General features: G+C 39.5%; 9 protein-coding genes, 1 long non-coding RNA gene and 1 other non-coding gene across 26 annotated transcripts; 4 read left to right on the forward strand and 7 right to left on the reverse strand.

The window, feature by feature from the left end:
• Nucleotides 1-3822: 3822 nt before the first annotated feature.
• LOC109624656 (ferritin, heavy subunit) lies at nucleotides 3823-9261 on the forward strand. 2 transcript variants are annotated; one of them, XM_020079498.2, is made up of 3 exons: nucleotides 3823-4389; nucleotides 5484-5630; nucleotides 8409-9261. In XM_020079498.2, the coding sequence occupies exons 1-3, from the start codon at nucleotides 4219-4221 to the stop codon at nucleotides 8694-8696; spliced, it is 606 nt and encodes a 201-aa protein (XP_019935057.2). In that variant the 5' UTR covers nucleotides 3823-4218; the 3' UTR covers nucleotides 8697-9261. The 2 variants fall into 2 exon arrangements, with proteins under 2 accessions (XP_019935057.2, XP_019935056.2); XM_020079497.2 differs by having other exon boundaries at nucleotides 3833-4389; nucleotides 8406-9261.
• Nucleotides 9262-11114: 1853 nt separating this feature from the next.
• On the forward strand, nucleotides 11115-15106 carry myod1 (myogenic differentiation 1). Its single transcript, XM_020079496.2, has 3 exons — nucleotides 11115-11870; nucleotides 12952-13033; nucleotides 13427-15106. The coding sequence occupies exons 1-3, from the start codon at nucleotides 11283-11285 to the stop codon at nucleotides 13645-13647; spliced, it is 891 nt and encodes a 296-aa protein (XP_019935055.1). The 5' UTR covers nucleotides 11115-11282; the 3' UTR covers nucleotides 13648-15106.
• A 2317-nt stretch (nucleotides 15107-17423) lies between these two features.
• Nucleotides 17424-29289, reverse strand: tnnt3a (troponin T type 3a (skeletal, fast)). 6 transcript variants are annotated; one of them, XM_069527951.1, is made up of 14 exons: nucleotides 29158-29289; nucleotides 27196-27236; nucleotides 26896-26909; nucleotides 25641-25799; nucleotides 23955-23972; nucleotides 23118-23136; nucleotides 22929-22974; nucleotides 22717-22833; nucleotides 21878-21955; nucleotides 21409-21522; nucleotides 21191-21303; nucleotides 20648-20738; nucleotides 19029-19069; nucleotides 17424-17737 (listed from the first exon to the last, which is right to left on the reverse strand). In XM_069527951.1, the coding sequence occupies exons 1-14, from the start codon at nucleotides 29278-29280 to the stop codon at nucleotides 17701-17703; spliced, it is 1011 nt and encodes a 336-aa protein (XP_069384052.1). In that variant the 5' UTR covers nucleotides 29281-29289; the 3' UTR covers nucleotides 17424-17700. The 6 variants fall into 6 exon arrangements, with proteins under 6 accessions (XP_069384052.1, XP_019934610.1, XP_069384053.1 ...); XM_020079051.2 differs by lacking the exon at nucleotides 19029-19069 and adding an exon at nucleotides 19844-19884; XM_069527952.1 differs by lacking the exon at nucleotides 23955-23972.
• Nucleotides 29290-32379: 3090 nt separating this feature from the next.
• prr33 (proline rich 33) lies at nucleotides 32380-41625 on the forward strand. Its single transcript, XM_069527946.1, has 3 exons — nucleotides 32380-32550; nucleotides 32948-32995; nucleotides 36602-41625. The coding sequence occupies exon 3, from the start codon at nucleotides 36617-36619 to the stop codon at nucleotides 39932-39934; it is 3318 nt and encodes a 1105-aa protein (XP_069384047.1). The 5' UTR covers nucleotides 32380-32550; nucleotides 32948-32995; nucleotides 36602-36616; the 3' UTR covers nucleotides 39935-41625.
• On the reverse strand, nucleotides 35235-75069 carry lsp1a (lymphocyte specific protein 1 a). 3 transcript variants are annotated; one of them, XM_069527948.1, is made up of 13 exons: nucleotides 74647-75069; nucleotides 62524-62670; nucleotides 58291-58687; nucleotides 57985-58124; nucleotides 57528-57765; nucleotides 56915-57052; nucleotides 54363-54406; nucleotides 51689-51770; nucleotides 46166-46303; nucleotides 44376-44471; nucleotides 43630-43719; nucleotides 42837-42945; nucleotides 35235-35877 (listed from the first exon to the last, which is right to left on the reverse strand). In XM_069527948.1, the coding sequence occupies exons 1-13, from the start codon at nucleotides 74703-74705 to the stop codon at nucleotides 35855-35857; spliced, it is 1701 nt and encodes a 566-aa protein (XP_069384049.1). In that variant the 5' UTR covers nucleotides 74706-75069; the 3' UTR covers nucleotides 35235-35854. The 3 variants fall into 3 exon arrangements, with proteins under 3 accessions (XP_069384049.1, XP_069384048.1, XP_069384050.1); XM_069527947.1 differs by having other exon boundaries at nucleotides 57528-57768; nucleotides 74647-75068; XM_069527949.1 differs by lacking the exons at nucleotides 51689-51770; nucleotides 54363-54406 and having other exon boundaries at nucleotides 57528-57768.
• Nucleotides 46310-50900, forward strand: LOC138410790 (uncharacterized). Its single transcript, XR_011243384.1, has 2 exons — nucleotides 46310-48832; nucleotides 49758-50900. It is a non-coding gene; the product is annotated as an uncharacterized lncRNA (long non-coding RNA).
• A 2346-nt stretch (nucleotides 75070-77415) lies between the features above and the next one.
• Nucleotides 77416-77533, reverse strand: trnal-caa (transfer RNA leucine (anticodon CAA)). The gene is made up of 2 exons: nucleotides 77496-77533; nucleotides 77416-77461 (listed from the first exon to the last, which is right to left on the reverse strand). It is a non-coding gene; the product is annotated as a tRNA-Leu (tRNA).
• A 20270-nt stretch (nucleotides 77534-97803) lies between these two features.
• Nucleotides 97804-102325, reverse strand: LOC109623989 (troponin I, fast skeletal muscle). The gene is made up of 7 exons (XM_020078471.2): nucleotides 101831-102325; nucleotides 100564-100596; nucleotides 100225-100261; nucleotides 99942-100070; nucleotides 98924-99013; nucleotides 98671-98844; nucleotides 97804-98209 (listed from the first exon to the last, which is right to left on the reverse strand). The coding sequence occupies exons 2-7, from the start codon at nucleotides 100569-100571 to the stop codon at nucleotides 98132-98134; spliced, it is 516 nt and encodes a 171-aa protein (XP_019934030.1). The 5' UTR covers nucleotides 100572-100596; nucleotides 101831-102325; the 3' UTR covers nucleotides 97804-98131.
• A 420-nt stretch (nucleotides 102326-102745) lies between these two features.
• Nucleotides 102746-110549, reverse strand: LOC109624456 (troponin I, fast skeletal muscle-like). Of its 3 annotated transcripts, none has more exons than XM_020079139.2 (7): nucleotides 110464-110549; nucleotides 109341-109373; nucleotides 107349-107388; nucleotides 107112-107240; nucleotides 106077-106166; nucleotides 103935-104108; nucleotides 102746-103071 (listed from the first exon to the last, which is right to left on the reverse strand). In XM_020079139.2, the coding sequence occupies exons 2-7, from the start codon at nucleotides 109346-109348 to the stop codon at nucleotides 102997-102999; spliced, it is 516 nt and encodes a 171-aa protein (XP_019934698.1). In that variant the 5' UTR covers nucleotides 109349-109373; nucleotides 110464-110549; the 3' UTR covers nucleotides 102746-102996. The 3 variants fall into 3 exon arrangements, with proteins under 3 accessions (XP_019934698.1, XP_019934700.1, XP_019934699.1); XM_020079141.2 differs by having other exon boundaries at nucleotides 110410-110510; XM_020079140.2 differs by lacking the exon at nucleotides 110464-110549 and adding an exon at nucleotides 110381-110435.
• LOC109624457 (troponin I, fast skeletal muscle-like) lies at nucleotides 109337-119936 on the reverse strand. 5 transcript variants are annotated; one of them, XM_069529014.1, is made up of 11 exons: nucleotides 118031-119936; nucleotides 117862-117923; nucleotides 115903-115995; nucleotides 115729-115798; nucleotides 114372-114414; nucleotides 113733-113772; nucleotides 113365-113493; nucleotides 113154-113243; nucleotides 112468-112641; nucleotides 110464-112388; nucleotides 109337-109373 (listed from the first exon to the last, which is right to left on the reverse strand). In XM_069529014.1, the coding sequence occupies exons 5-10, from the start codon at nucleotides 114377-114379 to the stop codon at nucleotides 112311-112313; spliced, it is 519 nt and encodes a 172-aa protein (XP_069385115.1). In that variant the 5' UTR covers nucleotides 114380-114414; nucleotides 115729-115798; nucleotides 115903-115995; nucleotides 117862-117923; nucleotides 118031-119936; the 3' UTR covers nucleotides 109337-109373; nucleotides 110464-112310. The 5 variants fall into 5 exon arrangements, with proteins under 5 accessions (XP_069385115.1, XP_069385116.1, XP_069385113.1 ...); XM_069529015.1 differs by having other exon boundaries at nucleotides 110410-112388; XM_069529012.1 differs by having other exon boundaries at nucleotides 110381-112388.
• A 147-nt stretch (nucleotides 119937-120083) lies between these two features.
• LOC109624455 (troponin I, fast skeletal muscle-like) lies at nucleotides 120084-125532 on the reverse strand. 2 transcript variants are annotated; one of them, XM_020079137.2, is made up of 7 exons: nucleotides 125384-125532; nucleotides 123904-123936; nucleotides 123403-123439; nucleotides 122533-122661; nucleotides 121545-121634; nucleotides 120346-120519; nucleotides 120084-120256 (listed from the first exon to the last, which is right to left on the reverse strand). In XM_020079137.2, exons 2-7 carry the CDS (start codon nucleotides 123909-123911, stop codon nucleotides 120179-120181), a joined length of 516 nt encoding a protein of 171 aa, XP_019934696.1. In that variant the 5' UTR covers nucleotides 123912-123936; nucleotides 125384-125532; the 3' UTR covers nucleotides 120084-120178. The 2 variants fall into 2 exon arrangements, with proteins under 2 accessions (XP_019934696.1, XP_019934697.1); XM_020079138.2 differs by having other exon boundaries at nucleotides 123904-123954; nucleotides 125384-125486.
• Between the last annotated feature and the right edge of the window lie 7719 nt (nucleotides 125533-133251).

Consider the following 133251-nt stretch of genomic DNA (forward strand, 5'->3'; position numbering starts at 1 on the left):
TCAACCAAGATCTAAAAATATTTAATTAACATGTGACTTAAAATGGGATCAAAAGTCAATTTCCACTTCTCTGTAAAACAAACACTGATACATGCACATGCAGGATACTGGCTGTAGCTTGATATTTACTGTGCAGACATGAGAATAGCGTCAGAGGAAATAAGTGCATTTCTCAAAATGTTGAACTATTCCTTTATCGTTATGGTGAAAGTCTGGTGGTTAAGAGCTTAAAGGGGCTGAGCAGATGCGTCTATTATTACACGTGTGACTGTTTTGTTTTGACGTTGTCCATGTGAGTAAGACATTTACATTTTAATGACGCCAATCATTTTAATGATGCCAATCATTTAAGAGTGTGAACTACAGGAAAAGTAGAAATTGCCCTGGTAACAACTGAGTGAAGAAACTGTGATTAAAGGTATAAAGCTGCAGCATCCAAACACAACGAAGAGCCCTAATGACCACTGTGGTTCAGTTTGTTAGTCTTGTCTTTACAGTACATACAACAGCTGTAAAGGTGAGTGCTTACACCATCCAGAAATTGTGCTGAATCCTATGCTCTTTTTTATTTTCTATTCATAATGACTTCTATTTTATTTGTCAACTGTTTCCACTTAACTCTGCCAGGTTGTGCAGATAGAGAATAACAACAACACAGTTTCTTTGTGTCTGTTGACAGCTGCACTGTCCAACACAGTGTGTGAGTGTGTGTGTGTGTGTGTGTGTGTGTGTGTGTGTGTGTGTGTGTGTGTGTGTGTGTGTGTGTGTGTGTGTGTGTGTGTGTGTGTGTGTAGAATTGGCGGGTTTCTGCAGCAGAAGACGTCCAGGGCCATGAATCAAAGTGTTCTGTCATCTGAAGCTCAGCTGAGGGAGAAGATAAAAACCAGTGTCAGGGTTTAAGAGCAGAGGAATACAAACTCTGCAACAGTTTAGATAGTGTAAGAAAGAAAAATCCTCAGTTTTTGTTTCTGAGGATTCAGTGTGTGAAGTACTCTGCAAAATACTTTTTCCATCACCTACAGACTGTGAGAATTCAGTAATCTTACAAGTCAATGCAGGTTACACACAGAGCCAATAAACCTGGGTCACATCAGGTTATACCTCTTTAACACCACAATCAGCAGGTATACACTGTTTTTTTGCAAGTAAATACTCCTCTTCCATTATCAATAGAGAAGTTAGTGTTTATGTTTTCTTCCCCAGTATGTCATAGTCTATGTCACAAATGCACTGAAACCTCTCTCACGCTCTATCACCTCCCTATTTCCCAGATAGGTGCGTTCACCGGGGTATCTCATTTTCATCAGTTTGGAACCGATAAACAATTGTGTCCATTGCAGATACATTTGACACAGGACTGAAGGGTGATTTGATCCATTCCAACTGCAGACAAAAGCCAGATGTTAGCAAGTGGGTTTTTTGACCAGTGGAAAAGGGGCTAGAGATACATGTATGCTCAATGATAACTTCTTTTGAAATGTAACAAAGCATATCACCATATTTCTTACATGTTGTACACCTTTCAGCTGGGACAGCCCAAAATCACACAGTGTATTCCCACCATAAGGGAGTAAAATGTATTGGATTGAGACACTGCTGACTTCTATAAACCCTGAACTCTCAGGGTAACAGTCAGTGTGCCCCTTATTTGCCCTTCTGTCTGTTTTTGTGTTGTGTCACAAGTTTGTCCGCTCTGATTGGCTGCAGTGTGGAATTTGTTCCAATTTGTAATTGTCATACATTCAGTATTAATAACATTTGAAGAAACAGCAGCACAGGGATCTGCAGCAGGCAGTGGGGCTCCAGTCTGTGAGCAAATTCTTCTTCTACTTCCTGATAAACTTCAGCAGAGGTAGTCGCCTGCGGCCATCTGTCCGACCAGGTCATTTTGATAATTATTTTACCATATCGGACTGACACAGACATTCACAGGAGTTGTAGGTGCAGATCTCCTTTCATGGAGCCATGCTTTGTAATGAGCTGAATTACAGAGCTTTCATTTTGAAAAGTGACCTTGGGTCTAAGGATTGTGTCAGTAGTTTAACAGAACTTTGAAATAAACACTCAATATATGAAAATATTACAGCAGCTACTGTTGGTAAATCATTCATTGCACATAAAGACTGTATATGGAAAAACTCCAAAGTTCCATTACGCAAAAGAAGAAAACGGGAACGACTTATTGTAGGTCTGATTCAGGGGGACTCACTAGAGAACTCCATAGACAGCAGAAGCCCATCAGGGTGGATGATGTGTGACAGCAGCAGTGCAGAGCAGGAGCACAGATGGACGTGTCGGAGTATCCGGTCCTCTGCCATGCTGGCCTCCAGCTTCACCTGGTGGAAGGTGACTGACCCCCTGCTGTGTGTCTGTAAACTGTTACAGCAAAGTCCAGCCCAGGTGATTACTGGAGCAAGGGGGGGTCGTGTCAAGGGTTACAGTCGCCCTTTCTTCCCTCCTGGACCAGTTGACCCCCCGGGGAGCCGCCAGCCCCTCCCGTCACTCATCCGGCCTCGAGGAGCTGAGCTGAAACGGGAGAGGCGGAAGAACCAGGGGTCAACAAACGACGATGATGGCCAGCTGATCAGCGACATAAAGAAGACAGGAGGGTTCATCAGTGGCAGTGGATGATCTTGTGTCAATATCATAACGACTTAAATCATAATAAACTACTTTTATTACTGTAAATCAGCATTTGTTGTCTGCTTGCTGGCAGTCTCTGATCATTTGGATAAAAGCTGTGTAGATTCAGTAGGGTTTTGGATTAAATTCATGTTATTATATAAACCTAACATAATTTAATCTCTTTAGTTCAACACAGTTCAATTACATATAGTTTTTGCACATATACTTTGAAACATGTCAATTGAAACTGAGCCTGATTGATTTAATGTAACAGACTGAAACTATCCCATTTTGATTTTGGTGTAGTCCGCTGTACATCTTGGCTGATCTGGAACGATCTATTGACTCCAACAGACTGCAACTCCAACAACCATCAAACGATCAGAGCGCACATTATAATGGAGATAACAACATATGTATCTGTACTTATTCTGCACATAATATAATATATATGATAATGTACAGATTGTAAATTCATCAAATCCAATTTTTACAAAAGTTACATACATTCCAACACAATATTTTGTTTTCCACAGTAGCAGCAACAGGTAGCCAATGTGTTTACGTAACACACGGAGGAAGTGATGTCAACAAGCGTGACGTTGCAGGGTGTTACAAATGGAGAAATGTGTGAAGGGAAGTTCCCCAAACTGACAATCCCTGATCAGGGAAGGGGGGTAGGGATATTCCCTAAACTCCCTGTCCACTGTGGGTCTGAACGCAGCTATGTCCAACTTGGTCCACAGACTGAAGGCTCACTCCCCCACCCCCACTGACGTCTACAGAGCACTGGTTGCTTCAATTTGTACTAATATTGACGTTGACGAGTTCAAAACGCACCAAACTCTGCACACAGATTGCGGAACACCGTTTTGTGTTGTTCTATTGTTGATCTTGTATCTCCGTTGTTTTAGTGCATTGCTGTGTATGATCTGACCTTTCCATCATTTTCTAGCTTTTTGCACTTATAGGCTACTTTATTTTATGTATCACCTTGTAACTTTTGGAGCATGCTAGAAATAATGTTTATCCTTATTATTCTTATTTTTATATTTTCAAAGGGACACCTACAATGAACCTGTCCCTCATGAGGCCCTCATTATAATCTCATTAGGACCTGCAGGACTGAGCAGGTTAACTCTTCACAAATCCTCCTGATGAGATGAAAAACATCTAGTGAATAGAAAGGACAAGCTCTTCTGTTCTCTTTCCTGTCTGAATAACTTAAAGGTAAATCTGAGCACTGTGACTTTCAACTAAAAACAGGGGAATCTGAGCAGGAGACTGATGGCTCCATTACTGCTGCTGTTGATGAGACTTTTGCACTGATTAACTTTAGCTGTTCTCATGGCTGCAGTTCAGGCGCCCCGGATGAACTTGAGCAGCTGACCGGGAAGCAGTTGACGCGTGCGGGCTAAATTTATCCTCTGCTGGGGCGCAGGTCTGCGGGAGAAAGACCCGCTTCTCCTGTTCTTTTCTTCCCGCAGGCGTGTGTGTTTATCACCTGGAGCTACGTGCGTATGAACCTCCGCAGCCTGTGGTTGTAGCCTATCACAGTCAAGTGTCAGCGCTCTGTGCTGTCCGGGTGGTGACATGGCAGAGCCCGCAGGGAAGAGGCTGAAGAGCAGCCTGCCTCTGTGCGGAGCGCACCGGAGCTCCGCGGGCAGCAGCCTGGTCAGGCACAACCTGCCCGCCGCTGTGGAGGAGGCTCTGTGCGGCGTGAGCGGCCTGGTGTGGGACGGAGCGTACAAACTGCAGGCTCTGGTAGGAGACACGTCCGTCCTCATGAAGTCTGCTCTGCTGCTGAGACTGTACTACTGTCAGAGGATATCTGTACTACAGTCAGAGGATATCTGTTCTGTCAGAGGACTGTGGTTGGGATTTTTTTTTTTTAATATATCACAATAAATACGTTTGAGTAAGATAAAATGCAAAACAGAAGCACTTTCCCTCCAGTATCTCGTAATATCGTAATTGAACAAAACAGTATTTAAGCCTATAGCAACAATAATGTCCTCAGCCACCAGTCATCAAAATGATAACAGGATTGCTCTTCTTACTAAAGTTTTTTATTTTTTCTGATAAAAAAAAAAAATTGCATTCATCTCACAATAATTAAATGAAATTCAACCCTTGGATAAGAAAAAGTGAACAGACCGTCCCAACCTTTGCTCACCTTCCCTCTGAACATTTTCATACACTTCCTTACTGTCCTTTTTTAGACTGAGCATGTTAATTGGTGGGTAATTGTGTTCAGACCCAAGTGACATCACTTTTATTCAGACTTTCCACAGTTTTGTACCTGTTAGATTTTGGGCCATTAACAGTTGTGTTACCATCAAATTAAAGCTCTGTCAGATTGTTGTCACAATGAAAGTAATAAGAGTGATATTTAATAAAATAATAATAATGATAATAATGTATATCTCCATGAACACTTAAGGTTTTATCTTCCCTGTGCTCTGTGGCAAACTTAGAAAAATGATGAGGATGGACACAAAACGGATGTGTCAGATGGACACACGAAAATCCAAGAGCAATAAGTCAGAGGATGTTGGATATTTGGATTCATCCTAAAAGACCTGAGCCAGGGAATGATGCATAGTTGGTATAGTGGGTGAGCAACAAAAGATATACTGGTTCTGTCCTTGAGATTCAGTCATGTGGAGGTTTTATTTCTGAGAGTCTTTGGACCAAGGCAGCTTTGCTTTTTGACATATTTAGTTTGAACAGGGCTTTACAAGTCACACGTGTGTGAGTGTGTCTTTAAATGTCAAAGGCAGAAAGAAGTCTGAGTACAAGGCTGTGTGATTGTCACTCTGAGGGTATGTGTGAGGCCTTTGTTTTATCTCTTACAGGCCAGTGCGTTTGAGAGGGATGACAATGCCCTGCCTCGCGTAGCTTCTTTCTTCCACCAGGAGGCGCTGAAGCAGCAGACTGAGGCCGAGGCTATGCTGGGCTACCTGGCTGAGAGGGGGGGCAAATACTGCGGCAAAGACATCCAGGTGAGAAGTGTCAGGATGAAAGAGTTTGTTCCATCAATGGTGTTAAATGATCAAATCAAAAAGGTTTGTAACAACTCAAGATATTTTACATGGGATGTTGTGAGGTGCTACAGAGCGTAGTTCTGGAAGAAGATATGTCACTCATGTCTGAATAGAGATTCTGATTTTCAGCCATAATATTGTAACCATCCAAGGTAGATTTACCACAAGCTAAGACAGTGTGAAATGATGTTAAATGCTCCTGTAGAAGCCACAAGTGCGTATCATCTGCATTTAAGGATAGTGTAGGAGAACTACACTACCCACAATTCTCAGGTGTAATAGCAACAGCTCTTAATATTGGAGCTCAAACAAGGTTAAATTCAAGAAGAGACACTGCGGAAAGGGACCATTCCCAGTGGTTTATGGGATGCATTGTTTCTACATAATAATAATAATTAATAATTATGTACACAGTCCTGTGCCTCTTTCTGTTAATTGACAGATATTTGTTGCTATCATCAAATATTTTATGGTCATCTTGTAGCTCGTCCTTCTTGACCTGGTTCCAGGCTCAGACTCTTTTAATAAGGATTTTCTGAAATTGAGGAAATTAATATCTGAAATTTGGTAAATAGTTCCAAAAAGTGCATTACATGTTTTCTGAAGTTTTATGTACAAGTCCTGTGTGATTAATATGTGCTATAGTGGCTAAATTAAGCAGGAGGCATTATTGTTACCACCCATCAATAGGATTATGTTTTAACCCCTGTCCGTTAGTTGGTTTTGTTCATTCGTTTGGTTGGTTGGTTGTTTGGTTGGTTGGTTTGTCATTTGGTCTTGCCTGCGCAAAATTTGGTGGAAGAATGAGGCATGGAACAACTCATAACATGATGACTCAGATCTGGCCAAAGGAGCAGATGCAGGAATTCTTTTATCACTGTCTTGGACATTGTAACAAAGGGCATTTGTTTGACATTTTTACCAGTTAACCAGGAAATTATTAATGGATCTTAATGGAAAAAAATCTGGCACATGAAATCTATGAGTGTGTGTAATTTGATGCAACTTTGGAGGACTGTTGGTTTGAGGTATGAGCTCTACAGAGTGCACCATGTTTTAGTTGGTTGATACGTTTATCTTGTTTCTGTGTTTATGCTGTTAATTTGATATCTAACAAGACATCATATATTTTCAAGATACATAAATGCTTTGTGGGTAAAATATTTAACTGTAAAGTAAACAGTCATTCCAGCTGTTGGGTAAATGTACTTGTATTTTCTGAATGGTACTTAAGTGCAGTGTTTGAGTAGGTGTACTGTGTAACACAGAGGTTAGTCAGAGGTCAGGGTCAAGAGCATCTGTTGTCCACAGACACTTCAGCTGTGTGGGGGTGGGCTCGTCCGAGGCGTGCAGATGATCTGCTGTGAAGAGCTGATTTGTGGATCCATTTTGAGACAAAATTTATGATTTGAACTTTATCTGGGAGACAGAAGAGCTTCAGTCTGTAACTGCCTTCTCATTTTACACCACCAGCAACCTCATGTTTCTCCTAAAACGTCCCATCATGAGGATTTATTTTTCCTCCTGTGCTATCTGTCATTTTGTCAGAGCAGGTGTCTCTGTCTCTTTTTTTTCCTCCAAATGGCAGAGATCTCATTTTGGAGCGAAGCACTTCATTTGGGCCGACGTGGAGCGGGTGAGGGGGCTGGGTTGAGATACCAAGAGGCCAGAGGAGAAGGGAGAGAGGGAGAGAGGTTAAACCCCTGAAGACCTTCCCCTGGCTCTGGCTGTAAACCGGTCAGGGTGTACCCCCCCCCCCCCCCCCCCCCAGTTCCTGAAATTGGTGAGATTAATGCTGCGGCAGAGAGACGGTGGCTGCTGATGGTGTTTCCAGATGGCCAACAGCTTCGGTGGTGGCACTGGCGCGTCACAGTGTGGCCTCCGACCACCGCCCCAGGTTTATGAGTCGTGTAAAATCGTTTCAGGACTGAGGCCCAGGCCCAGTCAGCGGCATTTTGGGACACCTTGTTATCCGTGTCTCTATGCAGTGTACCTAAGACAACACAATGTCTCAGAGTCCTTTACTGCTCATCTTGATTCAGCTTCACACTACGTTTCATGCAGTTACAGTTTGAAGCTTCCTGTTGATTTTATTTTGAAGTCGAACGGATAACACGCTTTGTGTTTACCACTTCAAATACAGTCAGCAAACAAATATTATCATGATGAGATGTATTAACATTGCACTAGAGTTAAAAGTGGGTCAAATAAGGCTGATTTTCAATTTTGTTATCATTTATAAAGAAAGTCTGTCAACTTTGTTTTCAGTGCTGCAGGAGAGAAGTAAAAGTTTAGACTGTTTAAACTTCTGCAGGTATGTCTTAGCTGCATATCCTTGTACCTGCACTTTTAGTTACTTCCTTCAGCCTCCGTCAGCACAGTGGTTGTATACATATCTTATTCATCTAAATCTTGTCTCGTAGTGTTATATATATCTACAGTTCAACATTTATTCCAATTCCAACATGATCGGCTCAGTTTCCGTCTCCATTGTTTGAAGCACACACACAGTGGCACAGAAACTCCAATGCCAACGTTTGTCTTTTAATCTTGAGGTTGCACATGTAATCTATATTAGGTTACTGCGAGCATGAAGACCCTGTTTTCCATCATTGGTTTAGGGAGCTCCAGTACTCAAACCTAATGAATCAGTCAATTGAGATTTTAAAATATGCACTCTTGACAGATGAAATCATGAAATCCCATCATGGCATTTGTGTCTTTGATTGTCAGAAGCCGGGCTGTGAGGCGGTCTGTGCCGTGTTACCAGCTCTGGAGCTGCTGCTGCTCCAGCTTAAAGAGGAGGCCGGCGTGCTGGTGGAGCTGAGCCAGCTGGCCCGCGAGCACGGGGACCCGCACACGGCCAGCGTTGTGAAGAGCCACTTCTTGGCACCACGGGTTGACCGTCTCAAACTGTTGGGCGACCTGCTCACCAGTGCCCGTCGGACGGGCTGCACCAATGACAAAACTAGGGGGTTTGGGGAGTATATCCTGAATGAGCTTCAGGAAGAACTCAACAGATGATCGATCTGCTTCACCTTAAAGGAAGACATGACCAGTGAACAGTATAATACTCCACCCCTCTGAAACTAAATCTGACATTTTGTTATTATATATTATATATTATTATATATCATATATTTATGTATTGTTGGCTCTATCTTGTGATAACTTGGGTTAACCATAAGTGGATATAATGTAAATTTCTCCACACTTTTTCTATTAAGAGTATATATTTTTCACACTATCCTTTGAGGAATTCCAACTACAAAACTGTACACAAGGTTTGTTTTGACTTATTATTTCCAAGAACTATGAATGTTTCCCAAATGTACTTAAAGCCAGTTGTAAAGGGAAAATACAGTGTTCTGCGACTCACATCTTTGTTTGTGAATGTGTGCATTCCAACAGATAATTGATATTGTTTATTATTCATTCACAGTGTATTCACTTTTATCATAGATTCTTGTTTTGTGACTTTTGATTATTTTGCTTCAGAAGCCCTGATGTATTGGAATAGTTTTTACACTATTGCTGATTTGATTCTCAATAGTGTCTGACAATTTATAATAAAGTTTGAGTGAAGAAACTGTGTTCATCAGTGTTTTCTCTCATGTAAATAAAGAAAAGTCATTTGACCTTTTATCTATTTATTATTTTATTATTATATTAAGTTATACATCCAAAGTGTGTTGAACTTATCATTGATATAACAAACACATTATTGTGATCAAAAGACATCCACAACTTTTGATTGTTAGTTGTTAGTTATTTGGTTGTTGTCAGGGGTTAAGCCTTGCGTTAAAAGACCTGTCAGTCATTATGAAGTGATAGTGATAATCCTATGAGTGGAGGGTTTGAATACTTTGTGCGACATCCACAGAGCACAGCTTCTAACCATCTGTCACTCCTGACTGGCACAGGTTTATAACAGGACAGAAGACCAACACCTCTGCTGGGCTTTGCAGCGAGAGTCAGTTCTCTGCTCTGCAGCGCCCTCCTGCTGCAGATCACCGCTGCTGCATGCTGCACGACACCGAGCTGCAAAGTTTGGTGCATATACAGTGAAAATCACTAATCTGCCTGTAACGTGTGTGGATGGTGGGTGCTGTGATGACAGCTGAGAGCTGCAGGCCGGAGAGGAGGAGCTCAGTGAATCTCTGCGTGCACACACATAAACACTCAGGTCTAAAATTAAACTCAATGACATTTCTACTTGATTACCAGGCTCACACTTTCATGCAGTATTAACACTTTAAAAATGGCGTTTGGCTGTGTAAAGACATTGAATATGTTCAGTGCCCACAGGCATTTCAGCTTAGTTTGGATGTGTGATGTTCCTCCACAGAAGTGAAGCAGCTCTGACATCACAGTCTGAACTGAGGGAATCAGAAACTCAAAAAGAAAGTACTTCCGTTCCAATTGCGACTAATAGAAATTCATCAACAATTAGATCCTAGAACTAAATAATATTAGCAAAGTTTAAACGTCCCATTTTGTAAGATTTAGGTGACATTGATCTATTGTGAAAAATGTAATATAAAATATTTCTAGTGGTGTTTTCACGTGTGTTTCATCTAAATTCCTCTCAATGAAGGCCATGTTTTTGTGAGAGGTATATCTAGTTTTCTAGTTTTGTGTATTTGACGTAAGCTTTAAGGTACATTAATAAGTATTAAATTATAAATACAATTTTTAATACATAAAACAAAGCTGAGGCTACAATGATGATAATTTAACAGCAGAGATAACATGTGTTTTCATATAAAATACAGTAAATTAACACTTTCAAAGCTACATTATTTTCAGTGTATTTTGAATATATAAAAAATAAAAACATATATCTTTAGACTGCCTATAAACACTTAGTGGGGGTCACACAGATTTAGGGTAAGGTTATATGCCTCCTATTACTTTATTTTTATTCGTTTAGTTACATGTACTTATTTAGCCCACTTTATTTTTACTTTTTCGATTGAGTAGGTTTATAGATTTAAGTTTCAATTTTTAAACGACATGCTATCTTATAAAAAAAAATCTAACACAAATGTATACATGTGAAAAAGATTGCAGCATTAATAATAAAAATAGGATGTATTAATCAACAAGTACATTTACCTTTACCCCAATTTCCCCTGGGATGAATAAACTATTTGTGATTCTGAAGAATGTTTTTCAGATGTATCACAGAAATCTACACGTTAAGATAGACACAGTGTTGTAATGTGCTGTGATTGTAACCAGCACGTAATGTGTCCTCAGTATGAAGCAGTCCACATGTGTGCCCCCCCCCCCGCAGCTCTGTTAGGGGTAATTGTACACTAATTAGCGTGAAGTTGTAAACCCCTCCCGCTGGCTGCTGATTGGTCAGACCCCAGTGGACACGGTCGCCCGGCCCCCGCCCCCCCCCGGGTGTCCCAGGTATAAGTTGGTCCAACTAGACAGCTGAGGGGACACACCAGTTTGTGACAGGACTTTACATTCCCCCTGAAAACACTCAGACTGCACCACTGTCTCCTTCCAATTCTTCCTGCGTTTGTTTTTAGCTCCAGACTCCTCTGTGTCTTCCACTGGATTTGTCTTCTCGCTCGCTGTGCCAAGGACTGAACTATGGAGTTGTCGGATATGTCTTTCCCCATCCCCGCGGCTGATGATTTCTACGATGACCCCTGCTTCAACACCAGCGACATGCACTTCTTCGAGGACCTGGACCCGCGGCTGGTCCATGTGGGCCTGCTGAAGCCGGACGACTCCTCCTCTTTATCCTCATCCTCCCCTTCCTCCTCCTCCTCCTCCCCATCCTCCCTCCTGCACCTCCACCACCACGCCGAGGTCGAGGACGACGAGCACGTCCGTGCCCCCAGCGGGCACCACCAGGCGGGCCGCTGCCTGCTCTGGGCCTGCAAGGCCTGCAAGCGGAAGACCACCAACGCGGACCGGCGGAAGGCGGCCACGATGCGGGAGCGCCGGCGGCTCAGCAAGGTCAACGACGCCTTTGAGACCTTGAAGCGCTGCACTTCGGCCAACCCCAACCAGCGGCTGCCCAAGGTGGAGATCCTGCGCAACGCCATCAGCTACATCGAGTCCCTGCAAGCGCTGCTGCGCGGCGGCCAGGACGACGGGTTCTACCCGGTGCTGGAGCACTACAGCGGGGACTCAGACGCCTCCAGCCCCCGCTCCAACTGCTCCGACGGCATGGTGAGTCCAGGGACTGACAGGTGTGACACAGGGGGAGAGAGTGGAGAAGTGTGCGCTTTGACTGGATTTCATATTTCCACGAGTTTCTCCAGCGAGTCTTTACGCATGGATGTTTTATTCTCTTGTTTAGCCCTACTCCTTATTTGTATTTTGAAATATGTCTTCATTGTTCCGTCAGTTCTGACCACACTCAGCCATTTTCCACGCGTTGACCTAAATTCACACGGAGGTTTTCAAATCCCCGTGTAAAATACATGAAACCACACAAGGCCTGTGGTTTTACGCTCTGTTATTTCCAACACCTTTTACTAACAGTGAAAGTTACAAGCACTTCTTCATTACTATGTAATTATCTGTCATAGGGGAATCAACAGTTTCGTTCACATCACACAGTCTAAAGTAGCTTTCCCTCACTATTAAAATACAATCACACATTTTATATGAACACCCACATGTTTGTATTTCGTTAAAGTATTACTAGGAGAAATGTTACAATGCATAAAAACTGCAGATCTTAAAAGTTAAAAGTGTTATTATTATTATTTTTTTCATATTGCCATCAAATATTAAGTAAATAATTTGAGCCCGGGCATAGATTGAATAAAATGTGAAACGTGTTGAGACGAGTTTAACCTTCTATATAAATTAATTTACATATTTAGTTGATTGCTATTTTGTTGCCCACATAAATATAATTTAATTTATTTATTCACATTATTTTAATTTCTGGCTCTGACACATGGGACTGTAGCTGGAGCTCGTTCTGTCATTTGTTAATAATTAATTAATACGATGGGTCATTTTTCGTTGGTCCGCGATAATTTAACCATTTCAGGAAAACTAAACTTAAAACTTGAAATATTTGTAATTCTCTAGTGTGTCTGTGCTCAATGGGAATTATTCCACCTTTTTATTTCTCACTAAATCTCGAGTATTTTCTTCATCTTTTCATCATTATCTTATGAAATGATAGTTTTTTTCAACAGCTCTAAAGGTGTAAGTTATCAGTGTGTGTGTGTGTGAATGGAGTTTTGATATCGTAGAGTCCTCTCTGAATCAGTGTCTCTGTTTCTTCCTTCAGACGGATTTTAACGGGCCGACCTGTCAGTCCACCAGGAGAGGAAGTTATGAAAGCAGCTCTTATTTCTCCCAGACTCCAAACGGTAAGAGAGCAAAGGGACATAACCAGCTCACAGGCCTCTTATAATCACTCATTCAAATAATGAACCACTTCATTCATCTCTGGTAGTAAAACAGCTCCTTTAGATTAGTCTGATCTGTTATATATATTATATTATTGTTATTATAACTATCATCCTAAATTTGACACGTTCAATTATGAGACAAATTAGTTTGAGATGAACTCAAAGCTTTTTTTGGTTTAAATTATTACGGCTAATTAGCGTATGGCTAATTTATAAGTAAGATCGTCAGTTCTGTTGAATATCTTACATATAACTGTCCACATTTTTGTCATGTTGCATTTAAAATAATTCAGCCCACATTTTAAATTTTTAATAATTGAAGTATTAACTCGTGTTTGGTTTTATCTGCAGGTGGTCAGAAGAGTGACCGCAGATCGGTGGTCTCCAGTCTCGACTGTCTCTCCAGCATTGTGGAGCGCATCTCCACCGACAACAGCAGCTTGATGCCAGCTGTGGACGGCCCCGTGTCCCCGCCAACCGACCAGACGGGTGAGACAGCAGCGCCTGGACCCCTCCAGGTCCCCTCTCCGACCGCCAGCCAGGACCCCAACCTGATCTACCAAGTCCTATAGACCCTCAAACCTGGGACAATTCACATCCTCTCACACAGTCCACTCATAAAAACACACACACACACACACACTGAAAGTGATAATGTTATAGCGACTGAACTGATTCTTAACACCCTGTTTGCATCACATGTTAAGTTTTTATAGTTTTCTCAACATCCCTCCACATCTGCTTTTATTTCTTGTAGATCAACATATGGAAGCTCATTCCTGTCAAAAAAAGAAAAGATGAGAATGAAGGTTTCTTAGTAGTTTATCATTTAAAAAGTGAAAAAATAAATCTTTGGCCCACTCCCTTACCCCTAAATAGTGTTTGGGCTTTCAGCCGCATCTTAGTCTCTATCAACAAACAGGCTCTGATATTTTATAAATCTCATTTATAGATTTGTTATACACTGAGCGTGCTCCATGCATTGATGAAGCTCATGAGACACAGATATAAGCTCTGAAAACAGGCCTCTTAAGAGCAAAAACATTTATTCTTAAATCTTATTCATAGTTGTAAAATAAGGAATGAAAAAACAGTTCCATATAAAAGAGTCAAATAATACCTGCAATTACTCTGTAAATAATAATAACAAGAGAGACTGTCTCAATTGTTTTATCATATCAAATTATTAGTGGATTATCTTCAAAATAAAAAAAAGTGACAGAAATGCAAAAATATGACTGGAGATACAAAGTCAGTTGTAATGTTGACTCCATATATCAAGTGATTAACCTCTTAAACGAGCATTGTTTTTTGTGGCAGCAATGACCTTCCATAGTTTCGCATATGTTTGGAATATATGTGGTCTAGACTGGAGCTCAAACCACTTGGATGCTGGAAAATGTAGTTTTTGCAAACATTTCTTAAAAAAGGTTTATTGATAAATAGCGATCAGTTCAGTTCTTGTATTTTTTTATTTTAAATTATGAAAACACTATTTTAAGGCTCAGCCGAGTCGTTCAGATAGATTTTCCTTCCTTTCTGTGTGTAGTCTATTTGATGGACGGAGGCCAAAAACCATCCATTTACATTCCTCCACATTCGTCCATCTGAAGTTCTAAAAGCCCCAGCTGTTGAATTCCCTCAGGAAAAAAAGAAGTACAATAATAATATGATTTATTTAAAAAGTACCAGATATCTGTAGTAAAACTTTAATACTTAATAAAAAATACTACTACAGACTCTTAAATCCCTCAGATTAGACGATTAAAGTATTAGAGGAGTAAACGTAGTGTTATATGGATTTCATTTATCAATTTCATTCACTGCAGCGGAGGACCATTTTTCTGTTTCTGTACATATTATGTAAATAAGAGCTGATTTGTTCCAACTGAAAGTATTAATTATGTATTTAATGTTTCTGTCAGTATGTGCTTCTGTTTGTTGTGAAAATGTTTAAACTTTATATTTATACATCTGAAAACTGAGTGACAGTCTAATGACAAATAAATGAACCTGCTTATTTATACAAAACATGTTTTAATGTACAATTATTTAATGATTGTTTGCTATTTAAGCCTATGGATTATTTATTATTTTTATTTCATACATACAGGCCAATTTTTGTACACTACAAGAAAACATTGAATATTTTGCTGCATTTAGGCTACATACAGATTTTACATTGATTTCATAAATGTAGCCTTTATAAACAGTAACTGTAGCTGGGATTTAATTTTAAAGGTAATAATAGTTACATAGTTAATACATAGTTATCCCCCATCCATTACCTTTAATTACAACATATCACATAACATTGTTTGATCATATTATTTTTTTACAAATGTTACATAATATATATATATATATATATATATAATATACAGTGGTTGTTATATTGATATAAAATACATCTTATTTATTCTATATCTTTATGTTGTGAATATTTGTTCATCACCACACATCATGATATAAAGACACTGTCAGATTTAAGATCATTCTCCACAAACACTGAAAAACTTTGTCTTCAACAAAAGGCTGTTAAAACGTCTGGTCACAGACCCAAAGATCAACAGCGCCACCATGTGATCACTCAGAAAACCTGCAGGTATTTCTGTTCCACATGATCCAACTTTCAAACCAAAAAACTTAAATCATCAGTTTTGCAGTGAAAGTTTCAAAATCAATTTGTACGAAGTCATTATTATTATATACATTAGACACTGTACATTCTGCATCCTATTGAAGTGTTTCGACTTTTCAGTCCTCGTAATGAATAAGGGAGACATAACATCACACACATAATTATGGAGTAAGATAGCTATATACATAATGCAGTCCAGTACTGATATCTATGCTAAAACATCATTTGATGGTGATTGTTAATGACAGATTGTGTTGGATTGTAAATGCCTACGTCTTCCAAAGTGGCCACTGGTGCCGCAGTCGATTCAGACGGCAAAACTTTTCTTTAAGAATCACTCACAGTCATTGGACCATGTCACACCTGTTCCCAACACTTGTCTATAAAGTCCAAACACACTTTGTTCCACACTGACCTACTCATTGGATCTGAACCTGTCAGAGGTCCTTGGCTCTTCTGGCTGATGTTCTGTCTTTATTGTGAGGGTGAAATCATACATTTATGAAGCAGCTTTGTGTTCCCAGCTGCTGGAATGTACAACCACACAGCATTAGATGTGCTCTACCAGCAACAGGCAGAGTATAAATGGTTTAGATCTCCTCAGTAATAAAAAATGTGCTAAATTTGGGAATCGCACATATTCACTGCCAGTTTCACATATTTCAAGAGAGACACAGACAGTTTTTCTTGCTTTTATTTCTTCACACCCATTTTATTTGTATTTCATCCAAAACTCTTTTGATGGACTCGAGACTCTTGAACTCAGCTGCCAGGCTTTTAACCAGAACCAAGAGGCGTGACCACATCAGCCCTGATGTTGTCTCTGTAGTAGATCCCGACTCAGATGAACTCATCTGGAGTTGAGCCCTCACCCACATTATCATCTGCCCCTAGCTTCAATCATCATGGCCACCAAACTGATGGTGCTCTGCTGGGTTTTATAGACCTAGCCACAGGCCTGCTTCCTGTTCTCCCCAACACATGCTGACATTATTCAGATTATTTCATCCAAACCTCAAAAAACCTTAATAAATAATAATGACATAAATCATTCCATGCAGACAGCCATTCTCTGGAGAACTGATGGATCTTTTTCACCTAATATGTTCTTCTTACAAAAACCCTTGACGTTAAGCTACTTAACTTTCAGATATGTATTTTTCAGATATGCTCAATACTTCTCAAAGGTGGCTGCATTTGGCTCGGGGGGTAGAGCTGGTTGTCTATGAACCAGAATGCCGGCAGTTTGATCCCAGTCTGCCTCGTTCAGCCTGCCTTTGGGCAAATTAGTGAATCTCAAATTGCCTCTGACGGCTGTGAATGTTTGATAGAGAAAGTGCTGCACAGAAATGAGGTCATCCAGACCTTAAAAGATTGATATAAACACAGACCATTCACTTTTGCAAAGGCCCTCATTTGTAAATTTAACAACTATGATGTAATTATGCAAATCAAATCCCCTATGTTCCTTTTTTCTTTAGCACAATTCTTTGTTATAATAAAATACCACTGTCTTGAGAGTCTGGTGGATACAATACAAGTTTTTGACTTTGTGGTGATGGTCTTTTTTTTTGTGACTACATCATGAAGCACCAAGTCCAATTTAACCCTGCACTAAGAAAACAGTGCCGAACAAATGACTAATTACATGACTAAAAATACTGAACTTTATTGATTTCTGAAGAACAACAGATCTATAGACATGGCTTGAAGAGTCACACTTTATTTACAAAAATAGTGAGAACCAAACAGTCGATTGTGAGGAAGCGAGAAGGCGAATCAGTTTTAGTACTTTTTATTCCTATTGAACAGCAGCTAAAGGCTCCTGGTTGCATAAATTAAGACGTGAGCTGGTAACTTCTGGGTGAACCACAGCATTTCTTGCTTCTTCTGAGGTGCGACCTTTGCCACAATGTGCGTTGCTTCATCAGGCGCTAGTCCGAGACGATCGCAGTTTGGTTTCTGAGCAGAGGCGAGGGCTCGTTTACTTTCTGCGGCGGGCGGCGGCTCCCTTCTTGCTGCTGTAATACAAAAGAAAATGGGACACGTGTCAGAACTATGGGGTTATTTTCAACATTTTACACGTGGGATAGCTGACGGCTGCGCACGTTCATGAAAACCCACACGTGTGATCTTGTGCACAGTTGAGTAATCAGGGATTGGTGCCTTGCTCAATGGCTCCTAAGCAATAGTGAAGTCATAGAAAAGTGTTTTTTTGTTCCCTCAAAAATATCTATACATAAATACTAAGGTTTGTACAACCATGCTGGATCAGGGTTTTTTTAAATTTCTGACATAGAAATCCACAATATCAAGTCCCCATGTTTTGTGTATTGATAAATGGAGGCTTGATACACATGAATTATCTGCCTCGATCACCAAATAATAAGCCTAACTCAAGTCTACTAAATAACTAAATGAATATGTAATTTCACAAAAGTACTTTTCTTGGAATCACACAGAAAACATAAAAACAACATTTCCAGGCTGGAACACCACTCGTCAGTGACACACTCATGCAGACCTTACCTGCACAGACCAAATCATTACTGAGTCCAACAGCTACCAGCCTAATATGGACATCTTTGGAGTGGCTGTTGTAATGGCTCTCCCACACACTGAAGTGAATGTGTCAGTATGAGGACAAGGGCAAAAGGATGCATTGTTTCGGGTAATAAAATCTGTTATTTTTGTTATGTAAGTGTTTTGTTTTAAAAACTGTAGTTTTCAGCATAATATAATCATTTGTCAGTCACTATAATATTTGCTAAAGGCATGACAGTTTTAAAGTCTAAAACTCTGACCTGCTGAGGGAATAGATTATTTATTAGAAGCTGGTGGCAGCACAGTCCTGCAGCTGCCGTGTTGTGTAACATGTGTATGGCCTGTGATGGGGTCCTCTGCTGCAGAGCTGACTGCCACACAGTTTGGATGAGGGTTTGGGTTGGTTGGTGGTGTTAGTGGGGATTTGGTGCTTTTATGGCTTGTTTGAATCTATATAAATTTGGATTATCATGGGGTAAAAGCCTCAGCTCAGCCTTAGAGTTCATCCTAAATGCAGATTCTGAAATGTCAGAATTCAGTTGCTTGTAAACAAACAAAAAATAAAAAAAAAAGAGCTGGAGCTTTTTTTGTTCTAATGGTTTCCTGCCATAAACAGCTGTGTTTATGTTATGACAGTTATGTCTCATGGAGAGAAGGGTTGTGATGCTCACCCAAACAGCAAGTTGGCGTTAAATGGAGTTATGAAGTTATGTTTTTAGAGTTCTGAGATTACTATCTGTCAGTGAACGCAGCAGCGACAGTACTTACTGCTTCTGCAACTCATCAATGCGTTTCCTATGCGTGAGCACCTGAAAAAACGATACAGCAGCAGCTTTAACACCCACCAGGACACGTTTACGTTGCAGGAGACCAACTCCCGTCCCTCTCTTCTTCTGAACAGGCTCCATGGGCTAAAAGCTGCAGACCGAGGCATCATGGGAAAGCAATATGGCAGGCGTGCATATGATCAGTGTTTACAATGTTTTTACTTTAGTTTGATTTGAACTAGATATTCAGTTTCTATGATGAAGTCTCATCCTGAATTTTGTAAATAACTGATTTTCTGATCACTTGTGCTTTAAAACGCCTGTCGTATATATTTCCCCAAGAAGACACATGGCTGGTTCAGAGACGTTTGACTTCATCGGCTCTTACTCACCTGTCTGAGCACTCATTTAAACACCTGAAGAGTTTGATTCCAAAATGTCTCTGTTAATAAAAAACGTCTAAAAAAAATGAACTAAACTGTTATTTAGAAATGATTAAAAATGCAGTCAAGATAACTGACTCATGTTTAGCTCAAACCTTATCGAGTCTGACAGATGCTAACAAACCTCCTTATTAAAGCTGTGGTACTGTTTTAAAAGACAGAGGACATTAAACTTCCTCACTTTGCTTTGTCATTTTTCCAGAGTGAATCTTCAGGAAACAGACGTCACTTTTGGAAACAAACCCTTCAGTTGTCTCTTCTTCAGTGGTGTCTCTCGACCAAAGGTGGCGCTCTGGTTCTCTGACCTTCCTTCATGCTAACATGCAGCGAGCCTGGAGGCGGCAGGCGTGACGCCCTGCCCAGCTCTACTTACAATTTACTGAGCTCCTCCACTCTCTTACGCAGGGTTGTAACCTGGAGGAAATCAAAGAGTATATCACGGGTTCAAATCCGGTGGTGACGGGACGCTCAGCTGAACGCTCACCTCAGGACAAGGCCGTCACCAAGCAACAATAAGAACAACTACATCGCTGGTTCTGATTCCTTGAAAGATTTCTGGAATTTAAACTATTCATATAGCTCAAACATATCAAGATAAATAAACTAGAAGGTAAACAATGGTTAAAACAAACAAACAAACAAAACAAGTAACATTTTCAAATGGATGTGAACAGAAGGAGGAGGTACGTACCCAGAGACCAAGCTGTGGATCTTAATTGTCATGCACCTTTTGATAAAGGCTCTCAGTGATGAATATCAATATACATATATTATAGGACCTTTTCAAAAAACAATTTAAAATTACATTTTTATAAATAAGTCTGACTTTGATTTAATTTCAAATCCAATGCTAAATTATGTTTTTCTTATCTTTCTTCAACCTGTTAGTAAATAAATTATATAAGTAAAGAATAAAAACCTTAGTTCTAATCAAGATTCGTTTGCTTTTCACCATCTCAACTTTTATCGACCCACAATTTTGCTTTTAGGTTCCAAAAGTGTTGCATGTTGTCATTTCATGGCACATTTCAAAGCTACTGAATCTTTACAGGAAATGTAAAGAAAAAACATCAGCCACAATCAATAGGGGATCCTAAACCTGAGTATAACAGACAGTCAACACAGTGAACATTACTGAGGGTCACGATAATGTGAGGCGACATGGTTGAAGTCTCACCTCATACTTCTGCCTCTTCAGTCTCTCCATGTGGTCAAACTTCTCAGACTCAAGCTGGGTCATCCATTCATGCAGCTCATTGATCTTGTCCCTGCAAACAGCACAAGAACAGGAAGAAAAGATTAGCTTCCAACACAACAGCTGATGCTCCATGTGCAGGGAGAACTTAAATATGTTAGTCCAGTCAGAGTCAGGTGTTTCAGTGTATTCATTTTAAAAGTACTGAATGTATAAAGGGTGATATGATCTTATAATATAGAAGATACATGTTTATATATTCATGTGTAAGCAGTATTATATTGTTGTCGTCAGTTGAAGTACTGATAACTTAATTCTTCTGCACAACAAATAATTACTTTTACTATGATTTGTGCTGCTTATTATGTTCTACATTAATCAGTTAATTTTAAGTTCATTTAAAGTGGCATGAAACACGCCATCAAAAAATAAGCTCAGATTTATAATTGAGAAAATCTGGCTATGAATATACACTGACATGGAGAAAAAGGTGAAGTGTGTGTGGGAGCATTGACTACTAAGTACTTCAGCTTGTCTTCGTTCAGATGGTCGATGTTGAGTTGCTTGCGCCTGGCGGCCAGGATCTTCTTCTTCTTCTCCCTCTCAGTCTCTTTCTTTCCACCTCTCTTCTGGTCAGCCTGTTCCATGCAGACACACACACAATAACACACAGTAGAGAAGCAGGTTAACAGCTATCCAGAAAACAAGACACGGCTGCGGACGATATAGGAGTGTGTACTGACTCTCTGCAGGTGACTGCTGTAGTTGGAGCCCATGCTGGACAGAGCTGACTTCTTCTTGGCCTCCTCATCCATCTTCTTCTTGGCATCGTTCTCCTCCTTGATCCGCCTCTCCTCCTGTTTTACAAAAACAGAGAACACGGCTGAGTGAGTGAGACTTCCAATCCACACGCACCTCTCAGGAAGGAAACAGGAAGAATAATGACGAACAGATGCAAAGTTATAATGTGACACTTGAAGTATTGTAATGCACAATCAGATTACAGCTAAAGCCAGAGACAAGAAATGGCAAATAAAGCATTTTCATATCAAATATTATCAGGAACGTGAATTGTGAATATGAAACATGGAAAAATACATAAGGTTCAAACTGAGAGTGAGGCTCTTCGCACCAGTTCTTGACTAGTAACAAATAAAATGAGAAACATGAGTCGTATTCTCTTGAAAAATGAAATGTGATAGAACCACGAACCTCACGTCTGGCCTGGCGCTCCTTTTCCTTCTCGGCACGGACCCTCTGCTGCTCGGCCCTCTCGGCACGACGCTTCTCCTGCCACAGACAAGCAATCACGGCGTCAAGCGCTTTATTCTACACAACTGACTGAAAAGCCAATACAATCTCTAGAGAGGAAAGACAATATTCAGTCTGTTGCTAAGCTTTTAAAAAACTCCAAGCTAATTTTCAAGTTTTATTTTTGGCATTTTTTTCTTGTTTTAGGATATTGACAATGTCATTGCACCATGCTGTCTGAAATCGTTTGTGTTTGCTTAAAGAAAAAAAGTCTTATATGAATAGTTTTTACGTAAGAAGACTTTTTTAGTAAGGAAAAGCAATGAGTTTTAAAATATAAATATCTTTAGTTTTTTTACATTTCAGTTGCCAATGTCCTGTATCTAATTTCTGGTTTATGATTGAATAAAGATTATGCACAAAGGTAAAATAAATAATCCACTTTTACTGAAAGTATTTTTTTTTTTAACTGTAAGTTAGATGAGAAGTTTGAAAGTTTTGACCTGACTAAGTCCAAAGGTACTTAGTCAGGTCAAACAGTAAAAGTAAAACTGTAGCTTTACAAAGTAGCTGGCTTAGTGTATCTTAATAGAGGTGAAGCAGTTGGTAGGTCTTTAGAAAATGAAATATGAATGTGAGTGAGATATTATCTGTTTGCCATAAAAGATGATTTAACAATAATGAATGTTGGGGTTTGTTTATATTCATAAATGTTATATGAAATGTTGGGCCATCTTCCTTTGACCGTCGTCCCTGAGTTGTTTCCTGTCACAGAGTGATGCCATCGACTGAAAACTCACAATCCTCTCCTTGAGGGCAATCAGCTCCTCCTCTTCCTTCTTCCTGTGCTCGAAGTGCGCATCGATCAGGCCCTGCAGCTCGACCAGGTCCTTGTTCTGACGTTTCTTCTGGATGTCCTGCGGGGCAGAAGAGCAGAGCAACACTCAGCCCTGCAGAGAAACAAATGCTAATTGACAGAAATCCTTCATGTTGTTACTTTAGATCAACTTACATCAAAGTCCACTTTCTCACCATCTGGGATTTTTGGAGCGCTGGGCCTACAAGAGTAGAGTGAGTGGGTCTTAAGTGCGCTGACACAACTCTGAGTGTAAGGTTGCTTTTTGTGTTTTCAGCCAAATGGCTCAGACCAAAATGTCTGCAGAAATCATTCGAGGTGAGACGACATGAGAAAGACACTTACTTGAACTTTGGCTTCTCCTCTGCAGGTTAGGAAATGAAGAGGGGACAAGTACATGTCATTGGGTTAGAAACAAAGCTGATTATTTCAATTCTCTAAGGCATTAGACTGTATAGTTTTGGCTCTATATGACAGATTAGATTAAGATAAAAAAAAGATAGAATTATGTAACATTGAAGGTTAGGGTTAGAAAAACTGGTGAACCAGAGCAAACAAATGAAAACTTCACATATAAAAAGAAAACTAAAGAATCCAAAAGTTGTAAGAGTATGATGAAGTTTTGTGAATATCAACATGTCATCTTGCTTTGAGTGCAGCTCAAGTGTGTTATTATAACATTTTTGTAAGATTTTTCTTAAAGCCTTAGTATGTTGCTTTTTTTTTTTCCCAAAAAGTGACTTTTATTTACCTTTTCTTTTGGCTTGACCCCAAAACTGTTTTACACAAGCAAATAATTTCCCCAGTTCCTTCTTTGGATTTAACCCAGATTCTGGCGGCTCCATGCCATGCAGATGACGAAGGGCATAGCAAGAGTGTAAAGGTGGGGGTCGCTGTGCAGTAAAGCTTGTTAGCATTTCATATTCTTACGCCCTTCTTCTCCACTTGCAGTCTTAACCTTTTTGAACGCTCATATATTTATAATATGGGTGTGTCCATGTGCATGTGAATGTGTTTTTGTGGGTGGGTGGGGAGGGGGTTAAATTAAATTTTCTTTTCACAAATTTGCATTTCAAATTGCTCTCTTGGATTTTCAGATAAAATTTCCGACCTGGACACTGCAGTCCTCCCAAAACCAGAATGACAGATTTCAGATTTGTTATAAGTTTGAATTCAACATACCTTCCTCTTCAACAGCATCTGCATGCAGCAAGCATTGAAAATAAAGCAGAATAGACAAGAGCATTAGCAGGCACATTAGAATTAAAACAGGTTCAGCATCACTAGTAACTGGCTCAGAGATGAGGAGGATTATTAATTAATGTAAATTCTCAAATATCTCCAATATTACCAGCTACCACAAACAAATAAAGGAAATAAGACTGAGAAAAAGGCATCTGAATTTACTTGTATCCATAAATAATGTGTTAGCAATTGGAAATACCTGGACAGATCTCAGAAGATTATTTGAGAACTTACTTAAGTCTTGATTTGTTGAAGCCACAGTTTTACTTTCAAACAGCAAGTGTGAGCCCTTCAACATTTGACCCTGTATTCATGTGCCATTGGATGTTTCAGAAATTACAATGTAGAAGATGGAAAGTCAGAGGATTCAGGTAGAAATGTTTATAATAATTGTAGTTTTCATCATCATCAGCAACACATGAATACAACAGTGACGTGGAGGACTTTCCCACCAGCATCTGAGCATTAAGAGGTGACGTCCATCAGGTAAAATATATTGGAAAAGATGAAACCATCTTTTTCTCTTCTCTTTTAAATTAGATTAACATATGTAACATGTCCATGCTTGGCAGTAAAAGTTATAGTATGTATTTAATCTGAAGCTCACCTTCATCAGATGTCACAGTAATGAAAAAGCAACCATGTACTCCATACTTGGAGTACATGTGGTACAGTAGTATAAGTAGAGTTAGACTGAAACAAGAGACTAACATTAGTCTTTAATTTGAATTTTATTTTTAAAAGAATCACTTTGTTTTAAGAAGACAACTCTGTCCTCTGTGAAGGCTAACTTGTTAGCATACAGTACAGTACATTGACTAGAAGTATATTCTGATTTTTGTTTGCAGCTGTTCAATGCTACCCAAGGAGAAATTGACAAAAAAAGTGAGAATTGTAATAATTTCATTTCATTTCAGTTCATTTGAATAAACACAAACCAGATTTGAAATCTTAATCTCCAGTCTCTGGATAAATCAGATCACAGATCACAGATCACTTTCTAAAAAGTTTAACCTTGGACAATTGTACTGTATGCTAACATGTTGGTTGCAAACAACAAATAGCAAGTACAGACAAATATTTCTGATGATCAAATGCTTAGTCTCCACTACAGTTTTAGAATAGATGGCAATTTACATCAAAATGACACAGGTCAGCTTTTCAAAAATTGTTTTTAATGCTTTTTTGTCCGAAAATGTTTTGAAAGCAGAAAGCTAACAGATCAGAAAGCTAACGGATCGGAGAGCAAACAGATCGAAAGGATCAGAAGATAACATTGATGTGAGGCAGGATTTAGGGTCTTTATGTCAGCACAAGGTTATTGGCCTTCAAATATTACTCACATCCTTTGTCAAGTGCTTCAGACAAGATCATATCAGCATATGTTTTCATGAATAGATATATTAATCTCATCCCAACTTGCAGCCTTTGAGTGCTGCAGGTACGGACTGTCTTTGCTTTGGGTAGAGGAGAAAGGAAGGTAGCAATAGCATTAGCAGACATGATGATCATGTGTGCAGATTAGGATTAGTGGGATCTGTCTGGCTGGCTTTAGACAGTGGAGCGCACCTGTCGCCTGGGAAAGGATGAGAGAATAGCCCCTTCCCCCTCCATGCCACATACCTTCAGGCTCAGGCTCAGGCTCAGGCTCTGGTTCTGGTTCTGGTTCTACCACTGGTTCTGGTTCTGGTTCTGGTTCTGGCTCTGGCTGTGGTTCTGCCTCTGGCTCAGGGGCCGCCTCAGGGGCCACCTCTACTTCCTCTACTACCTCCTCTTCTACAGCTACACAACATGCATCGAATCACCAGGGGAGAGGAAGGGCAGTGAGAGGGTTAATGGAAGCAGAAGTAAAGGGAAAGGAATGGAGGTGTTCGGAGTGAGTAGATAACAGGAGATGCGAGAAATGAGAAGATACATGGTGGTGGGGACTACCACCGGATGGCATTAAAGCAGCTGGAGAGCAAGCTAGCACAGGAAGGAAAAGGTCAGTCGTTGATGGTCAGTTGTGGTGGATGAAATGTGAATGATTCCTGGAAATACCTGCACTGGAACTGTCTGTTTGAACAAAAAAACTATCCCGTCGCGATCTTTGTTTTAACCAATGTCTTTTAATTAATTTGAACAGTGTTAGTGTTAACCAGCATGCCATAAAAAGTACATGTGGTGGTAAAAACACACGTCGTCAAAAGGTGATTGACAAATTAGTATCAGTGACGTAAGACTTATCGTCCGGAGTCTGCAGGCTGTGTCTTACCATCGTATTCTTCACGTCCGTCCAAGAGAAAAAAAGGAGCAGAAGAACATTATCAAAAGATCCCATTGTACCCATTTTTGACAGAATTAAATTCAAAATCTGGGTACACTGGAGATTCATGCTAAGCATATGCAGCACAGTTCTCCTGGGTTCAAACTTCCCTTAAGTCACTTTGATCTGAAAGTGTGTTCAGCTCAGGAGGACTGTAGGCTACAGTTGCAGATGGACATGCAGAGCTGCAGGAAACCTTGCCAACAGTTCAGTGCAGGCTTGTGCAAACCAGATAACATCAATTTAGATTTGGATTTCACACAGCATATTTGGCACTGTCCTGTTGCCACCGTTGGTGCCTGCAACCATGCTACAGCGGGAGGAAAATATGGGCTATGTGCAGATTTGCTCAAAAGTGAGAACATTATTGCACAACTTGAATCTGGAGGAGTCAAGCCAAACCTGTAAACGTACAAATTTGTCCTGTGCAATTAACTTTCTAAAGGGGATGGAAAGTCGGTTAGGCAAGATTCAGAAATAATACTGGGATTTAACATGGAACTCCAGACTGTACCTGGACCTAATTTTGCAGAATTTATTGGTTTTGTAATTGAGAAAAATGTGGCTACTTACCCTCGACCTGATCACTGCAAGACAGAAAGGAAAGAAATTCGGACTTAGAATTGAAGCTAATTGTCAAAATTCATAAATATTCATTCTTGTCTTTGGAAACATTGGTTTGGCAAAATAATCTTAAATCAAGGTCTACGTACTAGCTTTTCCCAAAGCCGTCGACTGCATTGAACATAAGAGGTCAACACAGAGAATCTCTTGACAGCCACTAAGCTAGTTGGTGGACCTTAAATTTGAGATGGTTTTTCCTACACTTTTAAGAAATGTTTAATTAGTGAATGACAATTTGAATTGACTTACACTTCCTCTGTGTCAGACATGGTGACAGTGGACTTTGCAACCTGGAGGCAAGAGAGAAGAGAAGAACTTAAAGTCAGTCTGCAAGGAGCGACTGAGCAGCTTGTGTATTAATAGTTCAGGATTAAGTTGCAGATGTCTTAAATATCTGCTGCCTGCCCCACCCTAACCAAACCCCACCTGCTTGCCTGTGCATATTTTTCTCCCACCCTAAAAATAAAAAAAATAAGCTTGGTTCACTAAAAAAGAAACAAATTTTTCACTTGTTTTACTTCCTTTTCATTTTAGATATTTCACAGTGATATTCAATATTTCCCCTGCATATCATCTTTGAGGCATTTTCAGAATGTGTCACATCCAAACCTCTTCAGTTTATAATTAGCGTGAGACCGTGGACTGAAATTCGAGCCTCAGTCCAGAATCTGCTTCTCAGATGATAAATGAGAAGGGAGCCAAACATAGAATTTTGGTCTGTTTGGTCCAATGGTCTTTTTTCAATTGCTGAGAGAAGATTTATGTTGCAGGAAAAAAATTAATGGAAAACTTAATGGGGCCAAGGTAGAGGTCAACCTTCTGCCCTCTCTGATCACTGCATCCTTTTGGCATTAAAGGTGTTAAAGACAATATCTGTCACTTCTAAAATCATTAGCACAAGATCCTGTTGGCATCCAGCTGTAAAATTCTGACCTGGATGCAGTATCTGATAATGCAATCATAAACATAGATGACCTGAATTTATTCACAATTTAATCTACCAGTGACTTAATTTTGTATTAGTTGCCCATCAGCTTCATTAGCGTGAGGCCACCATGAAGGCATCCCAACATCACAGCTATTTCCACCAGACAGCTGCACAGGTCCCAGATCTGGTTTCAGTGGACCCAATGTTGAAGATTGGGTTCCTTCCCCTGGACCCATAATTCCACCTTCATATCCTTATCTGGCCATCTCGCCCTCACATAGTTCCTTCAATCATCTTCCTGAGGCTCCCTGCTGACTGCGGCCACTTTACTCATGAATTAAAATAAACCTTGAGAGGAAGCCATGAAGGTTAAAGTTCTAATGCCTGGCTTCCTTCTATTTGTTCTTTCAGTCTAATGAATTCCAAAATTGTTTTCAAAGTGTTCACACCATTATGTAATATTGGCAGTCTAGAAAAACAAACAGCATGTAATGAGTTTACATCCAGTCTGGAGGTTTGTGGCTCCTGTTCAAGATGTCAAAGTGTTTATCCTCATGCTATGTGGAATTTGGTCCCACGACTGTCTGCAGCTTTACATCAATAAAAAAATTAAACCTACAAGCAAAGAAAAGCTGCTTCAAAAAAACTCACAGCAATGTCAATGTCGAAGTAAATTCAAATATCACAAAACAACATCAGGATTAATTGTGGCTATTCTCATAATGTTCCATAACTCATTAGTATAATCCTCCATCTCCTAAAGTGGAGAGCTGCTTCAAAGGATTTAAGCCATCTGTAAATCCCTCAGGTATGAACCTCCACTGGATCTCTGGACTTGGACCAAACTGGAACCACAACAACAACAAAGTCCTTTCAGGTAATGGCTGTTGTTCCTGCGAAAATCGCTGAACTTTTATCTCCATAAACAGAATCCACTTTACTACTGCATTTTAGAGACCCGGCAACACGGCTTTTCAGCATCTGACACTGCAATCAATCACCAACCCAAACAAGATGTCATTGCCACTGAGCTCAAACACAAACACATCACACTCTCTGGCATTCAAAGAGATTTCTCTGGGTATTCTTCTGTGTCACCCAATCTGTCCATCATTTCAGACTACCGTTTCCTTTTGAATAACAACAACCTCTACTACCTATGGCAGTGATTGTAAAACACTTGGACTCAGCTGTCCTCATTTTGAGTGATGTTTGGGGACATTGCACTTGAGCTTCCTATCCTCTCTACCACTCACACTCTCACACTCTCCCTTCTTCCTTACCTCAGAAAAAGCTGAAAGAAGTGAGCTCCCTGCTGGCCGAGACAGGCTGTAAGGTTCTGCAAACTTACCGCGCTGATTATGTCCTTCTGTTATAGTGACACTCGATCTGCCCGGCATTCCCATTGGTCAAGGAGCTTGGCCGTGGGCGAGGCTGGGCCTGCGTTGGGGCAGCGTCCATGAATTTGCCACCCCCCTCCCACTGCTGGCACTCAATAAGGAGATGGAAGGGTTGACTGGTAAGGAGGGAGGCTCAAGTTTGGAGAAGGGGGCAACCAAGACGCTCCCAGGTTGCTATTCTGGGGGCACTGCATTAGGCAAGCAAATTTCAAGTCAGAGTGAGAGAAGAGTTGGACGTCAGGGGGGAGAGGCAGGTGGTGTTTCGGAACCTCCAAACATAATGTACAGTATATTAAAAGGAGGAAAGAGCCTAAATAAGTCCAATAAGTTTGAACAATTTTCTGCTTGTGGTCTTTGAACTTAATTTTCTTGACTCTCTGGTCTGAAATAATTCATTAGAAGGAGTTTTACAGCCTGAAGGACCTACAACATGAAAAACATGCAATTTGATTGTAACTGAGTTATTAAAAATAAATGTATCCTCTTCCCATTAGGTCATTAGTCTGTAGTGCCTCGGCTTTTGAAGTAAAGGAAAAATATGCTTGAATGAGAAGAAATACAAACCTATTCTTCTGTTTTTCACAGTGTGACCTGAAATAGTAAAATGCAAACTTAGGTGTCTTTTAATTTTGTTATATGTGAACACTGATAATTGTTTTCTCCTCATGGAAACTACCTCATGGAAATCATATTCCATATCAGTGGGATATTTTGCAATGTTATTCAACTCAGCTATAAGTCAAACCAAACTGCAGTATGAATCATTCAGCATATCTCTCAACTTAATATGTCATTTAGACCTGAAATAACTCTATAGTTGTCAATTTCAGTCCTGAAAGACCTTCTATTTTCCTCCAGAGGGTGCTGCAATGACAAAATTAACAGCAGAGACTCTCTGACACTCTCTGATGTCACATGCTTTCATGTCCGTGAAACACAAATAGACAAAACTGGGGCCAAGGACCTCCTGTTTGAGTTTGTTGTTCTTGATTTACAGTTGAACTGGTAGTCTGTGCTCTAGCTGCTGTAATGAACACTAAAACAAACTATTTAAAACTGTTGTAGTATTTTTTTCTAATAGGGAAACAATATGTGTGGATAGTATTGCCAAATTAAACACATTCTTAATCTTCCAAACTCCACAAACCATTAATTGCAAAGTAACCAATAGAGTCATACTGATGGAAGCCCTTAAACCTTCTCCAGGACCCCTGGCACCTGAGGGACTAACAAACCAATACCAGGGATCAACTCCAGCCTTTAAAAATGACTGTGACACCATTTGAACCCCATGAATCCATCAAGCCATCCATGATCGAAAACACTTATCCTATAAGGGAGGTGTGGCTTGAACCAATCCCAGCCATTAGGTGAAAGGCAGAGTACACCCTAGACCAGTAGACAGAAAATAGTGCAGGGTCGAGCCAAATGAATGATACATAACTTACACTTAACTTACAACACCCAGCACAGGAGGTACTGTCAAGGGCATCATAAAGGACAATGAATAACCCTCTAAAAATCGTTGTGTTTTAATAAATGGCTCCTAAATTCTTCTCCAGGAACCATACCAATACCTCTATATCTCCCTAAGATTCCTCTTGCAAGGATACATGCCCTTTATCTGGCACTAAAACTTTCTCACAGAGTCCTGAAAAACAACCTAAACATTCAATAAAGACACACTTTGAATCCCCTCAAAGGTATCTAGAATGCAACTCCTGAAATATCCCACAATCCTGCAATCCCGCAATCCCCCATTGCCTTTCAACATCAGTCAAAGGTTCCTCCTCTTGAACCCATGAACCCTCCTCCCCAAAGAAACTGAGCAAAATATTTTAATGGCTTGCAATTGTTGACGTGTTCAAGATAGTAGTGTGGTTGGGGAATGATTAAAATACTGCTTTAATGAGCTGTAGATCCAGGCTCTGCTCTTATTGGATGCAGAAGTTAATGCATTACGTGATATGATTTCATTCCTACCATTTGATCATGAAGTATTTTTGATCTATAAAAGCTTAATGTTGTGTCTATAGGATGCAGTTATTTTCTAACTTTATCATTACTTCATGACATCACAAATCAATTGATGTCATGTGATGGCGAATCATTTTCAGATCAATATAAGCTTTGGATTGTATCTTTTTTTGCAGAGTGACCTTGACCCTTGACCAATCCAAAAATTAATCATCTCGAAATACTATCCGAATAATATTGCTACCAAATTCAGTAAAGCTCCAAAGATGCATTTTTGAGTGTTTTGTCCAAGTGTTTCGCCACAGTTTTTTTTATTATATGTGTGAAGTCAGATATATCAGCCTTAAGTTCCCAAGTTTTTCACGGGACTTCTTTGAGCAACCCTGAAAACCCTTCAAGTCCTGCAATCATGTACCAATTATTTTCACCCAGGTCTATGCAGTAGCCACCTGGGGCACTAGGAGACCCTTTAGAAACGTTTCCTTTAGTATCACATCAGTGATACCTAATGCCTCAAAAAACCTGTATGCTTCTTCAGAAACCCACTGACATTACATCTAGCTAATTTTGGATTACAAAGGACTATGTAAACTATTTTCTGTAACTTTCCAAAATCAAGTGCAACACTAGGCATGTCAGGAAGAAGAGTGTCTTATCTATGATGGTTGGTTAACTTTTTGGAACAACAATAGCATGGTAGAACCAATTTATTAAACATAATCTGACATTTAGAGTAGCCTTAAAATTCCTCAGAACCCGCTCAAAGGTTCTTAGAACTCCATACATTACCTCCACCATTAGCCCCTCTAAACATCACCAAAAATCCTTAAAACCTCCCAAAGATATCAATAACTGACCCAATATGTTTCAAATTTCTAATATGTGAATAGGCCCCACCTTAATCCCAATATTCCTGAAATATAATTCTTTCTATTGGATTTAAATCCAGAAAATAAAATCTTTCTGGATATATAGTGGAGCCCCACATCCTTAAAGGACCCCTGGGTGGCCCTAGGACCCCACTTTTAAAGTCCTGAGGTGGTGAAACCTAAGGTCCCATGGCATGTCTGTGCTGTGCAGTGTCTCGCCAAGCCTTGCTCTGCTGTCAGGACAACACTGCTGTCACTCTGAAGAGCTCACAGGGCTCTGGATTTATTTTTGGACTGTCATGGCGTCCGTTCCTTCCATTTGTAGGAAGGGGGGTCGAGTTGGGCTCAACATGAACCTGCCGCTCTAACACTCTAGGCTGGGACAAGCAGGCAGCAGCCGGCCGGCCGCCCCAAAGCAGCAGTCGCACAGGTAAACACGCCATAATTACACATTTTATTCTCTAGATAGAGTAAAGAAAAACTGTCAGTGTAAGGGAAACAGCTGCTGTCGAATTCAGAACCCCCCGCCTTTACAGTCAGAGGTCTAATGTGTGTATGGCGAGCTTAGGGTGTTTTTTTTCTTGTCCTCATTGCAACATTAAAGCAGCAGCGGGGGTGAGCTAAGTGTTAGTCTTACATTGTTTCTACTCCCGGTGGCTTCAAAACTTTCTGCCCTGTCAATTATCTGTCCTTGCTGCAATGAGGCATGAGTGACTGATGATCACTTTATGGTTTCCTGTTGTGTAGTTGTGGGGAATAAAGCTGCCCTTGTTAGGTTTGGTATTGTACATTGAACTTGAATCAGTGTTCTTTTTTGTTGTGTTAAGGGGAACCTGCCTGGAGCGCTCTGAACATCAGCATCAAGTTTTTACCTGGTAAGTTCATCCTTTTCCATCTAAACAGGGTTTGCTGTGTTTGTGTGTGAAGCCTCATATCTTCTATATGACTTTTTGGGGTGGATTCATTTGCTTAAGGAGGTCATTGTGGAGCTGCCGTGTTTATTACACGTCTATTATTACCCTTTCCTCTTTTGAACTTTCATCCTGAAGGCGCTCCAAATACCAAACCTTCCAGAGCCTTAAAAGGAGGAGTGAACTCTCATGTGTCAGGCAGGCAGCAGGTTCAGGGAGGGAGGGGAGGGTCTTAAAACACAACCAGATCTGCCCTACATTTTACTGAGGTTACATACATAGTATAGTGTGGATATTAAACAGCTGTTTTGTACAGACTACATGATCTCAGAAGTTGTTTATGTCCAACAAAAACCCTCTGAATAGTCTCATGATAAAGTTATCAGACTCATTTCAAGTTGAAAATGTTCTGGGATGTAAGTGCTGAAAAAAAAGCATTCTGGGTTTAGAAATATTTCCACTTAATTTCTCACAAATCATTTATCAATCAATTTATGTTAAAGTCTTGTCGTTGTGTCTGATTGGGTATATTCAGTGACAATATATTTTTTAGACCCTATCCAGTTTCAGGGGGCTGTTATGTCATGAGGTCAGATGCTCTGCATTCACTTTCACCCTTCAGCATGCATATATATATATATATATATATATATATATATATATATATATATATGTGTGTTTGTGTGTGTGTGTGTCTATATGCATATATGTTTGAGGGAAGTGACATGACAAGACCCCAGCGTGTCATAACTTCATTCGAGCCATGAAAATAAAGCTCAGCCTGTAAAGTGTACACTCACAGATAGGTCTACAAGATTCTCCCTGGGCATGGTGCCGTTTTCTGATATCTGCAAAACATTTGAGACCTAATTAAAAGCACAAGTATTTAAAAGTGACTTTTAAGTATTTAAAGTGAAGTAAGTTAGTTTGAGACTTAAATACTTCTACCTATTATGAGACATCTTACCAAATACAGACAGATTGTAACTTCAAATATTGAAATCTAGGGTTTAACTTCTCAATAACCCACTTACTATATGTTCATGAAATTTGTTGTGAAAGTTCATGGACCCAGAGGATGAATCCTGATGTTTTTTATGACCCATTCTAACTGAGCATCCCCATACTCTCTCCTGATTGATAGGTCTGGTCTCTGTTTATGGGTTCAAACCTTACGTGGTTCCAGTTAGAGCTCCCCCCAGAGGCCTGTAGAACGTATCTCGTTTTACATGGATATGCAGTGTTTTTGTGTTACACTTTGTTTTCAAGGTTTGTGTCATTTTGGTTTTGCATCATTTCTCTTTTTGCTGCATGTTTGCTCTTCATGTGTTAGTTTTTGATTCCTGACACACCACATTTCTTCATTTTCACAATATTTCTCCTAATGAAAATGTTTGGGACCTTTGCAGTACTTTTCCGACCTGCCTACAAGAGTGGGCTTTAGCCAGTTCAAGTTGATGGTAAAACATAAACTTAGTTTTTTACTTTTGCCTCATGTCATAATGATCTGAGATTGTTTCTGTTGCCCTGGCGGCAGCTGAAGCTGCAGATGCCTCATCTGATCTGCATCACGGCACTCTTTCGGGAAAGTGATGCAGCCTGTAAAAAGCTAGGAGTCTTAAAAAAGGGAAGCAGGTGATTGGCCAGCCTCCTTTCTGCCTTCAAACTAAAATTAGGCAGAGTAAAAGCTTCCAGGATCAGCTGTGAGGCTGTAACATCATCCAGGAAGAGTTGAGATAGATGCTCCTGTTGGTTTTTTAGCCTGTGGCACTGATCTGTGGCTCTCATCTTCAGTAAGTGTGTATGTGTTTGTGTGTGTGTATGTTGAGGTTAGCATTAACATCTCTTAAATCCAAAGTACATTTTTTTATGTTTGTATCAAGTATCAAAGGTTCCTTTGTAGGCTGAAAACATTTATTGACCGTAACTGAAAATTTGACATCAGACTCCAGTTGACTGAAACTAAAAACTATCCTAAAATATATTTTAGACTATTATTCCATGTTAATCAAGTTGTTTTAGATTACATGTGTTAACCAGCAGTAAGCATCCTCTGAGAACCATAAAGCTCCACTGATGATTTGATAGAAAAAACACAAGTTGTTAAGGGATTTTCCTCTGAAACTAAATATGATATTATGTGTTTTCAGTGCTCAGATTTACCATAAACCACAATAAGATGAAATAGCAGGTGATACTCAACTAGAAAATTATTTAAATTTATTTAAGAAAAGGGGTTACAAACAAACACAAGCAGGAATCTCAGTAAATAGACATTAAGGGTAAATGGATGAATCAGCGAACAGAACCAAAGGAACCAGTGAGTTGAATTAAAATATACGGAGATGGAGTTTGATTTTACAGATCAGGTGTCAATATAATAAAGGTTGATGTTCCTCAAATTATAGCCAACTTTCACAAGTATGAACTTTGAAATGTTAGCAACAACTGTTTGAGATTGTTCTTTAGCCAAAGTATAAGGGCACAATAGTGGACACAACATTGTGTGGTCTTTTAATCGTACACGATCAGAAATTGTGTCCCTACATGCTATCTTAAAAGGATCAACCATTGAGAATAATGAGAAAAAAAGAAACATTAAGGCTCTCACAGTTAGATGTACACAATGATAGAAATAGAATGTCAGACAATACAAAAGAGGAAATCAAATAAAATACAGACATTTGAAATCAGATATTTTGGACTTGAGCTGTTGACTTGGTCCAACTTAGTCGTAGAAGCTGTTTTATTGGATATAAATGGAATATTGTAACTGTAACTGTTGTAGAGCTGCTTCGGGTGGACCTCTTTCTTTACACCTGCTCAGCAATCACCATGACACAAATCTGCAAAAAATTACAAAAATAAAATGTTTAATAAGCAAATGCCGCAAAATAATCCACATTGCTATTATGTTACCTTTTGAAAAGCATTAGATTTTTGCACATTTAGCCTGACAACAATGTTCATAAAGGTCTCATCAATTTAGATTTGAGACATTTTAATGCCTTTTGAAGGTGACAATTTTCTAGCCTTTCCTGTGATCCAGTTAAATATACATAGACATAGCAGGGGTAGAGGAGATGATATAATTGGATTGTGTTTACAAAGAATTTCAATTTGAACATTACTGTAAAAAAAACTGAAGATGAAGAATAAAATCATTTGATTTGCTGATACTTAAAGGTACAGTGTGTAGAATTTAGTGACATCTAGTGGTGAAATTGCATGTCGCAACTGAATACCCCTCACCTCACCCTCTCCTTCCAAACATGAAAGAGAACCTGTGGTAGCCTTTAGTTGTCATAGAAACTCAAAAGGTGTTTAGTTTGTCAAGTCTGGATGACTATAAAAAACATGGCTGTCTCCGTAGAGAGGACCCCCTTGATGTAAATATAAAGTATTTAAATATAAATTTATGTATGCATGTATAAGTGCATAAATCTCTACAGTTAAATAATGTACAGGTCCAGAGTTTCAGTCACGATGTAGAACTTGACATTTGACAAATGCTTTGTCATGACTCCCTGTGCATCTGCCTTATTTAACAGTTTTTGCTTTTTTTAACAGGGTGCTGCAGCACTCATGGCTCTTGCTTATAGTGGCGTCACCCAGCTGGGCCTGTTTTCCCAGCAATACCCTCCACCCCTGCTGCCCAAGCCTGGAAAGGACAACGTTCGGCTTCGGAAGCTCCTCAAGAGAACTGCTAAGAAAAAGGCCTCTGCTCAGGCAGCGCAGTCTACAACGCCTTTTCGCTCCAGCCTTTCCCCTGTGAATGAAGCAAGTCCTGACCTCGAGCACAGTGACCACTCCACCCCTCCCCGGACTCCAGAGACACCATCCAACCTCTATGGTGTCCAGCAGCCTCCACGGTTCACTGTCAGACCGCTGTATCAACATGTGGCGTCTCCTTACCCCCAGCGTGCAGCTTATGGAAGAGCAGCAAGGTTTTCGCCACAGACAGCGGCATTCCCGTCATACTCCTACTCGCAGCATGTCACCTCAGTTTCTTCATATTCAGCAGCAGCCCACCTTTCTGGAGTCTCACCAGCTCTGGGGCCAGTTGTACAGCCGGCAGTACCAAACATACCTCTATCAGCTTATTTTGTGCCTGAGATAATGGTGTCACCTGCTGAAGTGAAACTGCCAGCTTCTAACACATTTGCTGAAACTCAAGCTGGTCTAAGACCTGCCGCTGCTGTAGTAACTCACCAGCCAAAACCCACAAGTCCAGGTCTGACTGCATATTCAACTGCCGAAAGTCAAGCTTTGATTCGACCTCTCACTGTGTTGACCCCGTTTGTCAAATCAAGAAGTCCTCGTCCAACTTTCAAAGCAACTCAACGCTCAAGGTCACCCAGACCGATGTTTGATGTCCCTCAAATTAGAATGTACACTGCAAGCACATCGTACTATGAGTCATCCAAGACTCCACCAGTGTACGACACAGCTGAATTAACTGCTATTGGCAGCACAATACCTCAAAATAAAATACAAACAGAAATGAAACATGATTTGACTCCAATATCTGAGGTCAGAAGAGGCACAACACAGACACTTCAGCCTTCTTTCTTGGGCACAGATCCCCAGCGAAAAACACCAACTTCAGAGATCAATACAGTTATAACACCTACCCTTGAAATCAGAAGAGTCACTCCAACATCTGAAATCAAAAGTGCAACTACAACATCTGAAATTAAAAGAGCCACTACAACATCTGAAATTAAAAGAGCCACTCCAACATCTGAAATTAAAAGAGCCACTCCAACATCTGAAATTAAAAAAACCACTCCAACATCTGAAATTAAAAGAGCCGCTCCAACATCTGAAATTAAAAAACCCACTCCAACATCTGAAATTAAAAAAGCTGCTCCAACATCTGAAATTAAAAGAGCCACTCCAACATCTGAAATTAAAAAACCCGCTCCAACATCTGAAATTAAAAGAGCTGCTCCAACATCTGAAATTAAAAGAGCCACTCCAACATCTGAAATTGGAGTTGCACCAACTTTTGAGTTCCAAACATCAAGAACTTTAACAGGGCGACCTAAAACCCCAGCATACCATGTGGGTCGGGCTACAACACCTGTATTTGAAATTTCAAAACCTAATCCTCTATTGTTTGCAGTGTCACCAGTACCAGTAGAGCCAGAGAGGTCAACAACACCCCAAATGGCTTCTGCTATGTCTAAAAGCATGATGACTATTGAGCCTAAGCCTATTGAAACAATACTGAATGGGGACATTCTTTCAGATTTGACACCTGCAGCTCAACCAATCCAACAAAGTATAACAAGGTCAAAATCAGAGCCTGTTCTGACCACAGAAAAGAACCAAACTGCTCTAGCTGGTTCTCAAAGACGTAAAACTCCGACATCTGAGCCAACAACATCAGCAGTGACTTCTTACAGCTATCAGAGGCCTAAGACTCCAACTTATGAGGCATCACGACTTATGACCACATCACCTGGCTTTAAAAGACCAAAAACACCAACTGGTATATCACCTGTTGCTTTTCAAAGACCTAAAACCCCAACCCAGGTGACTCATAAATCTGCCTATCGTGGATTGACACCGGCAGAATATGCTGCTTATGGTGGAATCAAAACTTACTCTCCAGCTTTTGGTATCACAGGTTCAAAGACATTAACTGAAGAGGAGGTTAAAGTTACAAAAGAGGAACCAGCAGATCATAAAACACTGAGTCAAGAACCATCTGTGAAAGCACCTTCAATAACTGAGGTGTCTAAAGTTAAAGATGTAGATGAACCCCATCTGACAGAGGAGAAGGTTTTCACCACTGCTTCGATTCCTTTAATTGTTGTTTCACAGGCATCTGACACTTTAGGAACAATGTTAACACCAGAGACAAGTATGGTATCTAGTCAGGCTACAAAAGAACAAGAAGAAACAGTGATTCAACAAACACCAGAGACTAAACCTCCAAAAGCAGATGTGAAAAGTCAGGAAAAGGTAATAACCCAAGTTAAAGAAGATATCAAACCAAAGACAAAAACCTCAGAAACCAAAGATTCTCCAGCAAAAGGTGGTGACCAAGGCCCTCTAAAGGCTGTGAGGAAACTTTTAGGCAGAGATAAAGTTCAGACTGCAGAGAAAAAAGCTGTAAGTGAGGCAAAAGGTGATGTTTCAGAACAAAAAGTGAAACCTGTGAGGGCCATCACAAGTAAAGCTCAGAGCCCAAAGCCAAGCTTGGCAGCGCCTGCTCTGCCTGCTAAAGCACCTGCTGCTACATCAATAGAAAGCGATGAAAAAGGCAAAGATAAGACAGCAAAAACAGCAGTTAAAAGTGCACTTGAGAAAAAGGAAGGCGATGAGTCCCTCCTTCCAGCTGAACCCCTTCTTAAAGTCATGCAAAAGCCGAAAGGAATGAAATCAAAACTGAGCGGTTGGTCCCGACTGAAGAAGCATATGGTAGTGGAGCAAGAGGAGCCTAAATTTCCAGAAACTGTCTCTCAGAAGGAGACCACTGGGCAGGACCAGAATAAGGTGAAAGAATGTGAAGAGAAGGCCAACGATGAGCCTGACACTCAAGACACAAACCAAACCACAGACGCTCCCAAGGCAACAAAGATGTGGGATGCTGTCCTCTTCCAAATGTTTGCCACTAAAGAGAACATCATGCATCAGATTGAGTTAAACAAAAACGAGGACGAGAAAACACAAGAGACAAAAGATGAGCTAAAAGAGATACCTTCATTTGCGTACCGGCTGCCTGTGCTCCTCTTTAGTCCAAAGTTTGACGCTAAAAGGCTAAAAGAGGCAGCATCAAGGCCGGTGACGAAAATTTCAACTGTGTTTGAAATGGGTCTGATTGGGCGTAAAGTTAAAGACGAGGAACCAAAAGACTTTAATAGAGTAGCAAGAGGATTCACTGCTCCTTAAGCTACATCTAATATTCAGTGCCTCGATGCAAATGTAAAGACAAAAAGTTTATGTTTAATGTACAGAGCAGAAATCTTAGCAACATAAATTGTGTACAGGTCTGGTCAGTGTTGGTCTCTGTGCTAAACGAATGAAGTTTGTGACTGTGTTGTAGAAAATTTGGCCTTTACTTTATACTTTACCAAATGCTTTGTGTTGAATTTGTGTGACTGGTTGCCTGGATGTTAAATGTATTTGTGTATTAGCTGGAAGGAGAGAGCGACATTTGTCTTAAGTCATTCAGACGTCACATCAGATTAAAGCTTTTATGTTTTAAGTAATTTCAGAGCTTCTCATTTGTTCCTTTCATTACATGTTCACAATGAATACTGATTGTTTTGTTTTTTATAGATTAGACAGTATTTTGGTTATTGTGGCGCTAACTGTCAGTGACACAGTGACTTATTAGTATGCAGAGGCTCAAGAAAGTTAATTTTACTGAAATCCTAGAAGCAGTTTTTTTACAAGACTTTTTACAAGTCAACTTTAAGCAAATAATTAATAATAAGGTGTTTCTTTATAAATAGATAGAATAGACTAAATGATATCATGACAAATAATTTCTGACAGAGAAAACCTAAATTTAGCTTTAATGAGAGCAAAAATACACTTTTATTCTAAATGGTGCTACTTGCCTCAGGGTAAGACCTATAACTAGTTAATGGATGTAAATGTAGAGTGATATGATTTTTGAATTTTTTTGCGTGTAAGTTGTAATGTTTTTTATGAATGAACTTTCTTAAAGTCACAATGAAATAACATTTTAGGAGTATCTAAATTCCTTTATGTAACCTTGGCAGGGATGCAACACAGGGGCAGTTTGTCTTCAGTGTCAGCAATAACAGCCTTGATGCTTCAATAATTAAGTGAACATGAAGATTGTGTTTTTAGTAAGAAACACTAACTGAAATTGTTTTTGAATTTATGTTTGAAGTTGTTAAAATGCATCCAGAACTAATCACATTTTTCATCTCTGTACATGTGGTCCGTCAGCAATTTCTAGCTGACTGACTATAATCCTTAGTTATTAACTTTTTTATCATGCTAAACAGTGAGAGCATAACACCAACATAAAAAGAGTAAACTACAAATGCTGAAGGGAATTTTAGATAAGGAATTGAAAACATGGAATAAATAAAGAGTATAAAAATCAAATTACAAGAGGATGAAAAATTATTTTGTGATAAAGTGAGATGCGAAGGACGTGATAGACAATTTAAACATTTAAGTCAGGTTCACTTCTTTCATGATCTATGTAGTCTATGTAGTGTGAGGTAGACAAGAGTTTTAAAGCTTTCAAAAGTGTTGACCAGATTGATTTCATTGTGACTTGAAGAAGGCAGCTGAGCTCAAAGTTGTAGAGAAGGTGAATGATGAAGAGCAGTCTCCGTCATGATGGAGGGCAGTGGGATACTGAACTGTGGGGTCAAGAGACATGGAAGGGTTTTACTGTGAAGCAGCGCGGGCAATGTATTTTTCTATTTTTATTTTCTTACTTGCTGGATTATGTCTGATCTGATTTCCATTGTGTGCAGGAGTTGTGGATTAATCTAGATGTCTTTGAAACCTTAGTGGGTAGATTTTCTGTGATTCCTTTAAATTAATGAATCAAATCCTGTTGACACTTTCAAAATAAATACCAGGCAGACTTTCCCATGTGTTTGTCTATTTCTTGTGAAGCTGCAGTGTCGAACACTGAGCTGGAAATGAAACATCATTTGGGGCCAGTATGGAAATGTTATATTCTTCTATTTGATTCACTGCACATAAGCAGCCAATCCAGGACTGGAGGAGTTTTCAACCATTGTTGTGGTTGGACTGTAAGATGGAGAATCAGAAAAGAGGACGTCAGATGGTTTAGACTGTATGAACCATCTGATTCATCATCTGAACACATAGAAAAAATACTTTATACAAAAAAAATGTTATTATTCACAGAGTGAGACCAGCTGTTGTGTAACAGCTCACCCATTCTGCTGCATTTCATTAACATTGACATCTGTATTTAAATTGAGGCACTCTGAAAAGTTTACAAAGAAAATTCAAGTTTTAGACTTGATTTGAATTAAATAACAACAGTTTAAGAAAACCTGCACTGTGGCCTCTGAAGAAATGTTTCTCCTTATTGTCTTCCCTTATTATTATTATTAATGTCCTGCTATCATTATAGACTCTACATAATCTCAAAATAAATTGAGCAGTGCACAACACATGTCAGACTTGCATGGGTCATGGAGAGAATCAGACAGCCTGAGGTTCAACAGCAGTTGATAATCCTCCTCTTAAATTTAACTTAACGCTTATATACTGTTCTGGTCAAATTTGACCCATTCAGACATTTGACAGCAGTCGAAATACCCTAAATTTCATTCTTTTAGCCTGAAAGTTGATGAACCCTCCTAAAGTGACGCAAAATACACAAGGTGCTACACATTTTTGTACATTGAGGCTGTTCCTGGTCCAAATTCTATAGCTATTGAAATTGATCTTAGATCCACAGATGAGGGTCAAATCAAGACACATTGTGTTTTTAGGGAATCTTGAGACTATGAAACTTTACATGCCATGTGTGTGTTTTTTCTATGGAACAGTGGTGACAGAGTTCAAGGGGGACCTTATCTGTCTGTGTTCCCACCACATTTGCCCAGGTTCCAGCAGAGACAGGCACCTGCTGGTCTTTGAATAAATGATACAAATGTTGTGAGTATTTAGTTTTTGCTACTGTACAGTTCACTTGTTTTTAAAAATTTAAGTCACAGCCATTATTTCTTATAGAAGTAGTCAAGAGAATGAGAACAATAACAAATAGATGATGTTAAAGAATGATGCTTAGCCTCACTAAAACAAAGAGAAACTCTCTTACCAGACTTTCCGTTCATAAATTCTCCTCCACTCTCGTCTTTCATGGGGATCTTGTCATATTTGCCGTGACCAGTGACGATGAATTTATACTTTTTATCAGCCACTGATCCCTGATGAGAAAAAACAAATTCACATAAGGGATAATGTTGCATTGAAAATAATCTTATTGTTCAATAAATTAAATATATTTAAATAAAAATAGGTTAATAACATGTAAATTATTCTGTGTCGCTTAAAGGTTCAGTGTGTAGGTGACAGGGATCTATTGGCAGAAATTCAGTATTAAATAATCCTAGTGATGTTTTGACTAGTTTGTTTCTTCTAAATTATACAAATTGTTATTTTTCTTTACCCTAGAATGAGCCTTTATATTTAAATACTTTATATTCACATCTGGAGTGGGCCCTCTCTGTGGAGGCGGCTATGTTTTTTACTTTAGCCCAGACTGGACAAATTGAACACCTTTTGAGTTTTTATGACAACTGAAGGTGACCACAGGTTCTCTGTCATGTTTGAAAGGGGAGGGTGAGGTGAGGGGTATTCAGCTGCAACTTCACCACTAGATGTCACTAAATTCTACACACTGAACCTTTAAGTCATATCAGATTTTTTCTGCTGTGATGAAGTAAACTCCTGGTTCACAATCTCAAAATTTGAGCATAATTTACCAGAAAAAGAGATAAAACACATAATAAACAAAGTTAATATTAGTTAAGGCAGTGCTGAGGGAAAATGACGAATACAAGTGAAGAAGAAGATGTTTGACTTATGTTCAGTATATTCACTGTGCTCACCTTATTGGCTCTTTGACCCGGCCTCTCTGACGAATCTCCGATGATCTCCCACATGTTCTTCTTCTGCATCACGTCTCCAGGCTTCACATCCTGACAAATCAATCAATAATCAAACAGGTTGGTATTCTGAGTCCTGCTGCCTGTTTATCAGGATGTAGTTTGTGGTACTGTTGAACTGTGTAGCTCTACACTGAGAGGTGTTTCTGTTATATAGCCTATCCTCATTGATATAGATCGGGTGAACAAAATAAAAGAAACCATGTAGCACAACCTTCCTTTAAACTTTCGTCGTAGATCCTCATGCCAAATACATATACAATGTAAATTCAAACTTGTTAGAGTTCATTTTCTGACCTAAATACATTCCCAATCATTCCTAGACATTCTTTAGACTAATTTGAAACACAGATATTTGCTGCTAATAGAAGGGAAGTCAAGATTAAGATATTTGTTTTTAAAAAAGACATTAAGAAAAAGGTTACGGCAAAAAAAAAAGAAGCTGTTTCAACAGCGGATGTGTCTTGTTTCTCCACAAGAGGGAAACCTCACAGCACAAACCCACAAAGCATCACACACATCACATCACAGTCAGCTCAGTTTCTAAACTCAGCTCCTCGGGTCAGCTCAGTGGAGCTAAAGGGCCGGCTGCACCCTGGACAGGTCACTATCACAGGGCCAATAAACTGGGAAGGAGGAAAGTGAGCGACATGTCATAGGATGAAACATGTCCGTGCTGTGGGACTTACTGACGCTCTGCTGGAAGACTGTCTGCTGCCATCAGAGGGGCCTTTGACCCACTGGGTGATCAGGTTGGCCACGCCCACCTTCAGACCATCAGTGTCCTGATGCAGAAAAAAGAAAGAATGAGATGCTTTGTTCATCCTGTAAATGCTTTGGTGAAAACACATTTTATCTTTTTATTTAACTGAACATATTTAGTTTCATAAATAACTTTCAAAAATTCAGTTGACTCTACCAGATACTTCAATAGGAACTGTATTGTTATTATCGCACATAGACTAAAGGATTTAGTACAAACTAGTTCATAGAAACAAAACAAAGTTGATGTCACTAGAAACGTTTAACTGTTAAATTAGCTCAAACTGTTTAACCTAAATTTTCACAGTGCTCTGTAAACCAACTTAAAACATTGAGCTCAGAGCTGATTAACCCCACTAACACCTCTGCTGTTTGTTTACCTCAACGAAGTCATATAGAAACAGATTTATATTTAACACATAAGAGTCTCACATCTGCTGCCAGGATTTCAAGTAGACATGTGACGCTGCAGCTCAGAGGTCGGCCGAACTGACAAACACGATCCCCACAGGCTGACTGGTTTGTCTGTGCAGAGACTGGTTGACTGCGTTCACGTCTATGTTGCAGCTGTTACAGCTGATTGAAGAAAGACTTTGTAACTTTTCCACTGTAAAATGTCTGAAAACTAGACCTGTGATGTGTTGTTCAGTCCTGTACCTACATGATTCTAAATGTTTCCAAGAATTGTAAAATGTTTCATTTTTAATCCATTTAAAAAAAAAAATTAACTTGGCACTTTTTAGATCGTTCTTGAAACTTAAGTTGTCAGAGAAACCAGCTCCGCAGAGATGTCCTGTGAACAGAAACTGATTTTTAACCTGAAACTGCATCATTCAATATTTTTATTGGAATTATTCAGCAGGTCAATATTTTGGAGAGGAGGAAACGTCTAAGGACAATTCAGCTTCAGGTGAAAAGAACCCTTGAGAGCACTGAACACTGATAGAACCTAACGCTCGACCTCCAGTGGCAGAGCACTACATACTATGCATTTGAAACACCTGACAGGGAATTCAAAGTTTACTAAATTAGATATTTCATAAAATGTGAAGAACTTTTATATCTGATGGCACAAGTTTTTTTTTCTGAAGGGAAATGAGCCCATCCTGGTGAAAATGTGTTCAGTGACAGTCACAACAGCATGTACCTCTGATCATTCTCCTTGTTTATATCTCTATGTGAGCGTCAGTTAGAGTTTGGTTTTAATTGTTATACGCAACTGGTGTCACTGTGACGTTGCCTGAAGTATTCTTTATGCTTGTGCCTGATTAAAGCCATTTTTGTGGTTTTCATTTTGTGGTAAATTGTGTCTCATAAATGTATCACAGCAACAGGCTCTTCATCAATTTTTAACATATATAACACTGAATGTTATTATTCAAGTCTGAAAAGGCCTTAAATTAATACATTTTCCCAGGAGGTATGGACATTTAGTCAGATGTCTGTGTGTGTTGTCAGATTTGAAATTATTTTGATGGTATAATCTGTTTTGGAAAATCCTATTGACATTTTGCCAGTTTATGATTTATTTTCCAGTAACCTTTCAACAGTTCATCATGTTGTCTGGGTGCGATGGCATGCATTTTTCACACCACTAGGAGTCACTGAAGCATGACAGATTTGGATCTTTCACTCACTGGGGCACCAGGTTTATCATTTAGGTCACAAGATTTTGTGTGAGAGCAGGAAGTAGCCATGTCCCTGTAGGTTTTCTGACCTTGCAAGTTGCTCCCTTGGTGGGACTCTGGCTCCAGGCCTCTCCGGCCTCAAACAGGTTCTTCTTGGAGGAGACGACCTCAGGTGAGCTGGGCAGGTCAGTCAGCGATGCCTTCACTGCTCGTGCCTCCTGTGAGTTCTAAAAACCATACACCTTGATTAGTGCTGTGTAAATGAATGAAATCCGAATATTTAAACAATTTTTGCATGTGTTTTTTTTCTGTTCAGGAAGCACAGTTCTAATGTGGTGTCCCAGAAACAACTGTTTGTATGAAACAACACAGAATAAATTCTATTTAATTAAGATCAGTTTCCTGGTTTTATTTCAAAAATTGTTTGTTTTCCACTTTGACTTTATTATAAAGCTCTTTCTTATGCATGTTCTAAATTTAAAGTTTGTGGCAATAAAACTCCTTGAAAATAAGGCTAATGAGCCAAAATAATAAAAAATGTAAAATTACAATTTTACTTTCAGGTTAGATTGTGCATCATCTGCAACATCTATCAGTTTGAATACATCATTGCAGTGTAATGCAATAAACATAAACTACAGATTTAATTTTGTCACTACCACTATGAAGTTGAAAAAAACCCAAAAAAGAATTAGTGTGAAATACACCGTAGAAAAAATGATACTTCTGTTTGATTAAATGATTTAACAATAATATTGACACTCGTGGACCTCCATACACACAGGGTTTGAACAGTGCTTAAATAAATAACACTGATTCATGCAGGATATGTCTGCTTTTACTGCACTTCATGTCATACCAGTTTTTTTTTTGTCTGAAATGAACCTGAGGTCATAACTGTGCTGTTGATCAGCCTGGGAACTGCCTGAGGTGAAGAGTAAAAACAGGCAACGGAAGCATGACAAAACAAAGTTCGGAACATTGTGTTATTCCCTTCATATATGTGTCCTGACACATGCCGAAACGAAACAGAGCTGTGAAGTCATCGCCCAGGTGCTGATTCCAGCACAAAAAAAGGGCTATTTCTGCCTCCGGCAGGTTTAAAACAATGAGGGGTCCCACGGTTCATCTCAAAGTGAGTAACTTCTGATTGTGCAGACAACACAGGTTGTGGACAGTTAAGTTCCATTTTTGAGATACACCAATCTTTGTATCGATCATTTTGTCTCACTGACTGTCCATACTTTAAATCTACTGCATCTATTCTATCCATTTTTCTAAACTGTTGCTCTAAAGGTAAAAAATGTGATTCCTTTTCTACTCCCCAAAGGATGAACCCTCTGTTATTGACCCTACGACCTCTCCTCTTATGCCATCTTCAGCACAAACAAATAATCTGTTAGACTCTAGAAATAAACTAGAGGATCAATGGCATACTGGTATATACAAGAAAACAGGTACTAAGCAGATATTGTTCAATTTTATTTATTTATAATTTGACAGTTTCCATCCTCCCGGGATTGTGCTGGACTGGTCTCATCGACCCCAAAGCTATCACCTGCTCCGTCAAACAGTTGTGGCAACGGGTGACAAAGCTGCAGCACTGTTCACATCCGCTCTTTCTATTACATATAAGAGAGGTTGTTCTACACCAAACAGAGTTTTAGCACGACTGGCCTCATGCAGTGCTGCTGCAGCTTTGTATATAGCAAGTAAAGCATTGTACCAAGTTGCAGCAAAGGTGCACAAAGCTGTATCACTGGTCCAATCGAATGCTGTGACTTTGAGCAAAGCATCTGCAGCACTGTACAAATCAACAGCCACATTGAGCACAGCTGAAGCACTGGAGTCATCCTCTAGAGCTGTAGCGTTGAGGGCAGCCACTGCAGTGTCAAGCATAGCATCAGCACCGGCCTGGTGCAGTTCTACTGCTGAGTTATACAGAGCATCTGCAGCTTCAGAAACTTTGCACACAGCTGTAGCACTGGTCTCTTCCATTGGCGCTGTATCACAGGAAAAAATAGAGGCGGGGCAGGTCCTTTTCAGTTCTGCTACAGCCTTATTCATAGCGCGTGCAGCGTTATTGAAAGCCGTAGCAACTTGGGACACAGCTGCAGGCTCTGACTCTGAAGTAGCCAATGGACTGGCCTCTGCCTCTTCAACATTAGTTTCCCATTCAGGCAGTTCAGTGGTTAGCATGGGTGCTGCTACATTTTTCTCTCCAGGTGGGAGGAAATGGTCAAACAGACTCTTCACAGTTTTAGTCACTGCGGTGCCTACAATGACACCAAGGGTCAGGAAGGGCATGTTGCTGGGTTTTGTTCCTTTCTGAATATGTGTGGATCAGAATGAAGAAACAATCTGCTTCTCTTGTTTTGTGCCTCTGCTAATGAGCCTAATGACCATACAATGTCAAAGGTAAAGTATCATGTATCAAAGGCATGAATGGTCAAGGGCATGAAAGGATCAATGGCATGGAGGATCAATGGCATGGTGATGTAATTTCCCCCCCTCCCCCCCAAAGTGCTTAAACATAATGTATGTTGTTATATGTTGCTATACAAATGCATTGAATTGATTGACTCCTGTGCTTTTCTGCAGTGAGTCAGGACTGTCACAGAGGATTCTTGTGCAGCGCGGTGCAATGTAACAAAGCACATGCATTCATATACAGTATGCCAGAGAGAAGAGGGAGGCAGAGGGAACCAGTTGGTGATCACAGCAGGCCAGGAAGAGTAGTGATGTTAATCTAACTGGTGTGAATAGTAACAATAATGATAATACATGTAATGCATATGGTCCTTTTCACAGCATGAAATGCAGCTCAAGGTTTTTAAGATAAAACAGAACAGAAGCTTAAAAACAGAACAAATTGAACCATGAAACCAAATCATTCCAGAAAAGAAAACGAGAATGACGCTAGAGCTTTTTCTTATATCACATAAATTTTAAATATAAATAAAAAATATAAAGTCTCTTAAAGACAAGCCCTCAAATGTGGCCCCCCTCTGAGGTTTCTACTTTAATATGTTTTTTGGTAGTTTTTATTCACTCTTGTTGAGGGTCAAGGACAGAGGATGAGACAATTTGTGATCTTTAGATATGGGCTCTACAAATACAATTTGATTATTTATTTATTTATTTTTGGCTCTTTCCTTCCACTCTGACCTACACATAGCTTACTCAATATTTTTAAGCATTGCTTCTCATGGCCAGGACATTTTTTTGAGTTGAACTAATCACTAGCATCAATTGCTACCATGCAGTTTTGCTCTGTATTTTCCTTCACCTCTGTCATTTTTATCAGCACTAAACATGCCAGGGTGAGAAGTGTTACGTACATACCTACTACTGAAAATGCATCCAGGATGATGCAGAGACTATCTCAGACCAAATTCAGAGATCATTAGAGGAATTTCTCCCCAGGCATTGGATTCCACAGTAAACTCATTGAAAAAATGTCTCAGTTTAAATAGGATTTGCAGAATTTCTCTTTTGGGGTGAAATATAATACTGTGCTTAAAAACTTGATTTTACCCAGAGATCAAGATTGGAACAAAAGTTAAGAGCATAATACTGTGTTCTTCTGCATAGATTTCATTTATTTTTAACAACCAATATGTTTGAGGTGTGAATTAAAAGTTTGTTTGCTCCCCTGATCACATCACCCCTGTTCTCCAGAATCTCCACTTGCTCCCCATCCCACAACGTAACCAATAAAAAGTCCTTCTCCTCACTCATAAAGCCCTCCATAACCAGGCCCCCTCCTACCTCACCGACCTGCTCCACCACCACACATCATCCTGTCAGCTCCACTCCACTGATACTAACCTCCTGTCTCATCCACTAAGGACCAAGCACCAGACCTGGTGGGACAGAGCCTTCTCCATAGCTGCCCCTCCCTCTTGAACTCTCTCCCCAAACACATCAGAGACTGCACCAATCTTACAATGTTCAAATCACAAATCACAACTCACCGTTTCATTACATTACATTAATTTTATCTAGCTGATGCTTGTATCCAAAGCAACTTACAATAAGTGCATCAACCATGAGGGTTTCAGAACTGCTTTTAATGTGTGCTGTATGTTGTGTGTTCTATTTTTATGTTTGTTAAGTGTCTCTTCGAAAAGCACTGTATAAATGAATTGTATTATTATTACTAGAAAATCTCTTCTGCTGAGACATTTTGAATGGGTGCCTTGTGAGCGATCGCTGCTGCCGCTCCACGCAGAGAGGCACATTTTCAGCATTTAGAAAAGCTGCATTTTGATAACATGATCCAGTTTGGTGACAGAGAGAGAGAGAAAACTGTAGCAGTTTAAGAGGAAGGAGATAGACCCTGAGAGAGAGAGAGAGAGAGAGAGACGGTGAGAGCGAAAGACATTTCCAAAAGCTGCTTGATTTTAATGTCATGCATGATCCTGGTCCGTGACAGAGAGACTTGACCAATTTCAGAGAGACAGAGAGAAACCATGTTGTATATTTTCAAAATATAGGCTCTTTACAAACTTCCTGGTAACATCCTGGTACTATGGGGGGGGGGCTTATTTTCAAAATATAGGCTCTCACACAATGCAGGTGCTTTAACCACTGGACTAAAGCAGAGCATGATGAAAAATTTACATCAGTAAATACAAAGAGGAGTTTCTTCCTCTGTGTGTGTATGGGGATGCTATGGATACTCACTGATTAGATTAGGAACACCCGTATCCCCCTCTTTTTAGAGAAATGAAGAAGCTCCAGACCACCCCTCAAACAAATGCTTCTAACTCAAAATCTGTAAGTCCTATCTGACAAATAAACACATTGTGAGAATCCCAAGACTTTGGCCGACGTACACATATGTGTGTTTTTTTATTGGTGAGAGTTAAGAAATGAGACCAGGGGAATTTTTTTTCTGTTTTTCATCTTTAAAAAAAAAATTAACATGGCAGTCAATGGAGATATGAAAATGGAAAACTAATAATATTCTAATAATATAGGTGCCAATGCATTGCATGGGGCGAAGCGTTCATGTTCACGTGCCTGCAATTTTAAGTGCAGCCTCTAGGGGACACTATCAGCATCATACACACCTCCTTCTGAGGTGCTGAGTGTGACTTCAGGTAAAAACAATGTCATGTGTAACAGGTGTGAATCAGGTGCAACAATAAGCCTGAACTCGTCCTGAGTTCCTGTCCGCTCCACTGGATGAGTCAGGCTGTTTTCTGATGAATGATGAGAAACCAACCTGCAGTGGGGAGGAGGGGGTGTGATGAAAATACTCATCAGCTCCATCAATGGCCCTTCTGTGTTAGTGAGCACTCCTGTGTGTCTTTCTTTGTGGAGGCTGGGGTGATGACATTTTTGGACATTTGGGACATTTGGTCAAGTCTAAGGAGAGCTATGGGTTTCAAAGTCCAACTGTTGTCTAGTTTTTACTGTCAAAAGATTGGTATCTGGTAAATGGAAGGTCTTGTGGGAAATGTTCCCTTTTGTTTCAGTCCTGAGCAGTGGAATGACAAAAAAAAGTAAACTGTGTCCATGGCCATGATCATCATCATCATCTTGTGTGTGTGTGTGTGTGTGTGTGTGTGTGTGTGTGTGTTTGTGTGTGTGTGTGATCTGACCTCCACAGCGTGGGCATACTGCTCTAGCTTGTCGTCAATCTTGGACATCAGCATGAGAGGCTGCGTCTTCTTAAAGCTGTTACTGATTCAAACAAAACAACAAATGCAACCGGTTAAACGCAGATCTGAAATCAGATAAGTCATGATTGTCATCATCTACTGTTGATTTTCTTACCCTCAGAAAACCTCACCCCCCCTCAAATTAAATGATTCTGAAGTGGCAAAACTCCTCTCCAAACTGAGAGAAGATATATTCCATCAAATAACAACATATTGGTAATATAACACTTCCCCTTAATACAGCCTGAGATATTTGATATCTTTGGAAACTTTCTAAACCCCTGGAGAATTAAAAAGAAAAATAATCTTTATAAGTAGAAATAGAAATGTTTTAAATGTATCAATATGAGTAAATTGTTGATTGAATGATTGCACAATGTAATGATAAAGAATCACATAGATTCCCTATAATCCTTGCTCTCACAGATGTCTGGTGAAATGTGATCAGACCCTTAAAATGCATGCAATATGCTCATGTGAAGAACAGGTGCATGGAGAGGGCTGGTTAAGAGACTGACAGGGATGATAAACTTTTCACGGATGTATTTACAGTCTGCTGGTGCACCCACACAGCGGATTTGTTGCAGTAGTTCCAATGGCTGAGCCAACTACATAGAGATCTGCAAGCTCAGTTAACTTCCTTTCTACTAAACAGGGTCTGTTATCACTTTCTGTGGCTCTCAGACTTAGGTCTTTGGCATTCCAGTTGTCCTTTATGTTTCAGGCATCTCCAAAACAACAATGTTGTGATGAAAGAAAAGGAAGCCAGTGCTTCCATTCGTTGCTCTCTGCCTCCTTGATACATTTAAGCTTCAATCACAACCACAAAAGTTTTAAGACCAGCACATGTGGAGTCCTGATGCTGACTCAAATCTGGGTTTGTTGGTGAATAATGAAGGTTTGTCTGAGATGGTTTTGTCTTATTCTCTGCAGATTCAGGAGGGTTTCATTCGTTTATATATTGTCCAAACTCAACCTCCACAGTCACCTTCCATAAACAACAAACCCTCCTCCCTCACGTTTCTTTTTTTATTTCACAGCTCCAGATAGCAGTTGTGTCGCTGGATGAGGTCATTTCTCCATATTGGGGGAGGAACCTCATTCATCAACTGACTCATTTGCTTCAACACGTCTGAGGCACTGTTGCTGATCCAACATGCTTGCATTGACACATTTCCAATAGTTTTTATGAGCTGCATCTTCACGACCGAAAGGTGTGACTCAGGTTTGAGTTTTACCAACAGCAATGAGAGGGGACGTTTCTGTACATCAATCAATCAATCTGTCCACTAGCAAGAATTTTGAAAAATAAATATAGAATACAGAATGTTTGGGTCAGTAGCCAGAAATTAACTTTTTGTGGGTCAGGCAATGACACCAAAGCTTCTGATCAATCTGGGAAAATGGGTTTTGGTGGACCAAAAACAGAGCTAAAAAAGAGAGAGAGACATGACAGAAGGGAGGTGGAATAGCTTCTGAACTCAAATATCACTCAAGGTTTTGCTGCAGGAGAGCAGAAGAATGGCAGCAGAGGAAAACGTGTGGATCAATGAGATGAGATTGTTCCTCAAATTAACAAATGTTCCCTGTCACCAAGCTTCTTATCACATTCTTACATTCATGGTTTTCCTATTTTAAATTCTTTCATTTTCCTGGTTTAAAACTATGAGGGGGTCCCATGTTTCAAGGGTTATTCTGCAGTGGTTTAAAAGCAGAGCCACCAACTGCTTCAATGAACCTAATAGTCACATATCAATAGTGGATGGCATTGGAAGTGGTTGTTTCTGCTGCCATCAATCTGCAATGTCTGCAGCTCTTACTGCCCCAAGAAACTTGTATCATTCAGCTCATTGCTCAGAAGCACTAACACTGCTGGAGTCAAAGGTTCATCATGCCCCTTCTGAAAATTCCCCCTGTTCCTGGTACAGACTTTTTAAGATAAAAGTATCCACACGGAGGTTTCACTCCTGCCGCGAGCTGCTCAGGGCTGATAACTAGCTGCTGCAGACTGCCTGGAGCCGCCATACTTCACCCACCAGCAGAGAAAATACAGCTTCCTGCATCTGGACGGAGTTTAGCCGACACATAAATCATGGCAGAGAAAGGTGATGCAATGAGAGAGGTGGAGAGGTCACCTCTGACCCTCTTCATCAGTGTTTATCTTCGTACAGAGGATGGTTAACCAGCACACCAGCTGCTCTGCACGAACACTTAAATTTCACTTTCTCTGCCGAAGGAAGTTTTGAACTCCTGGTCCAGGAGGACATTTTGGAACAGATCTATGCATCTGATATCTATATGGCTCATCCTTTAAGGGTTGTGGGGGAGCTGGAGCCATTCCCAGCTGAGATTGGGAGACAAGCTGGCTTCACCCTGGACAGGTCGCCAGCTCATCATGCCCACAGAGACAAAACAGCAGGAACCCTCTTGCTGTCAGGTGTGAACCACTTTTTATTTCAAATAGTTGACAAGTTTCCAAAGATACAAAATATAGTGACCTGATTTTTGAGGAAAATGTTTCTAAACTGAGGCACAAAACATCCAGAATATTTCAGTTTGATGGAACAGTTTGGAAATGATTACTGATACATGTAAACTCGATCAGGGTAGTCACCTTTTCTTCAGTGAGCGGTTCAGGGACTCTGTTCTCTCTGTGATCTGAAAAAGCAGAAGAAGTTGAGTTAAGAAGTTGGTTATTTTTCTGAGAATAGATTTCTCTTTGCCGCTGTCTTGGTTCTGAAGTGTGTCTACAGCAGCTCGGCTCTTCGTCGTCCACAGACCACCTCAGAGCCGTCCAATACAAACAGTGCCAGGACTGCTGGCCTTAATCAAACCATACTAATCATCAGAGCAGCTTCTCTGATGGCACGAGCAAAGGATGATGGGAATGTGCTTTCTAGCCCCTATGACCCATATGAAAAACAAGACAGTGATCTGTATTGTGTATTTTTATAATCATAATGAATTTCCTTGTGTGATGTCAGGCTTAATGTTGACTGAATGTTACACTTTCATGAAATTACTTCAGTAAAATTATCATTATTATTTCATAGAAACAATTTGATGAAAGTACATGCATGGCTGTCATGTTTTGCATTATAACATTGTCTATTCTTCTTTCCTCCTCCGTTTATCATCTGACGAGCCCTCACATTTATCTGCTGACCTCCACAGGGCGGTAGCTACTGGACTTAGACTTAAAAATAAGATTTTTTCAGAAAAATATTTAAAACTAGCTCCAGCAGTAAAATGCTGCTGAAGAATAGATGAATAAATACTTGAGGTAAAGTTATCTATTATTTTCTCTTTTTTAACTTAAGTGGAATTAAGTGTGATTACACTGAAGTAAAGGATGTGAATATTTCTCTTCATTACTGCCTGAACCCATGATATGTCCATGGTGACCTGACCCCTGCATCTTTCCGATCACAATCTGGCCTGAAGCTGTGTAGGACCCTCCAGTGCTAAGGATATTTAACTTCTTTAGGTTGAGCCGCTCTTTATAGCAGCCTGTGATTATCACATGGTCTAGACGCTGCATTTCACTGCTTTTCATTTTCTCTGTGGTCAGCAGAGGACGGATGTTAAGGATCAGTGTTTTCTATGACCTTAGGGGTCAAACATCAAAGCCAGGATCATCACACACACACACACACACACCAAACCCCTGTGCTATGAATAATCAAACATTGTAATGGTGCCTTTGACCCTGTTAATTGTACCATCATCACTGCGTCTCTATGTTGTTACTCTATGTTGGTACTTAACGTTTTGTGTTACGTTGCACTGGTTTGCATAGTTTGAATCTGAAGGAAGAGTTTTGGTTGTAAATTTCTGTTTCATATGGTACTAGAATTATCATGATGTGGTTGTATCCCACCCAGTGCAAAAAATGTAGTTAGGCTAGTTTAGGCTAGCTTTAATTTTAGTTAGTTTAGTTCAGGCTAGTTCATTTTTCTTCAAGACAGACTTGAGGTATCATGTCCAATCCAAAAACATGTTTTTTTGAGGCCACTGTGGCATAACACTTTAACTCCTGAATAGCACAGTCTGTAAATGTTCAGTTCAGATAGAAAAAAAGCAAAACTGCCAAGAGAAGGTGCAGAGGTGCAGAACACACATGCAGTGTCATGCACACACACATTTTCATCAACACCACTGATATCCACATACACAGCCCCTGAAGTACTGAAACATATTTCACTCCTAAATCGTTTGAGCACCACCAGATAAATAAAATGCTTCAAGGGCTTTGTAGAAGAAATCAGTTTGGAGAAAACAACAGGAACATGACATCGTTGTGTACAGTGGAGTCTTTTCACAAATACACATTTTAACCATCAGTGAATTATATGACAACAACCACAACACAACATGCTCTTTTTGGTGCATTTATGTCAAACTGTCTTATCAAACACAATCACAGACACACACACACTCATGGGACTTACAAGCTGAGGCTGAAGCCATCGGCTGTGAAGATAACACAAGTATTTGTCATTGGATGTTTGAACATATTATTTGGTTGAAGTAACTTAATGGATCACCAAGATTGAAGGACAATCCACCCCCACAAAAAATACAATAAAACCGTTCTTTCTCTCTTTCCTTCTTTTCGAAAGTGACTGCTGCTGCCTTCCCATCCACATGGTGAAGTTATCAGCTGCAGCTCGACCAGAGCAGCTGCAACTGAATTCATGTTTAAACTTCTTCCTTAGCGTCTCTTTCTAACCTCAATAGTTTTCATTCTGTCTCTTAGTGTTCACACTGCGAGCAACCACTTCTGTTATGCTATTCATCATCTTCGCTGCCACGTCGTGGCCACTAAATCTCCCTGAGGAGAAAATTAGAGCTCAAAGAGAACAACATGTGTGAACCACATCTGTGTTTGCATAACATACTCTCTTGTTCCCACAGTCTAGTTCCGCAATAAGTACCACCATATTTTGGTTGAAGAATGTGGGATTGTAGATAAGCATTACACTTTAAATAAATAAATGAATTGCATGTTCAACACTTTGTTTCCAACCACATAAATATAACAGGAACTTTTTTGCCTTGCTCAGACTCAGTCAGAACACAGTGGCTCATCGAAGGTGAATATGAACGCTGTCGTAAAATAAAAGTCTGGAAAATATTTATGTTGAAGCACTTGGTGTTGTTTACCTTGTGTGTGGGAGCTTTTGGACTGAAGGGACTGAACATCTCGTCCCCGTCCACGCTGGACGTGCTCAGGCTCTTCATCCTCTCTGCTGCCTCCATCCTCCTCCTCTCGATGTCTTCCTTCATCCGTCTACGCTCCTCCTGGAGGCAGGGCACAAACACTGTTCAGCTCCATATTTTCTACATAAGCCTGTTGAGCTGCTGGATGTTCCACTGCCTTCCCTAACTGGTCAGTAACTTTGTCTTTTCTGTCATAAAACCAGAAATATGAATGAAAGAGGCTAAATAGTAAACACACACACAAAAAGTAAGGGTTGGGTGCTCTTAATAGCAGCTTTAAACTATCCAGATTTTTTTTTGGTCAATCAAACTCTTCAGCCCTTCCTCCAAACTAAAGATTTGGGTATTTTTCTTTAACAGGCCACCGTGGCTCATAAACACTACTTTCTCCAGTTGAGCAGCCAGGATTTCTTATGAGTCTGTTTTATTTTTCAGCTAAAAAAAACTGTTGGATGTGGCTTTGCAAATCCTGCGAGTCTCTGTTGCAGTCGTACGAATATCAGAATTATCCTATGTCAACTTTTTCACATATCAAGCTTTCACTGTGGCAGCTCACCTCCTCTTTAGCCAGCCGTTGCCGCTCCTCCTCCAGCCTCCGGTGCTCCTCTTCTTCCCGGACTCGGCGTCTCTCCTCCCTCCTCCTCTTTAGCTCCTCCAGCTCCTGCTCGGCCTCGGTCTGTCTGTGTCTCAGCTGCTCCAGCTCCTGGCTCTCCTTTGCCTGGAGGCTCCGTCGGATCTTCTCCAGGCGCTGCTCCGTCTCCAGGATGGCCTCCGCCTCCTCCGGCTCTGTAGCTCTGCTGCGCACAACAGGAAGGTTTTACATGTGGAAAACTTTCATCTATGCCCCTAGACCTGGACCGTCCCCAACACTGTTCATTCAGACACTTTGGGTCTTTCTAAAAGCTAAAACTGAATGTGCAAACATAATCTTCTCCTATCCTGGATGATAAAAGTGATCATTTACCATTTAAAACAAAGTAAGATACTCAATAACAATAAATACATATTAATACCTGGTGGATCTTTTTGTCTTGCTGTTGATGTGTGACACTTCCTCATTGGTTGCGTCTCCATTGGCGGTGCTGTGTTTCGGCTCTTGTTGAAGGAAAACCTTCGATGTGTAGGAGACTTTAACTTCTTTTCTTTTCTCCACCTGCACATTAAAGGTTAAAACAGGTCTCTCTCAAATTACTTTACATTTGAATTGGACCTTGAACTCTGAAAAGCTTGAATATAACTTGGATTTGAAACATGAGTCTGATTTCCTAGACTGATTGAAAAACTTAAAACAGCTCAGTTGTTTGGGGAGGAAACCTTACTTCTGTTTTTGGCCTTTGCACATCCTCCCTTCTCCTGGTCATCACCTCCTCCTTTTTCCTCTTCTCCTCTTCCTCTCTGTCTTTCTCCCTCCTTGCCCTCTCAGCTCGAACAGCCTCCTCCTCCTCACGTTCCTTCCTCCTCTCCACCTCCATCCTGGCCCTTTCCATCTCTTCCTGCTCCTGCTGCTGGAGTCGGCTCGAGGAGGTGGCCGAGGCCTTGGCGGTCTTTACGGATGCCGCTTTGTTTATCGTGTTCTCCTCCTCGTCCTCCTGGCCTCCCTGGCTGAGCTCCTGCAGGCGCTGCTGCCTCCGCAGCTCTCTGCGCTGAGTCCAGTCGCTGAAGCCTTCGTCCTCCTCCAGAGAGGGAGAGCTGGTGGGCTTGAAGTCGCTATCATACCTGAGGAGAGACGAGACAGGAAAGGACACTTAGCACAACTTGTTGATCCTGTTATAGTGACGTGAAACAGCAGCAGGTGTTTCAAACCGAAATGCAACCCCATCTTAGTTTTTTATATACAGTGTATCATTTAGGAGAATTCAGTACAGTGTGTCAGAACTATGAATATGACAATGATGCAGAGCTAGCATCACAGGACCAAAGTCTTAATCAAATACCAAAATAACACAAATAAAACTTTAAACATAGAGAAATATCAGAGGTCATCAACAACAAATTATAGATCAGTGTGAAAAATAATCGACAAAAAAAAAAGGGTGGAAACTAAATTTGAGGGATTTTGGATATTTTGTCAACTAGTAAATCTACAACATTTACAATTTGAAATATATGGGAGAATGTTCTTATCATCCATGACACATTACAGTCGACATTGCACTTCCTTGGACTGAATACAATTACTTAACCAAAACAATAAAAAAATATATAAATTGTTATTGTCAGAAAAATAATAACTTTCATGTGAATAAATGGAACTTCTCATGGTCTCATTTGTGTCTAGACTTGAAGACTATCCTTCACCTCAGTATGTGGGAATGATACAGTGTTTGATTGTTTTTGCTTTTAGAGATTGAATCCATTGGACGATGATAGATTTTCCAGGATTGTCCTTTTCCGGTATTGTTAAATGCATCATAGAAAAGCTTTTGGGACAGGATCATTATTCCTGAGCTGAGTCAGAGGTGATGCTTGTGCTTCTGACAGGAGATCTGAATTTCACTGCAGGAGCACGTTTCAGTTTCTGTCCGTCAAAAGGCATGAAAGGAATTTTGTAAAAGGGTTCAGTGCTTTGGTAAACAGAGGCTTAGTGTTCATGGAGACCAGCGGCAGGGAAGTGTTCATGTCTGTTGATGGTAATGGTCCATCTACAATAGAGTCTACTCCGTTTACTAAAACAAAAATGTTAATTGGTTGATTAACGAAACAAAATATGCATATGTGTGTGTACATTTTAATAATAATTCAATTTCATATTACCTTGCATTCATTAATACTGATTACATATCTTGTTTCTGTTCTAGAGGCAGAAATTCATGTTTGGTGAAAATATTCATTATGTACAAATGTCAATATTTTTTAGCTCATCAGGGGCATTTTAAGGTTTATGTCTCATCTTTTCCATGTGATGTGAACACCCCAAAAATAATAGTCATGGCAAGGGTGGAGAATTGATAAAACCAAAATATGACAAATTGAAATAAAAACAGGCAATAACTGACATGAACTTTCACCGAAGCTCTTTTAATAACCTTTCCTCCAACAAATCAACTCTTATTCATATAAAAGCTGTGAATAAATAATCATTAATTCACTTCAACAGGTTAGTTATTTAACTTCATGTGCTACATTTGGAATGAAACCTGCTGACAGAGAAAAAGGCTTCATGCATTACAGCAGTTTGCCAAATAATAACCAGATCAGAACCCAATGCTCCACCAAAAAAAGATGGTCCAACATTGACCCTGAAATACTTGAAGCATTGTCGGGTCAGGCTCTGGTAATTGAATTTGAAATTGTGGGTGCATCGGTATTTACAGTGCTGTGGTGTAGACAGAAAACTATTTGATTGATTTGGAGGCTTTGGAGGCTTTTGCCTGCTTCTGTCTGCATGTCAACAAACAGCCACACAGCTGCTGACAGAATACACTGGTGTTAAATCTTTGAACAAAAATGTAAGTATTCAATACTAACTGAGGGATAACTAAGGGTTAATTAAGTGAACTCATCATCCACAATTTTCCAACAATCAGCACTGTGTCTCTGTCTGCTCCCCCTGCTGATTAACAGTAATCAAAGTGTGCTTTGTGTTTCCAGGAGCTGGCAGAAAGGAATTCCCTCAGCATTCCCCACATGATTAAGACGCTCGGCCGGCCAGCAAGCCGACAGGTTCCCCGCTGCATGATGGGAGTCTCTGCCTGATCTCTCAGAAGCTAATCAGCCATAATGAGAGGTCATGTTTCTGTGTCAGCTGTGTGACAATAGAGACAATTTTTGTCTGAATTTTTCATTTGAATTTTACAATTCAGGTACAATTCAAGGTGCACAATGTCAGAAAAAAAAAGAAATTGGCAGACCGCGACAAGCTAGTGTATTTTGTTGTTGTTGGTGGGTTACTGAACTACTGTGCCGTAAACAGAGCAGCTTGTTTGACTGTTAAAGCAAATGTTAGACATCAACAAATGCTTCTCCATGAAGCAATGATTTCAGCCAGAGTTCAAAAGTAGGATCTCTGACTCTGTGTGGCCTGTCATTATCATTTTTATAGCAGGAGGTTGGAAAATCTAGACTTCCAAGTTTTGTGGAACACATGTTGTAGGTTTAAACATATTGTTTGCAGCAACAGAGGGCAGTAATCAGCAATTTATATACTGCAGGGTTTATGTTATTTAAAGACATCATCATTTTTAAAGGATAAAAATAAATAAAATAAAATAAATCTGCTCATATTCTGTATTATTTATCTTGTCCACATAATAAGACCAAAACCAACATTAAATGTGCTACTGATAAACACAAGCCTAATATATATTTTCCCTTTTGCTACACATCTCCCTTGTTGCCCAAAAACGGTTAAAAAACCATTAGTGAGACAGAAGGTATCACAGTATTACAGACTAACATATTCCTGGTCAACCAGTGACCACATGTAGAATCAGATGGATTTAATCAAAACCTTTAAAAACCTCTTGGGCAGAGGAGCGATGTAGTGCCTAGCAATAAATATTCATACCTTGATGTATGACTTTTCAAGTTTAAGAAAATGTTTTTTTTTTTTTTAAACAGCATTATTGCGTCTCAAACAGAAAACTGCATTCAGCTGAGGCAGTGAGGTGACAGAGGAGAAGGTGTTAGAGGTGCAAGCTGTAATCAACAGGCTCAAATTATATGTCAGCTAAGACGCCACAAGCCTTGACACGGTGGTACTTCTCTCTCCTGGGATGCTTTTGCAGTAAACATTCTTTGGAGGTTGTGTAATAAAAAGGCAGCTGTGTGTTTGTCTTCACATCAACAAGTCAGGAGGGGGAGAATTTGTTTGCTGCATTACCCAATAGAAACATTTGTTTTATGTCACCAGGTGTCCCAAAGGTACAAGGCCGTAAACCATGTGATGTCACGGCAGCATGAGGAAAACTGAGGCTGCAGCATGTCCAGCTTTAAGTCTCACAGCTGGGAAACATGACGACACACTTTTAAACATGCACTTATCACCAGAAAAAATACAATCACACACTTAGCAGCATGTACAGGAAGTAATTGGATGTGAGGTGAGTGAATAATGTTCTCTTAATAACTTCCTCAGTTCCCACGATCACATATAGAAGGAATTCAGCCATGTTCGGTTGCATCTGTATCTTAGGGTGAGACCAGGGCCAGACCTTTGAGGCTGGAAAGAGGGGTGTGGTAATGTCCCATGAACTCACATCTTCTCAAACCTACTTATTAAAAGAAACAAAAAAAATCAATTGTAGCCAAACTTAGAAGAAGATCAATGACTTTCACCAAAAAATCGTCTAGTCTGTCAAAAACCCCTCTAAATCTAAAATTCTACCATTAGTGATGACAGAGCTACAGAGCTACAACATGGAGCCAACAGGAAGCTGCTGGGCTCAGTCTACCTAACCAGTACTTTAATGTGGGCACCGTACAACAAATGTGTTCCTCGCTCTCTGGTGTATTTGGGAATATTCCTGTTCTCACCTAGCAACCCAGTCAATAACCGTAGTTACCAAAAGATCTTGATCTTAGACTTCTGTTCTCTTTCTGTCTGTACTTACATCTTCTCCTCTGTCTGCATCTCGTTCTCTGGGGAGAACTCTCCGGGCGTTGAACTACTGCTGCTCCTTCGCAAAGACTCTCGGGTTCTACGACGGCGCTCCCTCTCCACCTCCTCCGCATCCTCGATGCTCCTCTGAGCCGTCAGCCTGTGAAGGAGGTAGAGAAGAGTGTGGTTAGTAAGGAGTGAGGGTGTTTGTTTCTTCCAGGTCAGTACAGACGTAAACCACTACTACTGCCATTACTACAAGGTCAACTTTGGCTGAGGGGTAGACTGGACGTCCTCCAACCAGAAGGCAAATCTGTAATATACTATATACAAATATATATATACACAGAACATTTACTGTGCTTTATCTTTACTGCAGATTTTACATTTAACCTGTGAAAAATATCACTATTCCTGGGTTGAAAAAATATTTATTGATAAGCACATAAAATCGCTCCACTGTCTCCCTGGAGACAATTAGATAGACCAACAATGATCTTCTATTTGTGATGTAGATGGTGGGATAGTGACTCAACATGGTAATACGAGGAGGGTCCAGCTGCAGCCTTGTGAAGCACACCCCCTTTTTCTGAGACCAAACCATTTCTATCTGAATTAGGAAGTTCAGCCTCCTTCAACTCTAAATATATTTGACTGCATCAACAAACACTGTAAGTGCACAAGTTTTTTTCTTCTACACCACACCTTCCACTTTGTATAATAATGGTTGTATCATGTGTGTCAGAAAACATGCAAATAAATGTACAAAGCACAACAAAATATTTTTCCTGGATGACTTGGCCTGCTGCTATTGATCTTCACTATCAATGAACATGAGAGTTTTCTCAGTCAATCATGTTCACAAGATGAACACACACAACTGTATTTGCACTATTGATTATTGATCGACTGGCAGCTGCCCTTAACTATTTGCTGGAACGTGAGCTGATAGGCAGGTGCCGTCACTGACACATGAATGAATGAGCTTTTCAAAGGAAGCAACCGAACCGCAATGCATGACGTCACCTCATTCAAAGTGCATGAAGCCTCCAATGTGTACATGTCAGTGCTGCATTACAGATCATTGTTTGTTTGTTACTTTGCTCAGAGACAAAGAGACAAAAACCAAATAGACAGAAAATCCCTGAAAGCTTGCAAAGGTCCTTTATGACTTTTCCACTGTGGTACCGCCCAACAGATGACTTCTTTCATCGCTGGTGGTCAGGAAACAGTGAAACCTTAAATGAAAAACATTTGTCGAAACAAAAATTTCTGAGTCATCGCCGTGTCTCGGAAAAAAGAGCCTGTAAAGTCGTGAAGAGGTGGAGATCCGGGCCAGAGGAACATCTGCTGGGCCTCAGGGGAGAAACGACACAGGCTGTTTATCTGCAGGATAAACACACGTGCGCTTCACCTCGTGTCAGCATGACATCACTGTATTTATTACAAACACTGCGAATCTTTCTTCATCCACAAGCGACGAGCCAGACGTGAACACGCCCTGATTCATAGCTTCACTGACTGTTTGTAATGCTGGTGCCTCACCTCAGATATGAGTGGTGACATGGCACAGAGCATTGTTTGTGCCATTGAACATCCTACAGCAATTTTTAGGTTGTTTTTTATTCAGATAAATGTCATTTCTGGTTATTACAACTAAGGACTACATCCCCCACCTGTTTCTTCATCTAGCAAAATAAGCTAGCTCTGTGATGTGTAAAAACATCCATTTTTTTAATTGAGACCATTCAAGTGAATCAGAAAGACTTTCATTTCTGTATTTATTTTTTTGTGGCTGTGGTTTGGAGTTTGTGAATCATGTACATATTTTCCACATGGAAACACAGTATCCTGTTGAATATCACTTGCTGCTGTCACTATAAATTAATGTACCTACAAGTATATCACTGTTTTATCTCATCATATTATTACTGTTGTCATTGTTTTGATCATATTCTCTCACAACTCTAACTTCTTACTCAAACTGGCTCTGTGCAGGCAGGTCAATAAGCTCCATGTGGCTGCTCAGGTATTGAGTAACTAGCACTTGGCTTCAGGGTCACTCATATTTCCCTAATGGCTCCTAGCCACCGTCTGTCTACCCACTTTCTCTAATCGAGGGGTGAATGTAGATAGAACTGGCTGTGACCTTTGACCCTCAGCATCATCATGGATCAAGCTTTTGTTTTTGTACCTTCTCAGGTCCAGTTCACACACATTTACAAGCTGCAGTGTCACCCTCTCTCTGACTCCTCGTCTCTCCTGTGTTTTCATCACAGATTTCCATCAGTCGTTAACAGCGAGGAAAATCTGAAGCTCATCTTTGTCTCAGCTCCACTTTGGTTTTTTCCACTTTTGAGAATGATTCAGGGACAAAAAACTATTGACAAATGATAAGATTTAACACACTGAGTAGTTTGGTCTAAATGCCATTACTGTTCATCTGCTGCAGCCTATCACTCTTCCTCATCACTGTTGTTTTTTGTTTTTTTATCTTTTATTGCTTCTAGTTTTAGTATAATCCATAGTGGGAGATCTAAAACCTAAGTCCACAGAGCACGTGAAACATTTTATCATATTGTAGACGTGAGTAAATATCTGTATGGCAAGTAAACAAAAAATTAGGGCTAAACCAAATACTATGAGGGTTCACGATTACTATGCTAATCCATGCCCAAATCAGAGATACAGTAGGCAAATCCAACATTAACCATCATGCATCAAGATTAACTGCTATTAGTTGTTTTTTTAGACACGTGACTTTAGTGCAATGGAGTCTGGTCTTTCTCTGGAGTTGGCTACCACAACAAAAACAATCTCCAGTGGGGCATGCAGGAGACAGAATGTACTATATACATTCTTGTGTTGGATAACAGCACATTGACACTGGTGTCTGCTCTTACCACCAAAACCTCTCAAATCTCCTTCTTCTCTCAAGTTGACATATTGATCTGTATCTTCCACGTGTATGGCTCCACTTTTTAATCCTGATATATTTGTGGTCCTTTTTTGTTTTCTTAAGTTTGCATCCGTCACATGTTAAAAACATCATGAACTCGCCCACTGAACCCTCTGGATAATCACCCTCTGTGTTCACACATGGGTTATTCGGACATTCTCCAGAGCTTTAACTTAGGGGCTGGCAGGAAAACTCTGGATGAATTCCTCAGCAACTGACTCTGACTTTTACGCTCCCACATTGAGACTCGCTGAATAATTGTCCGGAGTTTAGTGCATGTTTGACAGCACCTCATGTAACAGGCTTACAAGTTAAAACAACTACACAGCAAGACATAAAAAAGCCAAGCATCTGGAATAACTTCCAAATGATGACCAAAACGTTGAGATACAGATACAGATACCTCTATTATGTCTGTGAGTGTCACATGCATGCCAACGAAGTATAATATTAAAATCCATTTTCTTGTTTCCCTCCCTCTGATTACTACCTGCTAAGCAGCCGACAGACACAGACAACAGCTGGTGAACATAGTCTTGCAGCTAAAGGGTCACTATTGCCCTCAGAAGGTGGTAGGGACTAAAACCAGAGCTTAAAGAAGAGGGTTCTTAGAAGTGGAAACAAACTCTGCTCTAAATAAAGGAGAATGTTGCTTCTCAGCTGCTATCAAGTTCAACATATACATTTCCAGATGGAGCGGGGCCATTTTCCAGACCAACTGGAGTCGTTGAAAATATCTGACATGATTCAGAAGTCGAGAAACAAGAAACTGATAATCTCTACACTTGCCAGCATCTGATTCACCTCCCCTTCCACTTTGCTTCCTGTGCTTGTCCTTCCTGTAGGCAGGGCAAGGACGAGCAGAGAGGAAACTGGCAAAGGGACAGAGGTTGAGAGGCCTGAGCACAGCTGGATGTGGGTCAGCGTTTCACTGTGACCTGATGAGGCAAAATTCAGGTCAAAGGACGGATGTGTGTGAGGACGGATCAGTCAGTGTCTCCCAGGATGGCAGATACAGAAACAGTGAGACTTTTAAAATAAAAGCTTTACCGGCACACATTGATCTATCTCCATTGTTTGTTAATTCAATTTCACTTCTTTCTAGCAAAAATAATATTTTCCCAAAAAAATCATACAGCATAGACACATTTGATTTGACTTTGTTTTGTTGCAACATTAAGTGTGAAAAGTGATTTTCAATGTGTAATATGTTACATTTCCAAATTGGCCCAAACAGTTGTTCTATTTAGATCATATACGGATGTACGTTGAAGATTGGATGTTTTGCGTATTAGTACAAAAATGCAATTGTATTGGTTGTGAATGTATCTGCATATAATACCCATGTGATGTCTTCCAGCTTATAATCATTGTATATAATCATTGTATTATTTTATAATCAAACAACCTTCACTGCACCAGGACCTCATCTTCCTCATCCACTGACAGGACTGCTGCTGAGTAAACATCAGGGGCTTCTTCTTCCTCCTCTGAGATAACTACAGCTGCAGAGGTCATAACAGAGGTACCTCCTTCTACATCCTCCTCCAGTGTGAGTGAGTTTGTCTCTGTGTTCATTCAGTCATGAGCAGTATGACTGATTTGGTCGTTGTGCTGGTGTTTTCGGGCCACAAGCAAAATCTTGTTTTGATTCGTTATAAGCTGGGTGTTGAAAGCTGCTCAGACTCTTTGAGCTCAACTCTGTCTCCTCTGCCCTGTCATCAGTCTCCTTTCTGTAATCAGAGTTGTGGGATTCAGTCATACCTGGCGCTAGCTCAAACATCTGATATGGAGTGAATGATTAATCTCCCCTCGGAGTGATTTTAAAGTACCAGAATTAACAGCAGCTTTACTTCCTCCTTCTAATCCTGTGTTTTATCAAAACCAATTCAGATTTTTTTCTGGGCTCATGCCATCAAATCATAGTGGCAAGGCAGAAATCCCACACTGCTCTAAACGTAGAGTGGGTCTGGTTTTGTTGTCTCTCGAGACAATTCCAATAACATGCACAGAACACTTTCTCCTCCTCGACTGGGAGTCAAGCAGGTTTTCTGTTCTCCTCAGTTTGTTGATTCCCGTAAACTGACACCAGACACAAGTCTGAGCACGCTGCCTCCCTGAATGCTTCCTCTGATAGTGGCTGACAAAAGTGTCCTTCAGCTCAGGTCAGCGAGACATGCACCATGTCAGTAACACACACCTGAGCCCTGATCTGACAAATCAACAGGAGAACGGAAAAGTGCAAATAATAGCTGATAAATTAAGATCTTGTAGATCTTTAAAAAAAAGTCTTTAAACATACTTTTTTCCAGAAATTTATTGTTTGCTTAAATTGGATTCTCAGGTCTTATGTCTCTAACTGGTCAAGGTTTCTCAAACAAAAGGATTAGATACATTTCTGTTATAATATGCTAGTATCTTTGAGTTTTTTGAAGAGATCACCTTATGATTCTTTTAAATAATCTGTAAATGCAAGATATATCAGCAGATACAAATCAACCACTGTCCTGAACCACATCCAGGGTCCTACATGGTGCAAGGCAGGTACACTGATATGCATCTTCTCATCAGACGGAGGTGAACATGTATGAGAGAATGATAAATAATGTAACCCTGAAAGTTAACAAAACAGTTCAGTGTTTTGGAGACACAGCTGGTTGCTAACAGATTTTATGAGGCTTTATAAAATATAAAGAAGCCTTCAGTTCTGTGATGAACAAAATTAGATGCAACTGATAGCAACAACCCGAAACATGACACACAAACCCACAAAACAGATGAAAGCTCCACCGCCTGCCAACAAAACCACTCAACCAGGCAGCGTTGCTCTCTATCTGGCTGCACTTGTCCGGGCTTTAACTTTATTGTCCAGCAACATTTCACCGGAACAAGAGTGAATGAGGGAAACGGCTGAGGGTCCAGAGGCCTCATCTGCTCTTTTGTAAGTACACATGCTGTCATCAGCCGGATGACTCCGCTGAATGACGTGATAATAACATGATTTGCTTGCCGCCTCAAAGAGCCAAGCCAGTCTCCACTGGTTAGAAGACGAGGAACAGTGGGGAGACGTTTGTGAGATGAAGTCATTGTTGTGTTGAGACATGTTAGGGTGGCGGAGGGCACTTAATCACTCTGACGTGACGACAAAAAGACGCCACTTCTCAGAAATGAAAAAAAAACCTTGAGTTGAGACGGGGGAGCTGGGGGGCTTCAACCTGCAGACAGCTGAGTCAAACTGCTGCTTATCTTGTTTAGTGTCTCACAGAGACTGATTCATGCAGCTGATGTGACTTCGACCTAACCCAATGTGTAGGTGTGAAAGTAATGTGATAGTAATCAGACATCATATAATAGTTCAGGGGGTTGCAGGTTGAAAATGAAAATGCTTCTGAATAATTTCTACCGCTGTTTGAGCGTCAAGAAATTCTCCCCTGAACAGAGAAGTGGAAACACGTCTTCTCCTGGCTGGACTCCCCTCCCCCTCTTGTTTTCAGACATTTTAATCTGACATTGTAAAATTTCCTGATCAGTTACAGCAGAAGAAACTCAAAAGGAAAGAAGTAATCGCATGGGGATGACTGGAACAAGGTAAAGCACCAAATCACAAGGAAGTGTCAGAGAAGGCTTAGGACCTTTCAATTTTATGGAGAGAAACCCAACCATTCCGACACTTGATGACAGTGAAGAGAAAGAACCAAGGCTCAGAGTGGTCGGCCATTATTTCTTCTTAAATACACAGCAAGTTGGCCACCAGCTGCCTGTGTCCTACACTTCAGAGAGAAGCAGCCAGCCAGACAAGTCCAGAGGTCCGACAAGTCCCCCAACAGCAGACAGTAATCAACATGTTATGTCTGAGTGCCCGCGCCCCCCATGCAGAGCACAAATGGGCCGCTGATCCCTGAAGACTGAGCAGCCTGCAGGTTTGTTTGCCCTCAGGATTTTACTGGAGGACAGTGGAAGAAAGCAGCAGCCATTGTCAAAAAATACTTTCCTGTGTTTGTTCAGTGTGAACCTTAACAACCTGGGGGGAAAAAACAGAGCAAGGGCATCCGTCTCTAATACCAAAGACAAAGAGTATCTGATTCCATCTGAAGCTCCATCTTGTCTTTAAACAAAATGCCAAAAATGACAAAGCAGCAGAAAAGAGGAGAGCAAAGGTGAAGAGGTTAGTGTCCTCACAGTTTCCCTGACAGCAGAGAAGCTGGGAAATTCTCCAAGAATAGTTGAATATGTGAGGAAGGATATGGTCTATATAGTTATTGTCTATATGGATATACTCTCCTCTCTAAACTCAAACAACTCCATGTTGCTGACCAACCTTTAGTATACAGCTTAGACTTTAAATTAGTGGCCAAACATTTAACTTTACCAAATATCATCCGACAAAAGCAGCTTAATGTTTTTCAGAGTAGTTGTAAATGAGTGTCAGATGTGTGGCTGTTCAAGAATCTGACTCTGAGGATCCCATTCATCAACAACAAGCCGCCTCCCATCAACACAGTGACCTCCAGGATGTACAAAGATTCTACTGAGAGTTTCCATCAACAGCTTGTTTCACTAAACTACCACTGTCTTGGTGAGTGATCCTTCCTGTCTCCTGTCCTCTATAATAAGGTTGAATAACATGTACGTACGTTTTTCTCTATTGCAAACCTCAGATTACATTATACACTTCCCACTGATGTGTCCTCGTTGAACTGAACCATGAACTTGAGCTTGAGATGCAGTGAAAATCTCCCACTTCATGTTCACACAGTATTTCAAGGTGACATTTAATTTACCTTAGCGGTTAGAAACATTGCAGCCTTACTTTTGTGTGAAGCTCTTTCATAGCAATACAATTTAACCTGAGATTGTCCTGAAACATATTTGGCATCAGTTCCCTCATCAGAACAAAGCTCAGAACTCTTTCCTCCCGTTGTGACTGACGCACCAGCTGATCATTGCCAGATGTACGATAATTATTGTATTTCCACAATAATTTTGCCCTCCATACAATGTACAAGTAATAATGCCAAACTCTCCTTTCAATTGTATAATTTTGTGACACTTAGTATTATCAGTTGTTATCTAGACAGTAAATGAGGCTCATTCTACCCTCACAAAAACACTACAATTTTTATTTGTTGGTAGATAAACAGTTACTATAACATAGATATGAGAATTATATCCCATTTTTTGCATAGAGATCCTTAAAAATTTAATTGTACACATTGCTCCTTTATTACACAAAATGCTATCATGAGGTCTCACCCTTCAGACCATGCACTGCGCCTTGTGACGACCAGACCAAGTGTCCCATTTGTGACGACATGGGAGTCAAATAGATAAAACCCTGTCATCTGCTCACACAGATACGACCTCTGGAAACAGGAAACCCTGCTGTGTTTACTTTCCCTCTGTTCTTTTAATGCAGACAACCTGTGGAGGGAGGGGGAGTTCAGTGGCCCCATCACTCATCGGCTAACTCCCCCGCCCCCGAAAAACATTCCTCAGCATTTTATCTCCCTGTATCATAAACACTGAGGTAACCCACCCATGTGTGTGGGATTCAGGGGTCACAGGTCACAGTGGTCAGTTTGTTTTGAAAGCAGGTATGCCTCCTGGATGACATCAGTGCTGGCCAGGGGGTGTTTGTCTCACAGAAAGAGCTGATTTAAAACAGATTGACCCTGGAGCATACCTGCCTTGAACCTCTGCAATAAACAGCTCCTGGTCTGATAACACGTTTTGTGTGAGTTCTCTGTGTGTTCGGTTTGTGTCTGTTTGTGGTACAGTGACACTGTGATGATGATGATTCACAGGCAGGCTTTTAGATAAAGATAGTGCTGGTCACACAAAGCTTTTGTCGGAAGTTTGACATCAACCAAAAAGTATTTCAAAGATAAAGAAGATGGTGCGAGAAGTGGAATGAAAAAAATCGTATAACAGTTGTATCTACAGAGAAAACAACAGGCTGTTAATTTGAACAAGGATTTCCAAATCAAATGCTCCTCTTTCATTACTCAGCATGGTAGAAAAAGCTCATGCTTGAACATTGTTCCACTTCTGCAATTGCTTTTATTTTTTCTATTTTTATTACTTTTCACTTTTTTCTTTTTTCTTTCCCACATCTTGCGAGTAAAAAGGTTGTGTTGTAACATGAGCTGCGCTCAGGTTCTGGTCAAGGATGAACTTTAAAATGTAACTCAACATTGATGAGGTCCTTAAAGTGCTCAACAAAAAAGAGAATTGCTTAGCTATACAATATACCTACTCACATATACTAGTATTATTGGCAGTACCTCTCTGATTACAAGTGTCATTGCTGCTCCTTATTCTTTTGTAAATACATTTATCTATGTATGTTAGACATTGTCTTTTCTAATGAATGTTTTTTTGTTATTTTGTTGATCGGCTCTGTTGTTGCTCTGCTCTGTTACGCGTGGCATCTATGTCATTTCTGTCCGTCCTGGGAGAGGGATCCCTCACATGTTGCTCTCTCTGAGGTTTCTACATTTGTCCCCATTTGGTATCAAACCTTCAAAAGTAAAATGATTCCCTTATTGAATTAGTTGCTGATTAATTGCCGACTGTGTATTTAATGTTTACCAATGTGGAGTAAATTAACGGCATGTTTATGACCAGAATTAAGACCTAATGGAAAAAAACTAAATTACTGCAAAACAGCCGGGTTCCTAATAAGCTCAACCCTGAGAAATGCGGGATGAATCACATTGTGTGACAGAGTGGTGGGTGTCAAACAGCTCAGCGGAGATGCCCACGTACTGCGACTGTTTTCTGGCATCCGTTTGGTGAGTGATGTCAGCTCCACCAGACTGACTCCATCTGCTGAATGGACTGAGTCAGAGCGAGGCCAGCTGTTACTGCATGAACATACAGCCTGACAGCTGCTTTCACTGTGACTCAGAGGTTTACACCTCCACACTCACAGAGCAATAACATATTGCTACACTACAGAGACAAAGTCATGCATCAGCTTTCTGTACAAAGTCATCATGTGGAAAGTCACCACAAAGAGTTTTCTCTTTGACTCATTTCTGACAGCCCAATGTAATGGAATTGTTTTTTCTTTTTATTGAAAGGAACAAGATGTAATACTTCTATATTAAAAGTCTTTGAAAAGTTTGATTTAAAGATGGGGAGACCTCTGAGGATAATCAGCCCCTGACCCATGAACACTGAAGGAATCCCGACCTTGAGAAGCTGCTGACTGCAGCCAGACTGTGTTTAGTTCTATACAGTTAAATAGATAATACAGTTACAGGTGTTTATGTTTGCTGTTTTGGAAATAAGTTGACCAATTTCAGAGTTAATTAATTCTGTCATCTTACTCTCCACCAGAAGGAGAATGAATACATTTCATCAGATAACGAAACCTTTTCTGTAAAGTTGGTTCATTTTTGTCCTCAGAATTATGACCCAAGTCTATAACTCATGTCAGAGTCAAGTGACTATCTCCCGACACTAGCTTTCATTGACTGCGCTAGATTCTGATTCCACGTCTGATTCTATATGGCCCGACCCTACAGACATGGACAGTCAGTAATGAAAGTTAGCATTGTCTGGTTTCTTCAGTGTTCACAAATGGAAGACAACTGACATCTCATGACATAAAGAATATAGTATTAACACCCCAACTCATCACTGCATTCAAGATCATAAGAAAAATGGCCCTTGAATGACATATTCTTATATGTTTCATAATACAGTGTACAGGTGGCGCTGGTTCTAACTACTTTATATCAGGTTAGGTAGTTTAATCCAGTGGTTCCCCAGTCAGGGGTTGGGCCTCTCCAATGAGTCACAAGATAAATGTGAGGGGTCTAGAGAGGATTGTTGGGAAAGAAAAGGTTTTCCTTTTTTGTTCCCTCTTTGGGCTTTGAACAGTTCAACACGATCTGTGTAAGAGAAAATGTCTCTTTAATGAAACTGTAAACAACTCATAGACATGTGAAATGCAGAGGGCCCCAAAGCAGGAACAATTCAATTTGTCAAGAGATCTCAGGCCCCAGATGTTAAAAACTTTGCTTACCTTTGAAAATATGACTAGCCACTAAAAATAATTATTAAGATCAATTCTCTAGTTCGGTACTTGAGTACTTGTATTTTCCACCATTGGTTCTAGATCAATGTAAGCCTCTTCAACAGAAAAGATGTGATGCTAAGATTTGGAAGAGAGAAAAGATACAGTCACATCAGTGCGTGTCACATAAGTCAAGTCAGACAGCAGGTTTTGACTGGACGATGTCCAACATATAGTCTGCCATGTCTCTTCAAGTCACAGCTCGAATGTAGTCATCTAATCTGACACAGTCACCATCCCGAAGGCCAAAATCTCCCAGTATTACAGTCTGAGCCGCAGAATGAGCTGTTATCTCCTCTGTTACAGAACCACAGGGAAGGGGGGGTGTCACACTGGAAACCTGACACAGGATGAAAATGCAGATCTCCCCCCAAATGACAGGACGTGTCGCCACCCATAAGCACCCAAAAAACAAAAGACTGACTCAGGTGACCTTTAACCTCTGTCATAGGTCACCGGCACCACTTCCCTTCAGAGTGAAGCGGAGCAGCCTCGGGCGTCCAGCATGTCCTAAACCTCACACTCACTGTAGACTGAAAATGAAAAGGACTCCTGCCCTCATTTTCCTGATTATTGCTACTTATGATGTTTGCTTGTGATTTAAAAAGGAAAATAATTACTGAGCATAATGATTTGTAATTGTTTCTTTGTTATGCTCAATTAATTCATGTGAAAGGAGGTAAGTCGATTCCAAAATCCCCCAAATCCCCTGCACACCACCCTGCATGACCCAAAACATTCCCCCTAATCCCACTGTTCTCATTTAGACGGATGTGTTTACCACACAATGAAAATGTAACAGACACACAAAATATGAAAACAACACTCTTTACCTTCATCTGCAGTTACGGCTGTTACCTTTTCAAATTGCAGTAAAAATGTCACATTTCTAATTTCTCCTTTTGAGCCAGAAAAGCATTTAGACATCTTTACCTCATGTCTATTCTAACCAACCTGAAGTGTGTGTCTGTGTGTGTTCAAAGTGTGTGTTGTGTTTAAATATTAACCTCAGCTGCCTCTCTCTTTCTGTTTGTGTACATCAAAACCAAACAGAAACCAGCAGCTGAAATGAAGAGAGATCGACCACATACCTCATAAGGTTTTGTAAACCCTGTTTACTGGAGTTTCTCCTCAGCAGTGCGTTGGACATGTTGGCCTCTTCTCGATCTACTACTTCTAATTCTTCTTCTTCTAATTCGTCTTCCCTTCTTCCTCTTGTCTCTCCTCTGGCAGAAACAAAACAGATCACACCGGCCACTGGGAATTCTTTTCTCCTCTTCTTTCACTCGACACTTGAAGGCAGCTTTCTGTCCAGCAGCCGTCCTGAAGCCCGGTGCTCAGATTGTGCGAGACGCTTGATTGTGTTGAACTGTTACAGGCTCCTCCAGTGGTTACACACTCCCACCCACTCTCACACATGCACACTTTCTTTTTGCTGTATATCACACACAAGGCTTCTCCCCTGCCTGTTGGGAATGTCAGTGGTGCTCAGAGTGAGTCCCTCCTCAGTCTCTCAGAGGCTGGGTTTTTAGTCATTAACACCCCCCCCCCCCTTCTGTCTCTCTCTCTCTCTCTCTCTCCCTCTCTCTCTTACACACACACACACACACAATACTTTCCCCCTCCCAGTCCTACATGTGGTTTTCATTGAAGAGCTCAGAGCAGCGGGGCCCAACATCACTCTCCAGTCCTTTTTTTCTCTTTGCTCCTTTTCTCCGTAATGTGGGGTCATGTGTCCTTCCCTGAGGGGGAATATAACATGATAACCCCCCCCCCAAAAAAAGAAAAAATCCACTACTGTTCCCCCATCCCCTACAATTCAGTCTCCCTGCGATTACTTAAGCAGCCGATTAGATGGAAAAACACGTGTCCATCTCCAGTGGTGAAGTTAGGGAAACTGAAATAACTTGTAGAGTTTATGGAACATTTCACTGCATGTTTTTGGATAAATATGAATTAGTTTTGTGTTTTACCAGAGCCCACTGTCATATGATTATTTTGAGAATTGTGTTGCCTATGAAGCCATTTTCAGATATGACTTGGGTAAGAACTGTGTCCAGAGTTTACTCAGAGTTTTCCTTTCACACATGCTAAACACGGTGGGAGGTTCTCTGCACAGACATGTTCACAACAGCAACAAAACCTCCGCATGTAGGCGAGAGGCGAAAAGCTGCTTCAGACAAAATACGGAGGACCTGTGGAGTTCAAGATGGGTGGATTACGTGAGGATTCCGTACATCAAGTGTTCAAAATGTCCCAACAGCTAATCTGTGCCCACTCTCACGATAACATACAGTGGCCTAGAGGTCTCACCCAAGTGCATTAACAGAAAACAAACATGCAAAAGTGACATCACAACTACAAAAGCCACACTTCTTCTGTTACGAACAGAGTCTGTCAGTTCATGTGCAACTATCTTAGTGCTGTGGTTACTTCAGTTATTCCGACATTCAAACTGAATTTCACGTTGGCCTCTCTGTAATCTAAATTAAACATGCATAGAAAGGAACACAGTCTCCATGCAGAAACATGGGTGACAGGTGTGGGTTTTTTTAAGTTTGGAACCCACAACCAGAAGATCAGATGCTTCAGAAAAGTAAGGTCCTATAATATGATTCCTTATTTTAACTTTACTGAAGTCTCTGCTTTGAAAGTCCTGTTTGCTGGTGTAACACAGCACATTTCCCTGCTGTGGGATTAATAAAGGATTGTTTTATCTTGCTTTGCCAACTTAACTACTTCATGTTGCCCCTGCAACTCACACTACATGTTGGAGAGCCCCTGTCCCCCAGCTACCGCTTTAGACCTACTGGTGTGAATCCCCCAGCCAACATTTCAGACATATGCATGCGCCACAAGTTTATATATATTTATTATATATTTGTTTTACTTTATCCTGACTGTGTGTTGTGTAAAGGAAATATAAATGTAAAGAGCTTTCTTTGAACTTCATTTGGGGAGAGGAAACAATGTTATTTAAGACAGGCAGGAGGAAAGAAAGGTGTGTTTCTTGAACATCTCCAGACAACAACATAACAGTGGGGGAAAACATGTGTCAGGAGAGGGATTTGAACACATGCCTTCATTTGGAGACCAGACAACCTTTTGACCAGGAAGGGAGCACGCACTTAAGTCTGGTGCCTTAAACCACTTGGCCATCCTGACAGGTAAATGATTGTAGAGAAATTACAGCAAAACAATTCCTGACTAATGTGCGGCCCATTTTACCAGGAAGTAGTCAGTCCTTGAGTCTTGCACCTTACAGAGGCGGGATGTGTTGCAAATAACTATATCTGTGACATATCTGACAGATATAGACATTGAAACAGCTGTAAATTTCATATTCACTGTTTATTTTGCTGTGAACGAAAATAGGTGACACCCCAACTCTCTACAAAAGCACCGTGACTCACACACAGGGCTGTGTGGCTGCTCTAACCTGATCACTTGAACATTGAAATGAAAAGCAAGATTGTGTTTTCAGTGTGGCCTGGGCTCTACACCACTCAGCTTCTGGCCCCACAGGACTTGAGCCTGGCAAGACTCTACCTCTAGACTAGGAACCATGAGTGAGCCTGTATTGAGGAAGCTCAGCCCACATCTCTTATCGATTGGATTTCCTCTTTGTCCCATGAAATTAATTTGCATGGAGATGCTTAAGAAAAGTAAAGTTCAATTACATGTGTACTTTTTCAAATGTCCTTGTTGTGGGACTAATAAAGGATTGTCTTATTTTGTTTGCTTCATGTTGCCCCTAAAACTCACAAGATGTCACAGATTCTGTTCTTATTGACAAAGTGTGATTATCAATATAGTTCACCTGTGTAACTAGCTGGATGACTGCCTTTGTGTTAAATATATGTCAGGAGTGGGATTTGAACCCACGCCTCCATTTGGAGACCAGAAGACCCTTTGACCTTTGAGAAGGAAGGAATCATTCCTTGAGTCTGGCGCCTTAGACCACTCGGCCATCCTGACATACAAGACAGATATGCATAAGATGTGCATGTTCGTCTGCTAGAGGTGCTTGGCGCGAATAGAAAAGCATCACATTTCGACAAGTCATAAGAGGACAGAGAGGAACAATTTCATCACAGGACAAAATCATTTTATGCTTGTTTCCATCTCCTATTCAAATCGATATATAAACTTTAGACAATTTTTCTTCCACTTTAACCATTTTAATAACAAATTGAAAAGTTACGTAAAACTTAGGGGAAAGTAAAACTCCACCACTGAACCCAACACCTGTGATATATCCAGCTCTGCAGATTTTGTCGTCAGACTGTTTGTTGAGAGCTCTCTGGTTTTGAAACCTTCCCTCTGCCCTTCACACTTTGACAAACAAAGTGGGCATCTTTGTCTTCGCCCACCCCTCCCAAAAGCCTCACGCTCACATATTCAACACACCACCGTTGTTATGGTAACACACTCAAGTAAGTCTTACTTGGTGGCACGTCAGACAAAGGGGCACTCTGGGTAGTGAATTCATAGTTACTACTACCCGCCCCCCCTCGTGGCTGAGCTCATTAAACAGAGCTGCCATTTCCAACAAACACAGGGAGACCTGAACACAACCTGGATACTCAGGCGCTCGAAAACAAACACAATCAAAAAAGGAAAGACTGGACAACATGCAGTATCTGTTCCCCGTGAAAAACAGCGGAGATCTGAGAAAGGGAAACAAAGCTCATCCGCTCTGCTGCAAAATTGATTTTAGAAATGAGGAAAACAATATCTGTCTTTTGAGCTTTGTAAACCACGTGTAAGTGTACACAAGAAAACACATGAAGATGGAAAAATCACATATATGTAGGGATCCCTAAATGAAAATTATTGAAACCATCATTTGGGAAGCTCCACAGTCAAATTTCATTGAGTAGGTTGTGACGGTATTAGTATTGTTGTGGTCGAGTCTCGTGTCTCGGCTCAGTGTGGATTACAGCAGAGGTCACATAAGATGCAGTCTGGTGTTTACTGCTCTTTCCAAGTGTCCTCCAGAAGTCACAGTGGATTTCCAGTTAAGAATACTTAGGCATGATCTCTCTGCCCCTGAGACTGATAAGGTTTTGGGGGTGAACACTGGAGATTAACTGTCCCTGTGGTGGAGAAACATGTTGCTCTATTTCTAATCTTTCCAACTTCTTGGCTGAGAAAATAGGCTCAATACCTTTCATTCCACCAGACGTCTGGCTGAACACTTGAGGGTTCTGTAGATGTAAAAGCTGCTCGACTATATATGATTTACACCACTGTGGACGTCATGCCTCTGACATTTGATCTTCACTGCAAGTTTTTACATCAAAGTCAGTGGAGGCTGAACAGTGTGCCCTCAGTCTGTGGACCTTCTATATCCTCGTATAATCTACAGCAGGGGTCGGTCACTGGGTCAAAACATAGGTCAAAATTGCCCTCACTGCTAATTTTGACAATTTGATCATTTTTATCTCAACATATCGGACACAGACACACAATAAAGGTGCAGGTATCTTCAAAGTAAGAGCAAAATGGTCATTTCGTCACCCTAACTACTCATACAAAGCAGAATTTATTTTGAAAATTTGTGTGCATGGGTCTGGAGATTGTGTCGACAGAGATACAGATGAGAGTGGCAGGTATACGTCCATTTAGGCAACACTATGATTTGGATCAAGTGATTTGTCCATCTTCAAACAGAGCCACAAGGGAGAGGGCAAGAGGATGTTCCCCAAGGAATTGGGACACCACTCGTTACGTCATCAGCAGCCAATCGACATTATTGCTGTGACAAACAATATTAACTAACAACCTTATCGACCAACATTATAACAATGACATATCTGACAGGACAGATTCATCTATTGATCAATACACAGTCAGTAAGCGTGTTTACATTGGTTATTTCAATGTACCATTAGTCATGTACATAGAAACTGCCTGCCTAGCACTGAAAGCAATGTATCATGAGCAGGGACGTTTTTTTCAATCGTTATATATGGGACATGGGAGTAACGAACATTACTCGTTACTCGCACTCAGGCTGTTAACATGGTTGTTTTTATGGCGTAAATAGAAATTTTCCCAAAAAGCTTGTAACAGCGATCCGATTACATTTTCATTTGCTACTGGATTACAAATTATATTCCGCTGGATAAAAATTTTTTTATTTATTCAGTGGTTTTGCAAAATTGTTTACTTACATTCATGAGCATTTTGCCTGCAGCAGTCCCTTTGTCCATTGGTAAAGCATTGAGGAATTTCTGTTGACCATTTAATTTTAAGGGGGAATGCACTACGGTTGAAGGGGTGTTTAAGGAGCTAGATGGCCACTACCCCTACATCACATAAAGAAATGGGACAACGCTTCACTGCCATGCCCAAAATGAAGGGGTAGGGCCAAGTGTTATGGAGACAGGGCATAAGCTGATATATTTCTCACCTTTAAAACTTAAAATCTTTAAACCCAAGCATATACCTTGCTTGATAAAGCTAGAGCAAGGGAAGGCTGCACAGAGACAGTCATGGTTTATCTCCACCTTCCCTGCTGGAGAACAAACACTTGAATCCATCAACAGAGAAACAACAGTCTGTTGATTCACTTTCAGCTCAAAGCAAACAGCCTGAGCTGCTGTGTTTGGCTTCCTGCTGCTGAAGGTTATCTGCCCACACCAGGTAGCGATGAAACCAGTCCACTGCTGAGATTTAATGGCTGAAGTGTCTCTGTAATCCACTTTGGTATCAGCAGCACTCTTCACAGATGTATTTAGAAACTAAACACAAAACCTCTCTATAGTTTGCATCAAGACTGTGTATTTTCCTTATACTCAAAAGTCATTATCATTTCACAGAGAAATAGTGGACCTTTTACTCAACTATTTAAAGTGACATCAACCACAGTGAGTATGTTCTTTGTAAATAACATGCAGTGAAGTTATTTATATGGAATTTGTGTGATATTTGCAAACTGAAATATTTATACAGTAATATTTACAAATTGATCCCCTTGACAAATAATGTTTAATAATTTATTATAATGCTGACACATTCTGACCTGTTGCAAATCAGCTGTTCCAAGTGACAGTTCACAGAAGACGCTACGGGCCCATCGACGACTTATTTGACTGAAAATGTAGTACCATCACCCTAAAGTCTGTGGGCAAGTATTGATGCAGAATCTGCATCATAAATTAAATGACAATTTGCAAATACTACTGGCACATTTTTGGGTGAACGAAATACGCAAGAGTAGTCTAAGATGTCACTGTTAATACAAAATGTTTATCCCTTGCTGGATGGAGTACTTTTAAAAATAAATTAAGCATAAACCCACTCCTCTAGGCACCACTACATCACTGGTTGGATTATCCAACAAATATTTAATTTGACACCAAAATGTTTTCTCTTGTGTTACTATGTGTCAAAATATTCTGTTCACAATCAGAAAAGTATGTTGAAAACTTGGGTACTAAGACAAATGCTATTGTCACTGACAAGACTGAAAGTAAAATAAAAATCATCAAAAATGATTCTTAAATCCTGGAGGCTCCTCTTCACTGTATTAAAATGTTCCAGGTTGTTTTGCTCCTTTGGCTGAAGCAGGATTAAAGCTACAGGTCCTCTGAAACAAATCAGCAGCTCATTCCTGCAGATCACCCCCCTCCTCACTTACTCGAGGCAGTGGAGAGGTCAACGCCTGGAGTGCTGTTGATCCATTAGAGCAGTGATCCTCCCTGGCAACTCAGGGAGTGCTGACCTGCGACCCAGAATGTTTTCCTGCCTCTCCAAAATGATACCAGAGCTTCCCGCATCACCTCCCACTCAAAACACCTCCTCTCAAGGCTCGACTGCCAGAGACCTCTTTGCCTGACACCTAAAGCTAAACAGCACTGAGCTCTCAGTGACAGCTACGTTCCATTTTCTGACGTAATGATAAATGAGTATACTTAGTAGAGTTTGGAGATTTTACAAACGTACATGCTAGCTACATACTAGCCTCTGGAACTCCCTCGCACCAGACATTCGCAACATAGACTCTCTCTCTATTTTTAAATCACCTCAAAATGGGACAGGTTTATTCAGATTGATTGTGTACCATTTTTATAAAATGACATATTTTATTCACTGTTCATTTTATATATCTTCATTGATACATTGTTTTTGTTGTTGTGTTTCTAACTCGTGTAAGGTGACCTTGAGTGCTCTGAAAGGCACCTATAAATAAAATGTATTCTTATTCTCATTTTTATCCAGAGGCCCTTAACCATATGTACTGTTCACGCCTGCAGCGTCTTTATGATGACTTCTACAAAGGAAGACACAACTTCGTAATAACAGTGAGGGGAAAATTCTGTTTTTCAACTTGGGCCATATATTTTTAAATGTGCATGTGTAAATGAACGGTACTCACAAAATAATCTGTCCAGTAGATGCAGGAGTTTCTGCCATCAGCCACAGCAGCAGTGTCTACAATGTTATCTAATGGGGCAACTGCAACAGCCCTGGAAATGTCCACTAAAATTATTTTTTAAATTGCAATGGTAACATACACATGTCTCGCTCAACAAGAAGTCTCACTTTGAAGTAGTGTGAGATTTGGGTTGTTGCAGGAAGACAGAGGTGGACAAATGAGAGAGAGTTGGAGAGAGGAGTTTGTATTACTTTAGAGAAACTGTTATGGCTGAATCTTTTTTTAATGTGGACAATGTCAATGAAGAGAACATTTGAGTATGGAGAAAGAGGACCTTCAAACCTGCTGATGTTGATGTGGTTGTCTTGATGAGTCCACAGACAATAGACAATGCTTTGTGAGGAGTTTCCCACCTCTGATCATCAGGACTGTGCTGTAGACATGTTTAATGTTGCCAGACTCTCACTGAAGACTCAGAATAACAATTTGAGCACTTTATAGGTGAAAATCACTCTATTGGTGGACACTTCATGGACATGGTCTGTCACTGTTGCCCCATAAGATTACATTGTAGCCACTGTCGCTGTATAACAGCTGCCGGTGAGTAAAGATTTTTTGAAAATACCATTCATTTCCACATTTATAAATAAAGGCCTGGGTTGAAAAATACCTGAATTTCCCTTAAATTGTGCAGGTAATATTTGCATGTGGGACATAATATGTTGCACTCATGAGCACGTGTTTTTTTTTACTTGTGACTGTTGACGTATAACTTCTACCATACACTGCTTGTAGCCGCACTCTCTCAAAGTAAATTTTAGAAAGTGGAAGAAACTTTAAAAGAAGCTGATGAGAAGAAAGTCGACGTGAAAACAAAGAACTGAGGTTGAAGAAGACAGAGTTGATATCTGCTGCTGGATGAGGCATGTTGTGTACTGTAAACACTACATCAGTCTGAATACAACTGACATTAACTTGTACTTCATGCTGATATTGCCCCTGAGGGCTTTAATGTGAGAACATAATCATTTTGTTTTGTTCTACTTGTGGTGGTAATTGAAGACGTTTCCATGCCAGCACAGACCTGCTGACACCCAGCATATCATGACATCTTTCTCAGAAACTGTAGTTTTTATTTAGTATGGCAGGTTAGGGTCAATGCCTATCTCGAGGAAAACAAGAAAAGAGGAACTCTGATTAAAGGGATGGTTCATTGAAAAATGAAAATTCACTTATAATTTACTCACCACTATACAGATGGAGGGGTGGGTGAAGTGTTTGAGTCCACAAAACACTTATGGAGTCTCAGAAGTAAGCTTTCTAGCAGCCGAATCCGATACAATTACAGTAAATGGTGACCTAGACTTCAGACGTAATGGAGCAACAGAAAAAACCCAACATGCCTCCGAACTGCTCATGTGGTGTCATCCAAGTGTCTGCAAGCCCCAACCTTCATATTCGACTCAAAACGAGATTATTTACACCAAGTTTTAAGCCTAAATGTCCTCTGATGTCTTCCTACAAGTTACCTTCACAGATGTCGGACGTGCTAATGTCAATTTAGCCACTTCCAGTGGACTTTTCCAGCTTCAGGTTTCCAGTCATGTAATCTACATACATTTAGACAGGGTCTCAAACCACTGTTAAGATATTTTAAATTGCTTTTTCTCAATCTTTTACTTTAAGGTAATCTATTCTTCTTACAAGACTACAGATATGTAGCATGAAAACATATTTCACGTTTAAAAAAGCAGCAACTTCAATTTCATGATTTATCAGAAGAATAACAAGGAATCTAATATCCCATTTATACCTGGCATTGAAATGTTTTTTGGATAATCAGATTGCAGTCAATTAGACCTTGACTAGAATAGAAGATGGACTGAGACAGATTTTAAATTGATTGGCTAAACCACCTCTGCAGGTGGTCAGCGACGCATTGTAAACACATTGAACTCAAGTGTATGGGTGGCAAAATGTAGCTCACACGAATGCTCCAAACCAGTGATGCAGTAGTAGAGACTAGCAGCCAGTGCTACAACACAGGGAGGAATCCTCTCCACAAACACACATTATTCAAGACACAGAACTATGGAAAAGCATAAAATCACAATAACACAGTTTCACAGATGGCTGCCATCTCCTTCTGCCTTTTTTTGTTTTTGTTTTGCTTGTTTGGACCTGCACAAACAAGAGGGTTAGGGTTAGATGTAATCAGGTTACTATCACATCTAGATACAATCTGGATATGGGAGGCATTTTATTGTTGTATGAATTAATTCTTTATCAGGCAAACATGTTGTACAATATTCTGAGTTCAAGTTGAGGTGAGCAGCTAAAATTTGATGGATTCTTTGGGTTAGAGTTACTCACTCACAACTTGTTGGTGCAACAGTTCAAATAACTATATCAACTTGTAACGAGAAAAAAGTGGTTTTACTTAACAGGATGCTGTAGTGTGTAGCTCCACAGATAATTGAATGAGATTAAGAAAATTGATAAATAACATTTGGTATGGTGCCAGTCAAGGTCAGAATTCGCTGGAATGATGCTGGCAGAGTCGGTGCCATCTTAAGATGGTGCAGTTCCACCAGCTTGTATTTGAAACACACTTTTTCAGACAAAATAGTACTTTGTAATGTGTATTTGATAGATTTGATGACAATGGATTCATAGTTTTGTATCAAAATATCTCAATTACTTTTGTAGTTTAAAAATACTTTAAAATACTGTTTGTGATGTGAGACATCTAGGTGATGACATCACACTTATGAAAATTGATGCATGCAGCCTCTGATTGGTGTCTTCTCAATAATCGGTCCAGGCTTGTTGAGATCGGAGCATTGAGGTTCCGAAAATCGATGATCCAGCACGAAGCGAGACCCAAAGAAGAAGCACAAGGTGAGAAATGTGTTGGTTACCAGCTCTCCATCGATTTTAGCATAACTTGCTGCAATTCTTAACAATCCCTCTAAGGTTTCGGTGTTTGTTGTAGTATCTGAGGCTAAATTAAATTTACGGAGTGTTCCAGCTAACTATTTAATCTGAGAAACGTTAGCTGCCCTCACAGCTAATGTTAACTTGTTACTTTCAGCCTATGTTAAGTTTTCGTCAGTTGTGCACAGGAAAAAATCATTACAGTCTAGTCAGCACAGTAAAGTCGACACATTATAGTCAGTAAAATATAGTCAGCACTGTATATTTAGTACGATCTTAGTAGGATGTGATTTTATGATCTTGATAAAAACACATGTAACACAGCTTGGTTGCAAATATAATAGCTAAGTGTATCAGGAGGACAGTGAACATTTTACCATCAGAACAATGTAACGTCATTAAGAGACATGGCTGGGTTTGTTATGTGGTGCTGTGAGGAGCCTCTGTAATGATCTGTGGTTAAATACCTTCAAACATTTTACAGATACACTTTGATGTCTCTGAGGTTTTCCGTGTTCCTCATGTCAATCTCAAATGTAAAATAAATCGTGGTCAGCAGTTTAGATGTCCTGTTTTCCAGATGGTGGTTTGAAACTGTAAATGTTGATTTAGTTGGAGCTGTTCTTTGATTTCCCAGCCATGTTTGGTTCTGCTGCTCTGCAGTATTTATTTTTTGCTTATATTTCTGCAGGGCAGAACTGATTTTTTTTGCATAATAAGGTTGTGTTTTGGAGAACGTGGCTCAGTGGACTCAGTACTGTGCACTTATACCCAGAGAGGTGACTTCAGTAAAGTAAAACAGTGTGGCAGCTCCGAGCCTCCTCTGGGCTTTTATGAGCCTCAGTCAGGATGACTTTTATGGCAGCGTAGCTGCTTACACAGCCCACCAGGAGCTTTACTGCATGAGGGAGACATGCTGAGTGTACTGACGGAGTAACACAGCGGAGATTCCACGTTCAGATGGAGGAATGCAGCCTCATTAAAGCAGCACAGGGGCTGAAACAGTGCATTTCTGCTAAGTGAGGTAAACCAGGAAAACACACTGAGGAGATACTACCGAAGCAGGGGGGGGGGTTCAGCACATGTACAATATGGTTACATTTCTAACTACAGCCGGAAACATTACCACAGCGTTTCAACTCTCCTTAATGAAGGGTCTCAGCATGGATGTTATGCTGGATTTCATTAAGTGCAAACGTGCTGATATTAAATTAATATTATGTAAACATTTACAACAACAACTTTGAATGCAAGAAGGCATTTTAGTTTAGAAGTTCAAAAAGGCAAGAAGAATAGTCCTTTACATAACATGTAAAACATATAGTACATGTACACCTCACAAATCAATGTATTGTAAAATAATATAAAGTAAAAGCATCATCTCTAAGCATATTTACAGCCAAGGGACAAACAGTCATGGGACATAGACCATAATAAACGCAACTGACTATGGATATCACCTGGCTCCTCCTGTGGCACTGGCAGCAGGTCTGGAAATGTTGGATTGTCCAATTCTTGAGCTTCTGCTAAAAAGCAGAGATTGTCCTGGAAGAAACAACCCGAGGGTCATCTGTGCAGGCAGCTTAACAATCAAAGAAGTGAGGGGACATAATTAAACAGCAACAAAGGTTGCATTAATGAGGAGGCTGGGCTGGATGGTTCGATTAGATGTTTCAACCTGCTAGATTTTCTAATCGTGACCACAATCATTCCGCATCATTAACCATGTGTTTATTATGACAAGCTGTCCAAATCAACCATGACCTTTCCCTTGCCTTTGGCTCACAGTCGTTGGAACTCCTTGATGACGAGACTTGACATGATCAGCAATGAGACTGCGACAAAAAACTGCAAGTGACGAAAGAGGGAGGCAGTGGATTAACATTGGACATGAATCATCTTGTAATGAGCTAACCTAACATGATCTGTCAAAAACATAGTCAGGGACAAAATGAAATGTCTCTCAGAGGAGCACGGACAGATTAGTTACACTGAAACCACTCCTTTTATAATCCCTGCAATTACGTCTGCAAACAGGGACCTGAAAGGACCTGCATTCAATGACAAGTTCCAAACTGTCTTCTGCAGCATTCACCGCATTCTGGCACACACACACACAAACATTTGTTTTAGAACCTTGCTCAGCTCCTTTAATTAAATGTTGTGTTTTGTTGAGGGTTAATAACATAATTCACAAAGTGAATCCCCATATTTATTATAGTAGAAACAGCAAATCACATCCCAACAAAGAAGAGACAAATGTAACAAGGGATTCAAAATGTTTACACGTGGCTTTATGTTCCGTAAATATCAAAATTATACACACCTACACATTTTTTGCTTTGTAAGCTGTACAGAGCCAGTGTGGTGTTCAGAGGCGCCACAGGTATTTACTTGTATCGGGGAGCAGCTATTACACACGAAACTGAATCTGCCTTTAAGTACCAAAGTTTACTGGAATCTTGGCTGAATTTGTACTTTCATGCAAATCATTTTCTGTTGAAATAAATATAGATTATTGTGTACAAATGTATTTACGTGTTTTATTGCTAACGAAATGCATGCACTACTAAAAGGACAAGCTAGGAGGGTAATGGAATTTCAGTTGGGAGAATCAAGCTTTGAAATGTTGGCAGGCACCAATAGAGTGATTTTTGAAACTTTGTTAAATTTCTATTGTTGATGGCACCAGTGGTTTTATTACACATGATGCATGAGGACTCCTCTTAATAATACATTTGACCAGTAATGTATTCAGAGTTCAATCACACAATATCAACATTATTGGGTTGCTTTTGGGTAAACCTGTTTTCAGCAGGGAGAAGATTTTTTTCTCAACACTTGCTGTGATCTAGCAGTCATAGTCCGCTGTTGAGCGGAATCAAACCGGTCTCAACATGTCCATTTTAATCATAATAACAAATTAATAATTGTAGTTATTATAATTTGATTACTACATGACATTTGATTGGTTCTAAACAGGTGGGGATGGGGGTTTGCCAAGAGCCATTATTTCATTGACAAGACAAGATGTTATATTCACCCTCTGTGCAGAGCTACTTCTTCATAGCAGATTGGACGCTATAGGCTGGGCTGAGGCAAAGTGGTTTGCATGCGAAGAATATAAAAGTGATAGACACAAAAATGAGAGTTAACATTGGACTGAAGTCACATGTTACAGACACACATTCAAACACACTGATCATGTGCAGCACAGGTCCATTAAAACATCCATTTATTTTCCACTGTCTTCTGCAGGCTGGCAGGATTCAAGATGCATCCTTCTCCCTTTTCCTTGATCAGATGATGTGTGAGTTTTAACGTCAAGCATGTTGCAAATGTTCCTGCAGGGTACAACAGAGTTAGTGAAATTGAAGGAGTCCCGGGAGCCCACAAAGTCATTCTGCCTATTATAAGTTTGTGTAACATAAAATGAATTTGTGTCTCTCTGTGTTGCTTCAATGTAAGACAGAACGAGAGGCAAGTTCACCTTCTGTGATGAATGGATATTTTAACATGGGCAAAACAGACTCGGAGGATGGGGTTTCAAATCTGCTTTGCTCTAAAGTTATATCCATACAGTCTATGGTTATATCTCAACACACCTTTACTGCGTGTCAGTGTGTTGGTTCTATTTTAACTGAAAATTAGTTTGGCATAAAGCAGTGCAAAGCCTCGTTACAGGTTTATACAGATATCTCTCTTGTACTTTTCTCATTTTTCAGTTTTACAGATGTCTTTCTTAAATCTGAAGCTGCTCCCCTCGGGATGCAGTGCTGTTCAGATCAACCTGTTCCTGTGTACTGTCTGACTGATATGCAACACACCACATGGACGGCAGGTTGGGCTGCATTCAAGAGCCTGTCAGGTTCTCAGTAACAAAAACCTGCTCTCTGTACAGGACCGTGGACTGCAGAGCGCCTGGTGGAAGGCCGAATTCAAAAAGAATAAATCACTGTTCATCCAGAGATGACAACGAGTGTGCAAAGAAGCTGTGTGACGCCAAGTTTCAACAAACCTCGAGCCGGGGGAAGGAAACAGAGAATCACTGCCTCTCCATCTGTGAGCTTCGGTGTAACTCTGAGTGAAAACATATGGGACTCGGACTAAACGGGGGAAAGTTAATGAGATTTTGAACAGGCAGTAAATGTAACGGCACGCCTTGAACTTTTACGATGACCTCCAGCAGGCTGGACATAATAACCTTAAATGACTTTACAGCATGGGTCCGTTATTAGGATCTGCTTGGGTTACAGTCATGAGGTCTGCTGAGAGACGTCATGACAGAGGGAAAGACTGCGGAGCGATATGTCTGAATCAGCAGAGTGAAGAGATGGAAAATGATCCGTGCAATTTTTCACCATGCAGGGCAGACTGATGAAAAAATAAAGAGTGTCCTGAAAAAAAAGTAAACTTTGAAGTATATGTGCTAGAAAACACTTAATACATCCACAAATATGTCACAGTCTTTTGGATGCTTTATGTTTCTAATAAAAAGATTAAAGTGCAGGATGCTTAACAGCGTTCTCAAAAAAAATCCTTTAAAATCCACAGGATCTGCACTAAAAACAAATTACTGCTCTCAGTCAAACTTCACAGGAATCTGTTAAAACTATTTTAGGACATTGCAAGTATTGCTCCCCAAAAGGGAAGCTGTATATTCAGTATATAAACTTTAACCGTTTCTGCACAGTTAAGAACCCTGCTATAATAAACACACATTCACAACTGAGTCAAAATAGCTGAATTGTTGGAACCAATAAAAAGAACAGTGTGAGTGTGCAGTCCAGTACAAATGAATTTAAACATGATAGAGTGCAGCATTTACACGGATCGGGCAGTTTATTAGGCAGTGATGAACAGTGATTTTACAGATACGCAGAGACAAAGGATAAACTCACATCCTCCCGTGCACCTGAACCTCCATCTTTGCTTTACTACACCAATGAGAAATATGTGGATCATATATGAATTGAAGTAACATAATATGCTCTCTCCATCTTCTCATACTCACTACAGAGATGATAAATCACAGTGTAATTTGCTCCTTAATGCTCCAGGAGGAACAGTTTCCACATACATGTGTATTAGTGTGTGCAATACTATATCATAACTGATCTGGAACAGTTGAAATTCACAGGTTGTGAATAATGAAATTGAACTTCCAGATTGAGGTAGGCGTGGGTTGTACTTACTGCCAGTGAACGACTGCTGCAACTGCTAAGGAGCATGGTTTGAATAGACCAACTTTTGTAAAGAGGAAGCAGATTGTCACGTCTGAAGTGTCCTGCTAAGTTGCAAAAAATGCTATAGTAATAAAACCCAAACAGGAAGTGAATCTGGCATCAATTTTCAAGACTTCATTTGATTGATCGTCACCTCGGTGCTCTGCCAGGGCCGTGACCGACTCCAGAGGAAACAAAAGTGGACAACTATCCTTGTGTCTTCACAGCTGCTACTTCCCTTGTCTTGGTAGATCATTTCTGAACCATTTACAAGAATGTGCCATGTTTACCATTTTCCATTCTGTGCACTGACTTCCCAGTAGGTTTTGGATCCCGTCCTGCTCTCCTGAGTAAACCTATGACTCTCTCATCCCTTCAGATTGTGCCTTTGAAGTAGTGACTTTTCATTGGGAGTACGATCTGTAACCTTTGAACAATATTTTAAAAAGCAACTGAGGAACAGCCTCACTTTGGTCTTTTTCTCAATCTCAGAAGTTCATTGTTTGTTTTTTTTTAATCTTGTGACTTTTTCGCTTGTTTTATGGTCTTCACTATAACATTTGTCTCGTGTTGGGTGTTTTGATTGTTGTATGCATTTATTGCTTGATAATTGGTTAATGTCTGTACTTTTCAAGTCTTACCTACCACTCAAAGCGCTTTACACAAAAAGTCACAATGTTTCTACACACGGTTTTACTATCAGTCATCATTCACACACTTCTGGCACAGCAAGCAGCAGTTTAGTGTTTCAGGTGCAGTGTATTGCCCAGGGACATCTTGGCATACATCCAGAGTTTGAACCACGGACCCTGCTCTACGGCTCAGGGGGTGGGTCATCTTATAACTGCATGACCTTATATTATGTGTGAAACACTTTGTGGATTTCATGTCTGTGAAAGGAGCTGTATCAAATGTATTTAATGATGCAGAAGTAAGACCTGATGACACTTTCTGTCCAAGAAAAAGTCCACATTATCCATGTGAGAAATCACCAATTCTTACTGCGACAATATTTAAAATACAAATATATAAACCTGAGATTTTAAAACTTGTATCAATTCATCTTCTTTCATCTCTACATTTTGGGAAAGAAACATGTCATATCGTCTAATCATATATAAGTCCTTTGTAAGGCCAGACTCCCACATTTAAAAAAAAAAAAGGAAAGAAATAAACATGCTTTGCACACATTCTGATACTTTTCTGTTATTAAAGTTTTCAGTCTCATTAACTGATAGGTGGGTAATATGTCATGCTCTATTTACTGGATTTACAGTCAAGGGTCAAAACATGCAGAGTAATATACAAATAATGCTTCATACCAATCAACACCATACCCGACCAACCAGAAAATAATAATAACCACAAAATATTTTTCACTGAGAGATTCTGTTGGCAGTTTACTTGCAGGTTTCATCCAAACTCAACCTAAACTGAGTCCTCAGACCTCAGTGCTGCTGTTCAGACTAGAAAAACAGGACAAACATGCCCCCTACTGATCAGGCCTGAGCAAAGATCTGTTTCAGCTCTGAACAGGAACATCTAAAGCAAAAATATCCTCTCTATAAGAAACATTTATGCTTTTTTGTGTTCCTGGGAATTGCTGGGTTCCTTTGCATTCATTATATGTTAGACCTCTGACAATCAACCAGCATTATGCACATTTGCAGCTTATCTATATCTTGACTTGGTCATATTTATTGTTTGTGCAGAAAAATGTCACCTTTTTGCAGATTCAGTCCAAAAACAGCTGTATCAGTTTTCAGGCGGCCATATTGAACAGATATAACCCATCCCTGACCTCTGACCTCTGATGCTTCAAGGATGTAAATGTCCCTGTGATTATACTGTGCTCATAAATCAATCACATTAACCCTTCATCAGGAATCAGGACGTTGACTAAATAACAGAGATGGACAATTTTTTTTTCTTCTCTGTCAGCGGCTGTTTGAGGCTTTTTCTACTGTTGCATTCACAACCTACAATTATGCAACAAGACAACGCAGCACACTGCCACCATCCTGACAACCTTTGAGGGGCACAGTGTGCAACACACTCAACTAAGTACATCAGTCTGACAAGCAATTTATTTTCAGCAGTGCCAGCTGATTTCTCATTTCTTTCTATGCCCTGCAAAAAATAGATGCTTTAATTTATGAACACACGTTTATGTACACTTACGGAAAAAATAGTTTATTTTTAATTGTATTTGCCCCCTAGAAATATAGTAATCTGTGAAGAGAAAAACATTTTGGTTGAAAGTCATTGTTTTTCTCAATTTAAGATTTCAGTCAGATAGGTGACAGAGAGACGGATGAAAGGATTTTCTCACTATGCTAAGATGCTGGACTGGAATTCTTCCACAGGATCAGGGGAACAAACAGGGGAGGTCTTACAGAACAATAATAAGCAAGATTTAATAGCTGTGACCAAATGATTAGAAGTTATCCCTTTCACAATGTAATGTTAATGCTGAGAGGGGGAACCTCAGCTGTCATTTTCAAAACAGATGTGAATGAAGGCGCAGCAAATACTGGAAACGTAATGAGAACATGTCTTCTATTCTTGTATTCAGAATCCAGATGTTTTAAATGCTTTTCCTCAGGGCTGCTCAGTTTCTTGTTGCTAATTAAAATAAACTGTTTCCACTTCTCAGTTGTACATTAGAACCTAATTAGAGAGCTAGAATAAAAACCAGCAGGTCCTCAGGAGAAAGATGGATCCCCTCAAACAGCAACCCTCTCTCAAAGTCAAAGTTTTATCCATGGTTTTATAAAATGATGCAGCGTTCATCCTGAAAGTAAAATAAAGCATAATAAAATGAACTCTGTGCAGATGTTGGCATGCCTGTTAAGATCCATGTGTTACTGCCCTGGTTTTATGACTGTCGCTCGCTGAGCTTAATAAACACTCCTCTGTGAGCGCTGTCAGCCAGCTGCTGCCACATCTGCTGAAAACAAGCAGGACACCTCAGAAGACCATGACATCATCAATGAAATATCACTGTTATGCAAACAAGCTGCACCAAAAAACAGACATTTCCATAGCTGACAGTGACACTGACATCACATCTAACTCGACTTTGGGATTTAAAGCTGCACTTACCTTTTTTTTTTAGCTAACAATCAATCAGAAGATCTGATGTGATTCTGATGTGAAACAAGTCAGTTGTAACTCTGAACCAGCTCTGTGGCTCCTCAGCCACTTTTAGCTCTGTTTTGTTTTTATTGCACTTTCCAGCAGCAGCAGTTTTTAGAGACTGAACATAGTGGAGCACTGAGGAGCTAAAGAGCCACATATTTCCCCACGGGGGTGGAAGAGACTAGAAACAGAGCTTAAAGAGAATAAATATTAGACTTATATTCATCAGGTGGACATCGTGGACATGAATATGACTCCAGTAGGACAAACAAGATGTCTGTTAGAACATGTATATTTCAGCTACACTTAAATTCAAATCAATTTTATTGTATAGTGCCAAATCATAACATTGAAATGAAATAACATGGGAAAAAAGTTCCCACAATGAGAAAGCACTTTGGCGACTGTGGAGAGAAAAAACTCCCCCATGAACTCTCTAACAGAACCGCTAACAGAACCAGACTCAGTGTGGGCGGCCATCTGCCTTGACTGGTTTTGGGGAAAGAAGAGAGGGGAGGGAGACCAGGAAATATTGTGTAACCATCATGTTCCTGCACTATCCAGAAATTAAGCCAAAATATCTTGGAAACAAACACCGGCCATCTTGCGCTGATGACATCCAGAATCAGGAGATGAAATATCAACATTCACCAATATGTTTGACCAACCCCGAGTCAGTCTCAGCTGCCAATCATGACCTTGGCATCAAGTAACTACAGAGTAATTAGCTCTTTGATATAAATCGTTGTTTTCAACTACCTAAAGTGACTGACAGGGGTTAGGGTTAGGGTCAGAGGGGGTGGAGTTTGTGATCTATACAATGGTAAATAATGGTAATGGTAAACAATATATAAAATAAGTCTGTGGGGGAAAAAAGGAAATTGTGCCATTGGCTAATTGGTTAATTACTGTTGCAGGCAAGCTAAATGCTAATATGCAAGCATGGAGCAATTATTAAGAATATATCACACTACCAATTTAAAGACATAACACTGCCTCTACAAAAGTGCCTGGTGGTGAAATTGTTCTTCAGAGTTTTAATCACAAGAAGATTACATAAGCTCATGAACAGTGTGGTTTTCAGCCAGAGCTCTGTGAAGAGCTTGCGCCAAAAAACAAAAAGAAACCGCTCAATTTGGAAAGATGGAACACTGGCAGCTCACATCACTATCAGTCCCTTGACAATTCATTTTATTATCAAAACGCAAAACAAAGTCTTCCTCTGATTTAGTTCAACTTTATTTTCAGTATTTCCACTTTATTCTCAAAATACAAAAGGAAAAAATATCGTCCTCTCCTCATGTTTTTTTCTAATGCCTGATACTTTCTTATACTCTTCTGTATGATGATATGTAACCGCAAAAACAATAGATAACTCAACAACTTATTATCTGCTGTACCTTGTTTAAAGTCTGGTAAAGGCCCAAAAAAATAAAAACACAGGGGTCAACAGAGGCACAGCAGAATGACGTGTGACTGTATGAGCCTGGACACAAATTAAACCGTGCAACATCTAAATGTCAGGTACTTGTTAATACTAAGATCCACTTACTCCTTACTCAGCCCTGAAGTCACATGTTAGGATATAATGGTCATAAAATATGGTGTAACTCTGGGAACATGTTGGCAATAGCTGGAGTTCGAACTCTTTCATTACATTATTTTATTTAAGAAGGATCAACTGAAGGCTCTTGAATCTCATTTTTCTAAGTTGACATCTTCCTCAGCATCTACTTGTATGGCTCCTCTTTTTAATACTGAGATATTCATATTGTTTTGTCATGTGTAAGAAACATTACAATCCATCAATCATTCATGGTGAATCCTCTGTATAATCTTCTGCTGTGTCCTCACATAAACTTATTAATCTAGAGTTTGTAGAGGACTGGCAGAAGAAACTCCGGAGCCTAGTACATCTGCATTCTCTCACAAGCCCTTTTGGATAATTTCAGATAATCTGGAGTTCAGTGAGCCTTATGAGGCTCTTCACACAATAAGCCAAGTGTAATATAGATTATGTGCTTATAAACATAGGGGCAAATATGTACTTCCGTTGTATTGTCTGTATACTGTGAACACTCTGCTTTACATTAGAAAAACTTAGGGAAAAAAATAGTATTACTGTAATTCTAATGGCAGATAAAAGCTTGGTGAAGTCACCTGATCCAAATATAACTCAGAGGCATCTCCTAACATTCCCCAGGAGGCCGAGAAGACAAAGTTAGCCGCCAAGGAAACTCTAGAGGCCCTGGAGTCACAGGCCCCCAGCAGGTCGCAGACGAGAGCTCACAGCACCATACAAGGAGTGTGAGGGCATCTATCTGTGTGTGTGTGTGTGTGTGTGTGTGTGTGTGTGTGTGTGTGTGTGTGTGTGTGTGTGTGTGTGTGTGTGTGTGTGTGTGTGTGTGTGTGTGTGTGTGTGTGTGGAGGATGAGGCTCTGAAACCTGTAGTGAGTTTATCATGGAGTAAATGCAGAAACAGCAATAAAGGGATTTTAGATCAGTGATCGCCTTCAATCACCTGAACCTGAGAGGTCACTTAATAGAACTACAGAACCACATCTCTTCCGGACTCCTTAACTGAATACTTGTTGTTAATATAGAATCATGGCGAAATGTCTAATTATGGACTAAAAATTTCACAAAACCTAAGGTCATGAACACTGCTGTGAGTCATATGAGGCATAATATTTGACACCTGTGGCGCAGACAGGAGGGAGAATAATCTGGGAGTATAGAGAATATAGAAATGAGTCTTGTTATATTAGATTTCTGACTCAAGTGTACAATCTGCCTTTTGAAGTGGTTTCTCGTTATAGAGACATGATTGTCCGCAGTTTGTTTGGCACACCAAACTGAACCTAATGGAACCAGCAGTCCTACTATAAATCACATTCATTGGTTATAGTAGGTTCCCTTCAATTTAGTGTGGTCAAAAATCAGTGTAGGTGTTTTTGTTCTTGATTCTTATGGTTGGCTTCTTTTAACTTTAATCAGTTAGTCTCAATGGATTTATTACCGAATTTCCCTTTTTACTGAATTTCCCTTTGGGGATGAATAAAGTAATCTATCTATCTATCTATTACCAATAGGTTAACCTAGTGAAATCAGAGGGATCCTCAGGTCCTCCCAACCTTATATGCCATGCATTATACAACCCATATATACATTCACAAAACTATTAGTAGTTTATAACTGCAAACAACTGTTCATGTAGCCAAATGGCCAATCATTGTTATTATTATTGTTATTTAAATTCCTAAATTACTAATTCTACTACCAATAATAATCATAATAATAATAATGATTCCCAACCCTGATGCACAATGATTCAGCTTCTGTGGTACCTTGCATAGGAAATATCAGGGAAACATTGGATCCATTTTCTACACTGACACACTGTCTTTATTAATCCAATTAACTTTCACCACCAAAAATAGAGCTAAAGATAGTTTCTCCCAAAATATGGTTGTGTGGTGGTGATGGGACTTTTATACCAGAAACGATGTGCCCACACCATCTCCAGCACTATTTTTGGGAACAAAGTTTTTAATAAGGGGAATATTAGTATTTTGTGTGTTGTGTGGTGCCGGGCACAAATGAATACGCATTTTTTTTTTCCTGTTTCAGCTAAAAATAGAAACTACATGTGAAAAGGCTGTGATAAGGTTTGAGGGTAGGTGGTGGTGGTAACAACACTTAGAGACAACCAATGTGCTCCGTATCAAACTAAAAAAGTGTTGTTGTGTCAAGTCACGTTCTCAACATTTTATTACAAAATGTTCCAAAAGTTTTTGGGTATTTTTCATTATTTTCATGCCCCTTTTTCTTTAACAACTTAGCTCCCATAAGACTGCCAGGTGCTGCTATGCTGTGTTCAGCTTTTGAAGTCAAATATATGATTTATTTAAACAGGGAAAATGATCTGAATCCTTCTGCTGGTTCAGGGTTTTCACCAAAGAACCTAATGGATTCTCTTAGTGAAAAGAGAAAAAATAAAGTGTTGAAACATTCTTTTCCCATGTATTTTACTAGGAAATGTCCAAGTATTAATTCTTCACAATTTTTATATATACACGGCACACAAAAAGGAAATATGAAATGAAATGATGATTAAATAAATAGGACAGGGGTTCTTATCAAAGGCATATGATTTGATAAGATATAAATGATACACTTTTTAAAAATAGATAGAAGCATAAACTGCAAATTCTGGGGGATATTTATCAATTATTCACTGTCATCAGTTTCATCATTATAATTGATACTACTAAAATTATACAAGGATGTTGCTGCTATCGACACTGATGACTCTTGTTTCATTAGATTTTTTTTTAAATGTTTAAATATTCAATTTAACTAAAAGATTATAAAATATAAATATATAAAAGATTCAGTATTTCAGCATTTTAAACAGGCAGCATTTCAATCAACATTTGCAACTTTTTGCTTTATTTTAAAAGTAGTGGGGAGTGGGGGATGTTAGGATCTCAGTATTTGTTGGTCTTCATCCTGTAAATCTGAAAGAGGTGAGATGGAAAAATGACAAAACGTCTCGCTGATTTTCTTCCACATTTGACTTTATTGTGTTTATTCAACATGGTTCGGTTTGTGTGGATGTTTCCCTGAATGTGTGGAGTTTAAGACTTGTTGCTGTGTGTTGGTGTGTGAACCTGCAGAAACACTCACTCCTCCCCTTCCCTCCAGACAAAACAAAGTGCAAAAAAAAAAAAAACCTTCCGACACCTCAAGAGAGACTCCGCTCTGACATGCCAACCTGCCGTCCAACCTGCTGCGTGATTTGACAGAAAAAATTCAACACACGCCTGTTTCAACCAACTGATATAAGGAACGTGGAGTTCATATAAACGAAAACACAAGCAGCATTTAGGAGGTCTCGAACATCTTCTTCCTGTCAGCCTTATCCTCAATGTTCTTACGCCAGTCACCCACTGCTTCTGTAGGCTGCAGAGTGGAGGAAACACAATAATCAAAAGTGATGTCCTTATGTGCGAAGTCGTCCTAGCTGTCGACAAAATGATAAAAGTAAAATACCATTTTTATTCTATTGTTTTGACATTTTGGGACTTGAGGTAACCAGCGTGCATTTTTGAATGCACCTGACAGGTGTTGAGCCAACAGAATAAATAAGCAGAGTTATAAAGTTTTAAAAAATCTCCACCAGTTCTGAAACAGACAACATTAGATGACAACAGTATTCAACAGTCATCAACAGTATTTGCAGATAGAAAATCTAAAATCTGAATCGAAACATTTACCCTTTGTAACAGACCAGGAGCCTTTAGGCCTATACTTGTTTTAGTGTACAAAGAGGACAGCACAAGTACAGATCCAAAAATCTCACCTCCAAAAAGGACACATCGAGCCCCTTTTCAAAATATGTTGGTAAAAAACCCAGTACCCACCTCCTCTTTGACCTCCTTCTTGACCTGCTTCAGGTTGGCCCTCAGGTCCATGGTCACCTTGTGTTTGGAGCCCAGCAGAGCCTGCAGCATGGAGTCAGCAGACATGCGGACCTTCTTCAGGGCGGGTTTCTTCACACCTCTCAGGTCCACCACTTTGATCTTCAGGTCTTCAATCTGTGGGGGGGGGGGGGCTCTTTAGTTTGCGTTCGTTCAGAAAGCTGTTGGTGCTTTGATGCTGTCAGGGAACATTTACCTCCTTGTCGGCCTTCAGCACCTTGGCCTCGGCGTCATACCTCTCCTCATCGACCTTGTCAATGAGGGCTTGAAGTTTCTTGCATGTTTCCTGTCAACACACAAACTTCTCACGTTAACAGTGTTAATATTACGTTTTGGTGCTTTGATATTTAATTTCAATGAATTATGAGGAGGTGTATCATATCACATATGCCCATTTTGCCGACCCTATGTGGCTTTATACATCTCAAACCATCAGTGTTAAAATAATGACAGTGATGATGCAAGTAAATCTGAGTAAAATGTGCAAAATGTGAAGACATGACATTGACAGTTAGTCAGTTCTTCAATGCTTCCAGGTAGAGAAATATCCATCACAGTCAGTCTAACCTGTCTTTGTTAATTCTTTATAGTCCAGGTTTTTTTCAGTTTGCATTTATCGTAAACACAGTTTCTGGAGACCTTTAGTTTTATTTATTTATTTTTTTAGACAGTTGCAGTTAAATGCCAAGAAGAAAATAACTGTTCCATCTTCTTCATTAAAATTAAGAGGCACTAAATTTGCTAGGTTCACAGTTTCACAGCTTTTGTGCTAAGCTTGGTTTAACACATGTTTATACCTCTCTCTGTACAGATTATACCTCTGGACTATAGCAGTATATGGAAATCAACTCAACGGTAAAAAAAGTAGCCTAAATTTGAACAACCCACAAAAATCAACATTTACTGATCAATTGAATAAATATGATGAAAAATGTGGCATCAGTGTTATTTTAATGGTGACCTCCCAGATTGATTGATTTCCCAGAATGCTTTTGAGCCTGAACTCACTGCTTTTTGGTTATAAGCAGGAACAATTGCATTAACCACAGCAAACTTGTCCCGCTCATTAAAAACTTTAGATGGTTTTCTTACTGAAAAAACAAACAAGTCCTCAGTCTTTGAATCTAAGCATCTTTCAGAGGCTTTTCCTCAACTCTGAATCCTCTTTTTCTTTCTTTCTTTTTACTTCAGGGAAACACTGATACTCCTCTCACCATAAGAGCGTTCTGGTCTCCACTCATGTCTGGGGCGGTAGAGTGTTCAGCCATGTAGGCCTCCTTCTCAGACACTTTATCTTTTTTCTCCTGCTCGAGCCAGTTCAGAGCAATCTGGAGGATCAGGCTCTGCAGAACGAACAACAGAGAGATGTTCACTCACAACACTATTCTCTACAATTAGGTTTGAGGTGATTTAAAGTTCAACACAAATGTGTTTATCCAGGGCTGTAAAACATGCACCTGTCAGAGCTTTAATTTAAACAGAAATGAGTTGTTTTACCTTCAGGTGATGCCTGCGGCTGGATGTCATCTTTTTCCTGTTTTAGAGGAAGTTGTTTCACAGGTCAGTTAATCTCATATCCACAGTCAAATTCAACATCCATGTTGAAGAACATTTAAACAGTTTTGCTTGTTGAAGTCTGGACGTTGAAGTGAAGTAGATCTGTTCCAATTTCACAATAATATTATAAGCCTAGCAATTAACCTAATTAAAGACCTGTTACCACTATTGCTTCCATAACCATATTATTATGTGCTTGTAAACAAGGTTATTTTTGCACAGAAATGATTCAGGTGAAATTGAAACCAGATGGACGTTATTGCTGATGATGTTACTTACTCAGACATCGTGACAGTTTTTGCGGTTCACAAGCTGCATGAGGAAACACATAAAAACACATTGAGCGGAGGAAACATTTTAATTGTTTTAATCTCTGCTGAACGCTGTAGTCGTTCAGATCAGGACAGCGGTGAGGTTCTCTGAGATCAGCATGTTCTGCCGCTCTGATGGAGATGCATGGACGAGAATATTTGTGCCGTAATGTGATCTGAGGCCACAGCTGAAGAGCAGCGAAGTCGACTGAACTAAACTTGGAAGCTCCGGATCCGATGTCATATGCCGATGGTTTATGACCAGATTGAGTGAAGGATTCATTTGAAAAATTCTTCAGTGAAATATCATTAGCTAAAGTTGATGATGAAGTGTAAATTACCTAAAATAGTAAAAGTCAAGGGATATGACATCTTATTGACTTTTTAAAGAAAAAACAAAAGGAAAACAGTTTTTAAATTTGTCAGATTATTATTTTTTTGTAGAAGATTGCTTAGTTTTACAGTGACCAGGCAGATCCAAATTTACCACCTTAAACAGCACTAGAAAACAAATCAGACCATCCTGAGAAAGTTAAAGAAATATTAAAATTATTTGATATGAGAATACCAAAAAATGATCGGATCCTACGGACAGCCAAATAAATTGACTAATATTCATATTAATTAAAAGGTTAATTAAGCACTGAGGTGTCATCAAGTTTGTCCTTAATGACACAAAGTAAAATACTACAGCCAATAAGCTTTTAACATGATCATTTTCATGTTCTGTGAAACAGAAAGTGGCACACACTCTAAGAAACTCAGTTGGAATATGTTTTGTCAAATTGTTTTTGCCTTCAGACTCTTAAAGCATCTAATTTTAACAACTGGTCAGACAACTTGATAATAATTGTGTTTTAGCCGCCTGAGTGCTACAGTTTGTCGCTCTACAAACACCTGCTAACGCTGAGCTGCAAACAGCTTCAGGATCATAAAACACAACACAGTGAGGTGAACAGGTCTCATAAATTGAGGTCTGTCAGGAAAAAGGTCAGATGTCACGACAAAGCGAGTAGAAAGTAGAAAGAGAGTTCAGGATGTCAGAATGGGTCAAATTCAGAGAAGCAAATGTCGATGACCCTGTTTTAAATGTTGACTTTTAGAAACAAAGTCTGGTTGACTGGTTGTGGCTGCGCTGAATCTATTTTGTCTTCGTCAGGTAAAATTATTGATGCTGTCTCAGAGAGGTTGGAAAAAATAGACAAAATAAAGTAGATTTGAAATAAAGTTCTCACCTATCAAGAGGAGGAAGAAGTGGACAAGACACACTTCGTGGAAGAAAAGGAGACACTGCCAAAGCCACAGACAGTGAAAAATGAAATAGGGTATATATGGTGGATTGCGATGCCTCAGCAAATTGCCCAGATCCTCTTTATGGAAATGGATTCCTGGCCAGACCAATGGGCCGACGAGCTCCTGAAATACACCCGGCCCAGCCCCGCTGTGCTAACCGCCCTCTCTGTGAAAAGGCTTCAAGTAAGTCTGAAGGCGTCAAGATCTTCTGGATATAAAGAAACTGAGGACACTCTCCTTAAACTGATGTTTTTTTTGAAGCAATATCTCAAACTTTGACCCAAACACAATGTTTCTAAGCTGCTCCATCACATCAAATGGAAATATTCACTTCATTTTATCTATTCTATATATTTATAGACTTCTGAATAAATAGAAAGCTCTTTGTTTTTAATGTGAGTTTGACCTATATGTTGTTTTCCATTAAACAGGTTCACACTAGTTTCCTCTCATCGTGTCCTTAGAGATACCATTTTAAGATTTGTTTGAATTTTGAATAGTTTTGGGAAAAGGAAAGTGAGATGCTAAGATGGATATCAATGTCATTTCTGTGTGTTAACTCTGGATAGAGCCAGGCTAGCTGTTTCCCTCTGCCTCCAGTCTTTAAGCTCAGCTAAGGTAACCACATCCTTTAGTCAAAGTTCAGACTTGAGAGTGAGATGCATCTTGTTATCCTATACTCTCAGAGAGACAGTGCACAAACACATTTATCAGAATGTTCAACTTTCTTTAGGATGTTTTCACTAACTTATAACTCATTATAATGTGCTGTTTAAGTGTGATTTTTATGAAGTGTGATTTAGAAAAAAACATTGAAGAATGATTAAAATGCAGATAAAAGTAGCAAACAAACTAAGTCTTATTTCAAAACATTTATTTCTGATGACTCAGTGAAAACTTGTACATTTTGAACTGATGTGTTTCTGTCAGATCTTGTAACTGTTACTTTGGTTCAGTTCAGTCTCTCTCGGAGTGACTGTATCACAAAAAAAAAAAAAAAACTCTTGTCCCTGTGTGTCCTGCTAGGACTCTGGCGCACATACATTCAGTCTCAGACCTCGGACAGTAATGTCTCCCCTGCCGTCGTCCTCTCCAGTCCAGGAGGGATTTAGGAAGTCTCGAACATCTTCTTCCTGTCGGCTTTATCCTCAATGTTTTTACGCCAGTCGACTGCCTCTGTTGACTGGAGAGATAACACCAAAGACACATGAACACAACAACAGAACCTTTCTCCTGTTGGTTTCTATTGGAAACACGTTGGGGGTTTTGTTATTACACCAGCAGAGTTTAATAGAATAAGAGTTTTAGGCTTCAAATATCATGTGGTTGTCAGGTTTTAGTTACATTTGTTATATTATTAATGATGATTCGGATATCACTGGTATATTGTGGTGCTTGTGGGAAATTCTGATATCTAAAGGATTCCAATAAGCAGCTTGCTAATAGTAAATGCAGACTGTTCTTAGGAACAATGACAACAGATGGGATTATTGTGGTGCAAAGTGAAACAATGATATGGTCGTTTAAGTATTGTGACCTGAGAGTTTAGCACAGCATGACGAGGAGAACAAATGTATGGAAGCTGTATTCTACAAGAAAAAAAGTGTTACTTGCTTACTGTCTCATTGTTTTAACTTAGCGTGCTCCGATTTTTCTTAGGTTGTACAGTTTTTTGTTTTCGATACATTTTCTGAATTGTTTCTTTTTCAAACTCAATGAACTTATTTAAATATTTCATTCATTTCTACAGTTGATTCTCGTTTACATTTGATTTTATACTTGACTGATGTTATTTACTGTCTCTGTAACTTGGAGTTTTGGAAGGTTATTACCAAATGTGAATCTACCATCTTCAGTAGTTTTATTTTTGTCATTTCTATTATTTTTATCTTGTTTCTTAGAGGATCTTAGTCTTGTTAGTCTCAAATTTGAATATATGATGCCGATAAGAGCAAAGAAACCTTTGCTGACTGGAGCTTGAAGTGAATCAGATGATGTTAAAGCTGCATGATTTGGTCTGTACTGTCAAATTTAATCTCTCCTCACCTCCTCTTTGACCTCCTTCTTGACTTGCTTCAGGTTGGCCCTCAGGTCCATGGTCACCTTGTGTTTTCCTCCCAGCAGAGCCTGCAGCATGGCGTCAGCAGACATACGCACCTTCTTCAAGGCGGGTTTCTTCACTCCAGCCAGCTCCACCACCTTCAGCCTCAGCTCCTCGATCTGGAGGCAGATAAACATCATGATGTATGAGTTCCTATGTGAAACCAACAGGTTCAAGATCAAGTACTCCCTCCAAAGGATTAGAGGAAGTCTCAGAAGATGCTCAAAGACAATTTATTACATCTACCGCTACAACATTTGCTGACAAAGAGCAACAGAGCTAAGCCCCCTAAATTACACTGTGAAATGAATACATAATTACCTCAGAAAACTGAGGTAATTACGTGTGACCCAAAGTCGATTTAGGGACCATAGTCCAGTACTCACAACACACCCATGAACCAGGTCTTCTCGCATAAATACCTTGGTGTCCACATTGATAGCTCTCTTACGTGGCATGTTCAAACCTTTGCTCTCGTTTACAACAGAGATTGCATTTCTTGTGAAGGATCAGACTCTACAGTTCTATCAAACTATTCTAGAGAGTGTAATTCACTACGGTACACACTTATGGTATGATAATCTGTCAGCACAGTTAAGGTATAAGCTTGTACGCCTCATTCAAATGGTTAAATGTTGCCCTCAGGCCCGACGGTTCAGGATGCTACACTGCAGACTGAAAAGGTACAAGATTCCATCCTCCATCGAGATACTAAATAACAAGTAGGAGTACTTTGTGATGTATCTATCTCTATCTATTATCTATTTATCAATTTAGATTTTAAAACTGACTACTGTCCTCATCATATGGTCTTATCACTAACACCACTGCCTACCACTGGTTTACACCCAACGTGAAAGTAAGAACATTTCTAAACACGTCAGAATGTAGGATGCATGTGTAGGGTGCTACGGGTACGATGTATGTACTTGTGTGTTTGGGTATTTGTAGTGTGATTAGTGTAGGATCTATGTATTTTTGTGTATGTGTTTTGTGATACGATATGATGCAGTGGCCTGGAGCCCGGGACAAGTTTCCCTATGGGACAATAAAGTATACCTTACACTCTACACCTGCCTCAGGAGGTTGGAGGTTTGTGTTCAGATTGGTGTTTAGGTTCTCCTCAGCTTTACAATTATGATTTCAATAAAAACATTTAACCCTTGAGTTCTTCACTGAGCATCTGGAGTCACGTTACTAACTTTAAAGTTATTAGAGTCATAATTGTTGCCAAGAAATAATGCTCATCCAGAAGTGCATAAAATGTCCACATGTACACCTTGTTATAGTATAGTTATAGCACCAGATGAGTGGACAGTCAATTAAACACATTGAGACATTGTGATCTGATCGTTCTGTCCAGCTCATGTTCATCCTCCCATTGATTATAAAAAGGAACTGAGAAGAATACAAAGAAGAAGAGAAGAAGAGAACAATAAGGCAGTCATCAGTGAAAGTTTGTGATTGTGTTTTCTTGTTGTTCAATTGGTCTTGTCTTCTCTCCATCCACATGTGTCTTGTATAACATGAGGACTGAGGTGAGGTGGGCCCTGTGTTTACTGGTTAATGGCTGCTGCTGCCCTGATGTGGAACAGTCACATGTGATATTATCTTCACCCACTAAATTGTTAGAAGTGGATTATTGACAGGAGGTTGAATGGGGTCACAATGTTCCCACGGATGGTTTGACTGATCAGATCACAATCCATCCACAGTGCATCTTGAATGTATTTCAATCTGTATCAATCTGATTTTTATCTGATCACACAAAATGTATTTTACGCAGGTAAATGGGGCAATAGATTTTAACACAGTTGACAATGTCGAACAACTCAACGAGTCATTGTAACTTTGAGTATGTATCACTAAGAATCACCAGACATAGAGTTGTTCTCTGCCATTTGTTCATCTCATCTCACTCTAGAAATCTCATGATCTGTAAAATCAGAAAATTCTCTAAGCTAAGTAGGCTTAGCAGGACAAAAAATTAGGAAATGTCAAAGCATTTTTGGACAAATGCAATTTTAAGTCTCAACAACTGACCACACAATGATCAAAAGCCATTAACTTCATCTCATGTCTCTCACCTCCTTGTCGGCCTTCTGAACTTTGGCCTCGGCATCGTACCTCACGTCATCAATCTTGTCGATGGCCTGGTGGAGCTTTTTGCACAGTTCCTGTTGACAAATAAATACATGAAGCAAACTACAGCTGTTCTATGTCAGATACGTTATTCTTCCATCCCACATAATAATATTGTTGCTTTTACTCCACTATTTCAGCTGACAAATACAGTTTCTACTTTCTTTTTAGATTTTACACAGTAAGCATGTGTCATAGAATATGACACTTTGTTAAATGTGTGTAAAATGGTTAAAGGTTAGCTACACTTAGAAAGTGTTAAATACCTCTTACAAGTTATATCACTCACAACAATCAGTTATCAACTATAAAAGATTGTAATGGAGTCATTTTCATAAAAGATGCTTCAACTGCATTAAGCCGCTAATGTGAAGTATGAAAGATGACATTGTATATGGTAGTATTTCTACTTAACTTAAGTAAGATATCTCTGTACTTTTCCCCACCATATATCCACACTAAGTTCTACAGTGCAGTGCTTATATTAGTTTTTTTCTCTCATTACTTAAAGTTAAAAAAATTGTCAAAACACTTTTCACATTCAACATTTCTGTTGTTTGCTTAATTACTCTAGTTACACAAAAAAGATACATAACATGTTAAACAGAGAGACACATGCAAGTTAAAGTCTAACCTGTTCAAGTTTGATGTAATTAATCATATACTATACTTTATATATATATATAGGAAACACACAACTTTTTGATAACTCCACCACAAGAAGATTTCAGACCTTTTCTCTCTCAGTGCTGGAAAGAGCAACAGTTTGGGGAAATCTTCAGCTTTAAGCTTCAATCAGCTGTTAACCTACAGGAACTTCAGCAGTGTTGAGTTTTAATCATGAACTAAATTCAGTTTCAGAAGCTGCTTCACTATTTAAAGCAAAAAACTGAAGAACATTTTGTCTATTTAAAATAAAAAATCATTACAATTGAAACTGAGTATTTGCATCAGTGACGAGGATCTTAATGCTGTCTCACCATGAGGGTTGCCTGGTCTTGGTTGAGGTCAGGGCTGGGACAGTTCTCTGCCATGTAGGCCTCCTTCATCGCCTCGATGTCTTTCTTCTCCTGCTCGATCCAGGTGGCCGCGATCTGCAGCATCAGACTCTGCAGGGACATGAAAGTATGACGTGTAGAATTTGAATTTAAATGTTTCACCTACACTCAAACACTGCTGATAAACTCCTGGTGAAAAAGAGGAGGTTTTATGCTCACCTTCAGGTGATGCCTGCGGCTGGACGTCATTTTCTTTCCCCTTTGGGGCAAATAAAAGAAAGTTACGATCAGGTCCATTATTTACCAAAAGGAATAGTTAGTTTGACAATTCTGTAAAGACATGTATTTGCTCTTTGGCAGAGGGTTGCATAGGAACTCTGATATAACATATTTGCACATCTAATATAAGCAAACAACAGACACTTAGCTTAGCTTAGCATTAAGTCTGAAAATTAGTCAGCATGACAAAATTCTCCTGGAGTACCACCTCCTCTAAAGCTCAACATGTTACATATATATTAAAAACTGTTTTACACAGGGTCATGTGCCAAGAAACACACAATAAATCATTGTTTTTAGTGTTTGGATCCAAAGGTGCTTGGAGGGGGATTTGTTGCTTTTGAAAGAAACTTGTGTTCCTCTTTGTTTTTATACTTCATGCTGAGGTAAGCTAACCACCAAAATCAGATTATAACCCAGTTAATATACATCTATGTATGGAATCTATGTAATTATAACTAATACTTTGTCTATGGGGTTGTTCGTTTGTAAGCAACAAACATCTGGACAGATTGTCAAGACACTTGATGGAAGATGTGGTATGGGTCAGGGAGGAACCCGTTCAACTTTGTGTGCCTATCTAGATCTAACTAACTTGATTAACAAATGGGTCATAAATAAAATAACACCGGCAACAAAATAACTAAGTAATACAAATAATAAGTTACTCGTACTGTAATAAGTTATGACTTATTGTGGAACTGGAAAAATATGTGAATAGTCCTCAGAGGAATCACAGCTGAATACTATCCCCTACTGACAGAAACCAACATAACAGGATGCAAAGCTCCTGTAGTGCAGCAGACCCAAAATGAACCCTTCACCCTGCTGTGTGTTTGAGTTTGGTATTTATGGTCCAGCAACAGTTGGAAGCATCAAAGTGCAGCTGCGCAGTCCAACATGACACAGCATGACAGCACTGAAACATTAGTTCCCACTGATTAAATAATGACATAAATTACAGCAGGCGTTCTTCACTTGTTTGAAGAAAGAACAACTTCAGAAAAACTTGATACAATCGAGAATTCTTATAGTTCGCAGAAGACATGAAGGATAAATCATGTCACACCAACACATAAAAACAAATATCAGCACTTAAAGTGACGACAATGAAGCTGATGAATAAAACTGCTTTATAATGCAGTGATACATGGAGGGAAAACAAACCGCAACCATTTGAAAATACAGATTAATCAAATGTATTAATATGACATTAGACTGCAGTTACTGTGTGTCTCCTCACACATGCCAGCAACACTTACAGCTGCTGTCATCTGAAGCTAAAGGTCGACCTTTAAACTATACTGGAACATTTATATTCACTATGAGCTTTTCTTTCACAGATGCTTTCAGAGTTTAGGTTTCAATTCATTTCAATATTGTGTGTATAGCGCCAAATCATAGCATACAATATCTCATTTAGGTCAAAATAGAAAATGATAGAGAGACCCAATGGTTCCCACAATCTTTGCTGAGTTTATTTATTTATTCCTTATCCCAGTTTTTTTTTCATTGTGGGATGTACAAAGTAATGTTTCATAACGCTCCAAAACAAAGCTCCTAACATGACTAAGACATAAATGGATGCAGACTGATTACTTTTTCAATTTCAATTGAATTCAGTTATATTTGTCAAAAAATATTCAACTACTTTTTTGTTCAGACAGTTTTGTGAATTTGTTATTAATTCCGATGTTCAATCTTATTGAACGTCACTGTGAGATCTACACTGGTGTTTCAATCCAAAACATCTCTGAGATGTGTAACAGTGCCCCAAGATGGTGTAAAATACATGTCAAGACTTTTCAAAGCAGCAAAATCTTTTGGAGGTTAGAGTCAGACCAAATCTTTATAGTTTTAGTGTAGTTCTCATTGGCAGGTTAACAAGACCAGTACAGTGAAAAAGAAGAAGAAGAAGAAAACTGTACTCACTCAGACATGTTGGCTGCTTGTGATCTTCAAACCCTGTTCAGAGACAGAAAACACTCAGTTAAACAGCAGACAGGTTCTATATAACAGTCTTGTTGCCCCCATGTTATCCATCAGTGACCCTTTGACCTCCAGCAGGTAACATGATACACTTTACTATCATGGAAAACCGGCTGCTGGTGTCCACAAACTGGCTAAATTTGGATGGGCGGGGTCAGATGCCGTGGCCCTGGAGCTGAACAGTTGGCTCCTCTGAAGACATTCTGTTAGGAATTTAACTTCTTACAGCGTGCCAAAGAACTGAGCACGAAATGCCACCAACAGTGCTACCAAATGTAGCGCAAAGCACGTAGTGAGAGCTGTTAACACCAACTCCAACATCCTGCAGGCATGCTGGCACCAAGTGTAAGACACGAAAAAACGTTCTTAAAATTGAAATGCTGACGCTTTGAGGCTTGAAATTGATCAGTTTCCTAGACTTTCCCCACAAATATTGATAACGTGAACTCATAAAAGTTCATAAAAAGATTCAGAACAATAATTATCAGAACTGATTTTCTTCCACCACTATGGAAAGGCAGCCATGATTTCAAAATTGCTCACAAACATAAATCGTAATTGTAAAAGGAGAATCACAAAAATGAATAGAAAAAAAATAACAGAGAATTCATTTGAATAATTTTTAACATATTCGGGTATTATTCCAAAACATGCACTTCTTATTTAAAATACTAAATCCAACACCATGCAAGATACACTAACACATCCAAAGGCCGTGATTTTGCTCTAAGACCCAGTCATAATGAAACAACTTGAAACATTTCAACGCATTTCACACTTCAACAAACTTAAGCTAAATGTCCTTCAGTGTCTTTCACTGAAGGACATTTAGACTTTACAAGTATAGTAAATCTCAGCTACTGTTTCTACCTCCAAACCTCTGAATGCAGCCTCAGGGGTCAAAGGTCACACATGCAGCACCACCTTTAATAACCAGTCCAACACATTTCAAACCACCTCTGTAGAATAAACCAAACTCCCACCTGCTAACCAGAACCTCAGTGTGACTCACTGTATTGTTTCCTGCCGGGGTGAAAAGAAGCAAAGCGGCAGGAGAGACTCTCACCTATAACGTGACGAGGAAGGCGAAGAAGGAGAAGAAAGGGGGGGAGACGCTGCCAAGTCCCATACAGTAAAGAATAAACAGGGTATATAGGGTGCGAAGTGCCCACTCAGCAGAAAAGTCAGCCCTCTTTATGGTCGTGGAGAAACTTCAGACCAATGGGCCAACAGGCTCCAGAAATACCTCTGCAACTCTCAGAGGAACCTCGTAAATTTCTCCAGCAGGAAGTTGCATGGAGTGGATGCTGGACAGAAGCTATCAGGTTCCCTCCCACAGAGACAAGCGAGGGGGATGGAGCAATTGTTACACAACAGTCAGAGTGCAGAGGGTGAAATGATTAATGCTGCACAGATTCAGTTTCCTTTATAGCAGCAGGCCAGGCAGTGAGTTGTGAAGCTGTCAGTCACACAGCCACATAGAGCTTCAGTAAGTTTCAGTGAACACGAGGCTTCAGAAGCTTGACACAAACAAAGCAGGTGGGGATCTTCCAAAGCTACAGTCTGAAAAGACGTGTGGTCTGATTGACTGAAGGCTTCACGTTCACATGAAGTGTAGCCTTTGAACACAATTCTGATCAGAAGGAGAAGTGTGCGTTTTGTCCCCCCCCCCGTCACTTTACGTGGAAGCATGTTAGGAAAATAAGATAATAATACAATAAGACAGGAGGAAGAATCAGAGCAAACCTTTCCAGTGAATAAAAATCATAAACAACAGCGAGTTTGTTGATCCATTTCTTTCATTTTATTAATCTGAGTAGATGTTATCACTGTACATATTCAGCTAGAGATGAGGATGAGTGACTGTGAACAAACTAGCAGGATGTATAATGTGAATTTGTCTCCTAATCATAATGAAGCTATGGCCTCCACTATCCAATCAGCTTTGGATAGTGGAGGGCTGTCATTATGTGCCATTAATCAACAAATACAGTACAAGGACATCCATTCAAGATGTAAACCAATAGATTACCTCATCATTCTCTGGGGAAAAATGTACTTTTATAACATCAATGTGAAAAATGCAAGTCCACCATAACCTTTTCAAAACCAAATATATCAGGTGGGATTTTGGGGGAATGTAGCTAAAATGATTCGACTTTTAGACATTCTATTAATGTAGGTTCACTGAAAAGATGGAAGAAACTGATTTATAATGTTCTTTTATACAAAATGCTCAAAACACAGTACAGGTGTCTAATGTAAAAGTGAGTCAAGGCTTCAAGAGGATATACTCTTAAAAAAAGTGAGAAGAGGAGATAGTTACTCACCGTTTGTAGATCTTCATGTGATGAGGAGGTAGAGGAAAGAGTTGTGACTTAATGGAGATGTATGGCATTAAGCCACATTTCATGAGTGACACGAAGGAAGAGATGATGATGAGCGGGGCAGCAGAGAGGAGAGTGAGAGGAAGGCTCTCTGCTGACATCTGCTGGTTCAACATCAGCACAGCACTCAACTCCAGCGAGTAATATACTCTCCCGCACTGAATTCAGCCTACTAACCAAACAATATGGACTTCTGTCATAAGCTACAATTCGGTAGATGTTATCAAATGACCTACGTCTATCTAACCTGATGTCGTACCCAAGTCTACTGGATCAGTGTCAATGTGGCCTGTAAAAATATTTGAAATCTGTGTGAGGGTCATAAGGGCAGACATCACCAACATCTGTACTTAGATCAACATCTTTCAAACACTGTCTGTAAAAAACTGCAGAATCACAGCATCCAAAAAGACTGAAATTTAATTGCACAAGTTTTTCCAATTCCATGAAAAGGCTCAGTTGTAACAGTGGTAAGTGATGTTGCAGCCCAGAAGCAGTGAAAACAGAAAGTTGAATTTGAAAGTCTTTAAGAGGTCTCGAACATCTTCTTCCTGTCAGCTTTGTCCTCAACGTTTTTACGCCAATCGCCGACGGCCTCCACACCCTGACAGATGCAGAGATTTGATGAGTTGAGATGTTTGCCATCATACCAACGTGGAAAAAAATATGGAACGATGCCTCACCTCCTCTTTGACCTCCTTCTTGACTTGCTTCAGGTTGGCCCTCAGGTCCATGGTCACCTTGTGTTTTCCTCCCAGCAGAGCCTGCAGCATGGAGTCAGCAGACATACGCACCTTCTTCAGGGCGGGTTTCTTCACTCCAGCCAGCTCCACCACCTTCTGCCTCAGCTCCTCGATCTGGAAACACAAACAGAAACTTAAAGACCAAACGCAGCGGAGGGATACAGTCATACACCCCGATTATCACTGTGTTAACACAAAGGTGATGAGAGATCACCAATCGACATCAGGTGGACAGTTAAGTTCCATGTGTTGTTTCTGCTTTGAATCATATTTCTACACAGGACACGACAGTGACTCATCATCACAGAAAGAGATATTACAAGACAGGATGGACTGGGCACTGGTTAGGAGCCTTTACTGATTAGTTTGAGATTACTTAACCTAAGCACACCTTAATCATTTTGTCAAAAAAAATATGTTTGATTTTGGAAGACACTGATGGTCGTTAGTAGGTAGCCAATAGTTCTGCTCTATTTCAACTATCTGATCCACTCCCCCTCTGGGCAGTCATCATCAGTCATCATTACAAATAACTCACACTGTGAGTATGGGAAAGTAAAGTCTTCAACATGCAAAAGAGACTTCAAATTAGTATTGATGTAAAAGTGTCAGAGAGACGTCTCTACCTCCTTGTCTGACTTCACAACTTTGGCCTCGGCGTCGTATCTGTCCTCATCGATCTTGTCAATGGCCTGGAACAGCTTTTTGCAGAATTCCTGTTGATATGAAAAGAGAAGTGTTTCTCTCACAGAATCAGCACTCCATAACTTTAGGTCCTCCTCTATTTAGGTCGCAGAGTGAACTTTGACCCCTATGTATGTTATAGGGTTTTTTTACCACCAGAGATGCTTGGTCTCCACTGACGTCAGGGGTGGGGCAATTCTCTGCCATGTAAGCTTCTTTGGTGGCTGCGAGATCAGTAGCTTCCTGCTCCAGCCAGGTAGCAGCAATCTGCAGCATCAAACTCTGCAGGACAAGGACAAAGAGGCTCTGTAGTTTATCAGGGTTTTTTCAAATTAAAGCTGCTATAACTGATAGTTATGATCACTAGGGGGCAGAAGAACACTACAACAAGCAGACAGACAGCTCTCACACATTATCGCATATTAAAGCTCTTATAGATGTGGCATATTTTTACATCCAGCACAATTAGCCTTATTTATTTTCCTGTGGACAGTAAATACATTCTGTTCACTCTGTTTTACCTTAAGATGATGCCTGCGGCTTGATGTCATCTTCTTTCCCCTTTAAATAATGGAAACATCTTATATGATAACAACATTAAAGGATTCCACAGAAAATCTCTGCAAGGTGTTAAAGGCTGATTGTTTCCTCCATCATTAGTCAATATCATTCGTCAATAAAATGTCAGAATAATAAAAATAAAAACAGTCAAATGAAAAATAAAAGTAAAAACTGCTAAAAGGATTATAAAAGAGTCAAATGTAAATTAAAAGTAAAAAATGCTAAATAGATAGTAAATGTAAAAGAAATCAAATTAATAATACATTTAAAACAATTAGTAAAAGTAAAAATAGGACAATGTATTTTATTAATTGTAATAAATGGCAATACGAGCGCTTTGGGATCCAAGTTGAATAGAAATGTCCTGTTTTGTTTGACTAAAAGTCTAAAACCAAAGTTATTTGTTAACCGTTACATCTGTTATAGGTTAAAGGACTGAAACACAACAGTTACAGATAACCTTTCCGTCGACCCTTTCATCAATATTAACTCCTGTAATTATTTCAGCCTTAATTCAAATGGCAAGTTTGGGATAGCAGGAAATAATGTTGATGTTTGTGTAAGTAGGAAAAAGAAAAATAGAATAAAGTCACACTTACTCAGACATCTTGGCTTGTTTTTGGTGTTAGACTCTGCAAAAATCTGGAAAAACCATAAACATTATTAAACAAATATCAGAATATCAGATGTTTTACTTCAATTTACTCTAATGACTATGACACATTTTCTTATTGACTCTGAACACTTTACACACACATTTAGGTTTAAACACATTTGCTGGTCTAGACACTTCCATTCAGCTGCTTCAGTCAGATCTACACTGAACAACAAGGTTCTGTAGTTAGTGACACACGTCAGTTTACATCAGGATCAGATCGTTGACCTTTGACCCTGTAGTCGCAAAACTGACTCTTTGATTGACAGGAGGAAAACTACACCTGTTTGGTTCTCAGCTCCATTGCAGCAAAATATCACATTAGCACTTTCAGTTTTTATTGACTTGACTCACTGACAGCTTAATTTAACTGACTGATCTCTCTGGTCATCTGTCAAATAAAAAATATCTTGGATTAATGTAGTATATAGTTTATCATATTAGGAACTGTTGGATTTCTCTGTACATTTAACATCTTGATCCTATTATGTTATGATTTGGCCCCTAAAATGGAACTCAAATTAATACCTTTAATTATAATTAATTCTTTTTGACATGGATTTTTTTTGTGAAGCACTTTGTAACCTTGTTTAGATAAATGAATAAATTAATGTTTTCTTCTGAGGGACTCGTGTGTCGCTGATCATTTCTCTGTTGTAAAAGTAGAAACTTTCAGAATTCAGGATTCTCCTGAGTCATTAGTTTAGAGTTAATCCTGGCTCAGGGTCAAATGTCAACATTGACGTTTATGATGATTTGTTTATGAGCAGTAACATGGAAATATATTGACACATACAACAGGAGGGCAGCAATAACTACCAAGTGTCAATTATCAGGTTTGTAGGTAAAAGCAAAATTTAAAAAAAATGCATTTTAAAACCAAGCACCATTAATACCCTGACACATTTTACCTAAGACGAATTACCTCAGGTTACCAGCTAATATAAGCTGTTTGGATGTTTCTGTGGAATATTAAGTTGGTATTATTTCTTGCTACTCTTTTATAACTTGAATCTTAGATGTGGTTCAGATTAGTTACTACTCAATATGTTCACAAATTTAACTAATAATAAATATTCAAATTGGATTTAGGGAAATATCCAATGATATGATTCCTTGTAAATAAATTGTTAATTATCACTTGAATATAAACTGAGTTTTAAAAACAAACTCAGCGATTGAACATTGATTGCATTCTGCAAAAAAGTGAAAAAGTTCTGGTACAAATCTATTATCATGTTTGCTGCTCAGCATCACTCATTCCCTTTAGCCAATAAATCCACAAAGTAAAGGTTTCTCACCTATAAAGTGACGATGAGGAGAACAGCAGAGGCTGACTGAAGGACTGGGAGACAGTGAGGGAATCACGGACTAAAAGAAAAACATTTTTGGGGGGGGTATATATGGGCTTAAGTGGGTATTCAGAGGTTTCTCATTATGGCCATGAGGAACTCTGTGCCTAAGCAGAAATATACCTTCATCCTGTGACCTTGTAAATCTTCCTCCCTGATACGTGGGGTCAGTGGTTGTCTTCAGTGAGACAGGTCCGGCTGTCAGCAGGGCGAGGTCTGCAACAGAGTCAAGAAAGTCTCAGACTAGACCTCATGAAGACTCAAAGTCATGGAGAGTCAATATAAAAACACACATCACTGTTATATATTCCATATATACAGTTTCTATACTTCCACAATGTTAATTTTATATAACAACACTCTAATTACTGCCACAGTGTACCTCTTTAAACACATTAATGGATCAGAACACTGTTGGGGACACAACCCAGATAGAGGGGACATTATTGTCTCTATAGGGAGAAAAATGGATTTTGTCTCTGCACTGACTGTTTCACAGTTTTCTTTCATTAACAATAGAAATAGCCACTTTAACCATTTGGTTAGATACAATCTAAATTGTTTTTAGGAAACAACCAATTTGGTCTGACCCATGGTACATCAGAAGGGTGTAAGTAAAGTGACTGAAATGTATTATTTGTGCTTTTCTGGTGTAATCAACCAGTCAAAGCAGTTCATACAACAAGTCACATTCACAAGCACATTCGTACAGCACTGCACAACACAGTGCTCAGGAGCGATGCAACAGACTTTGTGGCTCCCAGGTTTCCAAATATGGTCTTGTGGCAGTCTGTTATACAGAGCTGATCATTTAAAGCTACGGTTGGTAATACATGCGTAGAAGAGGAGCTATCATTTGTGCAATTCCTGTTAACATTGGCCACCGCATGTCTTCCAGTTTACACTGGTATGCTCATGACCAGTGTTAGTAAGGACAGGGATTAAAACTGAGGACGTGAGGACGGCATTAATTACAATGGAAAATGCTCAATGTAATGGATATATGTATGTTGTGCTTTGGGGCAATGCAAATAAAATTGAAATGAAATTGAATCACGAACTGTCTGAGGCACTGCCTTTTTTAAAAAGAACAAGCATGTTCCTATATTGTAATACATCATCATTTCATCCTATAAGATTATGATTATTGAGCATAGTTAGCAGGTTAGATATCAAGACTTGAAATAAATTGTTAATTGTCTTTGAGGTCAAGCGATGAATCATGAGCCATCATGAGCCGTCTAGTTCAATGTCACAGATATGATTCTCTGACAGCTCTAAAAACATCTCCCATTGGGAAAGTGTCAACAAACTGGTGACTAAGTTACAGGCAGCAGTTCCATGAAAATCAAAAAAATGTTTTTATATATTTTAACTGCTAAAAATTCAGACATTTACAAAGTGTCCACACTTTCCTGACAAGGTGGGGATGCAAAGGGTTTTTCTCTGACCTGTCTCCAGTCTTTGTGCTTAGCTACGCTAAAGCTTATCTCTAAGTAATTGATTGATATCTTCCCAAAATGTCTGATTCTTTAAAAGTCACTCTTGTGAAAATGAAGATATAAAACTACAGCGAGAAGGTTGCAGCTGATATGATAAGCAAGAATTTAATTCTTGCTTTAATTTAATTCTTGCTTATCATATTAATTTAATTTGTGGTTTGGGGCGTTGTTCGTGTTGTGAAAACAGGAAGTAAGGAACAGCCTAAATATTTTTGAGGGTGTGTAAGGATCAAAATATTCTGTTTGTTTTCAATATCGTTATTTGCATTTAGCATCTGCAGCAACAGACTGACGGATGTGACTTTACCATGTTTAGGAGTCAGATAATGCAGATAATTTACAAATTCATATTATATTCTCAACTCCAAACTAAAAATTACATATTGATGTTTATGTGACCATTTAGGAATTTCAGAATAAAAAAAAAAAATAATACTAAACAAGTAATTGGTACTGCCAAGCATTCAGAAGGAGTCTGAACATAAAGTTTTGTAAATGTAACCAATCTCAATATTAAGCAAGTAGTCATAATAGATAAAGAGATTTAAAAACATTGAATTCTTCTAATGAGGTTAAGCACCTTATTTGTTGCTGATTTGAAATCAGAGCTGTTTCAGTTCACGCTGGATTCAGACGCTGTAACTGAAACACAACAAAGGCAGAAAAAAAAGAAAGAACTTTAGAAATATTTCTTGGTCTATATTTATGAACAACATTGTCTGAAAGAAAATTAAACTGATGCTTCTCACCTTCTGTGTGACTGAGCTGTGTCCATCTCTGATCAATATGCTCCATTTGAAAATAATTATGTTTTTATGAGGAGGAATAAAATACAGACATTCTTTAGCCAGTAAGGATTCATTAACATGTTTAAATCTCAGTCATCCTCCTTCGTCACTTTGATTAAAACTAAAATATTTATTGCTGAACAACAACTGAGACATATTCCTTGTATGAGAATGTGTTAATCATGTTAAAATATAAAACTTTAAAATATATATAAAACATATTAATAACACGAAAACTAAAGTTAAAAGAGCTAAACAAAAAAGGGAGAAAATGTTAAAACATAAACATTAAAGCAAATCAGCATTTTATGTAAGCTCTTAAATTGCCACACTAAAGTCATCTGTTTTAGTAGATTTTCTACTTTTTCAGGTATTTTGAGCTAAATTGTGATTAAAACATTATCAAGATGAAAATGTTTGGAGGGATTAGATTAACTCTGCATTAATTTTTTTTCTGGTCAACGTATCTAACATCTGTCCTGAGATGTTTTCAGAGGACTTCAGACTGAACACACTGAATGTACACGAAGACCTCTGCTGACACTGTGTGGTCAGTACGAGCAACACCACAACCCTGTAGTGATACTGCATTTCTGTTACTTGAGACACTCAACGCTACATTTCTGATGTACAGTACGTTCTAGAAGTCATGATACCAGGAAGGCACACACACTATCTGACTATTTCTACAAAAGAAGCATCTTTTTTGCACAAAACATCTGAGTGTGAATATTGAAAGGATCAAACCATTCAGTTTAAAATACAAATAGAAATATTAAAAGAAATAAATTTGCTTTTGTGTTTTGTTTTTAACTAACTTTATTTCTAACTACAGTTAACTGAGCATTGGGAAAGGGTAGCATGTGTTACTTTGAGTTAAGAGTATTTCATTGTATATATATTTTTGCTTTCTTTTACTAAATAAGAAAATGCATCATATGAGCAAAAGAGAAAAAGAGAATATATAAAAATATTATAGAAGAAGACGTCAACATTCACTTTTCACACCTCCCTGAACACATGAATTAACTGTATCCCTGCAAATTCATGTTTAAACAATACAACTTGTTTCTCTTATAATTTTTGGGGTAATTGCTGCCTGGATTATGTCCCCCCCCCCCCCCTAATTTTCATGATCTTAGTAAAGAGCAGGACTTTGACACTGGAGTCATCCAGAGTCCTGCTTGTGATGAAGTCAAGGTGGCAAAATGTGTTGGGGAGAGATTGTGGTTTCAGTTAAATTTTGGTAATCATTTTGTGTTTTATGATTAAAGTCTCTATCAAAAGTGGTTATTGTACCACAAGATCAGATATTGTGTTGGAAAATAGTAAAAACGTTTGACAATGGACAATTGTACTGATTGTTAAGTACCATTGAAAACATTTTCACATGCTAAATAGGATAAATAACATTTCTCATGAAGAAATACATAATCCAGTCAGCTTTATAATTTCTCCAAAGTGCATTCAGTGCAATTTCTGAGGTAGATGGGAACATGGATATGGTGTCTTGTCCCTCTGACATGCACATCACTACAAAGAGCACAACACAACCCTGTTAAATCTCAATCTCGCCCTCCAACACAATTCATCTTCCTCAGCCACATTTATCTCTGCACAAAAGACATTATGATGCTTTGCAAAGACTTTGAATGTTCAAAACCAAGAAACACTTTTGTATTAGGTGACAAAAACAGGCATGAAATCTGTTTTGCTTTAACATTTGACGAAACAAAACAAACATAAACGATTTTGAGACATATTTTGTTCGATAATCAAGATTTGATGATGGTGTGTTGAGTGCTTCCTCTGCAGTGTTGAGCATCACTGAGCTAAAGACAGAATACCTCATGAGATCATTTAGGAAACAAAGCATGTTTATAACAAAAACAGTAAGAGCAGGAGGTTGTCAAAAGTGAACATCAACACAGAACCAAACGAGAAGCCTGAGGTGAGAATAAAGAGTCATTTCCCTTTTTAACCAAGCTATACAAATGTACAATAAGAGACCAAGTTGAAACTTACAGTTTTAATGAAACAAAAGGTTTTTGAATTCGATGAAAAAGTGCTAACAACCCGGGGTAAAGTAAAACAGCAGAGTTAAGTTATTTAGGAAGTCTCGAACATCTTCTTCCTGTCAGCCTTGTCCTCAATGTTCTTACGCCAGTCGCCGACCGCCTCTGCAGGCTGCAGGACACAAATAGTGCAGTCAACACGTGTCCACAGTAGAAATCGTCTTTTATTACCTGTGTGATTGTCCTCCTGCAGACACTCACCTCCTCTTTCACCTCCTTCTTGACCTGCTTCAGGTTGGCCCTCAGGTCCATGTTGACTGTGTGCTTGGAGCCCAGCAGAGCTTTCAGCATGGCGTCGGCAGACATACGCACTTTCTTCAGAGCGGGCTTCTTCACGCCTGCCAAGTCTACCACTTTGATCTTCAGTTCATCGATCTAAGTGCAACCAGAGCAGTTTAAAAGTCAAATAAAGCCAAAGGAGTGTCAGAGATGTTTGCTTTGTAGGTTAAGTCATCTAATTCTAGATAATTCCAGTACTGTAGTTTTACTCATTGTAAGCAAAGCCCATGAAAATCTAATACAATCGATCTTATTCATCTGTGCAATAGAATATATTAAAAACACATCAGTTATACTGGATGACATGGGTATTTACAGGTGACTTTACTATATTAAAATGATAAAAAGATGAAAATAAATGTAAATAAGCTATGTTTCATTTACCCACAACATACTGTCCTGTTTCAAAATCAAAAATACTGCTGTGAAACTTCAGCAGCTGATTTATAACCTTATGTTTCTATGGTTTAAAGAAAAGTTATGGTTAAACATATCTATCTCTCTTTTGATTACTCTATAAATATAATACTGGTAACGGCACAAAAAAATTAAATATTCTATAAATGGAGCTGTGAATGATCCAACTCTTGGTAAAAATGTCTGCCATTTAAATGGAAATAAAACTGAAAACTTCCTCTAGAGATAAAACAAGTTTGGACATTTTCTTTCAATTTGTCTGAAAAGCGTTTTGCAAGCAAAATAGCTCAAAATCTCAAAATGGACCAGCCAAAGAAAAATATGTTTCTGCTTGTTTTGAGTCATCTGCATAACAATCAACACTTTCTCAATTCCCTATATGATTATATATAAAATACAGGACCCACAACATTAACTGTCATCAATGTTAAACTGGAACAAAAATGTTTGCATAACCTGTGAGACATTATTACTGTAGCACATGAACATGGGTAAAGGGAGAGATGGGGGGGTGAATATCAGAAGTGGCTGCTTGTGACTACTAACCTCTCCAAGTAGTCCAATGTGTAAAATTTGCTTTGCATTCAGTCCAAACAATTGCTCAGTTTTTTTAAATGTTTTTTTTCCTCTCGTTTGTGTGTGTTTGTGCTGATTGTTCTCATGTGGAGAACAGCTCAGTGCAGAAGCAGGAGGAGGAGGTGTACCTCTTTATCAGCCTTGCCCACTTTGGACAGCATGTCGTACCTCTCCTCATCCACTTTGTCAATGAGGCTGTGCAGCTTTTTGCAGATATCCTTAAATAGGAGAGACAGAAGTAATGATTACATACTGATCACAACCATTTGACTGATAGAAATTATAACATTTAAATATCTGAAAATAACAACAACAATATGCTCCTGGCCAGTGGCGGCTTGTTAATATGTGTACGATGTGGCTGGTAGACTGTTATTTGCCTGTTGGCATGCAAGAGACATTGTTTTCAAATTGTATTGTTAATGATTAAATGCATATACTTCCTGGTGTTGGCCTAATAAGACCGAATGTAAGTTTTCACTTTTGGTAACCCCGGGGACCTGAGACTGCTCTTTAATTGGTTGTTGCAGGTTTCCATGGGACACAGCTCTATGTGCCCTGGCCACTCCCACTGTTATTAGGTTTTGATTGTCATTTTTTATAATCTAATGTGATTGGTTGACATCCGCCGTTAGTGAGCTGACCTGCAAACATAGGGCGACCTCAAGAGGAACTGTGGCAAATCCGATAATTTCGGAGTCTCTGTAAGTCTTTGTGCCAACCCCCCCTGCTGTTTGCATTTTGTTTAGCTTTGTTGAGACTGGCTTCAGTTTATTTGTAGCCCCCAACACTGCGCCCCCCAATACATTTCATCACCAGCCACCACTGCTGCTGGCATTAACAAAGCACAGTCAAGTAAAACTGGGAATCTTCAGCATTTAATGAGATGAAGAAATGAGTCACAACTTGTAGGACTGTAAAGAATCACTTTAACTACATCACTGTAGGTGTTAGTCTGTGTACCATGTGCTAATGATTCCCACAACTCAAACGGGTTGGATGTTGAGCTTTAATTTCGGATAAGGGTCAATGAAATGTTGTCGGCCGCCAAGCCAAACTGGATTTTGGCAAGGAAATGGTTAGAAGTGTCAAACTCCAAACTGAAGTGTCTCTCACCATGAGGGCTGCTTGGTCTCCACTGATGGTTGGTGCGGGACAGTTTTCAGCCATGTAGGTCTTTTTGGCTTCTATTAAGTCCTTCTTTTCCTGTATAATCCAGTTCGCCGCAATCTGCAGCATCAAACTCTGAGGGACAAGAGGGAAGTCAAAGGCCAGTCGAAGAAGAAGGCAGTCTGCGATATAGCATTCACTGGGTTTTCAAGTCAACATGGAGCAGAAATTCTGAGCCAGAGGAGGGCACAAAAATGGAAACAAATTTAGGAATCATCTAAAGACCCGAATTTAAAAGCTTCAGTTACCAAAGCAGACTAAACACACACTTTTCATCTCATTGTCCACAGAAGACATACATCCCAGAAACTAAAAAAAATCTTACAGAATCACTAACCTTCTTATTAACACTGTATCTTCAAAATCAGCAGCTTTCCTCCCTTGGTCTGATTCATATATATATATGTGACCCTTTAAATTGAACCTATTCAATAAAGTTACATGGAAATTGCTTATGTTATTGAACAACATAAAGTTTTAGGCATAACTCTTTCTTTGAGTGAGGAAAACTAAAAGCAGCACATCTCAGTGTGAGGCCAAATACATAACAAACCCTCTAATGGCAGATTCATTATCAAAAACGCAACAGATGTTTTCCCAAAACCTCCAGTTAAAACAATGGTCATTTCTCCCATAATGTACACAAAAACATCCATACTTATGCTGCAGTTTTTCTGCAACTAAACTATTCAATATGATTGTTAATCATTTTCTTCATGATCACATATCAGCAGTTTCAATGGTGCAGCGCTCCTTCACCATCGGAATATCTGTTCATCAGTTTAACTCTGAAAGTAGCTGTAGAATCGCTCTCACCTTCAGATGATGCCTGCGGCTCGAAGTCATTTTCTTACTGTAACGAGCACAAACAACACTGTTGGTGTCTTGACAGGAAATTATTGAATTGTGCCTTTAATTCTACCTTTTTCATCTTTTCTTAGTCAGATATCAAGCAGAAAAATGACATCGTCCATATCACATAAGACATTTCTCTCTTTCTTGTTTTTTTTTGGTCCTCCTACTTTGACCTTTGACCCTTCACTATTGCTTGGTTTTCTTCTTCTCTTGCCTCTTTCCTTCTTTCTTTCCTAATTTTTGATGTTTTTTTTCTTTTTACTTGCCAACCTTTCTTAATCCTTTTTACATTCCTTCTCTCCCTATCTATCTATCTATCTATCTATCTATCTATCTATCTATCTATCTATCTATCTATCTATCCTCCTCTCTTTCTTGCCATCCTATGGTGAATAATACATGCTTTATACAGAACATACTTTTACTCCAAAAAAATACATACACACATAAACATAAACTTACTCAGACATGTTGGCGGTTTCTTTTCCTCACGGTCTGTTCAGGAAGGAAAAACAGAAAAGAAGAAAAAGTCACTGAGACACGGAGGGAGAATAAAGGATGTTATAATCTGCTCTCTGCTTAAATATCACAGCCTCCTCTCTTGGAAATGTGATCTATTCGAACAGTTGATGAGGGGCGATGGTGATAGAGCTAAGTTTGGAGTTCGGATCAAATGTCCCAACTGACGCCTGGGAGAAGCATGCAAAACTAAATATCCTCAGGGAGTTAACACTTCAATTCCTTTCGTGGAGAAGAATCCCTGCAGCAGAATGTGCTGCCACAGCAAGTTAGTTGAGCCAACTCCACTCTGTCAACACACACCGTAAAAACAAACCCGTCTCAACGAGACACTCTGTCCTGCAATCAGATTTCAAGAGTTATGTTTACTAAAAATAAATTCAGGGTTTCAATTTTCTCTCATGTCTAATGAGTCTGAAAACTGTCAGAATCTTGAAATGCTAAAAGAAATTCCCAAACAAGAGCTAAACTCACAGACAAATTCAATACTCAATAAATCAATAATCCATAATTAACATAGATTAAAACTCTACAAAAAGTCAAGCTCAAGCCAAACCTTTTTTTTTACTTAGCAAGTCAATCAAATTCAAATACCAAAAGTGCAATACATTTTGACATCTGTATTGTTTTGTTTTTTTGAGGTTGTTTGTTCCACATCTAGATTCTTAACAAAAAGTCCAAGCGAAGCTCAAATTTACCTCTAACCACATCAACCAATTGCCAATACAGAGTCATATTTTAACGTTCATCTGGCCAAAAACATTCATGTTACTTTGAAGATATTCTTCTGTCTGAACTATCAAGAAAATTAGAGGAGAAACTGCACTTCCTTGTTTTTTGTGAAAAAGTAACTTTCTGAAAAATCCCATCATCCTCTCAATTCCAAAACAACCAAAGACATGAGCTACAATAATCAAAGCAGCAAAATTGAACAAAACAATGAATACATTTTGTTAGAAATTCAAAATTCACCATTTATCCAAAATTAATTCTTAACACAAGGCAAAATTGTGTTTCTACAATAAAAGAAAAATTTCTTCACTTTCGAAACAACAACATTCTGCCCAACAGTAATAAATGATCAAGCAGAAATCTTCAGCAAAAGTCAAAGGCAAACAAATTAGCATCATCCAACCTTGGTTCATTAACATTTCGCTGTAGTACTGTTTAGACACAGTGCTCGGACCTCATCAGGAAGTAATCAGCCCTCTCCTTCACATGGGATCACATATCCTTTCACTTATTAACAAACTCCAGAGGTCAGGACTTTCATCGCCTTAGCACTTTACAAACAGGTCTCTTCAAAGAGACTCGAACAGACTCCACACGGCTGCTTCGTATCAATTTACCAGCTCCGTCCGGGCATGCAGAGAGGAGAAGGCAGAGGAGGAAGAAGAAGAAGAAGATGGGAAATTAGTCTCACCTACGACGAGACTGAACGTCAAGGAGAAGGGCAGCAGAGGCCAGAGGCAGTTGCAAGAAATCATCCTTGGGGTTTATATATATGTGAGGGCTCAGAAATGGATATGGAGCTCCTGAAATGCATGATCCTTAGACCAATCGCTCTACAAGCTCCTGAAATATCGTCAACCTTTGCCAACTTCACCCTGTAAATCAGGCATCTTCAAGGAGGAGCTTGATATCATTTTAGGTCTCTGCTCAGTGGGATGGATTCTATAAAAGGGAGGAAAAGTATGATGAGGCTTAACATTCACTGCAAAACCATCAGGGTCCAAACATTTAACCACATCAAGACAGGACTGGTGAAAGGAGCGGGACATAAAGTCCGGCTTGTTATCGTGCTGAGGGAGTTTAAGTTGTGATAATCACAGGATGTATACACTGCAAATAAAGGCTGGACTTGGCTTCTAATTCACAAGGGTAAATTAATGGACAACATGATTGGTTATTGTTCAAATACACTGTGACAACTAATCTTATTTGATTGATATTTATAAACTGTTTTCAAATTTTTTAATAAAGTCAAAAAGGATGATGTCACACTTTTACATAAACATAAACTTTTACATAAACACTAAATAAAAAGAGGTTTATGGCTAAAAGCTAGTTTGGTTAAACATGTAAAATCTGATTTAAATTCAAATAAATAGCCCAAAAGCTTTAAGGTAGTTTTTTTTTAAAGATCTATAAAACTTAGAAATTGGATACCTACTACAGCTTTGCATCATGCATCATGCTAGTTGCTAATTTGCTTTTGTGTGTCCTCAGGTCCCATAATGTGTAGAATCTCAGAGACATGAAACATGAACGTCTTATTGCTAACTAGAGCCAACTTCTCATGAAGGACACGTCCTTTAACCTGGCAGGCACTCAAATACCAGTTACTCCTTGATGCCACCTCTGCTTACAGATTTCAGCCATAGAGTTTGAGCTCAGGTGGTTTTCCCATGAGGAAATAAAAAGTGGAGCCTCTTTCTTTCCACAGCACGAGGCTAAAAGTTGGCTCTCTACCTAAAAAAAAGTTTAAATTCTTTGGAATATACTACACTGAATGAAGGGATACAGGGATACAGTCAGAGGCTTTCTCATAAAGTTTTAATGTGAATGGAATAAAAAGGTTCTTTAAAACAACAATTTCATCTTTATAGATAAAGTCTTACATTTTTTAAATGTCTGCTGTTAACACTAATTTATTGTCCTGTGCTTGGAATTTGACTCAAGAGTTAAATTGTCTTGATAAATTAACGGATGATTTAAGATTCTATTTAAGGGATGTTTACTCACTCCTAGAAAAAAGCTAAATCCAACAGACATCTCTCAAGAAGATTAAAAGAGAAGTAAAGAAATCCATTAATGCCAAAGTCAATACATAAAATGCAACTAACCTGGAACTCGTATCGATCTGAGTTTGAAAAATGGACCACAAGAACTTCTGAAGATGTTTTGTGATCGTCCAACCTTTCAAGCAACAGCTGACTACCTTTACCTTTCTGATTTTCTAAATTGTATTTGAAGTTGCTTACTGATCATTTTGCAGAACACAAAAGACATTTAACACAGTCATACAGCAGAAAAAAACCCAACAACTTTCAAAATATCCAAACCAAAGGCGCGATGAATCATGCCCAAAAGAGAGAAACCCTCCATGGAACTTTAACATTACTTTTAACTATTGCTCCAAATAAATCGCTTAGCAAGCTCGCACTTCTGCTGTCTATAAATATCATGTAATAGCCAGCTGGGTTAGCGTTTCATCTTGGGTTGCTGCTCCGAGTGGTGCATCTGCCCTCAGAAAGGCTTCCAGATCTTTCTGTGGCTACACAGGGCCCTCTCATATTAACGCGTGTGCTATAAAAATATGCAGGCATGATTTTAGGTAGGCAGGAGGGCATATTTTCCATGTGGATTATGTTACGCTATGACTTTCTCATGAAAACATTCTTCTCAACTGCTTTCGGCCAAATCCTATTTCACCCCTTCTCCTAACCCCTTTAGCCCTTCCCTTCCATTTGGCCCAATCCTTGTTGGGATGGAGGGGGAGGGCCAACTGTTGAAACTGAATTTTTCAGACCCACACTTCAAACTGAAGAATGCCTTGCGAATCACCTGCAAGCTGGGAGACAGACCCACAAATGTAGTTTTTTCTCGATTAATAAGGATTTAAAAATTACAATAATAATTGTAACATCTTAGTTTAATATTGTTTCTATGTATTGTGGCCATTTTTTCACAACAATCTTAAAGATTTAAAGAAGTTCTTAAATCTACAGTTGGACATCCTGGAAAACCTAGCAAGAGCAGGCTTCACGTTGAACATATGCAACTGATACGCAGACATGTATGCCAGCTATTGACTTTATTTGGTCTAAATGAAATGATTGTTCATGTTTAATAAAACTATTTCAACAAAATAAGATAAAAATGTGTGAGACAACTTATCAACTTTGCAGATAATATTCCAACAAATATTCCTAAAACAAGGTCCCCATACCCAAAACGAAATTCTGCAGTATTTTGCCATATATCTCGTGGGCCTCATCAGGAGATCATCAGCAGTTGTTGAGATATATTTAAATAAAACAAAATATACATCAAGAATGCAATTTTCACAGAATCTTTAGTGAATAGGTCAATGATAGAGAAGTTAGATGGCATCAAACGTTTCCAGAGACATCAATTTCAAAAAACACCAATAAATCCGAGCTAATAAGAGAATGAACCCTGTCTCCATCCACTAAAGCATGTGAGTAATTGATCTCCTAGTTAACTTCTCCAGTGGTCACCTCATTCCCACTGACCAGCAAGAAGTGTCATCACAACTATTAGCATTCAACAGGTTAACCTATAGGACCATTGGACGACAGAAAAGTCGGTGACTGATCTGAGTGAGGTGCAGACAGCGGACATGATGGAGTCTGAGTCATGTTGGGAATGTAGGGGGTGGAGGGTGATGCTGGGGGTCAGGTTCATGGTTCTGTCAAAGGGATAGTCCAAAACGTTGAGCCCCAGGAATGCTCTGTATGGCAGTTCTGAGTTCAGAAATATGAGTGAAGCGTGTGGCCTTTCCTCGCTATGTGAAGGCATTAATAAATATATGTACATGTTTACATGGAATTGGATTCATTCTCCTGATGCTAGTAGGGGTTTGTTTGGATCCATCCACCATCTGGTTGTTATTGAAGCGTGGAGGAAGTGGAAGTGAGAGTCAATATTCCACCTACATGGCTTGGCTGCTCCAACTACATACACAGCTTGATTTTAAGTGGCTAAACCACAGTGATTAAGAGTCAGACAAATCAGGGTCATCAGAAGCAACTCTTAAAGACGTCAGCGTAGATGCATTTACAATATCAGTTATCAGAGTTGAAGAGCATCACTGAGGAGTAGTGACAAAAAAGATGTTCTGCTTCTTTCCACAACAGATTCTCCGTAACAAACTGTATTGCTTGTCAGGTACGTGCTGCAGTGACTTCCACTGGAAATGACCACTGGTATTTGCATTCTTATTGACTAGTAGTAGATCAAATTGGATGATACAAAGGTCACTAAACACCACTACAGCCTGAATCAGATGTGAAGTGATAAATCGGCTGGACCCAAGGTGCATTCAAAAGAATCATCAAACTGACATTTTCTTTAAGGTTGCTTCAACATTGTTGTGAAGATAAAACACATAAAGTAAGAACGGGGCATTACAGGCAGATACTGAACTAGCAAAAATGAAAAAACATTCCTTATGTTGTTGGTTGCTATGGCACATTGATGCCACACATTCAGACTTACATCTAAATAAGTTATTTGTTAACCCAACTACGAGGTGTCCACATTTGCATACAGAGCATGTTAGCAGGTTCACACAAGTAGAACCTTGTCGGGTGAGTCAGTAAGTCAGTTAAACTGAATAGAGGCTTGGACAAACCCAACAGATCCTCATAAATATCAAAGCAATATAATCATACTGTAGGATAAGAGAATTTCTCCATTCACTCATACTGTCACTATTTTTTGGAAGTGGCAGCAGCATCTAGTGGCCATCTGCAGGACTGCTGATTGGTCTATTAATTCATTTATCCGTACTATGTAAAGTGCCTTGAGATAATGTATGTTGTGCAACACAAATAAAATTTAACTGAATTGAAGATTTAGTGATTCAATAAGTACATTTAAAATCCCAAATAACTGAGAGAAAATAAAACCAATTGGTAGAATTAACACATATCACAAACACACATATGAGATGTTTCTTGTGATTTCTGAACAGCTCAGACAGTGGTGAAAAAACGATTCTACTTGACATGAAACGTAAAAGTGTCCCTGGTCAAACAGGTCCAACAAGCTCCATGTCTTGGTGACATTGGCCCTGTCACATGGTTTTATGATTAAGAGTGTATCTCACATTAGACTGTAATTAAAATAGTCATCCAGTAACTGTGACGTTGCTCTTTAGTGCCAGAGCTTCTTTTGGTGTTGTGTTTAATTTAGAGGTGCCTAAGGATGTGAAGTTGTAAGCAGCTGATTAAACTGATAATCTACATTCATTTATAGAGGAGGAACTAATCAGAGAAATCAGCTGCTACAGTGTTTGATTGGAACACAGACCTGAAGGCTGGACTGATGTATGAAACTCTGCTGGTCAGTCAATATCAGTCCAAATGAATAACAACAGATTTGATTCTTTGATTAAGAGTGGAACATCTAAAACTTGTATACAGTAAAGTATCTCAGTAGATGTTCACTTCACCTCCCATTTGGGCGATTGGGCAAAAAACATTCAATCCTTAAGCTTAAAGTCTAAAAGTTTAATTCTGTACTGCTCTGATTTGCACCACTGTACTAAGAGGTGCATTGACATCCAAGGTTCAAGGTGTTGTAGCATTTCAACTCATCCAGCAAAATGACATACCAAACCCAAACAGAGAAACATCAGAGAAACACCTGTGGTCCTTCACATTTCACAACTCAATGTATAAATGTTGCTTTTATTTTGAAGGCGACCTGAATTTCCAATGCTATAATTCTGGCTCAAACCGTGAGAGAATTAATTCTCGTTAAATTACAATGCTATTCTCATAATATTATCACTTTCTTAAAATACAGATTTTTCACTGAGAAAATGAACTGTCATCTGTAAATGTAGAGCATCATACACTTAATAAAGGTTTAATTTGGGACACCATGTACAGTAGGGCTCTGTTGAAGTTAATAAGGTTGAGTCACTACAGATATACTTTACCTTCAGCATTGGAATGAATTATGACATAACTTAATTTACAAACACTTGTTTGCATACTATATAGTTTATACTTCTAATGATATTTGAGATTGTTAAAAGTGTGAGTGAAATGTCTCAGGGTGTCAAAGACACCCTGAAAATGTTTCTGAATTGATTAGTTCTTAAGTGCATTTTTCTTCTCAGTAGTGTCTTACCTGTAAGTCCTAAAGAGGGACAGAGACCAGTGTTCACGCCCCTGCCTGAAAGAGAAAATTAGTTTTTGTGAGGTGCTTCCACAGTGTAGCTGTGCACAGGTTAATGCACTGGACATTGCAAATGGCAAACTGTTGTAGCTCCCCTTTCTCCAGATGGCTCTCTGGCTCTGTTCTCTCTTTTCTAATTCTGGTGTGAGTCTACGTGAAGAGGCAGCTGTCCTCTCAGGATATGATACAGACGTCAGCAGAGGTCAAATATAACCTGCAGTAACTCTGAGCAGTGACATGCCAAATGCATAAGACATTGTTGAGGCTGCCAAGTGTTAAAGGGACATGGTACACAATAAGACCAGTCTAATAAAAAATACTGATTATTGACATCCCATCAACGGTTTTCAAGTGACCATAAAACAGATCCACTCTTTGACATACTTGACTGTCAGTGCTGATCAGAGGTGGTCATGATCAGGATTACCATGGGATCAGAGCTGTAACTCTGTATGGTTGAGATCAGGCCGAGCAAGGAAACTCAAGGCCGTAGACTGAATGTCTGACAATCTGACAGTTGTTTTATATGCTTCATTCATCACTGGACATCATGTATTTCGGTTTGTTTGGGAGAAACACAGCAGATGAAGATTTGTGGATGAGGACGTGTTGATGCAGAAGCCAAGAAAATGAACATATACCACCTAGTTTTTCACATAGAAACCTTGGGACAGTGTGTATACTGAGTGCCTGACAGTGAAAGGGACAGGATCATGGACTATGTTATGTCCTGTCTAGGGTTGGCCAAGACACAATAGGAGCCAACCATCTTCACCAAGTCCCAGGGAACAATTTTTTAAATTAGAAACAAATTTGAAAAGAAAAGTCTTTTGGCTTCAAACAAGTCTAACTACAAATCAAATGTCAACATAATCTATATTCAGATATCAAGTCAATTACAATAACACAACTTCCTTACCAACGCAAATAGGAGAAACCATGGTCATAAGGAAAATGGCAGTCCAACTCTACTGACTCTCGAACACAGTAAAACCAAGAACATGATAGAAGGTACACCGAGCAAAGGAATGATATGGTCTGTTGGGAGAGGAGGGAGATGAGTGTCTCCCCTGAATCTCAACCGCGCCATCTTGGGTCTTGTTATCTGAAGATAAAACTTATGAATCAAAGTCACCTGACTTTGTGGAAATAGGAAAAGCTAGAAGTGCATTCCACCAAGGCCCAGTAGTCTCCTTATGAAACCACATTTTAATTCACTAGATCAGAAAATAAACAACAGACGAAAACTTAACTTCCTTGACAGGTCCGGGCTGAAATTAGTGAGCCACAACAAATCCTGTATAACATGGTTGTCTCATTTAGAATGGAAGGGATATCTGTAGAATTTTGCCCCAAAAAAAATTCTCTATAGTTTTACCTCACTCTTGTTAAGGGATAGGACAGAAGATGTCATCCCTTGTTAAGCCTTATGAGGCAATTTGTGATTTGTGAATAAGGGCTGTACAAATAACAATTGATTGATTGATTGAAGATAGATTTGGAAGATCCCAATTCGAATCCCGGTTGGACTCCCAGTTTGGCCAGCATCTTTCTGTGGGTATCTTGCATGTTCTCTGTGTGGGTTTCCTCAGGTACTCCGCAGAATTTATCCTCCCACAGTCCATAAACATGCAGATTGGGTTCAGATTAATTGGAGACTATAAATTGACCATAGGTGTAAATGTGAGTTTGAAAGGTTGCTTGTCTGTGTATGTTGGCCTGGTGATACACTGGTGACCTATCCAGGCTGTACATGTATACCTTTTGTCCATTGTCAACTTGGATTCACTCCAGCTCCCCCAACGACCCTCAGAAGTTAAGATGTATAGATTAGTTTAGATAGAACTTTGATCCACACATCGTGGAAATTCACTTGTATAGATAATGGATGGATGGATTTGGAAGAAACGGTTCTGACTGAATACTGAATATGTAACTGGTCCACTTACCTGCTGGATTATCTAAGTTACCTCTGTGTGCATATCTCCCTGGTTATGACTCCTGCTTGGTTACATGTTTTGGGGGGATTTTTGCCTGATTTCTAACATTTAATGTATGAACCCATGGAGAGACTGTTTCCTCAAAACAAATTTGGGTGATAGAGGGAGCTGCAATGAGTAAATCGGTTTCTATCTATATTTAGCAAAGATCTACAAAAGGTCCTTAAGTCTTAAGAGAGTTAAATATGAATTAATGCTGGTTTTCATCCACTGCTGGTGTGTGTATATTGTGACTCAGTGGAGCTAATTTTCCACCAACGCAAAATGAGGCGATCAAAAGAGCTCCAGTCTAAGTTTAAATGATGGAAATATGCTTTAGTGTTTTATAATTTGTTTTATGTATTATTGTGAAGAA

The sequence above is a fragment of the Paralichthys olivaceus genome, chromosome 7 (assembly GCF_024713975.1).
Source record: "Paralichthys olivaceus isolate ysfri-2021 chromosome 7, ASM2471397v2, whole genome shotgun sequence".
Classification (NCBI taxonomy): Eukaryota; Metazoa; Chordata; class Actinopteri; order Pleuronectiformes; family Paralichthyidae; genus Paralichthys; species Paralichthys olivaceus.

Excerpts from the sequence above, each read along its gene's own strand:
- LOC109624656 (XM_020079497.2), top strand. The coding sequence starts at position 4,219 with ATGGCAGAGCCCGCAGGGAAGAGGCTGAAGAGCAGCCTGCCTCTGTGC. Across the intron at positions 4,390-5,483 it reads CGTACAAACTGCAGGCTCTG|GCCAGTGCGTTTGAGAGGGA; the intron begins GTAGGAGACACG and ends TATCTCTTACAG. Across the intron at positions 5,631-8,405 it reads ACTGCGGCAAAGACATCCAG|AAGCCGGGCTGTGAGGCGGT; the intron begins GTGAGAAGTGTC and ends TTTGATTGTCAG.
- myod1 (XM_020079496.2), top strand. The coding sequence starts at position 11,283 with ATGGAGTTGTCGGATATGTCTTTCCCCATCCCCGCGGCTGATGATTTC. Across the intron at positions 11,871-12,951 it reads CCAACTGCTCCGACGGCATG|ACGGATTTTAACGGGCCGAC; the intron begins GTGAGTCCAGGG and ends TTCTTCCTTCAG. Across the intron at positions 13,034-13,426 it reads TTTCTCCCAGACTCCAAACG|GTGGTCAGAAGAGTGACCGC; the intron begins GTAAGAGAGCAA and ends TTTTATCTGCAG.
- tnnt3a (XM_069527951.1), bottom strand. The coding sequence starts at position 29,280 with ATGGGAATGCCGGGCAGATCGAGTGTCACTATAACAGAAGGACATAAT. Across the intron at positions 22,834-22,928 it reads GTGAGAAAGTGGACTTTGAT|GACATCCAGAAGAAACGTCA; the intron begins GTAAGTTGATCT and ends TCTGCCCCGCAG. Across the intron at positions 19,070-20,647 it reads TGAAGAGGCAGAAGTATGAG|GTGCTCACGCATAGGAAACG; the intron begins GTGAGACTTCAA and ends TCGTTTTTTCAG.
- prr33 (XM_069527946.1), top strand. The coding sequence starts at position 36,617 with ATGGCTCTTGCTTATAGTGGCGTCACCCAGCTGGGCCTGTTTTCCCAG.
- lsp1a (XM_069527947.1), bottom strand. The coding sequence starts at position 74,705 with ATGTCCAACGCACTGCTGAGGAGAAACTCCAGTAAACAGGGTTTACAA. Across the intron at positions 46,304-51,688 it reads AGTATGCCCACGCTGTGGAG|AACTCACAGGAGGCACGAGC; the intron begins GTCAGATCACAC and ends TATGGTTTTTAG. Across the intron at positions 43,720-44,375 it reads AGTCTTCCAGCAGAGCGTCA|GATGTGAAGCCTGGAGACGT; the intron begins GTAAGTCCCACA and ends TTGATTTGTCAG.
- LOC109623989 (XM_020078471.2), bottom strand. Across the intron at positions 100,071-100,224 it reads GCCGCAGGCATCACCTGAAG|AGCCTGATCCTCCAGATTGC; the intron begins GTAAAACAACTC and ends TTCGTTCTGCAG. Across the intron at positions 98,845-98,923 it reads TGCTGAAGGCCGACAAGGAG|ATTGAAGACCTGAAGATCAA; the intron begins GTAAATGTTCCC and ends CCCCCCCCACAG.
- LOC109624456 (XM_020079139.2), bottom strand. Across the intron at positions 106,167-107,111 it reads AAGACCAGGCAACCCTCATG|GAACTGTGCAAAAAGCTCCA; the intron begins GTGAGACAGCAT and ends ATTTGTCAACAG. Across the intron at positions 103,072-103,934 it reads AGAAGGAGGTCAAAGAGGAG|TCAACAGAGGCAGTCGACTG; the intron begins GTGAGGAGAGAT and ends TTATCTCTCCAG.
- LOC109624457 (XM_069529016.1), bottom strand. Across the intron at positions 113,244-113,364 it reads GAGACCAAGCATCTCTGGTG|GAATTCTGCAAAAAGCTGTT; the intron begins GTAAAAAAACCC and ends TCATATCAACAG. Across the intron at positions 112,389-112,467 it reads AGAAGGAGGTCAAAGAGGAG|GGTGTGGAGGCCGTCGGCGA; the intron begins GTGAGGCATCGT and ends TGCATCTGTCAG.
- LOC109624455 (XM_020079137.2), bottom strand. Across the intron at positions 121,635-122,532 it reads GAGACCAAGCAGCCCTCATG|GATATCTGCAAAAAGCTGCA; the intron begins GTGAGAGACACT and ends CTCCTATTTAAG. Across the intron at positions 120,257-120,345 it reads AGAAGGAGGTGAAAGAGGAG|CCTGCAGAGGCGGTCGGCGA; the intron begins GTGAGTGTCTGC and ends TGTGTCCTGCAG.